At 50.3% G+C, this 125,472-nt stretch overlaps 9 protein-coding genes across 13 annotated transcripts; 7 read left to right on the top strand and 2 right to left on the bottom strand.

The window, feature by feature from the left end:
* Positions 1–5,566: 5,566 nt before the first annotated feature.
* Positions 5,567–6,308, bottom strand: C5H16orf54 (chromosome 5 C16orf54 homolog). The gene has a single exon (XM_051146994.1). The coding sequence runs from the start codon at positions 6,265–6,267 to the stop codon at positions 5,593–5,595; it is 675 nt and encodes a 224-aa protein (XP_051002951.1). The 5' UTR covers positions 6,268–6,308; the 3' UTR covers positions 5,567–5,592.
* Positions 6,309–46,107: 39,799 nt separating this feature from the next.
* On the top strand, positions 46,108–48,568 carry Zg16 (zymogen granule protein 16). Its single transcript, XM_051147184.1, has 3 exons — positions 46,108–46,159; positions 46,761–46,893; positions 48,153–48,568. The coding sequence occupies exons 1-3, from the start codon at positions 46,108–46,110 to the stop codon at positions 48,466–48,468; spliced, it is 501 nt and encodes a 166-aa protein (XP_051003141.1). The 3' UTR covers positions 48,469–48,568.
* Positions 48,569–56,533: 7,965 nt separating this feature from the next.
* Positions 56,534–68,603, top strand: Kif22 (kinesin family member 22). The gene is made up of 14 exons (XM_051145298.1): positions 56,534–56,647; positions 59,862–60,054; positions 62,142–62,269; positions 62,354–62,508; positions 62,674–62,883; positions 62,959–63,189; positions 63,325–63,478; positions 63,576–63,711; positions 65,261–65,429; positions 66,829–66,985; positions 67,429–67,493; positions 67,984–68,196; positions 68,272–68,331; positions 68,449–68,603. Exons 1-14 carry the CDS (start codon positions 56,590–56,592, stop codon positions 68,494–68,496), a joined length of 1,977 nt encoding a protein of 658 aa, XP_051001255.1. The 5' UTR covers positions 56,534–56,589; the 3' UTR covers positions 68,497–68,603.
* Positions 68,604–69,289: 686 nt separating this feature from the next.
* Maz (MYC associated zinc finger protein) lies at positions 69,290–73,697 on the top strand. Of its 4 annotated transcripts, XM_051145296.1 has the most exons (7): positions 69,290–69,353; positions 69,989–70,075; positions 70,149–70,999; positions 71,335–71,398; positions 71,666–71,837; positions 72,568–72,792; positions 73,110–73,254. In XM_051145296.1, the coding sequence occupies exons 1-6, from the start codon at positions 69,318–69,320 to the stop codon at positions 72,768–72,770; spliced, it is 1,413 nt and encodes a 470-aa protein (XP_051001253.1). In that variant the 5' UTR covers positions 69,290–69,317; the 3' UTR covers positions 72,771–72,792; positions 73,110–73,254. The 4 variants fall into 4 exon arrangements, with proteins under 4 accessions (XP_051001253.1, XP_051001254.1, XP_051001250.1 ...); XM_051145297.1 differs by lacking the exon at positions 72,568–72,792 and having other exon boundaries at positions 69,291–69,353; positions 73,110–73,697; XM_051145293.1 differs by lacking the exon at positions 69,290–69,353 and having other exon boundaries at positions 69,810–70,075.
* A 1,265-nt stretch (positions 73,698–74,962) lies between these two features.
* Positions 74,963–77,519, top strand: Prrt2 (proline rich transmembrane protein 2). Its single transcript, XM_051145292.1, has 4 exons — positions 74,963–75,153; positions 75,816–76,743; positions 77,127–77,259; positions 77,390–77,519. The coding sequence occupies exons 2-4, from the start codon at positions 75,880–75,882 to the stop codon at positions 77,398–77,400; spliced, it is 1,008 nt and encodes a 335-aa protein (XP_051001249.1). The 5' UTR covers positions 74,963–75,153; positions 75,816–75,879; the 3' UTR covers positions 77,401–77,519.
* Positions 77,520–78,265: 746 nt separating this feature from the next.
* On the top strand, positions 78,266–81,708 carry Pagr1 (PAXIP1 associated glutamate rich protein 1). Its single transcript, XM_051145291.1, has 3 exons — positions 78,266–79,657; positions 79,818–79,900; positions 81,255–81,708. Exons 1-3 carry the CDS (start codon positions 79,179–79,181, stop codon positions 81,452–81,454), a joined length of 762 nt encoding a protein of 253 aa, XP_051001248.1. The 5' UTR covers positions 78,266–79,178; the 3' UTR covers positions 81,455–81,708.
* Positions 81,709–82,032: 324 nt separating this feature from the next.
* On the top strand, positions 82,033–107,885 carry Mvp (major vault protein). Its single transcript, XM_051145290.1, has 15 exons — positions 82,033–82,095; positions 92,856–93,005; positions 93,149–93,344; positions 97,163–97,286; positions 97,903–98,034; positions 99,026–99,120; positions 99,328–99,564; positions 101,632–101,913; positions 102,841–103,085; positions 103,163–103,360; positions 103,786–104,172; positions 104,938–105,054; positions 105,667–105,793; positions 107,205–107,393; positions 107,736–107,885. Coding segments are annotated over exons 1-15 (2,613 nt in total). The 5' UTR covers positions 82,033–82,093; the 3' UTR covers positions 107,868–107,885.
* A 6,738-nt stretch (positions 107,886–114,623) lies between these two features.
* On the bottom strand, positions 114,624–118,892 carry Cdipt (CDP-diacylglycerol--inositol 3-phosphatidyltransferase). 2 transcript variants are annotated; one of them, XM_051145287.1, is made up of 6 exons: positions 118,407–118,886; positions 118,176–118,310; positions 116,345–116,498; positions 115,560–115,641; positions 115,194–115,275; positions 114,624–115,083 (listed from the first exon to the last, which is right to left on the bottom strand). In XM_051145287.1, the coding sequence occupies exons 1-6, from the start codon at positions 118,447–118,449 to the stop codon at positions 114,938–114,940; spliced, it is 642 nt and encodes a 213-aa protein (XP_051001244.1). In that variant the 5' UTR covers positions 118,450–118,886; the 3' UTR covers positions 114,624–114,937. The 2 variants fall into 2 exon arrangements, with proteins under 2 accessions (XP_051001244.1, XP_051001245.1); XM_051145288.1 differs by lacking the exon at positions 114,624–115,083 and having other exon boundaries at positions 115,194–115,287; positions 115,534–115,641; positions 118,407–118,892.
* Positions 118,893–119,127: 235 nt separating this feature from the next.
* Positions 119,128–123,385, top strand: LOC127188919 (putative protein T-ENOL). Its single transcript, XM_051145289.1, has 6 exons — positions 119,128–119,389; positions 119,861–119,947; positions 120,187–120,337; positions 120,586–120,619; positions 120,786–120,843; positions 123,077–123,385. The coding sequence occupies exons 2-6, from the start codon at positions 119,867–119,869 to the stop codon at positions 123,110–123,112; spliced, it is 360 nt and encodes a 119-aa protein (XP_051001246.1). The 5' UTR covers positions 119,128–119,389; positions 119,861–119,866; the 3' UTR covers positions 123,113–123,385.
* The last annotated feature ends 2,087 nt before the right edge of the window (positions 123,386–125,472 follow it).

The raw sequence follows: 125,472 nt of genomic DNA, 5'->3' as shown, positions 1-125,472 counted from the left end.
GCCAAAGGTTAGACCAGAGTGATGATGGTTCAGTGCCTGAGAGCACTGGGTGCTCTTCCAGAGGACCCAGGTTCCATCTGTAGCACTCGTGTGGTGGGTCACTCTACCCCTAACCTGAGCCCTGGGGGAATCTGACACCCTCTTCTGGACTCCTTGGGTACTGCACACAAGTGATACACAGTACCCACAAAATAAAACTTTTAAAAAGAAGTAAGTGAAGCGGGCCAATGAGATGGACCAGTGCATACGGGCACCTGTTGTCAGCTCTGATAGCCTGAGTTGAATTCCCAGAATTTACAAGGCAGAAAGAGATAACCAGCCGGCGGTGGTGGTGCACGCCTTTAAGCACTTTGGAGGCAGAGGCAGGAGGATCGCTGTGAGTTCGAGGCCAGCCTGGTCTACAAAGCGAGTCCAGCACAGCCAAGGCTACACAGAGAAACTCTGTCTCAAAAAACCAAACCAAACCAAACCAAACCAACCAAACAAACAAACAAAACAAAAAAACAAAAGAGAGAGAGAGAGAGAGTGCTCAGTAGGTAAGAGCCCTGTCTGGTTTCATGCAGAGAAATCAGGCTTCGTTCTCAGTACCCAGAGTGGCTCACAACCATCTGCAGGCATGCATGTGGTGCCACTACCTAAACACAGGCAAAACTTTCATACACAACATGAAATAGATAAATCTAAAAAAAAAAGAAATGAATTTTAAAAACTCATCAAACTGGTATTCCTTCCTGGAATCTTTCCCACTCTTGGGAGTTCTTTCTCACTCTTATTCAGTAAATCCACATTCACTGCGGTGAAAACAGAGAAAGCCCTGATGTGACTCCTCTGTCCTCCCGAAACAAAACTTCTTTCAATTCATATCTTTTTTTTTTTTCCTCTTTTGAAAGGAACTTCATCATGACGCTCACACTAGTCTACAATTTAAAGGTTCACACTAACCTCTCAACCCAGCCTCGCCAGCCGGGCTAGCTGAACCTGCAGACACGGCTGCGCACCAGCCTCGGGGCTGCTCTTTCACGCCATCCGTCAGTTGCTCCTGAGTGTGTGCTTTTCCTGAAAACGTGAACAAACATCTATTCAGCCCAGATCGTATAGAGACCACAGACCACCCAAGTCCAGCACGCTGAACCAAAGAGTCTGTTAGGGTTACTCACCGGAGCATTGGGTGACCCAAAACTAGTGTAGTCAACCAAAGACCTACCTCAGCATGGGGGACAAGGCAGGAGAGCTGCTTTGAGGGGCAGGCAGCTCCAAGGTGGGAATCTGGGCTCCCAGGAGGGAGTGTTTGCACAGAGAAGAAATAGTAGTTGCTTTAGGCCTGCTTCTGGGCAACTGCACATTCTGCTAAGAGCGAGCAGAGTGAAATCAGTCAGGGTGGGAGCCTGACAGTAGGAAGAGAGCGACATCTCCGCAAGGACACCCCCAGTGACCTCCCATTACCTTTTAAGGTAGGATCTCACCTCCAAACAGGGAGACTCTCAGGACCTAAGCCTGTTAAGACTTGACCGTTTCCAAGCATTTACGACCCAAACTCTGAGCCAGGCGTGGAGGCACATCCCTTTAATCCCAGCACTTGCGAGGCAGAGGCAGCAGATCACAGTGAATTCAAGGCCAACCTGGTCTACAAAGTGAGTCTAGGACAGCAAAGGGTACACAGAGAAACACTGTCTCAAAAAACAAAAACAAAACAAAATTAAAAAAACAAACAAACAAAAAGACCTAAACTCTGACTAGGTGTGGTGGTGCACGCCTTTAATCCCAGCACTTGGGAGGCAGAGACAGGCAGATTGCTGTCAGTTCGAGGCCAGCCTGGCTTACAAATCGAGTCCCCGACAGCCACGGCTACACAGAGAAACACTGTCTTGAAAGACAAAAACAAAAAAACAAAACAGAACAAGACCCGAACTCCAGTGTCCTCAAGCTTGGTCTTTGCAGCCTCCTTTGATTCAGTTCTGAGGAAGCTGAGCTCACAGCCCACAACCACCAAGCATAAGGATTGTCTGTCTCACACAAAGGAGAGTAAACAGACAAGATTAGCTTTGACAAAGATGCTTAGTAAAGGGCACAAGAGGGACTCGGTCCTGCTCTGGTTGTTTATTGTGTTTTCAATACTAAAGAGGAAACCATCACGAAAAAACAGTCAACATTAACAACTGAGTGGTGGCACACGCTTGTAATCCCAGCACTCCAGAAAGTAGAGGCAGGTGGATCACTGTGAGTTCAAGGCCAGTCTGGCCTACAAAGCAAGTCCAGGACAGCCAAGGCTACACAGAGAAACCTCGTCTAGGGGAGTGGGGGAGTTAAAGATTTAAAACAAAGGAAAAAGTGTAAAATAGATCTGTTTTGTTTTGTTTTGTTTTGTTTTTCAAGACAGAGTTTCTCTGTGTAGCTTTGGTTGTTCTGGAACTCACTCTGTAGACCAGGCTGGACTCAAACTCACCAAGATCCGCCTGCCTCTGCCTCAAAAGTGCTGGGATTAAAGGCATGGCCCACCACGCCTGGCTGCTTACATCTATATCGTTAAAGATTTGTTTTATTTTAATTATTTCTATGCCTGAGTGTCTGTGTGTTGGTTTGTACGTGGGGAAGAAGAGAGAAAAATCTTAGCTTGAGCTGAGACCCAACTAGGCCACTTTGTAGTAGGGGGACGGCTTGGTGGCCTCACCAGATGCCAAGAGACCCTGCCATACCAGAGCTCTGCTCACCAGATGCTACCAACGAACACCGAGCACTGAAGGTGGGGAGTGCAGGTTAGAAGCCCCTTCAGAACCGTTATCTGCCGGGTTTCTCTCAGATTTCCCTTCGCGTCAGATTTTCTCTCCTAAACCACGCTGAGCTCAGGCAGTTGTGAGCCACTCGCCGCCGGCCTCTGCTAGAGCAATGCATGCTCATCACTGCTGCGCCTTCCCTCCATCCCAGCTAACACGCCTACTCACCTGCTCTTGTTCATTCCTCCCTCCTGAGCTCTTTGGATGCTGTAGCCCATGTCCTCAGTTGTAGACAATAAAGAGAGTTCTAAGGATTGTAATTGAACTTCTGCCTCAAGAAGATCATAAACATCCCCCCTGTGTTCATGCCATCTATTTATCTGGCCATCCACGCAGCCCTCACCCATGGCTACAGCTCAGTTTAAAATTTTCCCTCTTTGCCAGGCGTGGTGGCGCACGCCTTTAATTCCAACACTTGGGAGGCAGAGGTAGGCAGATCGCTGCAAGTTCTAGGCCAGCCTGGTCTACAAAAGCAAGTCTAGGACAGCCAGGACTGTTACACAAAGAAACCCTGTCTCAAAAAACCTTAAAAAAAAAAAAAAAAAAAAAGAAAGAAAGAATGAAAGAAAGAAAAGAAAAAAAAAATGTACCACAAGTTTGCCTACAGGCCAATCTGGTCAGGACATTTCTCAATTGAGGTTTCTTCTTTAAAAATGATTCTAGTTTGTGTCCTCTTGACATTTTCTTAATAAGTGATTGATGCGGGCTGGGCCCAGCCCATTGTGGGTGGGTGGCACCCCTGGGTTAGCAGTCCTAGGTGCTATAAGAAAGCGGGCCTCTGCATCAACTCCTGCCTCCAGGTTCCTGCCGTGTTTGCGTTCCTGTCCTGGCTTCCTCTGATGATGGACCGTGGTATGGAAGTGTAAGCCAGATAAAGCCTTTCCTCCTGGAGCTGCTTTTAGCCATGATGTTTTATCACAGCAACAAAGGCCCCAACTAAGACTCTCCAGCCATCCACCCATCTTTCCTTCTACCTAGCCCCCCGTTTTTCCATGTGTCTGCTCCTACCACACCCACCTATCCATCAACCCTTCATTGATAGCACTCCCCTCTGGTTTCACAGCTGGAAACTCCCAAAATGGCATCTGTTCACCTCAGGGCTCTTATTTCCAGACGGAGAGGCTGAGACCAAAACAGATAGAAGTCACCTTCCTGCCGTCTCCAAGTGAGCGGTGACAGAGTCCGATCAAGGTCCAGGTGCCTTGCCCAGCCTTGCCTTCCTCCCCGGACTCCTCTCCCCGCGTGCCTGCAACCTAGATGCACCAACCTCCAGACCCCATACCTGCTGTTACCCGAGTGACCTGTGCACCCTTGCAGGCACAACCCAAAGCTCAGTCTCTTCAGCTGATGGTGAGCAAGAAATGACTCTGCTCTGGCTCATGAGTCAGAGACAGGCCGAGAACCTCTCCCTTCCTTCCTCTGTCCCTCCCTCTTTTCCTTCCTTTCTTTCCTTTGAGACAGGGTCTTACTAAGTAGCATAGGCTGGCCTTGAACTTGGAATACTCCTGACTCAGCGCCCAGAGTGCTGGGGTTTCAGGCATGCCCCGTCACCTCTGCCTCATCCTCTTTTAACCAGGAACAAAGTTTGAGTTCATCGTCTCCTTGGGACTTCACTGTCTACATTGTCCCTTTCCTTTTGAGTCAGGTCTCGGTGTGGTATTGTTTAGCCTGGAAATCACAGAGAGATCTACCCGCCTCAGCTTCCTGAGTGCTGGGATTAAAGGCATGCACTAGCATGACTGGCTTATTTTCCATGCTATTTGTTTTACATGTAGCTAGTAATACTGATTTCGCATTGATAGAGCCCATACAGAACAAGACTCATTGTAAAACAAGTTTATTAAGCAAACAGGGAACCAATTTAAGAAAAATATAAAGTAAATAATAAAACAAGAGGTAAACTGATAAGGCAATTTCCAGGGAATGGAAACTCCGTTACTTTCCACTCTCTTATGGCCTCTCCTAAAGGAGAAGTCAGCTGGTGGGCACACAGATATCTGGGGCTCCGTTTCTATGGGATGGATCATTATAAGTAAGTCTGTCCCAGCACAAACCTGCCTCTCTGGAGCACTCCACCAAGCTGGAGGAAAGATGGTGGAGGCTGTTTGGGAAGCTTCCTTCTGGAACAATCTTCATTTCCATATCAGAACAAGCTCAGTTCTCTTCAGTTCCTGTTTCCTTAGCACGGACTAATAAAACTGCCTTGTGGGATATGTGTAGTCATAAGCCAGGGGGCAGAGGAGCCTATTTGTCCTTTTCAGTCTATGTCCCAATTCCAGGCAAGAGACAGCCTCTCCAGCTTGTATCAGCAAATTCCACGTTGCCATTTAGGGGCCAAAGCCATGGTTTGTATGTCATCAAAGACTCCTGGGTTTGTCCTCTGTATATTTCTGGAGAGCTCCACGGTGGTCTGTGACAGTGGCTGGGTACAGATACCGTTTGTGGCTCTGGACAGCAAGATTCCTGCCATTTCCTGCCCACATGATTGACACTCAAAATCACCAGCTCCCGGCTGTTGGCCCACATGCCATACAGGACCCCCTCGTGTTTTAGGTAAGTCTGTACCCCCACGTGCCATCTTGAAACCTTCTGGCCAACGGCCAGCTAGCCTTGCTTCCAATCCTCAGTCACAACCTGGGCGTTTTAATCAAAGGTAACGTCAGTGCGAGCCCTGGAGCACACGCTGTCCAGACTGTTATCCAACTAGGTGCAGAAGACAGAAATTCCTGCACAAAAGGCCCTATCCAGAGTGAGGGCTAGGCCTACGGCTGGAGCCGACCCTCTTCAGCCCCTCTGGGGGGGGGGGGGGCTTATAGGATATTCAGAAGCCCACACTGGTCCGGCCTTCCCTCTTCCAGAACGCTGAGATCTGCTCCAGGGTGACCCGAGGCTGGAGACCCCAGTCAGGCTCAGAGCTCCCTTGCCTCAGCCTCCAAGCCCTGGGACTCCCAACCGCCACGCCTTCCTCTGGCATCCGCTCAGGCTCAACCCAGTTCACCATGCCTATGGCATGGGTCCTCTCCTCTTGAGTCTTAGGATTCCAAAAGGTGCTCTGGGCTGGGCCTTCTGTTGGGGTTTGGGGAACTAAGGAGCTGGGCGAAGAGTGTGGGATTGAAGGAGCTGGGGGAGCAGTAGCTCTGCCTTCCAAGGTGCCCCCAGGGGTGGGGGAATCTGGAGGCCGGTCCATCAGCAGAGGCACAGAGGAGCCATACCAGTCCTCAGAGCGCTCCCGGGCGCTGCTTGTGGGCTCAATCCACAGCTCTCCTCCAGGGCGCCAGACTAGGGTGGGTGCATGCTGGCTGGGGTCCGGGTCCGGGCGGCGGAACAGGCGTTCGGCCAGTACAGCCGTCGTTACGAGGAAGAAGGCTGCGAGAGAAGCCAGGCCCAGCATGATGGGGATACACGGACCGCAGGGGAGTACGGCCCACATAGGGGCCGCTGTGGGGTCAGGGAGCCCCTCTGTGTGTCCTGAGGGCTGCTGAGGAGTCGAAGGCATCTGGGAGGCTTCCGTGGTGAGGAGAAACAACAGGTTGAGTCAGGGAGTGTCTCCACTGAGAAGGAAAGGGCAGACCAGTCAGAGTGGATCCTATGTCTTGGAAAAGAGATTGAACACAGTTTCTAATAACTTGACCACCTCGCAAGATGAAACAGTGGGTGGACCGCACCATGGTTGGGACCGCAGATCCTTAACCTTCCACTTAAACTGTAATTTCACTGCAGAGACAGAATGGAGGGGAGGGAAGAGGGGGGCGGGGAGGGGGGGTGCGAGATACCTTTGCCTTTCTCCCCAGCCTTTTTTTCCTGCTTCCTGCTGTCGGTCTGACTTTTCCAATTGGCTTATTGAGGATGAGTGACAAGACTAGCGAGGAGCAAAGGGAGCACCCAGAGAGGACAAGAGCAAGCCAGGGGAGGCTGGAGAAGCCGGCTGAGACTCCCCTGCCGGTTCTCAGGCCTCACTTCCCCTCCCGCCCCACCACCGCCACCATCAAAGGACTAAGGCTTCTCAGGTCTTGTTTCAGCCTCAAGAAAAAGCGAGGAGCCAGGGAAGGAGAGAGAGCCTGTCTTGCTGTATGCACCCTATTTTTCAGCCACCTTACCACTCTCCTTGGTGGTGGTTCAAGTGTTCGGCCTGGTGTGCTCTGAGCTATACCAGGTCTGTGGCCCCGGCACCTATCCAATTTGTCCAGCTCTGCCCAGTCGCTGGCCTGTCTGCTTCGCTTGTTGGTATCTGCCCATCTCTGCCACAAGTCCCCCCATTTTCAGTTGCTTCTGTACCCCCCTCACCTCACCTTTCACCTTGGGTCAATCTTGGCTTTCTCTGTCTTCGGAGCCGTTCTTCCCAGTGCATGCTGGGAGGGTGTGTGCAGCTATCTGAAAGGCCCGGGAGGGCTGGCCTCAGAAGAAGGCGGAAGGGAGGCTACCACCTGTTGCTGGGCGACTGTGCCCCTACCCTTCCTGTCCCCATAGAGTGTTTCCAAGGCAGCCTAGGGATGTGGTCAGCGTGGTGAAGAGGCGCTTCCTGAGTAAGGTGGAGTCGGAAGAAGCGGCCGGCGCTGCTATCAGTCTCACCCCATAGGCAAGGCCCAGACGCCGACACGGTCACTCAGAGGTGAGGAAGACGGCAAAGGCTGGCTCATCTGCTCCCAGAGCATTGTGGTGCATCCTCCTGCCTGCTCCCTGGAGGGTGCCCAGTCCCTATCTGGAGCACTTCTGCAAGCCAGCCCTGCCATCCAGCCCCCTGCAGCCCTCTTAACTTCCTCCAGCTGCATCATAGCTCTTGGTTTATTTCTTTCCTTTGAGACAGGTTGGCCTTGAATCATCCTCCTCCAGCCTTCTGACTGCTGGGACTTCAGTCTCAGCTCTCCAGTTGCCTCTGAGTGTAAATACAATGTAAACACAATGAGGGCAATTGTTACTCCACACTGGTTAGGTCCCCTTTACATCTTGTGTGTGTAGTGTTTGTACGTGTGTGTGTGTGTGTGTGTGTGTGTGTGTGTGTGTGTGTGTGGAGACCAGAGGTCTGTGTCGTGTCTACTTAATTGATTTCCCGCCCTATTATTTTATTTTGTGTGTTTGGGTGTTTAGCTCACCTGTGCTCCACAAACATGCCTGGTGTTCAGGGAGGCCAGAAGAGGACATCGGATCTCTTGGAAGATGAATGGCAGACAGTTGTGAGCCACTTTGTAGATGAATTGAACCCAGGTCCTTTGCCAGAGATTCAGATGTTCATAATTGCTGAGCATCTTTCCAGCTCCCATCTTTTTATTTTTTTTAAAGTCCCCAAAGATGCTCTCTGCTTCTTCAGCGCTGAGATTACAGTAGCACACCACAGTGCCCAGCTTTTTAAAGTGGGTGCTAAGGTCTGAACTCGAGTCCTCACGCTGTCAAACAGCGCCTCCCGAAAGAGCCATCTCCAGCCTTTGCTCCCTCCTCTTCTCTTTCTTTCTTTTTGTTGGGGAGGAGAAAGGAGGGGTGTTCGTTCATTTATGGGGCGTGCTCAAGCCAGGCAAGCACTTTACCACAATTCTACACCACCAGCATTTCAACATATGTCTTCGTCATTGGTTTTGAGACGGCCTCACTATGTATCATTTCTAACTTGCATAGCTCTGTGCAGACTACATTGGCCTCCGAATTGGCACAATCTTCCAGGTCCTTCCCTGGGTAGGGTGACAGGGCTGTGCTTCTATACTATCCAGCTCTTTCCCCCCACATACTCGACTCATTCCATTTTTATTCACATTAAAAAGTCATTTATTAGCTGGATGTGGTGGTGCAGGTCTGTAATCCCAGCACCTGGGGAAGCAGAGGCCAGGCAGATCTCTGTGAGTTCGAGGCCAGCCTGGTCTACAAAGCGAGTCTAGGACAACCAAGGCTACACAGAGAAACCTTGCCTTGAAAAACCACACAAAAAAATTGTTAAGCCAGTGAAAGGCTTTAATCTCAGCACTTGGGAGGCAGAGGCAGGCAAATCTCTGAGTTACAGAGTGAGTTCCAGGACAGCCAGAGCTAAAACAGAAAAACCCTGTCTCAAAAAAACAAAAGCAAAATCAAAAAACAAGTCGGGGCTGGAGAGATGGCTCAGCGGGTCAGAGCACTGTCCACTCTTCTAGAGGTCCTGAGTTCAGTTCCCAGCAACCATATAGTGGCTCACAACCATCTATAATAAGATCTGATGCCCTCTTCTGGCCTGCAGGTGTACATGCAGGCAGAACATTGTATAGATAAAATAAAATCTTTAAATTTTTTTTTAAATTTTGAAAAATCCAAATAGAAAAAGCAAAAACAAAAAACAGAGCAGAGTGCCACACAGTTCCAACCCAGTCCTCAGAAGGCTAAAGGAGAACTGCCACCCTGGGCTGCATAGCAAGACTCTGGTTCCAAAACAAATAAAGACAAATTTCAAAACAAATAAACATACAGCTTGAAGTTTTAATTATTTTTTCTGGCACTAGATCAAGCTGGCCTTCAACACACTGAGTGGCTTGAATTTCTGCTCCTCCTGCCTTCACCTTTTAAACCCTGCAATTAGAGGGATGTTCACGCCAGATGCTGTCTGGGACTCAGGGCGTGGTGCATGCTGGGTAAGTGCTCTACCACTGACTAAATCTCCAACCCCTAACTTTTTTGTTGTTTCGTTTTGTTTTGTTTAGTTTTCTTTTTTGTTTTTTTTTTTGTTTTTTTTTTTTTTGTTTTGTTTTGTTTTGTTTTTGAGACAGGGTTTCTCCGTGTATCCTTGGCTGTCCTGGGTTCACTTTGTAAACCAGACTGGCCTCGAACTCACAGAGATCCACCTGCCTCTGCCTTCCAAGTGCTGGGATTAATTAAAGGCATGTGCCACTATGCCTAGCTTCTGTCTTTTAATTACTATTTAATCATAAAATAAAGACAGACTTCTGGAAGAGAACGGTCAGACATAATTTTCCTGTTGTTAAGGTATCAAGCTGTTTATTTATTTTGGTTATTTTCCATTGCTTAAGTTAAAAAAAGTTTAGCAGTTTTTAATGATTCTTTTTTAAAAAGAGGGGAAAAAAAAAAAAAAAAACAAGCTGGAGAGATGGCTCAGAGGTTAAGAGCACTGCCTCCTCTTCCAGAGGTCCTGAGTTCAATTCCCAGAAACCACATGGTGGCTCACAACCGTCTATAATGTGATCTGATGCCCTCTCCTGGAGTGCAGGTGTACATGCAGGCAGAACACTGTATACATAAGTAAATCTTTAAAAAAAAAAAAAAGCAAGAATTATCAGATGATCCAGGGATTCCATGTATACACACACACACACACACAAACTAGAACTAGTAGATGTTGAAACGGGCTCTTTATGTAGCCCAGGCTAGCCTTGAATTCACAATCCTTGCTTCAGCCTCTTGACTAATGAAATCACAGGTGTGTGCCACCATGCCTAGTTGACCTTCCTTCATTTTTGCAGGCTGCTGTGGTATGGGGACCAGAACCTAGGTGTCTCTACGCACAGACATCCACCTAATCATTGCAAGTGTTTCTGAAAGGAAGCAGGAAGGTACTCCATGAGTGTCTACAATAGTGGCCTGTGGCCACTCAGGAAGTCTGGCAGAAGGCTGTTCTGAGTAGGTGTTCAGGAACAAGCTTGACTGGGCCTTGAAACCTTATTTTTCACTGGGTGTGGTGGTGCACGCCTTTAATCCCAGCACTCGGGAGGCAGAGGCAGGTGGATCACTGTGAGTTCGAGGCCAGCCTGGTCTACAAAGTGAGTCCAGGACAGCCAAGGCTACACAGAGAAACCGTGTCTTGAAAAACTACACACACACACACACACACACACACACACACACACACACACACACACACAAAGAAAGAAAGAAAAAAGAAAAAAGAAAAAAAGAAACTTTATTTCTCCATTGATTAAGGAACCGGCACATTGCCACTGGATGCTTGCAATTTGCTGATCTAAGCAAGGTTGTTGACACCTAGGATTCTGTCCAAGCTGCTCTTCAATCGCAACCCTATGTGACAGGCTTTAAAAGTGGTCCATCGGGGCTGGAGAGATGGCCCAGCAGGTAAAATGATGCTCCTTCATAGGATCCGAGTTTGATTCCTAGTGCCCTCCTGGTGGCCCACAAATCTCTAACCCCAGTTCCAGAGGGTCTGGCATCCTTTTTTGATCTCCACAGGCAACACACGCATACGCACGCACATACACTGTATGCTGATATATATGCAGTCAAAACACTCATACACATAAAATAAAAGTTAAGAAGAAGCCAAACAGTGCTGATGTGCTCTTTAATCCCAGCACTCAGGAGATAGAGGCAGGCGGCTCTCTGTGTTCAAGGACAGCTTGGTCTACAGAGTGAGTTCCAGGACAGCCAGAACTACACAAAGAAATCCTGTCTTGAAAAAACAAAAACGAAACAAACAAACAAACAAAAGGAATATTTTTTTTAATGTGGTTCAGAGCTGGGCATGGTGACAAATGCCTGTCACCCCAGCACGTGGGAGGCTGAGGCAGGAGGAACCCAAATTCCAGGCGTAACTGGGCTACAGTTAGACTGTGTCTTTTCTTTTTTTTTTAATTGTATATGTGTGTGAGCACACATGCCATGAAGTATGTGTACAGACTGGGAGTTGGTTCTTTTCTTCTGCCACGTAGGATCCCGGGGACTGAACTCAGATGGTAAGGCTTGGAGGAAAGTGCTCGGCACTGGCTAGTTTTATGTCAAGCTAGAGTCATTTTGGAAGAGCGGCCATCCAAAAAGTGAAAGTGCCACCACTAGATTGGCTTGAGGGAAAGCCTGTGGTGTATTTTTCAGATTGATGACTGATGTGAGAGGGCCCAGCTTACTGTGGGTGGTGTCACCCAGGCCTGGTGGTCGCAGATGCTATAGGAAGGCAGGCTGCGCAAACCAAGAGGAACAAAGCAAGCAGCCTATGGCCTCCATCATTTTCCACCTCCAGGCTCCTACCTTGAGTTCCTGTTCTGACTTTAGATGAGGGACTACAACCCATAAACTAAAACACACTTGCCCCTTTGACTTCATTTTGGTCATGGTGTTTTATCACAGCAAAGGAAATCCTAACTAAGACCCGCCCTACCCTCTGTGCTGTTTCTCCAGCCCTGAGACCCTATATTAAAAACAACAGCACCAGGCGTGGTGGCGCACGCCTTTAATCCCAGCACTTGGGAGGCAGAGGCTGGTGGATCGCTGTGAGTGAGTTCAAGCCCACTCTGGTTTACAAAGTGAGTCCAGGACAGCCAAGGCTACACAGAGAAACCCTGTCTCGAAACAAATAAACAAAAGCCAAAAAGATCACACTGAGCAAGTCTCAAGGATATGCTGGGATCCTAAACACCCAGTGTAGTCACTGGTCGGTCAATAAAGACTTTCTGTTGGCTTTCTATTGACTTCCTCCTGAGTGGGTGCAGAACCCCTTATGGTTCATTTTCTTCAGGGTTGAATGATTCCACTCTTGATGGACCGATTACTCCTCTCCATTTGTTGTTGTTTTGTTTTTGTTTGTTTGTTTGTTTGTTTTGAGACCGTGTTTCTCTATGAAGCAGGATCTGGCGTCAAATGTGCAGTCCTTTTGCCTTTGCCTTTAGAGAACTAGGGTTGCAGGCATGTGCTGCCACATTAGGCTTTACCTCATGTTTCCCCCTTGTAATCTTGGAGACACAGGCCAAAGCCTTGCACATGGCTTGGCCAGGACTCTACCGCTCAGCTATAGCTCAGACCTCCCTTGGAGGTTAGAACTGAGACTAAGCGACTCTCGGAAGGACCAAATGTGCCACATATAAAAACTGGCAACCATCGGTGGCCATCTCTTGCGCTTGTGGGAAGGGGAGGGGAAGAAGCATTGGGGCTCAGAGAAAAGTTCTGAGGGTGTTCACAAGCCTAACCCTGAGTCCCAGGTTCGAACCTTGCCTTTGAGTTCCTGTGTCCTTCCAGTAGCACATTTCCTTTTGTGCTAAGTAGTTTGAATTGGGTTTCTGAGGTTTTCATTAGTTTGTTTTGGAGAGGGGGAGGCGCGCTCGCGTGTGTTTGTGTGTGTGTGTGTGTGTGTGTGTGTGTGTGTGTGTGTGTGTGTGTGTACTAATATAGCCCAGGCTGGTTTCAGACTAGGTACATAATCAGTGTGTGTGTTTGTGTGTGTGTGTGTGTGTGTGTGTGTGTGTGTGTGTACTGATATAGCCCAGGCTGGTTTCAGACTAGGTACATGATCAGTGTGTGTGTGTGTGTGTGTGTGTGTGTGTGTGTGTACTAATATAGCCCAGGCTGGTTTCAGACTAGGTACATAATCAGTGTGTGTGTGTGTGTGTGTGTGTATGTGTGTGTGTGTGTGTACTAATATAGCCCAGGCTGGTTTCAGACTAGGTACATAATCAGTGTGTGTGTGTGTGTGTGTGTGTGTACTAATATAGCCCAGGCTGGTTTCAGACTAGGTACATGATCAGAAGGCCTTGAATTCCTGATTCTCGTGCACCCACCTTTCAAGGGTTGGGATTACAAGTGTGGGCTTTGTAATTTTTTAGAGTTATTTATTTTATTTTATGGTATGAGTGTTTGGCCTGCATGTATGTATTTGTACCATATGCATGCCTGATGCCTATAGAAGAAGGCACTGGATCCCCTGGAAGTTGTGTGGAGAGGCCCTTGTGACCCACCATGTGCATACTGGGAACCAAAATGGGTCTTCTGCAAGAGTAGCAAGTGTGTTTAATCACTGATCCATCTCTCTAACCATCACCTTTTGCTCTGAATTTAAACCTATATAAGTGCTAATATATATATAAATCCGAGGACTTTTTCCTGGGTTCCATATCAGAGTTTCCAGTTAGATTCCACAGGAAACTCAAAGTAAATAAGCCAGGAGGAGCCAGTGAGATGGCTCAGCACGCATCACCAAGCCTGACAACCTGAGTTCAACCCACGGATACCACAGGATGGAAGGAGAGAATCCGTTCCCAGAAGCTGTTCTCCGACCTCCACTGTTCACTGTGGTGCATGCACGTGGGCGAGCGCGCGTGTGCGCGCACACACACACACACACACATGCAGTAAATAAGAATTTTATGATAGCTTTGCTATTTGTCAGAGTCAACTTGGTTTTTTGGTGTACTATTTCATCACGACAGGGTCTGGAAACACCCACCATTTCCTCTCTCTCAGCCTGTTCTTGCTCCTTACTGGGATTATCAGCAGCATCATGACCCGTGGATTTGGTGGTGATAGACGTACGTAAGCTATCCAAGCACCCCATCTTCCTTATCAACCTCCCGGGCTAGAGGGTGACCTTGGTAAACTACACCCGGGGATGTATGTTCCTCTTCCCCTGCTTGTTTCCACAACCTCCCGATGTGGCTCCCTTTTTCTCTCCTTCCTTTTCCATCTTTGTCTTTTCCAGCATAATCTTTTTAAAAAGATAGATCTGGAGCCAGAGAGATGAGCCAGTGGGTAAAGGCACCTGGCACCAAGTATGACTACCCGAGTGGGCACCTGCCACCAAGCATGACTACCCAAGTGCCACCCCCAGAAAGGAAAGAACTAACTCTCCCACATTGTCCTCTGACTTCTACACATATGCCATGGCACCCGTGCACCCATGCACACAAATAAATACATACATACACTAACACTTAAAAAAAAAAAAAGAAATACTGATGAGCAGACCCCACACCTGGCCTTCGCAGCACAGCAGAGGTGGCCCTGGTAGCGGTGGAAAGCTTTGGTGTCGTGGGTGAGACGGAGATGATGACCACTACCTTTGGCAGGTGGGAGAGTTGGCCCCGAGGGCATGAGAGCCTGAGAGCTGGCTCTGCCCCTTGCTAGCTGCAGCACTGGGCAAGCTAGCCAGGGTGGTGCTGGTGCTGTGGGCATGGGAGAGCTGACAGGCTACCCAATGAGTTGGCCCACCCCAACAACTACCCCATCTATGATGTGCTGGAGCACATGAGGGTGCTGGTCCTGCAGATCCAAAGCTGTAGTATCCCCATGACACAGGGCAGCAACAGGACATCCAAGAGGAGTCCTGGTGAGGGCCCAGTATTGGTGGTATAGCAGAAGCCAGAGGCCTGGAACCAGACCAAGGACTTGCTGCAACGAACATTTGCAAGTAAAGATGTGTGGACAGGGCTGGAGATATGGCTCAGAGGTTAAGAGCACCGCCTGCTCTTCCAGAGGTCCTGAGTTCAATTCCCGGCAGCCACGTGGTGGCTCAAAACCATCTATAATGTGATCTGATGCCCTCTTCTGTAGATAAATGCACTCATATGCAATAAACAAATAAATAAATCTTTAAATTCAACCAGGTTCACAATCAAGATGAACTTTCGCACCCACCCACCCACCCACCCGGCCTTGGGATCCCCACCATTTAAGGGAGAACAGAGGCTGTCAACTCTCATCTAAACTTTGCCCACCTTGGCCACCAGTAAAACTATAAATTCAAACAGTATTTATTGTGCACCTACTACGTGTGATACGCCAGATCCCGGTGAACAATCATACACAGGCTCTGCGCTTAGTAGGGAGGCAGCACCAAAGCAACAGCAGGCCAGCGTCTTAGCAACCAAAGCAGCCCGGGCTCCTGCTGGTCTCACCCATGCTAGTGATGCAGCAGCACCCAGTGGCTATCTTACAACGGTTCCCTGCATACAGCCACCTGACTGTTTGGGAGGTAGGCAGAGGAAGGCAGGTTTCCTCCGGATACAGCCTCTCTGAAGGAACAGAGATGGAGGCCATAGGTCAGGACTCCGCCCTCTTCTAATCAGGCCCAGCTGGCACTTAGCACAGTGACTTAGAGAAACAGGCTCTTGAGAGTTGGGAGCCACTCCTGGGGTTTTAAAAATCTATTACACTTTATTCACATGTGCACGCACATACATATGAGCGTTCAAGTCTTTGCACACACACAGAGGCCAGGGGAGGTCGGGTTTCTTGTTTTATCACTCTCCACTTTATTCCCTTGAGACAGGGTCTTTCGATGGTGGCCCAAAACAAAACAAAACAAACAAACAAACAAACAAACAAAAAATGCGCAGCTGGGCCAGGCGTGGTGGCGCATGCCTTTAATCCCAGTACTCGGGAGGCAGAGGCAGGTGGATCGATGTGAGTTCAAGGCCAGCCTGGTCTACAAAGTGAATCCAGGACAGTCAGGGTGACACAGAGAAACCCTGTCTCCAAAACCAAAAACCAAAACAGAAACAAAAAAACTGCAGCTGTCCTCCTGCCCACCCCCAGGCACCGAGTTTACAGATATGCTCAAGCCTGGCTTTATACACGGGTGCTGGAGATTTGAACACAGGTTCTCATGCTCACGGCATGTACTCTTGTTCACTGAACAGGCTTCCCAGCATGCCAAGCGACTCTCTGCTTCCTTTCAGCATAACAGGCTTGCTGGCTAAGACCCGGACCTTTCCTTTCTTAGGCTTGGATCCTACTTCCCCTGCCCGGGCACCGCTTCCCTGCACAGGTCTCTGCAGCCCTGACCTAAGGCTGAAGCTGAAGCTCAGAGGCCCCAGGGGGGAGGCAGCAGGCTGTAGTGGGTCTCTGCTGATCCCTGGGAAGAAGCAATTCCCTGAGCTCAATATGTGTAGGGCACATGCCGTTCGTCACGGGTTAGTCATTCCGTCCTGACCCTGTGACACATACAGCGCTGTGCATGAGATGTTCCCAAGGGAGAAGAGCACCAAAGGGACACCACATCTCTCTAGACTCCAACCACATGTAACAGCTTGACCAAACCGAGGCTCTCCTCCCAGTTTTTTGGGGGATGGATGCTTCAATGAAAATATCATGCTTGGGGCCTGGAGAGACGGCTCAGCAGTTAAGAGCGCTTGCTGTTCTTGCAGAAGACCCAGCCGTGTTGATCAGCTCATAACTGCCTATAATGTCACTTCCAGAGGACCCACCATCTCTGGTATCTCAGGCACCTGCACACAAACACACACATACATATACTTTTTTAAAGTAAATTTTAAAGAAACTGTAAACTGGACTGGAGAGATGGCTCAGTGGAGCCTTTAGCTCCAGTTCCAAGGGATCTGATGCCCTCTTCTGGCTTCCTTAGGCACCAAACGCACAAATGGTGTACAAACATACAGGCTAAACACCTATGCACATAAAGTAAAATATAAAAAAAGAAAATACAGATCATGCCTCTAATTCCAGTACTTGGGAGGCAGATACAGGTAGATGTTTTGAGTTCAAGGCCAGTCTAGTCTACAAAGAGACTTCTAGGCCAATCAGAGCTACATAGTAAGACTGTTTAAAAATTAAAAAGAAAGAAAGAAAGAAAGCCGGGCGTGGTGGTGCACGCCTTTAATCCAAGCACTGGGGAGGCAGAGGCAGGTAGACTGATGTGAGTTCAAGGCCAGCCTAGTCTACAAAAAGACCCCAGGACAGCCAAGGCTAACACAGAAAGACCCTGTCTCCAAAAAAGAAAAGAAAGAAAGTGTGTGTGTGTGTGTGTGTGTGTGTGTGTGTGTGTGTGTGTGTGTGTGTGAGAGAGAGAGAGAGAGAGAGAGAGAGAGAGAGAGAGAGAGAGAGAGAAAACCAAAGGAAGGAAAAGAAAGTAATGTTTAGGTTGATGAGATGGCTCAGTGGGCAAAGGCACCTCCCACAGAGTTCCACTCATGGAACCCATGGAAGAAGAGAGCTCACTCAAATAAGCTGTCCTCTGACCTCTACATGTATACATGCCACACATACATACACACACAAAATAAAGACGTAAAATGCAAATTGTTTTGTTTTGTTTTTCGAGACAGGGTTTCTCTGTGTATCCCTGGGTATCCTGGACTTGCTTTGTAGACCATGCTGGCCTTGAACTCACAGAGATCCGCCTGCCTCCCTGAGTGCTAGGATTAAAGGTGTGCACCACTATGCCCAGCTAAAATGCAAATTTTAAAAAGAGAAGAACACAGCTAACCCTTCTTGCTGGATATGGTGAAAGGACCCAGAAACTAGGCAGGGAGCCAGAGCCGGAGATAGCGTGTGCTTGCTGCTGGGCCCCTCCAGGCTTACCTGGGACAGGATCAGAGCCTGGTCTACCCGAACTGGAGCTTGTCCAGTGCTTTGTGAGTGAGAAACTGTGGGTCGCTGCCACCAGGGCCCCAGGAAGTGCTCTGTTTGGCGTGAACCCAGGACTCTTCAGCATGGCTCACACTGAGCAACTTTTAGGGAAGTCACTGTAGTCTCAGCTAGTTAGGCATGGGGTGTCTGGGTGAATTTAGGGTCCTCACAAGAGCCCCCGAGATGAGCACCACTGAGCCTGGAGAGCCGCCATTCCATCTGATTCCAGACAGTGAGCAGAAGGTAGACGTGGCATAGCCCATGCTACCTGGTTTCCATGGAAACCATGGTCGGGGTCTTCAAGATATGCTGGTGCGGTGGTGTCACGATCATTGGATTTAAGGTCCATTCTATGGGACAGAATTTGTGCCTCACATTGCTGTGGTGGCCAGGGACTTGAGACTGGATAGGCAGGCCATGACCATAGGGAAAAACAAAGTACGATTTTTCTGCTAAAGCAGTGGTTTAACCACCTTCCTAAAGCTGTGACCCTTTAATACAGTTCCTCATGTTGCACTGGCCCCCCCAACCATAAAAGTATTTTATTGCCACTCCACAAATATAACTTTCCTACTGTTATGACTCATAATGTAAATATCTGATATGCAGGTTATTTGACATATGACCCCCCCACCCTGCGAAAGGGTTGCGACCCACAGGTTGAGAACTGTTGTGCTAAAGGAATATGGCAATAGGATGACACCTGATGATGACATTCCGCTACTGCCACAGATCACTCAACCATCACAGGGAGACGCTTCTTTTCCTCACAAGGACCAGAGCAAAAAATGAGACCCAAACACTGAACCTTTTTACTGGAAGACACTAAGGCTTGGTCAGAAGGAGACGTCAACGTGGCCGAGTAGAAAAGTCAAACCAGCCGGGCATGGTGGCGCACGCCTTTAATCCCAGCACTCGGGAGGCAGAGGCAGGCAGATCGCTGTGAGTTCGAGGCCAGCCTGGTCTACAAAGTGAGTCCAGGACGGCCAAGGCTACCCAGAGAAACCCTGTCTCAAAACCCCCACTCCTAAAAAAATAAAAAAATAAAAAGAAGAAGAAAGAAAGAAAGAACAATGCACGCATGGTGGTGGCCTACACCTTTAATCCCAGAACTGAGGAGCCAGAGCAGGTTGATCTCTATGAGTTCAAGACCAGCCTGGTGTACATAATCAGCTCCAGGACAGCCAGAGATATACAGTGAGACAATCTGTCTTCACTTTCTGCCTCTCTGGATTTGCCCGTGCTGGGACACTCTGTACAAATGGCATCATGCACTCTGCAATCCTTTAACACTGGCCTTTTTCATGGGCCAAAACCTTTTCAAGGTCCATTCATTCTGTCATTCCTCTGTTGTTTTTTTGTTTGTTTGTTTGTTTTGGTTTTTCCAAACAGGGTTTCTCTGTGTAGCCTTGGCCGTCCTGGACTCGCTTTGTAGACGAGGCTGGCCTCGAACTTGTGACTCGCGTTACCGTCTCGCCAGCAAGAACGACGCTGCACACACAGGATCCTTCTGCAGTAAAGCTTTAATGTGTCTTAAGAGGGAGAGCATAAGCTTACGACAAGTAAAATGGAGACCCCAAACAGCAGAAACCCATCCCTTATATAGGAAACTGTTCTCCGCTTAGGATGTGTCAGTCCCTGATTGGCTGTTACTCATCAGGCGATATGACGCCACGGGAGAGGCAGAGCACAACAAGTGGAAAGTTCCTTCGCACATGCGCAGATTACTTGTTTACCAGTTTGGGACACAGGATGTCAGCGCCATCTTGTAATGGCGAATGTGAGTGCGGCCTCTCACACGAACTCACAGCGATCCGCCTGCCTCTGCCTCCTGAGTGCTGGGATTAAAGGCGTGCGCCACCACGCCTGGCTACCTCTGGTTGTTTTTCACAGGACGCTTTTTATGTTTTACATCTCTAGAGTCCCAGGATTTCCCCTCCTGTGTGTTTTTGTCTTGCTTCTTCATGGTCCATGATGCCAGCTGAGGGTGTCAGTACACTGAAGCCAAACTGACAGGACAGGAGCTTTCAATTTATCTTGCTGTGATGGTGTGTTAACAGTCCCTACAGGCTCATACATGTGAATACTTGGATTTTGCTACTTTGTGGGTTCCTCTTTTCCCTACTCTTTCCCTTCCAGTTTCACCTCCTATCACTAAATAGGAGAGAAAGAAGGACAGAGGGAAAGAGAGATCCTTGAGTCTAATTTCTTTTTTAAATTTACTTATTATGTATCTTATTATTATTTATTATGTATACAATGATGCATGTGTGCCTGCACATCAGAAGAGGGCACCAGATCTCATTATAGATGCTTGTGAGCCACCATGTGGTTGCTAGGGATTGAACTCAGGACCTCTGGAAGAACAGCCAGTGCTCTTAACCTCTGAGCCACCTCTCCAGCCCGAATCTAATTTCTTGTCTTTTGTTTGAGCATGACTACTGACAAACCACAACCAACCCCCCTGAACAACCAACAGCCAACCTCACTTCTTGTCAGGGGTCTTACATTTGTATACCTCTGAAAAGTTCCCAGAATCCCAAACATCACACAGTCACAGAAACTAACTGCAGCTGGCAAAACCCACACCTCTACTAGAACACAAGGCAAATCATAGTCAGCTGCTGAAAAGCAGCCCCATCGCCCCATGCCTGGGCTTAAAACAAAAAGATATATTCTTATAATATCTATGTTATTTAAAGAAACCAAAATTCTAGAATTCTCACTACAGACCTCAGTTGGTAGAACTGTTTGGGTAGGATTAGGAGGTGTGGCCTTGTTGGAGGAGGTGTGTCATTGGGGGTGGGCTTTGAGGTTTCAAGAGCCCACCCTAGCCATTCCTAGCTAGCTCTGTTTCTGCCTCCTACTTGTTTTTTGTTGTGTTTATTTCTTTGTTTGTTTTTTTTGAGACAGGGTCTCTCTGTGTTAGCCTTGGCTGTCCTGGATTCGATTTGTAGACCAGGCTGGCCTTGAACTCACATCAATCCGCCTGCCTCTGCCTCCTAAGTGCTGGGATTAAAGGTGTGCACCACCATGCCTGCCTCTGCCCGCTGCCCGCTGCCATGCTCCTCACCATGGTGGTCATAGACTCACCCTCTGAAACTGTGAGCCCCAGTGAACTTTCTTCTCTAAGTTGCCTTGGTCATGGCGTCTCTTCACAGCAATAGAAAAGTAACTAAAAACTAGGGCACAGGCCTGGGAGGAGGATGCCTGGGAGGAGGATGTCTGGGAGGAGGATGCCTGGGAGAAGGATGTCTGGGAGGAGGATGTCTGGGAGGAGGATGTCTGGGAGGAGGATGCCTGGGAGGAGGATGTCTGGGAGGAGGGAGGATGGCTTGGTTCCATGGCGACTGAGCACATTTATAACAATTAGCCTCATCCAGTTCCAACTTTTTACTCAGAACTCATCTTTCCCATCAATGGCAGTTCCCACGTGTCCCCAGCCCCAGAGTGTGGAGGCCAACAGACTCAAGCAAGAAGAGAATTGACAGGCAGTGTGGGGGGACCGTGACAAGATGATCTTCCCTGGGGACCAGCTGCCTGCTTGTCTGTGCCTCCTGTTATGGCTAAATCTTGTCTCTCTCTTTCTTTTTCATTTTCCTCTTTCTTCTCTGTCTGATCCCTTGGGGTGTTTTGTTTGTTTGGTTGGTTGAGTTTTTTTCCCTGTGCTTTTAGTTTTGGTTTTGTGTGTATTTGGAGGCATCACCTAACAGAGCCCAGGCTGGCCTTGAACTCACTATTCAGCAGAGCCCCTAATCCTCCTGCCTCCACCTCCCAAGTGCTGCGATTATAGGTACGCACCGCCATGTTTGGATCTGTCTTACAATTCCACCGTGAACTCCCATCTCCCTCACTTCCTCACCGGGTATGGTGTGCCTGGGCCTCGCTATGCATCCCTGGTGATGGAACACAGAAACGCAGCATAAGGAAGGGAGATGGGCTGTGGTTCAGACAGCAACATGAGCAAAAGCTAAGACCTTCCTACACGACGTTGGTGTAGAAAGGGCTCTCCGTTTCAAAAGTTTAGCTTCAGCAGACAAAGGCAGCTGTGGCCAACGCTGAGCTCTTGCCATGCGTGTGGAAGTTGGCACAGCTCCTGCCCTGATGGTGAAATCAGCGAAGGCAGCAAGAGCCAGAGCAGAAGTGGAACCCAGACCTGACAGCTTCAGCAACCCCTCTGCTGAGTGAATTCCTTCCACACCTGCCAATCTTATGAAAAACGTTTGTTCTTCAATGGGAGTCCAGGCACGTCTGTGTTTTCCTAGCCCTTGTCTCTGTAGTAGAGACGAGTCCAGAAAATAGCTCCAGCCCCACCCTGGGCCAGTGGGAATAAAGCCAGGGCTGATCTCCAGAGAGTTCTGTCCACCGTGTCTTCCTTGTTGTTTTCCAGGGTTGTCTTACATTTATGGTCATCAGTTCCCAAGCCTGCTGTGCTCCACCTGCTGGCCGGAGCTCACTCGGGCATGCCATAGAGTCAGTCACAGGTGCCCCCCCCCCCCCAACTGTCCCTGCTTCCTCTAAAATTGACTTGACAGTGAATGGCTTCCGTCGCTCCCTCCAGCACACGCCAGCCTTGTCTTGTCCTCCAGCCACACCTTCCTCATACGCTCTCTGCGGTGAACCACTACACCCACCTGCCTTTTGTCTTGTTGCCAGGTGAGGACACCGTCTCTGGAGGTTCCACAGCAGGAAGACACTGCCCACTTTGTCGCCACTACTGAGCACGGTGTGCACCACTGAGAAAAATCCCCAGCCTTTGTCTTTCTTTTACTAACACAAAAACAGGTTGACGTTTTGGATAACTGGCGCCAGGTGACAGAAGTGGACTTCAGCTGACATTTTTCTATCTTTACTCTCATCTAACCCTAAGGGCTGACTGACTCTCCAGGAGACCCTTGGGAGTGAGAAGAGTTTGGCTCTCGTGCGTGCGTAGGAGAGGCATAGAGGATTCAGCAGAACAAATCCAGTGAAATCACAGAAGCAATGTTTAAAATCCATCTAGATCTCGGAGAAAAAGAGGGCCGATGGGAAGGGACAGTGTGGTGACCTGCCACTGGCTGAGACCAAAGTCTTTATTGGAGCCTATGGTGTTAGCCCAGCCAATTCTGGGGGTGGGGGAGGGAGGCTAACTGCTGGGTTTAGTACAAACAGCAACAGTTCTAAGAGATGCTACAGTGCCTGAGGTGGTCACGGGGCACATATCTGCATAGACCATGCAGAGTGAAAGGGTCTGTCAGGGAGTCAAATAGGAGATGCTCACCAAGAGGCAAACATCTGCATCAGCCACACTGAGAAACTGGGAGGGGGAGGGGAACAGGGCGGAGCCAGGGCAGAGGCCCCACTTCTGGAAAGAGGAAGTTAAACAGATTCAAAATGGATGCTGAGACCTAAGATCCTAAGATCGTAGGACATCCGGGTATTCTGACGTGGCCTGGCATCTGTGAGCACCCTTCCCAGCCACAGGTACGGCCAGCCCCATGCTGTGTGTGGCTGTGCCATAGCAAGTCCCTGTGCTGTAAAGAATTACCTCTTGTGCCCGCCCTTCATGGAACCTGGGAGCTCTCTGTGGCAGGAGCCACTGGCCTCACACTCCCATCTTCCCAGGGCTCTCAGCCCGGAGTCCAGGCTGCCTTTGCCTGTGTGGTTGGCTCTCTGGTTTCTTGAGCATTGGGTTGATATTCATTTCTAAAATGAGTGGACACACGAAAGCAAAGAGACGACCCTGAGAGATGCTTGGCGGCTTATTACAGAGCAAAGTGGGGCACCTTCAAGAGAGGAGGGGGGACAATGGCCAGAAGGACATCGCAAAGGAAAGACACTCTCACCGTGAGGGGGCTTGGAGGGAGATCAGAGATTGTTGGGTGTGATGGTTTATTCAAATCCAGCCTTGGGGAAATGAGGCAGAGGGGTGTTTCCCTATCCTGGTGACTGACAGACCCTATTATATGAACTCTGTTCGGTTGCGGGAAGATACTCCCCCACAGGTCTGGTAAAATCCCATTCCTCTCTCTAACTCCAACCCTGCTGCCAGCTTTCCCAGTTTCTGCATTCCTGACATCCTGACTGGTGTTCCCACCACCCCACACACACCTGAAGAAGCCAGCCACGTAACTACGCCCCACCCACACCCCCTGTGCGCTCTCTCTCTCTTTCTCTCTCTCTCTCTCTCACACACACACACACACACACACACACACACGCGCGCGCGCGGTCTTATTATCCCCACTGTGCAGAAACTGGAGCTTTGTAGTGGTGAGGCCAGCAGCCCCTGTCTCTTTATAAGACAATGTCAGACGTGCTGTGGTGGCGCACGCCTTTAATCCCAGCACTTGGGAGGCAGAGGCTGGTGGATTGCTGTGAGTTTGAGGCCAGCGTGGTCTACAAAGCGAGTCCAGGACAGCCAAGGCTACACAGGGAAACCCAGTCTCGAAAACCAAAACCAAAACAAAACAAAACAAAAAAGACGACGTCTACGAGATGTTCCCACCCACTTCAAGTAGAACAGGGAAAACCTTGAAGAAGAGAGACGCAGACAATGATTAAGTGGAAGTCTCAGTAGCACATGTTGGCCGGAAAGTGCTGCCTCACCTGCTCATTCAACAATCATTTACGACATGGTTTTGCTGGGCCAGGTGTGATGCCTCAATGCCTCAGCTTAAGTTGGCAATACGGAGGCGACTCGCCACGGCCCCACCCTAGTATGAGTTTAATTTAGTGAAGGAGGCCTCCGTGCAAATAGATAAATTACAATGCAGGGTAATTAGGACCACAGTAGAGAAATGTAGGCGTCGAAGGGATGTATTTAAAGTATAGTGGCCAGGAGGAGAGCAGATGCCTTCCTGAGGCAAGGTGGGTGGGGCAAGGGGGGTGAACCCGCTGGAGGCTGCCAGGTGGGCTGAAACCAGGGTGTCTGAGGTAGCTGGATTTCGGATATGCAAAGAGCAGCGGGTGGAAAACTGTAGGCTGCCACACACCTGAGGTGGGGGGGAATAGGCCATGGGACAGTGTGGCCCCCTCTTCAACCTGCTGATGCCACTTTCGCTTGCTAGAATTGTGTGCTTATTGGAGCAGTTGAGGGAGAACAGAAAAAGCAGTGTCAGGTTTGCTGGCGAGACTCTCTGCTGCTTGGTTGGCTGTCAGCCTGTTGTATAAAAAAAGGAAGTAGAAAGAGTTTTCCCTAAACAGGAAGCAGATCTCTCCTGTTTGGCAGCACATTTATTTGGGTATTGTGGGTTTGGGGTTTTGGTTTTTGAGACAAGGTCTTACTCTGGCCTGGAACTCACTCTGTAGACCAGGCTGGCCTCAAACTCATAGAGATTCGCCCACTTCTGCCTCCCTAGTGCTAGTGTTAAAGGTGTGAGCCATAATGCCTGCTGCCTGTTACAATAGTGACAATGCCACACAAGGCATCTGGTATAAGGAGGTTTATTTGGGGTGGGGGGAGGGGAAGGGGAGAGAAGTCAGAGCCTGAGTCAGCCATGAGGACAGAGAGAGACAAAAAGACAGGGAAGACAGAGAGAGACAAAAACTGAGAGAGACCAACAGAGAGAGAGAGAGAGAGAGAGAGAGAGAGAGGGAGGGAGGGAGGACTGACTCCAAGCTTGGAAACTAGAGGTTGATCATTCACTAGATGGGGAAGAAAAGATGCCATTCTTGAGACTGTTGAGACAACCAAGCACACAGGAGATTATTACATGTAATCCTAAGGCTAACACACGCGCGCGCATGCACACACACACAAATAGATATACTATTTTCCACTGAGAACCATGATTCTAATAACAAACTAAAACTTAAAGTGTGTGTTGTAGGAGATGGGGTGGGGGTGGGGGGTTGAGATGGCACTTGGCACCAAGCCTGACAACCTGAGTTCAGTCCTCTAGACCCACGACATGTAAGGACAGAACTAACGCCCTGCCAGTCACCCTCTGGCCTCAACATGTGAGCTCTGATCGATTGCTGCGTTAGCATAACTGTTGCCATTTTGTTCCAGGCCCACCAGTCATCTCAACCTGTTACTGACGTAAAAGAATCTCTGCGCAAGGTCAGGCTGACCATGAACTGTTTATGTTCAGTGAGAAACTCTGTGGCCTTGTTTTTTCTGGAAATTTCCCAACCATAGGCACAACTGGCCCCAGCTGCCAGGCACACTCTCAAGGTTAGCTAGGACTGCTTGGCTAGTTAGCAAAAATAACCTGAGTTCCACCAACCTTCCCCCCACCGGACCCCCGCCCAGCGCCACTCATGCCCCTCCCCCATGAGCTAATTGCGGGGTTTTGCCTGTATAAGCTGACTCTGAGGAACATTCAATATCTCGGTTCAGCTCCCAGAGTCTGAATTGTGTACTGGAAAGTTTCGTGTCTTTAAAAACTCAGTTATGTGATGTAAAGATGTTTTCGTTTTCATTTCAGGTGTGGGATATGGTGCTGATTCTGATTGTCCACAGCAGCAGACTATTTGCCAGGAGACAAGGGGGAGGGGGTCCGAGAAAGATAAAGGGGCCTGCTGCTCCCCACCCCTCACCCCCACCCCGTGCTGCTTCCCCCACCCACCCCGTTCTGCTCCCCTTTCCCCTTGCTGCTCCCCCCCCCCCCGCCCCGTGCTGCTCCCCCCTCCCCCGCCCCGTGCTGCCCCTCCCCCCTTGCTCCTGGTCACTGTTACAGTTTGACAAGAAGTTGGAGATACCTTGAAACAAAGATTGGACTTGCCCCAAGGAGCCCAGTGACCCTAACCAGCAGGAAGTAGGCAAAGAGAGTACGCCCCTCTTCCTACTAACACCTTCTTTCTCCCCTACCTGGTGTTGAAGGGACTGGGGTGGAGAAGGGAGGTAGAGGCATAAGAGACCAAATGAAGTAAATTAAAAACCAGCGCCTACAGAGCTGCATTCCCGATCAATCAGTCTGGGGGTGTGCGGTCAATAAACCATCTATATCTGCCTGAGATTGGTGTCTGAGCGGCTTGTATGGCTATTCCTGAACCCTAACCTGATAATAAATAAATATAAAAAATAAAAAATAACCTTAAGGCAGCCAGTCTGGTGCTGCTGCCTGAGTATCGAAGACAATTCAGTTTTATACGATCACTGACTGTGCCTAACTTAACTTCTGAGTTTAGTCGTGAGGTCCCTAAAGCCATACCAGTAAGGGTTCTTTGTGCATATTTGAAGGCTCTATATGTCAAATTGTATATTATATGCTTATTTGAGAAACAGCAGTGAAAACAGACCTGTGTTGTGAACTAAGAGGATCCCCGGGGTGGTTTATAGTTGACAGCCAGCCGTCCTGCCATTCAGTGGCATCTTAAAACACACCCTCATCCATCCTGGTGTAAGTTCAGCCACGAGATGCCACCACAAAGCATTTGATGCCACTAAAAGCAAGCTGTCTGACTGCAAGTCTCCAGGCCCAACTAACAACAATAATGCACACCCTGTCTGTTTTACAAATCCTGTGGGAGAACACCGAGTAGCAGGCATTCGTCCTAACTGCTGAGAAATTCCACATACACAAACTCCCACAGGGGCAAAGTGAATGCCTTTCTTCCCCCAGTACAGTGGGGCCAGCTGAGCCATCTGACTCGGGTAAGGATTCTCTGTATGGAAACATCCCAGGCCTTAAAATATCTTCCGGTATATTTATGGTTAGCCTTTAAAACTCTCAAGTCCCTGGAGCAGAGCCATCTAATTGGAGTTTAGCCTCAGAATATGCTAAAAATTTCTCCTCTGGCTGGATTGGTAAACAGTAATATTTGTAGGCCGTAGGGAAGCACTCCAGATTCTCGGCCGTTTGAGGTAGGGATGGCTCTCATTGTGCATCATTAGTGGTCATTACAGCTGTAGTCAGTCATGACCTCAGACAGGGGATGCCCACCAGGCAAACCAGAAGCGTTGGACATACAAATCCAACAGTCATCTTTGCCAGTGTCTCTAGCACACTCTTGTGCCCAGTTTAAAAGAAATTTGTGGAATTTGTAAAAACAAGATTAGTGGAATTAGAGTAAAACCTTTTTTTTTGTTGTTGTTTGTTTTATGTTTTTTGAGACAAGGTTTCTCTGTGTAGCCTTGGCTGTCCTGGACTCACTTTGTAGACCAGGCTGGCCTTGAACTCACAGCGATCCGCCTGCCTCTGCCTCCCGAGTGCTGGGATTAAAGGCGTGTGCCACGACGCCCGGCTCATAGAGTAAAAACTTTTAAAAGCTTTAAAACATATTGAAGTTATATACTGGGAACATGGTAAAATCCAAAAGGATAATTCCAAGAAGAAATCCAGTGGTAAAATAGATAAGAAGAAAACAACACACCTTTGTAGTTGTTGAATGGATAGGATCGCATTAACAGTGCCTAAAAGAACAACAAAGAAAAGGACAGCAAGGGGGCTGGCAAGATGGCTCAGAGGTTAAGGGCACTGCCTGCTCCTTCAGAGGTCCTGAGTTCAAGTCCCAGAAACCACGTGGTGACTCACATGCATCTATAATGTGATCTGATGCCCTCTTCTGGCCTGCAGGTGTATAGGCAGATAGAGCACTGTATATATAATAATTAAAAATGTATTATATATAATAATAAATAAATCTTGAGAGAGAGAGAGAGAAAGAGACAGGTAAAGGCATTTTCTGCCAAACCTGACAGCCTGAGTTGGATCCCCCACACCCTACATATTGAAAGGAGAAAACTGATTCCTGCAAGTTGTTCTCTGACTTACACACACACACACACACACACACACACACACACACACACACACACACACATTGTGGCATTTGAATGCATGTATGCACAGGTGTGAGGGTGCACACAAATAAACAAACATAATAAATAAGTTGAAAGTAAAACAACAACAACAACAACAAAGATGTAAATCAGAGTAGAGTGTGGTGGCACAGGCCTGCAATCCCAGTACTTGGGAGGGCCAGGAGTTCAATGTCATTCTTAGCTACCTAACAAGAGATCCTGTCTCTAAAGTAAAACAAAATAAACGCAGTTAGGATCACTGCCTGCTCTTCCAGAGGAACCAGGTCCAGTTCCCGTATCCACATGGTGGGTCACAAGCATCTCTAACTCCAGTTATATGATGCCCTCTTCTGGCCTCTGAGGGTACTGCATTCACATGGTGCACAGACAGGTGCAGGCAAAACACTTGCACATGTGAATTTTTTTTCAAACACGAAGTAAGGTTCTAACTACCAACAGATAGATAAGTGACACCTGTCTTTGCATCTAAGAATTCAAGGCAACTTTTTCTCTTGGTTGAGAGAACTTCCCAGTTGGCTAATAATTTGTAAATGTCTGTACTCTTAGCCTCAAGATGCTCCTGAGCCTGAGTTACCCAGAAAGGTCAGATTGGGTTCTAGAAACAGGGACCCATGAAGAATATCCCTGAAAGCCAGTGCTGAGAGGGCAAGATTGTCACTCAAGCTGCTTGGGAGGCTGAGGCAGGAGGATGAAAGATTCAAGGCCTGCCTGGATCACAGAGGGATCCCTGGGAAGTCAGCTCTCTCTTCTTCCGCCATGGGGCTGAAGGTGATAATATGAGAAAACAGCATAAAGAAACGGAGTGGAGTGTTAGCTACCATGCTCAAGACATGTGCTGGGACAGGCGGAGGAAGGAAAGAAAAGTCAAAAAGATTTGGCCGGGAAGGAAGGTCTTTCTATTCAGGAAGAAGCTCATCCAATGGAGACTCTATTGCTGCTGTTCGGTGTCCACGTGCACGCGCTCAGGCATCATGTGTGTGTGAGTAGAGATGTGTGTCTATCCCCGAGTGCATGTGGAGGTCAGAGGACAACTTTGCAGCACAGGCTTCCAGGATGAAATTGAAATTATCAGGCTTGCTCCCCCAATGCTTCACCCAGTAAGTATCTTGCTGGCCCCAATGAGGACTCCTGTTCTGGGTTTTTAATCATGAAGTGTCCCGGCCATGTATGTGGCTCACCTGATTTATCATCAGGATCTAGAAGAAGTTCGTTACCGTGCTCTCTTTAAATTTTTTTAAAAAATATTTATTATGTATACAATATTCTGCCTGTATATACACCTGGACACTAGAAGAGGGCACCAGATCTCATCAGAGATGGTTGTGAGCCACCATGTGGTTGCTGGGAATTGAACTCAGAACCTTTGCAAGAGCAGGCAGTGCTCTTACCTTCTGAGCCATCTCTCCAGCCATTAAAAAAAAAAATTATTAAAAAAAAAAATGGTCGGGGGGCTGGAGAGATGGCTCAGTGGTTAAGAGCGCCACCTGCTCTTCCAGAGGTCCTGAGTTCGATTCCCAGCAACCACATGGTGGCTCACAGCCATCTATGGTGTGATCTGATACCCTCTTCTGTTTATAAAGCACTCATATGTAATAAATAAAATAAATAAATCTTTAAAAAAAAAAAAAAAAAAAAAAAAAAAAATGGTCGGTTGTGGTGGCACATGCCTTTAATCCCAGCACTCAGGAGGCAGAGGCAGGTGGATCGCTATGAGTTGGAGGCCAGCCTGGTCTACAAAGTGAGTCCAGGACAGCCAAGGCTACACACAGAAAGCCTGTCGGGGGGGGGGGGGGGAAGCCAGGCATGGTGGTGCACGCCTTTAATCCCAGCACTTGGGAGGCAGGGGCAGGCAGATCGCTGTGAGTTCAAGGCCAGCCTGGTCTATAAAGTGAGTACAGGACAGCCAAGGTTACACAGAGAAACCCTGTCTCAAAAAACCAAAAAAAAAAAGAGATTTAAAAAATGTTTAGGTTATGCATATGAGTGTTTTGCCTGCATGTATGTACATGCACCATGTGCATGCCTGTGCCCAAAGGGGTCAGTAGAAGGCATTGGATCCCCTGGAATTGGAGTTACAAGCTGGGTCCACAGTGAGTGCTGTTAATTGCGGAGCTGCCTCTCCAGCCCATATTACCATATTCAAATAAGGTTTGCTAGACTTGTCCTAAACAGATTAAATACTGTATCATGTCTTGGGTCTTTGGGTCAGTTATTGAGACAAAGGTTAGAGGAAGCCTGCTATAGTCTGGTGTGGTGGAACCATCCTTTAGCCCCGCCATTTAGCGGGTAGAGGTAGGATGATCAGGAGTTCAAGGCCATCCTCAGCTCTGCAGTGAATGCAAGGCCAGACTGGGTTACATGAAACCCTGCCTCAGGAAAAAAAAAAATCTATCATGAAGATTTTCATTAAGGGCATAGCCATTAGGCAGCCTTAGGAGTGACTCTATTTTTCTATTTTGTACTTTCTTATTAGTTTCGGCAACAGTCTTAGTAGTAGGTGTGGGGGTGGGTCAGAAGGTATGCTATTCTGCCCCCTCCCCCCGACTGTGGGGTCCATGAAACAAATACTTTATTTTTTTGGTTTTTCGAGAAAGGGCTTTTCTTTGTAGCCCCGGCTGTCCTGGAACTCACTCTGTAGACCAGGCTCTGCCTCCCAAGTAAAACAAATGCTTTTAATTGGCTGAGCCACCTCATTTGCCCTTGACTTGACTTTTTCATAAAGCAATAGGAAGTTGTGGTTTTATGTAATTTGCTAGAAGCTAGGGTCCTTTGAGAATTAAGAACCGCAATTGAAGTGGCACATGCCTGTAATTCCAGCACTCGGGAGCCAGAGGCAGGTGGGTCTCTGTGAGTTCCAGGACAGCCTGATCTACAAAGCAAGTCCAGAACAGCCAAGGCTACACAGAGAAAGCCTGTCTTGGGAGAAGAAAAAACAAAAACAAACTTCAATTGAGAAAATGTCCCCCAACAAACTGGCCTGTGGGCAACCCTGTGGTGCATTCTTTTTTTTCTTTTCTTTTCTTTTTTTTTTTTTTTGGCTTATCTTTGGTGTGGGAGGGTCTAGTTCACTGTGGGCAGTGACACCCCTGGGCTGCAGGTCCAAGGTGCTATAAGAAAGCAAGCTTTGAGAAAGCAATGTGACAAGGCAGCAAGCCACACTCCTTCTTGTCTTCCACATCAGTTCCTGCCTCTAGGTTCCTGCTGTGAGTTCCTGTCTGGACTTCCCTTGGTGATGGAGGGTGACCTGGAAATGTAAGATGAAATAAAGCCTTTCCTCACCAAGTTGATTTTGGCCACGGTGTTTTTATCAGAGCAATAGAAACCCCAACTAAGACAGAAGCAAGCACAGTTATGTCTCTAAGGTTTCTTGACATTGTTTGTGAGTTTGCCTTTTCAATTTCTTGCCAAAAATTACTATGTTGAAAGCCTGTGAAATCTCTTGACTTACTAAACCAAAGACAGTCTATTGTCACTGTGGGGAGATTTGGAGAGTTCAAATGAGGAATGACTCCTTTTAATAGGGTTTCAACAATTTGCTCTGATACTTCCATTGGTAGAATAGTCCTCTAGCTACCTTGAGAAAATAGCGGCAAACACTTGAATATAGTTCCCTTTTCAGGGAGGCACATGCATGAAATCTAAGTGCCAGTTTTCTTCTGGGACTGTTGGTCTGCTTTGATCTGGGAAGGGTAAGGTCTGGGTTATGACAGAGGCAGAGGAAACATGGGTCCTTCCAGCCTCTCTGACTGTGAACGTCTGTCCTTTCCCCCTAAAGAAGTGACTAGAGAGGTCAGTGCCTCTCTTTCCAAGTGTCATGGGTCTTGAAGTACTTCCATCATTTCCCCTGGTCTGCTTGGGGCACCAGGATCCTATGTTCCCCTGGAGCCATTTTCAGTCTGTGCATGTCCTTTGCATCTGCATAGCATGGGTATCTAAATATGGGGCAAAGGTGACCACATCTCTGTGACCTCGTGGAATGCTGTCCGCTTGGCAGTTTCCCCATGTAATGAGGGAACTGTCATTCTGGACACACTTACAAGGCACTATTGCTACATGTGTGGACAGCCAGAGCACCTCTAAAAGAGATAAGACCACAAGGCCGTAGTTAATAGAATTTACCCCTGATAAAAGTCCTCTTGGCACATGTGGTGGTGAGCTTGAAAGGTCGAGGCAAGAGTGTCAGGAATTCAGTGCCCACATTGGATGCATAGCATATTTGAGGCCAGCCTGGACTACATGAGACCCTTTCTGACAATAAATAAATAAACAAAATAAGTCATTCCCCCCCCCTTTCCATTTAGAAATACACAAAGGACTAAAAAAAACCATATTTAAAGTTATATTTTCTATTGAATTTTATGTTTATCTATTTGAATTTGTGTGTATTGGTGTTTTGCCTGCATCTGTGCACCTTATACTTGCCTGGTACCTGCAGAAGCCAGAAACAGGCATCAGATCCCCTGGAACGTAGTCCTCAGCCACTGTAGGAGTGCTGGGAATTGAACCTGAGTCCTTTGGAAGATCAACCGGCTTTCTTAACCACGCAGTGATCTGTCCAGCCCCTATGTATTTACTTATTCATTTGTGGTGTGTATGCGCATGTTGAGGCACGTGCAACTGTAACTTAGGTCATCAGGCTTGGCAGCAAGCACCTTTATGCACTCAGCATCTCTTCAGCCTTAGTTGAGTCTTTTGAGCTGAAATGTCCGCTGAAGGCTAACTACTATACACCTCCCCTGCCTAGTGTCTTACTCCAGTAAAAACGTCCCTCTGTAAACCACTCTACAGCTGCGTTTGCCCGCCTCCCCTTTCCCCAGGCTGCACTCCACGACAGGAGTTGTACTCAAGGTTGGTTTTATTTGTCTTGACTCGGGGCCTGGTTATCTAGCCCTGCTGGTCTGGGTCCCACCATGTACACCAGGCTGGGCTTCACACAGCTTTTCAAACGGGCTTGACTACACAGGGCTAGGACACACTTGAGTGACTTCCACACAGCACAGCTCGGCTCGCCATTCTCATTTGTTTCTGGAAGTGAAAGCAAAGCTGCTCAGCATCTGGCAAACTGTTTAGTCTCATCTAGTTTAGATGTGTGAGTGTTTTGTCTGCCTGTATGCCGCATACCTGGTGCACTCAGCCACTATGTGGGTGGTAGGACTCTAACCTGGGGTCTCTTAACCACCGAGCCATCTCTCTAGCCCTGTGTCTGTCTGGAAAGCTTAAAGAACAATCTATGGTTTTTATCTCCAGTGCTTTGGAACGAACCTAAAACCTTCCAAACATCAGATAAAGCACGTTTCCACCCTGCTGTGTCCCAACTCTATTTTTTTTTCCTTTTTTTTTTTTTTTAAATATTTATTTATTTATTTATTATGTATACAGTGCTCTGTCTGCATGTACCCCTGCAGGCCAGAAGAGGGCACCAGATCTCATTGTAGATGGTTGTGAGCCACCATGTGGTTGCTGGGACTTGAACTCAGGACCTCTGGAAGAGCAGACAGTGCTCTTAACCGCTGAGCCATCTCTCCAACCCCCTTTTCTCTTTTCTTAATGTGTGAGTATGTGTCTGTTTGCATGGGGACACATATGTGTGCCTATGAGTGTATATGTGTGTGTGCATGTGCACATTCATGTGGGAGTTAGCAAGGAAGCTGGGCTGGCTGGCCATCCAGGGCAGGGATCCCCCTGTCTCCACACCCAGCTCTGGGATTGCAAGTACATCCTATCCCACTTGGTTTTCTTATGTGGGCTTAGGGAATCAATCCCAGCAGTTCACTGACTGAGCTATCATCACCCCAGCCCAACTTTTTATTAAGTTAGCTCAACCTGAACCTTTATTTAGTCTAGGGTAGCTCTGAGCTGGTCCTCCTGGCTCAGCATCCCTTATATCTGCGATGCACCATCCACGTGTGCCATTTCACAGGTGGTTCTTGGATGGCAAGTTGCTCAGTGGCTGAAGCCCTTGCTGCCAAACCTACTGCCCTAAGTTAGATCCCTATAGCAAACACTGGAAGAGGAAAGCTGACTCAAATGCTGTCCTCTGACCTCCACACAGACCCCCACAGCCACACATACATAAATTAATTGGGGGAAAAAAACACCCTGGGGATGTTAATAAGAGAGCTTGCTATTTAGATAGGCAGTGCCCAGTTAGCTGGTGTCCCTTGACTTCAGGATGCTTTGAACTTGAGCTCGGACCTCTGAGTGTCACAGAATTTGTGTTACAGAATTTGGCTTTCTGGACAGTTGGGCTGGAAGTCCAGTAACATCCCTGTAACTTTGGGGTGAGGGTACCCAACGCCACATTTTATCGTTTTGTTACATATTGAGCAAAAGATTTGTCCACATTGGGAATTCTCCGGGTTGGGGGTGCTAACAGTGAGTGTTTAGCTTTTGTAAAGCTTACTGCTGCTCACTTATCTCTCACAGGAATCTGGAATACGATTCTGTGTAAAGTGGCTTAGCCACTTTGGAATCCATATGTGGCCAAATCTTGGCAAGCCCGATCCGGCCCTAAATTGTCTTTTTTGTTTTGTTTTTTTTTTTTTTTGAGACAGTTTTTCTGTATGTAGCCCTGGCTGTCCTGGAATTCACTCTATAGACAGGCTTGCCTGGAGCTCACGGAGATCCACCTGCCTCTGCCTCCCATGTGCTAGGGTCAAAGCGGTGCACCACGCCCAGTTTGGCAGGAAGGGTTTTTATGGCATGCAGGCGAAGGGAAATGACCTGTCTGCCACACAATGGGCTTGTGCCCAGATATGAGGAATGGGATTTTACTGGACCACGCTTGGGTGGAGGGAGACAGCTAGACACTCCGACCAAACAGATTGATATAGATAGATAAATATAGACAGACAGAGAACTGGGCACCAGCACCCACTGTTCTCCTCTTCCTGACTGTGGACACAATAGGAGCTGTCTATGACTTTCCTACTGTCATGCTTCCCCTGTCATGGTGGACTGTGTCCCTTGAGACTGTAAGCCAAAGTATTCCCTCCCTTCTTTGCTTTGTTTTTTTCAGAGCTGAGGACCCAACCCAGGGGGCCTTGAGATCGCTAAGCAAGCGCTCTTCCACTGAGCTAAATCCCCAACCACTTCCTCCCTTCTTTATGTTGCTTTTATCAGATATTTTGTTGCAGCAACGAGACAAGTAACCAAGTAATTAATCAGTGGAGCTATTTTCTTAAGATCTTGTTTGTGTGTGTGTGCGTGATGTGTGAGGATGTGTGTGTGTGTGTGTGATATGTGTGTGGTGTGTGAGTGTGTGTGTGTGTGTGTGTGTGTGTGTGTGTGTGTGTGTGTGTGTAGATGCATCCACAGAAGTACCCTTGGAGACCAGAAGGTATCAGCCCGGGGGCTGGAGTTAATGGAGGTTGCCAACCACCCTTTGTGGAAGGCTGAGGAATGAAAGTAGATCCTCTGTAAGAGGATGTAAGCCATCTTAACTGCAAGCCTTGTCTCTAGCCCAGTGCTCCTTCAGAAGGCTCCTTCTCCCCGTTCTCCTCCCCCCACCCCAGGGCCCAAACCCATTGTCCTGGACTTACAATCTATTCTGTGCCTTTTACCTCTTGTTGGGACAGTTGAGTCTTCTGTGGGGCTGCTCGGGATTCTATATCTCTTAGTTTACAACACTGACATGAAATCCCATCCTCTACATCCTGAAGGAAACTTTTGTGTTAAAAGTTAGAGACCAGTCCTTCAGCTAATGTGTGCTGCAGAAGACTATCTCTAAATTCTACAGGCAACATTGCCCAAGTAGGTTGCCAGCTTCCATGGGATCAGGGGTTGTCCGTGCACAGCCCAGCAGATGACTGTGATCAAGGATGCAACGGGATACTGAGGAAAGCACCCTTCAAGTACAGCAAACCAAGCGTTGTTGTGTGCAGCCAGGGCTACACAGAGATTAGCTAAAATGACATATGGCTTTGGGGTTATTTAGTGAAAAGAAATCACTGTTTTAGTCAGAATCCCTAGGCGTGGGGCTAGTTGATTTCTTCATTAGCTTTTCGTTTTGTTTTTTGGGTTTTGCTTTTGTGCTTTTTTTGGTTGTTGTTATTTTGTTTGTCTTGGGTTTTGTTTTGTTTTTTAGGCAGGGTTTCTCTGTGTAACCTTGGCTGTCCTGGACTCACTCTGTAGATCAGGCTGACCTCACACTCATTCTTCATTAGCTTTTAAGATTGCACGCCCGTAATCCCAGCACTCGGGAGGCAGAGGCAAGCGGATCGCTGTGAGTTCGAGGCCAGCCTGGTCTACAAAGTGAGTCCAGGACAGCCAGGGCTACACAGAGAGACCTTGCCTCAAAGGGGGTAAAAAAAGGAGGGGATAAAGGGAGATATAAAATCAGGGTTGTGAGCTGCCAAGCCAGGCTCAGAGAGGGAGGGCGCATGTGCCAAGCCTGCCCAGCCAAGTTCAGCTCCCATAGGTTGGCCTCCAGCCTCCACAAGCACACCACGGCATGGGCATGCTCGTGGACAGGTATGTGCACTTGTGTACACAAACATACTAAATAATGTGCCAGGTTTTTTTTTTAAAGTGGTGGAGGTGAAAGACAAGGGGCTGTAGTTGCTGAGGGAGCTGGGATTGGAGGTTCTGTAGCTTCTGAACTGGAGCCATTGCCTGAGGTTGAGATCACTCACTGGGTTCCTGAAACAGGCAGCTAACATAGCTTATGAAGCTCTTTGCTCCCTCTTACGATCTCCGCAAGCACCAGGACCTCCGAGGCACTTGGGACTAGTCAGGCCCATGGTACACCTACATAGATGCAGGCAAAACACTCATACACACAAGCTAAGTTAAAATAGTGGGGTGTGGTGGTGCAGGCCTTTAAAACCCAGTACTGAAGGTAGAGGCAAACGGATCTCTTGAATCCAAGGCCAATCTAGTCGGTATGGAAAGTCCCAGGCTAAACAGAGCTACACAGTGAAAAAAATATCTCTCTCTCTCTCTCTCTCTCTCTCTCTCTCTCTCTCTCTCTCTCACACACACACACACACACACACACACACATTAATAAATAAAATACCAAATTGAGACTGAAGTTCTCCACTTTCTAATTTTTTGAGCCAATCCACATTGCAGAAAAAGATCTGTTCCTTTCTTTTTTCTTTTGGTTTTTTCTAGACAAGGTTTCTCTGTGTAGCCTTGGCTGTCCTGGACTCACTTTGTAGACCAGGCTGGCCTCGAACTCACTCGATCCACCAGCCTCTGCTGGGATTAAGGGATTAAGGGTGTGCACCACCACGGCCCGGTTGTTCCTTTCTTTTCTGTTGTCTGAAGTAGAGCTGACTGCATAAGATGCCATCTAAAGGAAAGGTCTGAGGGATGGAAGCCTTGTCACTCATTGCTCTGTTATTTCTGTCTGTGTTTACCTGTGCTTCTAAACAAAAAGGGAAAGAAGAAAGTGAAAACTCAAAAGGAGCTCAGGGCACCCCTGCACCTCTGAGTCCCTGCAGCCAGACTTGTCAGGGTCCAAGTCTGGGCCTGTGGGGCTTGGCTCCACCCCTTATCCTCAACTAACTAATGAGGGTTATAGAGACAGCTCAGCCGTTAACAGCATTGACTGCTGTTCCAGAGGAGCCAGGTTCAGATCCTAGCACCTACATGGCAGCTCACAGCTATGCATAACTCCAGTTCTCAGGGACCGACCTCCTCTTCTTACCTCCTCAAGCACTAACCTCTCACATCGTGCATATTTATTCGTGAGAACCATCTAAACACAAATAAACGAAGAATTAATATACAAGTAAACCAAGACTGTCACAAAAAAATTAATATAAATTAAACCACAATTTGAACATTGGAGACAGGATATTTACTCAAAGTGTACACACTAAGCAGAGGAATAAAACAACAGCTTCTCAAGTCCATTTTCTGGATGCTAACATAAAATATAGCTTTAAGCCAGGCATGGTGGCACACACCTTTAATCCCAGCACTTGGGAGGCAGAGGCAGGTGGATCTCTGTGAGTTCGAGGCCAGCCTGGTCTACAAAGCAAGTCCAGGACAGCCAGAGCTACACAGAGAAACCACGTCTTGAAAAACACACACACACACACACACACACACACACAAAATTTAGCTTTAAATAAAAGGCAAGAACTAAGAAGATACCCTATGAGCATATACAGGGGGAGGAGGTCCCCCTCAGTCACAGTCATAGGGGAGGGGAGTAAGGGGGAAATGGGAGGGAGGGAGGAATGGGAGGATACAAGGGATGGGATAACCATTGCGATGTAATAGGAATAAATTAATAAAATAAAATTGAAAATAAATAAATAAAAGGCAAGAGCTGCGCATGGTCAAGCAGTCCTGGCCAAGGTGTGGTCGCTCCCTTCATCAGTGACGTTGAGGGGTTTCACTCTCTCTGGTAGGACTGTCTGACAAGTTGTGTGAAACCTCCTTCTGGAGGCAATCTCCTCCTTCAGTGAGCACGAGGCGTCAGTCTCTCTGTCTCTGTCTGTGTTTCTCTCTCTCTCTCTCTCTCTCTCTCTCTCTCTCTCTCTGTCTCAGCACAAGCTTTCTGGGGAAATTCCAACTCCTAGAGCTTCAGTTTCAATGATTTTGATAACCAGAAGGTGGGTCAAAAGCTCTCTTTAGTGAATTTTCATTCCTGCCAGGAGAGCTACATGGCTGTCCTGCATGCTCTCTCCGTTCTACATGGAGAGCACTGGGGAGTCCTGAGGCTCCAGTGTCTCATTTTCTTCCAGGTGTCTGAGGGGATCTCTAAGTAAATGGACCTTTTCATCTTAAAAGACTTTACTAGGTTGGCATGGTGGCACATATTTTTAACCCCAGCACTCAAGAGGCAGAGACAGGTGGATTTCTGTGAGTTTGAAGCCAGCTTGCTCTACATAGTGAGTTCCAGGACACCCAAGAACTTTGCTGAGAGACTCTGCCTCAAAAAAAAAAAAAGAAAAAAAAAGACAATAGAAAAGAAAAGAAAAAACACAACGACAAAGACAAAGAAAAGAAGGAAGGCAAAGACATTACTTATAGGCCAGAAGAGGGCGCCAGATCTCATTATAGATGGTGTGAGCCACCATGTGGTTACTAGCAATTGAACTCAGGACCTTTGGAAGAGCAGCCAGTGCTTGCAGCCTCTGAGCCACCTCTCCAGCGCCCTCGGCTTAGATTTTTCAAAACCTACTTTATTTATGATTCTTCAATACTTCAACTTCACGTCTAGCCCACTGAAGGGGAGAAAGAATTTTAATAGAAAAAAGGGGTTGTGGACCTGCTCAGATGTAGTTCCTTGGGCCAGTTCCACTCTGTGTTGTCAGGATACCAGCATGCCAGTGCAACAGCAAACACCGAATCACAACACAAATCCACAGAGGTGGCATGATCCAGCAGAAACAGCAAGACTTGCACCAATCAGCGGAAGCAGCCAGATTCAGCCAGAGTACTAGAAGAAGTTCTCTGGAACGTTTCTGTCTGCGAGGTGAAGACCAGCAAAGTTCAGCGAAGACCAATGAAGACCAGCAGAGACCAGCAAAGACCAGCGAAGACCAGCAAAGACCAGCGAAAACCAGCAAAGTCCAGCAAAGACCAGCAGAGACCAGCAAAGACCAGCAAAGACCAGCAAAGACCAATGAAGACCAGCAGAGACCAGCAAAGCCCAGCGAAAACCAGCAAAGACCAGCAGAGACCAGCAAAGACCAGCAAAGTCCAGCGAAGACCAATGAAGACCAGCAGAGACCAGCAAAGACCAGCGAAGACCAATGAAGACCAGCAGAGACCAGCAAAGTCCAGCAAAGTCCAGCGAAGACCAGCAAAGACCAGCGAAAACCAGCAAAGTCCAGCAAAGACCATCAGAGACCAGCAAAGACCAGCAAAGTCCAGCGAAGATCAATGAAGACCAGCAAAGACCAGCGAAGACCAATGAAGACCAGCAGAGACCAGCAAAGACCAGCAAAGTCCAGCAAAGACCAGCGAAGACCAGCAAAGTCCAGCAAAGACCAATGAAGACCAGAAAAGTCCAATGAAGATCATCGAAGTCCAGCGAAGCCTTGCGTTGCATTGCGATGCCAAAGCGTCACCCGCTGTCTGTGGGGTTCTATTTATACTCCTTCTAAACATCACACGGCCTCTCACAAGACATTTCCCGCGGAACACCCCATGACACAACCGAGTCTTCAAAGAAACCAGAAACTTTCACTTCGATTACTACATACAGGTAAAGACTGAGCCCCACACCTCTCATGGAATGAGGAAAACTGTGGCATCTACATTTGTCCGTTCTGGCCTTGGGCTCTGCTGTTTCTAAGAGGGGAACAAGAGACTACTTTGGAGATTTTGTATGTTTGTCTGTTTTTGTTTTTGTTTTTTTGAGACAGGGTGTCTCTGTGTATCCCTGGCTGCTCTGGAGTCACTTTGTAGGCCAAGCTGGCCTCAAACTCACATCGACCCACCTGCCTCTGCCTCCTGAGTGCTGGGATTAAAGGTGTGCACCACCATGTCCGGCCATGAGATTTTTTTTTTTTTTTTTAAATTTCAAGCCATGTTGTGAATTTTCTGTTAACATCAAAGAGTTGGTCCTCCAAATGTGTTTTAGATTCCCAAATGTGCTGTGAAGTGAGGCCAGTTCCTCAGTGAATAAAGCGCTTGCTGAATAAGCCTGATGGATCCACAGAGTGCACACGCATGTGAATGCCTTAGCAGTAACCACACGAGCTGGGTACAATGTGCCTGTGAGCCCAGAGAGGGTGGGATAGAGATAGACAGACCATGAAAGCTCCCTGGCCAACAGGCCTAGCCAAAATGGTAAACTTCCAAGTTCAGTGGCAGAGCCTGTCTCAAGGGAAAAAGACAGAAAGAAAGAGCCGGGGCATGATGGCGCACACCTTTAATCCCAGCACTCGGGAGGCAGAGGCAGGTGGATCACTGTGAGTTCGAGGCCAGCCTGGTCTACAGAGCGAGTCCAGGATAGCCAAGGATAACACAGAGAGACCCTGTCTCGAAAAACCAAAAAAAAAAAAAAAACAAAAAAACAAAACAAAACAAAAAAAAAACCCACAACAAAACAAAAAAAGAGATAAGAAAGACATGCCATGTCCTGCTTTGGCCTCTGCATGTACCTGTGCAGCCCTGGACTCGCTCTATAGACCAGGCTGGCCTCGAACTCACAGCAATCTGCCTGCCTCTGGCCCCCATTCCCCCCTGAGCACCCCCCCACCATAGTCTAGATGTTTAAAGCTTAAGGAACTCTTACTGTACACAGGACACAGAAGGATAAGACAGGTTTTGCTCTTAAGCTTGTGTGCTTAGCTGCTTTAGCAACCCTGTTTGTGACTTGTGGGGTTTGATCAATTGTGTCAAATATTCTTGACTCTTGGCCAATGAGAAATGTAAACTAGATCCAAGAGCAGAGGGGAAGGGGCTCTTTCTTTTCTCTTGCCCCCCTAATTTTCTGTCTTCCTATGTTGCCTCACGCTCAGGTCAATGGAACATTTATAATGTTTGATGAAACGAAGTTGCCTGATCCTAGGATTGCAAACAAAAGCCAATTAACATCTTTAAACCCAAGCTTTTATTTTCACTTCTGATAGGGTGGGGGGCAGACCCCCTATTGTGTCTGGGGGGAAGGGAAGGGCGGGTCTGCGTTTGCACCGGGAGGACTGTGCTGCTTCTCAAAGAGAAACTCTGGTCTCCACAGCAATTCCAGACAGGGAGTGAGGAAGACTCTGAAACGGGAGGTTTATGGCACTTGGCTTCTGCCTCCCGTTTCCTCCCATTACCCCACCCATTCCAGCCTCCACATTAGCAAAATCCAGAGAGTGCCTCTTCACATTTGCAAATAAAAATACTTGACACAGAATAGCAGCCAGATTCCTAACCCTGACATCCCCTGCCTGCACAGGCTGCCAGCTGCCACCAGCTGTGGCTAAGATGCTACTAAGATGCTACCCCCAGCTGGCTTCCCTTGCATACTCCATCGCCCCACCCTCCTTGCTCGCCTAGATTCACACACTCACCACCCAGGGCTTTGATGTTTCTGTCTGTATCAGTGTTCGCCCAAACATCTGCTTTTCTCTTCCTTATATCAGTCTATGGTCTTCCCACTGGCTATTTGCGCAGAGATGCCTGCCTCCCGGCCCTGTGATCACTTTCCCTGCTTCCCTCCTCCCTCCATATTCTCTCTTCTCCTTATTTCATAGCTTTGAGTTTTGGGGGGTTGTTTGTCTTGTTTTGTTTTGTTTTTTGAGACAAGGTTTCTCTGTGTAGTTTTGGCTTTCCTGGACTTGCTTTGTAGACCAGGCTGGCCTTGAACTCACAATGATCCACCTGCCTCTGCCTCCTGAGTGCTGGGATTACAGGCGTGTGCCACCACACCTGGGTACTGTTTGTTTGTTTTTTCTTTCTTTCTTTTCTTTTCTTTTTTTCTTTTTTTTTTTTTTTTTTTTTTTTTTTTTTTTTTTTTTTTTTTTTGTTTGTTTGTTTGTTTTTGTTTCTTTTTTTGTTGTTGTTTTTCGAGACAGGGTTTCTCTGTGTAGCCTTGGCTGTCCTGGACTCACTTTGTAGACCAGGCTGGCCTCGAACTCACAGCGATCTGCCTGCCTCTGCCTCCCGAGTGCTGGGATTAAAGGCGTGCGCCACCACGCCCGGCCGATTGTTTGTTTTTTTTTTTTTTTTTTGGTTTTTTTTTTTGGAGACAGGGTTTCTCTGTGTAGCCTTGGCCATCCTGGACTCACTTTGTAGACCAGGCTGGCCTTGAACTCACAGCAATCCACCTGCCTCTGCCTCACTAAGACTAAAGGCATGTACCGCCACCGCCCAGTGGCTTTGACATATTTTACAGTAACATCAATTTGTCCGATTCCTCTTGTTGGAAGGAGAAGTTCTTTGAGCTAAGGTGTTGGCTCTTGTGCTACCTTGCAGGCAACGGGGCCTCCAAAGTAGCCATCAGCATGGGTTGAGGGAGTCTCTTTACTAAGCGGACAGAGGAAAAGGAGAAATGGCAGTTACCCTGCAGTAGTGTAAAGCTTTGGAAGGCATCAGCTACTCATTGCCTATAGAACTAGGGGTGAGGTGAGGCTTACATCGCGCCACCTAGAATCAGTGGCCAAGCCGGCTCTGGCTGGGCCATGGTTTACAGGTAAAGCAGAGTGATGGAAGCTGCTGAGAGAGCAGCCTGGAATTCTTCTGCCTTCTCTCCCACTGACATCTGATGTCTCAGTCACTACACCAGGTGAAATCCTAGAGTCACCTCCTGTAGCTGTGTGATGACCTTCCTTGTCTCTGAATGGATGGGGTAGGGACTTTGCGATCTGTCCCTCCAGAGGAATTTCTTACACTTAGGACTTAAAGAAGGACCCGCTGTAAGGGACCTCAGGGCCAGGCTGGGTGTGGGGAGCGTGGAGGTGCCATGTCTCTACATAGGAAGGGTAAGGGCAATAGAAGGAGACTGTGACAAGTCAGGTATGCTTCTGTCCCAAAGGTTCTGGGTACGTCATGTAAGAATCACAAGAGCATTCTTCCAGGGTTTGGTATCAGACTGTACGGTGAGACCTAATAACAAAAGAAAGAGCTAGCAGACCATGAGAGCAAAGAGGTTAGAGGGATGCTTAGGAGAGATGCAGGAGCAAGGAAGAGGAGCATCAAGAGGGGTATGTCTAGGGAAAGGAAAGAATGTCAAGGAAAAACCTTAGAGTAGGGAAAGACACACACAGAACTGAGAAAGAAAAGCACACAGTGGGATGGACAGAAGAAAGCTATGACAATGGAGCAATGGCCAGTCACCAGGGTGTATCTCGAACTTGGAGGAAAGGAGAGGAGGGAGAGATGAACAGTGGTGGCTTCCTGGCTCTGTTCCTAGGATCTATTACCACCAGGAGCCCTGCCCTATTTCCGGCTCCTCAGGGCAGGACTCCCTTGCTCTCTGGGATGAGTTTTCAGTCACAGATGGTTTGCCTGCAAGAAAAAGGGTGGATGCGCCCAGTGTCTGACTGATGCCTGACTGGAGGGCACTACGGACTGATACTGAATATTCTAGCCCCTCCCTGGGCTCCATCACCTCTCCTGGGATGGATGACTCAGACTGACCATAGGGCTAATCTTACCGGGTGTCAAGTTCTAGGGACTTCAGATCAAAAGGACATCAGTCTTGGAAGGGAGGGGTCTAAAGACAGGAGAAAGCTACAGGACCACTTCTGGAGTGTTTCAGACCTGAGGAGAGGGTAGGCCACTCTGGTGGCCTACAACCATGGGACCTAGGCATCCTGAGGTTCCAAAGTCCAGAAATGTTCACAGAGGAGAACGTGTATGAACTCTGACCTCGGCTACCCACGTGTCCATTGGATGGGCTGTTTCTGGAAGCAGAGGTGAGGAACCCACAGATTTAGTGCCTACCTGCAGCCCCAAGTTACCCTTCTCAGAGAGAAAAGCCTTGAGAAGTGTCTGGACTGAGGATGGATAGATGTAGGGACAAAGGACAGACAATCTAGGCACAGAAAAAATATCAATACAGCCAACTTCGCAATATAGCTGTTCACTATACAATTCTTTAAACTTTATGATTGGATTTTTCATAATTAGATGTCAGCAAACAGAGGAGAATTGTCAAGCAGATATTTGGCAGTGCTCAGTGCTGAAAGTGATTTTGTAGTCTTGGAGAAGAGATATTACAAATGACTGGAGAGGGCAGCAGTTCCCTGGCAGGAGGCAGGTCTCAGGCAAGAACACCCCAACAGATCGTTTGGGATAGGGAAGCCTTCCTCCAGGCCTCTTCTTTGTGTTTTCAGACAGGGTCTCACACTGTAGCCCAGACTGGCCTTGAACTCATGATCTCGCCCACCTCAGTCCCCCTTCCTCCTGCCCAAATGTTGGCATTACAGACATGAGCCACTATGTCTGGCCTGATTACACTTTTTAGATACTACCTGCTTTCCCCGCCCTTCAGTTAGACTTTCAGCAAATTTATTCTGCCTCTTCACAAATCAAGCACTTTGTCTAGAGTGGACCCCACCTTGCCACCTGTAACCTTTGTGGGAGAGGCAGGATAAGACGTTCCAGACTCCGCTTGACACCTGACCCTAAGAGGTTGGTCATGTTTGCTCAGCAGGTGAGGTTCACATGATAAAGAACAGTGGGAGGGCTTGGACATGGTATAAAAGGTCTGGAAATTTCTAGAAAATTTGCGTCTGAATCTTCTAGGGGAAAGGTGAGTTGGGGGATATTCAAATACGAGCTGGAAAAGACAATGCCCAGACTTTAGCAGGAGATACCTTGGTAGCAGCTTCTGGATATAAGCTATGTTGGGGTGCAAAGATATCTGGTTTCGGTTAAGGGGTACACAGGGGGGATGGACAGGCTTGGCTGGTGGAGATAGGGTGATAACACACAGACAGGTTGCTGGGATCCGATGTCTTAAGTTCACACAGGACCCCCCCCCCCCAAAAAAAAACCTCTTAGTCTCTCTCTCAGTTCCACCAATGCAACTTGGACATTGGCATTGGTAGAGTGGTCTATCATCTCCTTTGCTCCCGAGGTGACATAGAGGCACCTCTAAAATCTTCTTTGCCTTGATTTAAGAATAGAATAATGCTAGAGACTTACCTCATGAAGCAGATGATTTGCCCAGACTCTCGGTTTGGTCAGCTCAACAGCTTCTGTGCTTTGGAGATGGGCTTCACTTCCTGATTAGAAAGCTCTCTTGTGCTTTGTGCCTGGGGTGGGGGGGTGGGGGGGGAAAGCCTGACTCAGCTTAACACAGACGGAGTTAGGGTTATCTTTTGGATTGGAAGAGAAGAGTAGCTACAGTCAGATCTCAGAGAGAGCATGAGGAACTAGCGGCTCAGAAAATAACATCTCAAAGGAACAGGTCTTCAGTGAACAGTTTTCTCTAGACTTGGGGCTGGCTCTCCTGGGTCTATATTCCAGGCCAGAGATGCCTACGTAAATGAACTCCAGAGGAAAAAAAAGAATGGATCTTCTTTTTTCCTTTCTTCCCACTGCAGCTTCAGAATGTTCACCATCGCCGTCTTAGTCCTTCTTTGTGCCTCGGCCTCTGCCAGTTCCAGTAAGTGACACGCCAGACCTTGCGGTGGGACCATGGGAAGGCAGCCCGGGTACTGCTGCGGGTCAGCATTGTGAGACCCTGGCCTGGGGCGCTGGGAGGAGCGAGTGTGGTGGACAGCGCACAGCGATGCTCCTTGAGCATTATTCGTCCCTCCAGGCTTTTCTTTCCCCTCTAGTTCAGTCCAGGTCCTCCTCGTCCAGCGGAGAATACGGAGGTAGTGGAGGAAAGCGATTCTCTCACTCTGGCAACCAGCTCGACGGCCCCATCACTGCTCTTCGTATCCGACACGGCAGATATTACATAGTAGGGTAAGAGTCTTCATCTTTGGGTCTGTCTAAGACCTTGCTAAGTTGGGACCTTCTCGTTCACTTTGAACCACACCTGTTTTAAGTAAGTCACAGAAAAGTGTTGGGGAGCTGGAGTCTAGATCTGTGTTATCCTGGCTCCCTTGATACACACGACCTTGGCAAGGTATAACCGCAACCCCCCCCGCCCCCCCCCCGGAACCTCGCGTCACCTGGATCGTATTTCACCTGACCCTCTTTCCATAGTTCTGTCGGGCACCCTTTCTCTTTGCTTGTCGTCTGTCCTGAGTTAGCCCCATCTCTTCTTTCCTGCTGGGGACTTCTATCACACGCAGCGCCAAATGCATTTCCTTCAAGTCCAAGTTCTGGACCCTGACACGGTGCTGGCTCTTCCCTGTCTCTCCTGGGACACTTTCTGGTGTTTGAAAAGCCTTGGACTTGGGGCTGGAGAGATGGCTCAGCGGTTAAGAGCACTGACTGTTCTTCCAGAGGTCATGAGTTCAATTCCTAGCAACCACATGGTGGCTCACAACCCTCTATAATGTGATCTGATACCCTCCTCTGGCCTGCAGATGTACATGCAGGTAGAGCTCTGTATACATAATAATAAATAATAAGTCTTTAAAAAAAAAAAAGAAAAGAAAGGCCTCAGGCCTCTTTAAAGTGTGTGTTGTGGGTGAGCTCAGACTCTTTTATCTGAGTAACTTTTTTTTTCAAGACAGGGTCTATCTGCCTTGGCTGTCCTGGAATCTCTTTGTAGACCAGGCTGGCCTCGAACTCACAGCGATCCACCTGACTCTGCCTCCCAAGTGCTGGGATTAAAGGCATGCACCACCACGCCTGGCCCTTCTGAGTAACTCTTGAGAAACTGACTTTTGGTCCACAAGCCTATTTGCCAGCAAAATTAGAGGTTAAGATTCTCTACCCGGTCTCCTAGGACTCATGTGTCCTGTGGAATTCGTCACCAGTATGAAGACCTCAACATATAGACCAAGAAGCCTTGATTTAAAAAAAAAAATTTTTTTTAAACATCTATGTGGGCATGTGTGTGGGTGCTTGGCCGCCCCACTGTGTATGTGGAAGGCAGAGGACAAGTCCTGGGAGTGAGTTCTCTCCCTCTGCCCTGTGAGTCCTGCGGCTTGAGCTTAGGCGGTCAGGCTTGGCAGAAAGCATCTTTACCAGCCGAGCCAACTTGTACCCAAGGCTCAAATTGTGATAACCGAGTCCAATGTGTTCCTTCTTCTCCTGTCATCCCTGCCCAGTCTCCAGGTGCGCTATGGCACAGTGTGGAGTGACTATGTGGGTGGCAGACTCGGAGAACTGGAGGAGGTCTTCCTGCACCCCGGGGAATCTGTGATCCAGGTGTCTGGAAGGTACAAGTCCTACGTGAAGCAGCTGATCTTCAAGACAGACAAAGGCCGCGTCCTGCCTTTTGGAAGAGACTCGGGCACCAGTTTCACCGCTGTTCCCTTGCACCCCAACACTGTCCTCCGTTACATTAGTGGCCGATCTGGAAGTGCCATCGATGCCATTAGCCTGCACTGGGATAACTACCCTAGCCACTGTACCACTTGCTGAAACCTGCCTTCCTCTCCGGCAGGGGTGCTGTGGTGGGTGTGGGAACTCCCTCATCATCAAGCCCCACGTAAACATGCAAATGGCTTAATAAAATGATATGGCTAGAGACAAGGTTTGTCCACACTCTAATTCTAGTAGAAATCTTATTTGAATCTTATTTCTGGATTTTTTTTTTTTTTCTTCTTCTCCCAAGACAGGGTTTCTCTGTGTAACAGTTCTGGCTGTCCTGGAACTCGTTCTGTAGTCCAGGCTGGCCTTGAACTCACAGAGATCCACCTGCCTCTGCCTCCCAAGAGCTGGGATTAAAGGCATGCGCCACTGCTGCCCGGTTTATTTCTGGATTTTTAAATTTTTAAATTAAAAAGAATTGAGACAGGGTCTCTCCACATAGCCCTGGCTGTCCTGAAACTCACTCTGTAGACCAGGCAGGCCTCAAACTCACAGAGATTAGCCTGTCTCTCTGCCTCCCCAGTGCTGGGATTAAGGAGGCGTGCCACCACACCCGGCTATATCTGACTACTGTTGAACATTAATCTGAGGAAATGAGAGGTGAGGAAAAGAAAATCTAGGTGCTTGCCTTCCGGTTTCTCCCTTCCTTTCTTTTTCCTTCTCCTCCGCCCCCTCTTCTTCTTCTTTCTGTGAGACAGGGTTTCTCTGTGTAGCCTTGGGTGTTCAGGAACTCGCTCTGTAGACCAGGCTGGCCTTGAATTTAGTGATCCGCCTGCCTCTGCCTCTCCAGTGCTAGAATTAAAGGTGTGTACCACCACCACCTGGCAGGGCTTTTCTTTATGTGTTATCAAAAAGAGACAATGTTCTGCCTGCATCCTGACAAGTGTTCCTAATAGTTCAAAGGTCAGGGTAAGGCAAACTCACTCTCTAACTCTCCTCTACTCCTCACCTTGGAAAAGTGATTTCCTGCCCCAAAATGTCACCTTACTCTACTGACATTAAGCCAGTCGCTGCTCATGGTGAGGCCATTTGTCCTTTCTTCTTTCCAGAATCCATTTAACTCTAAAGTCCCACCTGAGGACTTGACTCTGTCGCCCTAGGCCAGTTCCTCCTAACTTACTGACAGGCTCTCAGAACTGGGACTCTTCCCTTAGGAAGCCAACACATTCCCAGGAGCGTGAACTCCATCAATACTACATTCAATAATGAGAAACCCTGGGCTGGCACGGTGGTGCACGCCTTTAACCGAAACACTTGGGAGGCAGAGTGAGGGGAAGGGGATCTCTGAGTTTCAGGCCAGCCTGGTCTACATAGTGAGTTCAAGGCCAGCCTGGTCTACATAGTGAGTTCAAGGCCAGCCGGGGCTACATAGTGAAACCCTAAGTAAGAGGTTGAAGGAGGCAGACAGATTGCCACAGGTTTAAGGCCAGCCTGGGGAACAAAGGGAATTCCAGGCTAGTCTTGAATACAGTGAGACCCTGTCCCAGACACCTAAATACATAAATAACTCCAAAGAGGGGAGGTTTTCATTGTGGGTAGTTATGAATATAAGAGGTTGATGAGACTGAGGGTCACCCCAGATATTTGAGCATTAACTAGTTTAAACATTTTAACAAGAAAAAAAATGTATTCACTTTGAAAATAACTATCAGGATCCCAGTTCTATGTCCTAGAATACCAAGTTTTAGTGGGTAGCAGTAGGGAGTCTGGGGTTATGTAAGTGTGCCATCTCACCTTATTTATATGTTGCTAGGTGAACACTCCATCAACTGAGCCACATTCCCAAATATCCTTCCTCTCAAACATTTATATGGAGGAGATTATGCCATTTTAAAAATTTATATGTAAATCACATAGCATATAGTTCACAGTGTGCAGTTTGGGGTAGGGCTATAGTCTACAGCATATGCATGTGTGTACATGTAATGAGTGTGTGTGTGATGGTACGCGTGCAGAAGGCAGAAGGCCATGTCAGGAGTCTTCTGTTGCTCTCTACATTTTTGAATGTTTTTCTTTCCTCTCTCTGTCTCTGTCTGTCTGTCTGTCTGTCTCTCTCTCTGTATTCTGTCCATACAAGCACACACAGCTGTGCACATGTGTGCAAGTGATAGAGTGTCCTCTATCACTCTCCACCTAATGGTTTTGAGGCAGGGTCTCTCACTGAACCTGAGGCTCACTGTTTTCGAGGCTGGCTGCTCAGAGACCTCCCAGGATCCACCTGTCTGCTCCCCAGTGCTGGATTACAGGTATTTGACTAGCCATGTCTGGCTCTATGGGGTGCTGGAGGTTTGACCCCAATCCCTTGCTTTCACAGCCATGTATTTTTCTTTCTTTTTTGAGATAGGGTTTCTCTGTGTAGCCATGTAGACCAGGCTGGCCTTGAACTCACAATGATCTACCTATCTCTGCCTCCTGGTGCTGGGATTAAAGGTGTGTGCCACCACTGCCTGACCTTTGAAGAACTTTTTAATTTAGTTATAAAAAAAATTTGGGGGGGGGAAATCAGTGGATAAGAGCACTGCCTGCTCTTCCAAAGGTCTTGAGTTCAATTCCCAGCAACCACATGGCTGGCTCTTCTGGCCTGCAGGTGTGCATGCAGGCAGAACACTGTATACATAATAATAAATAAATAAAAATTTAAAAAAAGGTTTGGGTGCTGGAGAGATGGTTCAGCAGACTGTGCTTGAAGAGGCCATGCACTCAAGTCCCTGCACCCACATGGGAGCTCACAATCCTCTTAATCCCAACTCCACAAGATCTGATGCTTTCTTCTGGCACACATGTAGTGCCCATATAGCTGCGCAGGCAAAACACTTATACACATAAAATAAATAATACTTGGTATGGTAGAGTGTACCTTTAACCCAGCACTGGGGAGGCAGAGTCAGGCAAACCTCTGTGAGTTTGAGGCCAGCCTGGTATATATAGTGAGTTCCAGAACAGCCAAAGCTACATAGAGAAACCCTGTCTTGAAAGGAGACAGGGGGGAGGCCGGGCGTGGTGGTGCACGCCTTTAATCCCAGCACTCAGGAGGGCAGAGGCAGGTGGATTGCTGTGAGTTCGAGGCTGGCCTAGTCTACAAAAGCTAGTCTAGGATAGCCCAGGCCACACAGAGAAACCCTGTCTCGAAAAACCAAAAAAAAAAAAAAAAAAAGAAAGAAAGAAAGGAGATGGAGGTGGGAGGGGGGGTGGCAAGGGGAGGGAGTTTTTTAGTTTGGGAGATGGGGGATGTAGCTCTGGGTTTGATGCCCAGCACTATAAAAAGCAAGGCCTACCGCCTCATCACTTCATTCTTGATCTCTGGCTAGGCTTTCCTCCATCTCCTCCATCAAACTTAGACAGCTGAAAACTGAGAGAAAGCAGCCCGTGAACAAGGTAAGTGGGCTGTTAGGTGATACAGACGTCTGAAAAGATCTGCTGGCTACCAGAGTTGAGGCTGCTATGCCCAGGATGGCAGCGGTGCAGCTGCAGTGGGTGATGGACCGCAAGCTGAATTGCCCCAAGGTGTGCTACGAAGGCACGGTGGACTGTCACATGCCAGATGTCCCAGAGGCCAGGGTCTCTTCAGGTACTGGTCTGGCAATTTGGCTTGAAATGTTTCTTTTAAGGACAAATACAACCATTTCTGTACAGAGTCAACGAGACAGTTCTGGAGGTCCCTATAGGCTCATATATTTGAATGCGTAGGTAACAAGGGAGTGGCACTATTTGAAAGGATTAGAAAGGTTAAGAAGCATGGCCTTGAGCCGGGCGTGGTGGCGCACGCCTTTAATCCCAGCACTCGGGAGGCAGAGGCAGGTGGATCGCTGTGAGTTCGAGGCCAGCCTGGTCTACAAAGGCTACACAGAGAAACCCTGTCTCAAAGGAAAAAACAAAACAAAACAAAGAAGCATGGCCTTGTTGGAGGAAGTGTGTCACTTGGGGGGGGGCAGGGGGCTTTGAGGTTTCAAAAGCCTACGGCAACCCTCTCTTTCTGTCTACATACGAGGATGTAGTTCTTGGCTATTGCTCCAATGTCTGCCTATAGGCTGCCATGCGTCCTGCCATGCTGTTAAGGCTATTTTTACAGAACTGTGTTTGTCTCTCTTAGTTTCTCTCCACACAGCCGTCATACAAATAACTGAGACTTTTATATCTGTTTATAGTAAGCTTTACAACACAATCTTGAACAATTTAAGTCTGTTCTTAACCATCTGTTATTGTGACTCCATCTTTGCCAAAACCCCCAAGTTACTCAATTTTTAGTTCTTTGCTCTAGTTGAATCTTCTTCGTCTCTCCTGCACCTCTGCCTGTGGCTCAATCCTCCACTTTCTCTTCTAACTCCTCCTCCCCTGGATGCCAGGAAGTCCAGCCTTATTCTCTCCCCTGCTTGGTGATTGGCTATAAGCTGCTTTATTGGCATACGAGGGAACAATTGGGGAGCAGTGTTTATACAACACTGAGACAGGAGATTCTCAGAACAAGGATTACAACCAGATACAGGGTGGGGTGGGGGCCTTACAGAAATCAGCATTTGAATTACCCAATAACCTTATGCCTACAGACTAAGCCTCTGAAACTGTAAGCAAGCCCCCAATTAGATGCTTTCTCTTATTATAGTTGCCTTGGTCATAGTGTCTCTCACAGCAATAGAACAATGACTGAGACATTGGTTCTGTGGAACTGAGGGCAGTATGCTTAAATGTGGTAAAGTCACTGAGTTCTGCTTGAATTCTCTTAGGTGTTAATATTGGAAGAAATTCTGCAGAGAAATTTAAGGGTTTAGGCAACTGTATAATAAAAACAGCAAACCCACATGAAATTACTGATTTATAAATATTCTGTTTAGTGTTTCAGTTCAGTGCACCAGTGTTCACCAAGCCTCTGATTTTAGAATTTTAGTGCCAGGTACAGTGGCACATACCTTTAATCACAGCACTCAGGAGGCAGGGCAGGCAGACATCTTTGTGAGTTAGAGGCCAGCCTGGTCTTCATAGTGAGTTCCAGGTCAGCCAGGGCTACATAGTAAGACCCTGTCTGGAAGAAAAAAAAGAGTCTACAAAGTGAGTTTCAGGACATCCAGGGCTACACAGGGAAACTCTCTTGAAAAACAAAAACAAAAATCCAGAAACAAAATGGTGAGCCTGGTGGTCTATAGCTATAGCAAAGGCGGGGGGGGGGGGGGGGGAGTTGGTGGGATGCCAGTCTGGTCCACACAGAAAGCCCCAGTGCATCCATCAACACAGCAAGGCTGTGTCTCCAACACAAGCAAGCACAATACTCCTTTAGCTGTTCTGGAGTGTGCACTGTACCAATACTACCAAAACTGTTGTGTGTAAAAGAGCTCTTGCTTCCCTCCTGCCAAACAGAAGCTTTGTGCGCGTGCCCTTTCCTCAGCCACCCTTTCCTGTGGTCTCTGAGAGTCATCGCTCTAGTTCCTACTGCCATGAGTTCACTCACCATTGTTAGATCCCCTATGAGTGAGAGAATGGACTTTTTGTCCTTTTTTTTTTTTGGCTCTGGCTTATTTCACTTATAATTTCCAGGCTCCTGCAAGTTGTTACAAATGACTAGATTTAGGATTAAAGCTATGATAGATTAATGACTTATTAATGAATAATGAAGTTCCATGGATGGGAAACTATATATATATATGTAAAGTGAGAAGAAAGCTGTAATAGAGAGTGGGGATATTAACACTTGCTGTTTGGGTCCAATAAAAAGAGAATGGAGCCGGGCAGTGGTTGACGCACGCCTTTAATCCCAGCACTCGGGAGGCAGAGGCAGGAGGATCGCTGTGAGTTCGAGGCCAGCCTGGTCTACAAAGTGAGTCCAGGACAGCCAAGGCTACACAGAGAAACCCTGTCTCGAAAACTAAAAAAAAAAAAAAAAAGAGAGAGAATAGAGGGTTTAGCAACTACTGGACAAGAAAGGTGATGCACTGAGCAGAAAAAGGAGGGGCTCGTGCCAAGAAGGAAAACAAAACAAAACCAGAAACATTGTTCTCCAGCCTCAGCAACAGAAGGTCATTATTTAGACAAAGTTTCTGGGAATTGGGAAAAGCTGAAGCTAAGGTTTAATTGATTTAGGAATTACTGGAAAATGAGGAAATATTTGCAGTAGATGTTTGAGTCTAGAATGCCAGACAAAAAGTCAATTCTTTTTTGTTTTTGTTTTGTTGTCTGAGACAGGATTTCTCTCTGTATAGCTTTAGCTGTCCTGGAACTCATTCAGTAGACCAGGCTGGCCTTGAACTCGCAGAGATCTGCCTGGGTCTGCCTCCCAAACACTGGGATTAAAGGCCTGTGCCACCACAGCACAGCAAAAAGTCAATTCTTGGGGACAACAGCTCTGGGCCCTACTGGGGACTGATCTGGTGCTACTTACTCAAATGCTGGTTCAGGTACATCCTCATGAGGACTGGTCTTTGTTGTGTAAACAACCTAATTTAAAGTTAATGGGTTAATAAAAAGTTGCTGAAGCCTGTGAGGACTGGGCAGAAGAGAGGTAGGTGGAGCTTAGGTTCTTGGGCGTGGGGGAGATGGGGACCAGCAGGCAGGGAAGGAGGAAAAGAGCTGCAGGGGAAGAGCTGACCACTGGATGGGATGACAAGGAGCACGTTTCCAAGCAAAGTGGGACCTGAAGGCAGACTCATGGAGCAGAAGCCGCTCATGAGGCATCACATCAGCAAGTGATGAGCATTTATGTGGGTTTTAAGGGTAGTAGGATTAAAATAGCTCAGAACCTGCCAGCATAGTGCCTACAGCTTAATAGTAAACCAGTCTCTCTGTGTCAATCATTGAGGAACTAGCTTGTTAAAGAAAACTGGCCCAACACTCGGGAGGCAGAGACAGGCAGATCGCTGTGAGTTCGAGGCCAGCCTGATCTACAAAGCGAGTCCAGGACAGCCAAGGCTACACAGAGAGACCCTGTCTCAGAAAAACAAAACAAAAAAACAAAACAAAAAACGAAACAAACAAACAAACAAAAACAAAAAAACTGCAGCTGAATTAATTTCCTGCATACATTATTATTAGTAATCATTTTACAGGGTCCCTGCCCCATCTGGTGAGCCTGTCTCTTTGCTGCCCTTTGCTGAGTATGTATGCACTTTGCTTTCAATACAAATCTGGTTTAAGGCTGGGCAGAGATGGCACATGCCTTTAATCCCAGCACTCGGGAGGCAGAGGCAGGTGGCTTGCTGTGAGTTCAAGGTCAGCCTGGTCTACATAGTGAGTTCCAGGACAGCCAGGACTAGATAGAGACCTTGTCTCAAAAATAAAAACATTAAATAAAACAAACAAGGGCTGGACAGTGGTGGCGCGCGCCTTTAATCTCAGCACTCAGGAGGCAGAGGCAAGTGGATCACTGTGAGTTCAAGGCCAAGCCTGGTCTACAAAGTGAGTCCAGGACAGCCAAGGCTACACAGAGAAACCCTGTCTCGAAAAACCAACCAAACAAAAAAAGGATAGTCTGATCAACTCTGGCTAAACTTCCACAAGGGGGTGCGCAACCAAGGCCCAGCTGAGAAACCTTTTCTTGAAAAAACGAAACAGAAATCGAGCACTCGGGAGGTAGAGGCAGATCTTCGTGAGCGTTCAAGGCGCTGCCTGGTCTACAGGCGAATGCCTGGAGAAACCCCTCACAGAGCAACTTCAGCAGTATTTTACAGGAGCTTTTAAAAAGCAAAGAACACAGAAAAACTGCACCCTGATTGGCAGTTGCGGGGCAAAGCAAGCAGTTCAACAGAAGCCAAAACCATGGAATTAGCTGGGGACATTTCATCCCAAGCTTCTAGAACAGGGCTGGGGACTTTCCCAGTGTAGAAAATAGGCGGCGTCCTGTGTGGGAACTTTAAGATAGAATCAATCAAGTGCTTGTAGATTTCGTAGCTGAGGAGGAAAAGCAGGACGAAAAGCCCGCACTTTGTCTGTTCCAGCCTGGAAATTCAAAGGAAACTCAAAAGCCAGAAAAAGCAGCGTCTTCACATGCTCACCACTTAGTGACAGACTCCAGGGCCAATCCCTGGGAATGTTTCCGCTTGAGACCGGAAGCGAGCCCAAGAAGGCGGTATTATGGGGTTATAACGGAAGCTTCCGGCGGTAAGGAGCAGTGATTGGTCGAATCTGAGAGCGAGAGGCGGGGCCCCGGCAATTCAAAAGAGAGAAACGGGCTCGAAGACTGGAGGAAATATGGACGCTGGGGCGAGGGCCCGGCCGCGGCGGCGGGAGACAGTGGCGGCCAGCTCGGGTACGCGGGCCCGGGAGAGTCCTGGCGGCGCGGAGCGGACGGGCGGGGGGAGGGGGGCGCGGCTGGAGGACGCGGGGTGGGCGCCGCAGGACCCTGTCCTCTCTATTCGTCGCCTAACGTCGTAGACCCGGTTGAGACCTCCCCTCCCCGGTCTCCAGCGCCTGGCTAGAGCCTGCGCACTTTGTGTGCGCGTCAGTTTGTTTGGTCTGTAAAGCTGGGGGGGAGGGGGAGCCACCCCAAGAGACGAGGTTCCTGGGAGTTCGGACACCTCCGGCCGCCTGAAGGCTCGTTCTGGGCGGCGTGTGTGAGATCACACGGCAAAGGGAAATTAAAGTTTCCTTTCCCTCTAGCCATGGGATTGGATGCTGTCTTCCTGTAGAAAAGGCTTGCCTTTTTATTTTCCTTTTTTTTTTTTTTTTTTTTTCTTTTTCTCCCCTCCAGGAAGTTCAGAATCTCTTCTAAGAGGATTTGCATATGTGTTCTTTCTCTTGCTTTAGATTGGAATATTGGCCTGTAGCTAACCCTTACTCCGTGCTCGGCCTTGGGGGGGAAGCCGACTTTAAGGAGAACGCCTCGTCCCAGGCGCAGCTCCAAGCATTTTATGATGAGCCATTTAATGTTTGTACAGAAATCTGAAGTGATTACTGCTGGTGATCTGGGCTATACATAGTGAGGCAAGAGGCCGGAGGCTTTGGGGCTAAGAGCGTTTGGTGTTCTTTCTCTTTTTATTGTCGTTTTTAGATTATTTTATGTTATTTTATGAGTGTGCTTGCCTGAATGTATGTATGTGCAACATGAGCGTGTCTGGTATCTTTGGGAGTCGGGGCATCAGATTCCTCTGGGACCAGAGTTACAGGCAGTTGTGACCTGCCACATAGGTGCTGGCTGGGATTAGAGCTTGGAGTCCTCTGCAAAACCAATAAGTGTTCTTAGCTGCTGAGTCAACTCTCCAGCCCTGCATGCTGTTCTTCATTTTGTTTTGTTTGTTTGTTTTGTTTTGAGATAGGGTTTCTCTGTGCATCCCTGGCTGCCCTGTACATGAACTCAGAGATCTGCCTGCCTCTGCTTCCAAGTGCTGGGATTAAAAGTGTGTGCCTGGCTACAACTTAATTTTCTCCTACACAGTTTTAACCCGCATTCTCTTTACTTTTAAGTTGTCATACACAGCAAATAAGAACCGGATATGCAAATGCTGGGTCAGTACAGGGTGTAGTCTTTGCCAGCTGAAGGGGCCACGGTCTGAATTTCCAACAACCCGCCCAAGATTAATCGCTGCCTGATTTTGTTGTTGTTGTAATTTCTGTGTTGAACACACACACCAGCCATTGTTTTCCTTTGAGATCTGTAGCTCCTGATAGCCAGCTGCTACTCCCATCAAAGGAGGAGGAAGTCTGCCAAGAGCTTTTCTATGTGGTACCCAAAAGGGAGACAGCACATCAGCTTTGTTAAAAGAATTTTGGGGCCAGCAATGGTGGCGTGCCCATAATTTCAGCACTTGGACGATGGAGACAGGAAATCAAGTTCAAGGTTGACAGGTGGTGGCAGCAAAGGCCTTAGAAGTCCCAGCACCTGGAAGGCAGAGGCAGGAGGATCTCCGAGTTCAAGACCAGGCTAGTCTGCAGAGTGAGTTCCAGGACAGGCAGTGCTACACAAAAGAAATCTTTGAAAAAACAAACAAACAAACAAACAAACACCCCAAAACAAATAAATAAGGTCATCCTCTTTGAGGCCATTTATATGTAGCTCATGAAATCCTGTCTCAACAAAACATAGTTTTAGAATGAAGAGATCTAGGCTTGAATCTTGCTGTTAACTGAGCTTTGTCATGACACTTTCCAAAGTAAGGTAGAGTATTACTTTCCTTGGCAGATGTCGGTATTTTAACCTAACATGAATAGAGGCTGTGGCTGGAGGGAAGGCTCACCTACTAAGAGCTCTTGCTGCTTTTACAAAGGACCTGAGTTGGGTTCTCAGCATCCATGCTGGGCTCCACATCTCCTGTAACTTCTAGCTCCAGAGGATCTGATGTTCTATTCTGGCCTTACTGGGCACCAAAACAGATGGGGCATTCATTCATTCAAATATATATCATAAATAAAAATAAATCTTAAGAAAACTCTTTTTTAGAAGGCTTAAAAAATACTTTGCTTTTTTACAATAAAAAATAATTTAGCGCCGGGCGTGGTGGTGCACACCTTTAATCCCAGCACTCGTGAGGCAGAGTCAGGCGGATCGCTGTGAGTTCAAGGCCAGCCTGGTTTACAAAGGGAGTCCAGGACAGCCAAGGCTACCCAGAGAAACCCTGTCTCAATAATAATAATAATAATAATAATAGTTGTTGTTGTTGTTATTATTGTTGTTGTTGTTGTTTAGGATTTACCCCCAAGACTGACTCAAACAAATAAATGAAAAGTTTGGTTTTTTGTGTGTGTGTTTTTGTTGTTGTTGTTTATTTTTTTGTTTTTTGTGACAGGGTTTCTCTGTGTAGCCTTGGCTGTCCTGGACTTGCTTTGTAGACCAGGATGGTCCCAAACTAACAGCCATCCACCTGCCTCTGCCTCCCAAGTGCTGGGATTAAAGGCGTGCGCCACCACCACCTGGCTGAAAAGTTTGTAAGAGAACCAGTACCTTTTGTTTTACTTGCTTTGCTTGTTTTTGTTTTCAGTATTTCAGTTTCTGTTGTTCATCATTTCAGTAAAACCTATGATTTTTTTTTTTTTTAATAGGTGTGTGTCTATGTGTGTGCATGTGTGTGAGGGTGCCCATGGAGGCCAGAAAAGGATATTGGCCTCAAACTCACAACGATCCTTCTGGCCTGGCCTCCCACATGGGTGCTAGGAACCTAACGTGGGTCCTTTGTAAGAGCATTAAGTACTCTTAGCCACTGAGCTGTCTCTCCAGCCCTCATTTGGTTTTGTCAAGGTCGCGTCTCAGTCCTGTGGCACTCTGTGATGTGCTGATAGTTCTGTGCTTTGGCGGTTCACAGTGTGCCCAGCACCGTCTGACCATCTCAGCTGTCACCCAGAGACTTGAAGGAAATCTCCCGTGATTGATGTAGCCTCACAGTTGGGCAGTCCTGCTCTGTGCCCAGTCATCCTGCTTGTTGATCTGAACTCGCATGAAGCCCACAGCACCCCTGGGCCTCCCAGCAAAGGGGGCTTCAGTTTCTCTATGCTTCCACCAAATTTTAACACCCGAAACCGGTCTCTTTCAGGAGCTGGTCGCTGTGCAAGCAAGGGAGGAGCTGGCCGGCGCCCACCTCCAGCTCGAGTGAAGGTGGCTGTAAGACTGCGGCCGTTTATGGATGAACAAACAGAAGCAAATGAGCCCCCCTGTGTGCGCGGCCTAGACAGCTGCTCTCTTGAGGTGGCCAACTGGAGGAACAACCAGGAGACACTCAAATACCAGTAAGGCTCAGGCTATTCCTTGACTGACCTGCTCCCTTGATGGCTTTCTAGGGTTTCTGAGATCTGCCCGTCAGCATCCTGTAGCTTGCAGGCCAAAGCTTTGTTCCCCAAACCGTCATTCAGTTCTTTAGATGTGAATGGTATACAGGAACACTGAAGAAAAGACTAGAGGTGGAATTGGGTATCAGTCTAGGGACAAAGACAGGGACAAAGGGAGGAAGGAGCAATGCAGCCCCAAATAGGTTTTAGGAAACACATGACAAGGGTAGGAAAACAGACCTGGCGGCCACTCCATAGAAGACTATGCAGATCTGGGAGTGGCGTACAAGAGAGCAACTACTTAAAAATACTGTAGCCTGTTAGTCTGGCCTAGAGGGCTGCAAACCACAGGCTGCATGCCAAATCCAACTAGGAGTCTTCTGATTGGTTGTTGTTTAATTTTATTTTAAAGATTTACTTATTATGTATAGTGTTCTGCCTGCATGTATACCTGCACATCAGAAGAGGGCACCAGATCTCATTATAGATGGTTGTGAGCCACCATGTGGTTGCTGGGAATTGAACTTAGGACCTTTGGAAGAGGCAGACAGTGCTCTAAACCTCTGAGCCATGGGTTTTTTGTTGTTGTTTGAAACAAGGTCTCATAAGGTCCAGGCTGACCTTGAACTTCTGATTCTCTTGCCTTACCTCCTAAGTGCTGGAATCACAGGTGGTGTGTCGCGTGCCCAGCTCAGGAGACTTTTTTGTAAATAAAGTGTTATCATTTATTTACATAATAGTAACTGCTTAACTAGCCTTAGAATTAAGCACTTGTGAAAGGAACCAGATGATTACAAAACCTAAACTATTTATGATATGGTTCTTTACAGGAAGTTAGTTTGTTCCAGTTCTAATCTCTTGCTAATGTAGTTGCTGTTCCTTCCCAGCCTTGTCTTGTCGGCATGCACTGGATTCCGAGTCACAGTGTGGTGAGGGAGCTGTGTTTGCCGAGTCTGTTACAGTGCTACCTCAAGAAGCCCTTTCACACCATGTTGTTCCCCACTATTGCTTGGGAGATACAAACAAATGTCTACTTACCTCAGGGTGGAACCAACCACAGACCAAAGTAAAGATACCACCAACATCCAGCGTGGTGAACCAACAAGTTTTATTGAAGTTACTCAGGGGAATGTGGGCTTATGGGCACAGATAGGACCTGAAGACAGCGGCATTGGCTAAGCCCACACCAGCATGGCTGACAGTGCGGAGGCAGTGAGCCTCTTCCAGGTAGCTCCACTGGCCTCTGCTTCTCCAGGCTGCTCTGTTGAGCGGAGTGTGACTCTTAGCGCTCCTTACTGCGTTACACGCACCTCATTTACCTGGTCAGTTTCAGGGACTTACTCGCTTCCTGAGCTTAGACTCCCCTCCAAACTGGAGATTGCTGCACAAAAACCATGTCTTGTTTCTCTGTTCTCTTGCTTGGCAGCACTTCCTTCTGCCAGTAGACTCATTTATTCCTTCTAGTGTAGTCCTGTCTTTGCCTCCTGAATCATTGCAAAATATGAGTGTCTGGCCTACCAGACTGTAGTGTGAGATTAATTTTGTTTTCCTAACATCAGTATAGTGACTGCAATTCAGTAGGTTTTCCAGGGACACTTTCAAGGTCTTTGTTCACGAAATGGGATAGAGGGCTGGAGAGATGGCTCAGAGGTTAAGAGCTCTGTCTGCTCTTCCAGAGGTCATGAGTTCAATTCCCAGCATCCACATGGTGGCTCACAACCATCTATAATGTGAACTTGTGCCCTCTTCTGGCCTGCAGGTGTACATGGAGGCGGAGTACTGTATACATAATTAATTAATTAATTAATTAATAAAAAAAAAAGAAATGGGATAGAGCCAGGCACACCTTTAATCCCAGCACTTGGGGGCCAGAGGTAGGCAGATTGCTGTGAGTTCAAGGCCAGCCTGGTCTACAAAGCAAATCTAGGACAGCCAAGGCTACACAGAGAAACCCTGTCTCGAAAAACCAAACAATGACAAAGAAAAAGAAAGCCCGCCAGCATCATCAACAGAGCATACACCAATGGCCTTCTTTTTTCTGCCTCCAGGTTTGATGCCTTCTATGGAGAGAAGAGCACGCAGCAGGACATCTATGTGGGCTCAGTTCAGCCCATCCTGCGGCACGTGCTGGAAGGGCAGAATGCCAGCGTGCTTGCCTATGGGCCCACTGGGGCAGGTGAGAAAGCCAGTAGAAAGCTGTGCATGAGAGAGACCAGGAGAACTGAGGGAAACTTCACACCTTCCTCTGCTCTTTCCCCAGGGAAGACACACACAATGCTGGGCAGCCCAGAACAACCTGGAGTGATTCCTAGGGCTCTCATGGACCTCCTGCAGCTTACAAGGGAAGAAAGTGCTGAGGGCCGGCCATGGGACCTTTCTGTCACTATGTCCTATTTAGAGATCTACCAGGAAAAGGTAAGGTGTCAAAGTAAGGACCTGGGAAATGAAGCTCCCTAGTAAGGAGGTGTAGTGGGACCTAGAAAGACAGGGCTAGGGTAGCAGATAGAAGAACTCTGACAATCCTGATGCAGCAAGCACCCTAGTGATGGGGAAATGGGCTTACTGTCACTGCTCAAATAGGTATTAGACCTCTTGGATCCTACATCAGGAGACCTAGCAATCCGAGAAGACTGTCGAGGGACCATCCTGATCCCAGGCCTCACACAGAAGCCCATCACTAGCTTCTCGGACTTCGAGCAGCACTTCCTGCCAGCCAGCAGAAATCGCGTTGTAGGAGCCACCCGGCTTAACCAGCGCTCTTCCCGTAGTCACGCAGTGCTCTTGGTCAAGGTAAGGGCCACTGACAGAGGGCCTGGGAAGCCCCTGAAGCCTAGCCTAAGTCTGGGCCCCTTGTTCTTCCCCTAGGTGGAGCAGCGTGAACGCTCAGCTCCCTTTCTCCAGCGGGAAGGCAAACTGTACCTCATTGACTTGGCTGGTTCAGAAGACAACCGCCGCACGGGCAACCAGGGCATTAGGCTCAAGGAGAGCGGGGCCATCAACACCTCCCTCTTTGTACTGGGAAAAGTGGTGGATGCACTAAACCAGGGGCTCCCTCGGATTCCATATCGGGACAGCAAGCTCACTCGCCTATTGCAGGTCATGTCCACCCATGTTGGCTCAAACGGGACAGGAGGAGGAGGCTCTTGGGCCTCCTGATTAGGGTAGGGGGCATTGTTGTTAAGGAATGGGAAGGTTGGGGTTCTGACCCATACTCCAATCCTCGCCCCTCAGGACTCGCTGGGTGGCTCAGCTCATAGCATCCTCATTACCAACATTGCTCCTGAAAGACGTTTTTACCCGGATACAATCTCAGCACTGAACTTCACTACTAAATCCAAGGAAGTGATTAACCGGCCTTTCACCAATGAGAGCCTACAGCCTCATGGTGAGGACTAGGGAAGGCAGGGGGAGTGGCCACAGCCTGCACGCACTAGCCTGAGGCTGGCCACTGACTGTCCTTTACATCCCGCTCATCTTCTCAGCCTTGCCACCTGCTAAGCTGTCTCAGAAAGAGCTGTTGGGCCCATCAGAGGCAAAGAAAGCCAAAGGCCCTGAAGAAGAGTCGACTGGGAGCCCTGAGTCTGCAGCAGCTCCAGCCTCTGCCTCCCAGAAACTAAGGTGAGAGTCAGGCCTTCCCTGCAGAATATTCTGGACTAGGTGTTGGTGACAGCAGATCAGCCTGTCAAATCCTTGAGCAAAGGCAACCGAGTACCTTTTCCCCAATGAAGTCACTCTAAGACCTAGACTCACTGAAGGGCCAAATTGGCACTCTGGAAAAGGCAAGCTCAGAAATGGGGCATAGCAAACTTAGACCTTGACCTTGAGGGTTCACCTTTAGAAGACGGGGAACTTAAGTTTTTAAAGCAAGGTAGATAATACAGAAGAGAAAGGTGCTGGACGGTGGTGGGACACGCCTTTAATCCCAGCACTCAGGAGTTCTACTGTTTGCCCTACACTCTCTGGTGCTGCTCTTCTAAGCTTACGCATGAAGGATAGGACGTGGTCTGTGTCTCTGAGGAGCTAGTTCAGTGTAGCTCAGGTAATTTAACTGGGCATTATTGCAAAGGTGGCATCCTCACTTTGAAATACAGTTTTCACCAGAGGTGAGCCTGAAGATTCCAGGCAGAATGGTGTATGATTGATAGAAATTACTGTGCTCAGATAGCCAAGACCATGCTGGAAACAAGATGTTGCGTATACAGCCTGCTGGATAAAGGCTTCTTCTCATCTTCGGTCTGTAGTAGCTTTCCTGCTAATGAGTACCTCGTCTATGAAGCTTTGCAAATGTCTGTGTCCTTTGCTTCCTGTGTATTCATGTGTAAGTCTGCATGTGCATATGGAGGCTTGAGGTTGAAGCTGAGGATCTTCCTCAGTCACTCTTGGACCTTATTTGCTGAAGTGACGTCGCATAATAAAGCCTATAGCTTCCTGTTGTGCCTAGTATCCCTAGCCGGCTGGCTTGCTTGCTTGGGGCAGCCTTCTCAGGCTGGGGAGATAGGCCAGCTGCCACCGCTGTTTGGCATTCACTCTGGACTCTAAGGCTCTAACTTCCAAGCCCCTTGCTTACCTGTCAAGTATTTTAACTGCTGAATATTCTCCCCAGCTCTTCCTCATCTCCCTTTTCACAAGTGTCTCCTGGACTGGGCAGTATTGAGGTCCCTAGTGTGTCTGTTAACAGCATCTCATCTGGTAGTCTGGCATTGCTGACAGTTTGCTTCACATGAGAGTATACTGTACTCAGAGGCTAGGTAACTGCTGAAGAGTTCCCATCAGGGGGCTGGAGAGATGGCTCAGTGGTTAAGAGTCTGCTCTTCCAAAGTCCTGAGTTCAATTCCCAACAACCACATGGTGGCTCACAACCATCTAGAATAAGATCTGATGCCCTCTTCTGGCATGTAGGCATATGCAAACAGGATGCACATATACATAAAATAAACAAATCTTTTTTAAAAAAGAGTTCTCAGCCTGGTCTACAAAGCCAAGTCCAGGACAGCCAAGTCTACACAGAAACAGGGTTTCTGGACACCACCCCACCCCCGTACCCCACCCCCTCACCCCTGGGGGAAAAAGAATTCTCATCAGGATTCTGAAAGGGCTACAAGGGCAGTCCTGCTCCTGGAGATGACGAGAGAGAAGATAGATGGGAGTAACCTTTTTTTCAATTCAGCCTCTTACAGAAGCTAAGCAATATGGATCCAGCCATGTTGGAGAACCTCCTGAGTTTGGATCGTTTGCTGGGCTCCCAAGGGAGCCAAGGAACACCTCTACTGAACACCCCAAAGCGAGAGCGAATGGTACTCATTAAGACAGTAGAGGAGAAGAACTTGGAGATTGAGGTAAATGTTGGGAAAGGTGGCCTATTATCACAACCAGCTTTGAGAAGCATTCTTAGTATCTTCAAACATGGAAGGGCATTTAGATATTTGTTTGTTTTTTACTGTTTGTTTTGTTTTCCAAGATAGGATTTCATGTGTAGCCTTGGAGGTCCTGGACTTGCTTTGTTAACCAGGCTGGCCTTGAACTCAAGTGATCCACCTGCCTCTGCGTCCCAGGTGCTGGGATTAAAGGTGTGCTCTTGAATATTTTTTAAAGATGTATTTATTTGTGTGTATCTGGCTTTTATGCTGGCGTCTATGACTGAACCACGTGGGTGCAATGCCCATGGTGGCCAGAAGAGGGCGTTGAATACCTTGGGTCTGGAGTTAAGAGATAGTTGTGAGCTGTTAATGTTAGTGCAAGAACCAAACCTGGGTTCTCCAGAAGAGCAGACTATGCTCTTTAACTACCCCCTGCTTAACATGACTGAAGTCTAAGAAACAAGAGAGATCAGATACAAAGGGGAATAAATTCAAACTGAAAATACATTATCGGGGCTGGAGAGATGGCTCAGTGCTTAAGGGCACGGTACGCTCTTCCAACAAACCTGGGTTCAATTCCCAGCACCCACATGACAGCTCACAACTGTCTGTAACGTCAGTTCCAAGGGATCTGATACCCTCCCACCAAAGCACATAAAATAAAATCAAATAAAAAAAATAACACATTATCAGGGCTGGAGAAATGGCTCGGTGGGTAAGTGCATATCTTGTTCTTGCAGAGGACATTAATTCAGTCTCCAGCACCCACATCAGGCAGCTCACAGCTGCCTGGAGCTTACAGCTTCTGGTGTCTTTGGGCACATACACAGACATGCTTACATACATATAGGTAAATAATAAAATGTTATCCAGGGCTAGAGGCATGACTCATTAGTTAAGAACACTAGATCAATTCCTAGCAACTACATGGCAGCTCACTACTGCCTATAACTCCAGTTGGAGGGAATCCAACACTGTCCTCTGATGCACAAGGGCACCAGGCACACACATGGTGCATGCATGCAGGCAGAACGTGCACATGCATAAAAACATGTAACCTACATAGAGGCAGACAGCTCTCTTTTGTGAGTGAAGTTTTCTCTGTGAGTTTGAGGCCAGCCTGGTCTACAGAGTGAGTTCTAGAATGCCCAGGGTGTTACAGCTTGTCTCAAAACAGTAACAACAGCAGCAAAACCTCACATTGAAGGCCTTGCTTGAAGACTTGCTCTGCCCTTAGCTATTTTTAATTTTGTCTCCTCATCGATTCTCCTGGTCCCACCTCTATTCTTTTGGGCTTCAGAGCTCCGCTGCTCACCTTCCTAACCCACTGCTTTTGGGCTAAAGCTGAGTCACGTCCCCCTCGATTCTTTTCCACCAGAGGCTTAAGATGAAGCAGAAAGAACTGGAGGCCAAGATGCTGGCCCAGGAGACACTGGATCCAAAGGAGAAAGAGAACGCGCTCTCGACCCGTCAGCCCCTCCCCAGTACCAGCGCAAAGCCCTTGAAAAAGGCTGTGGTGATGCCCCTGCAACTGAGTAAGTTCAGTTTCTTGGTCCAGGAAGAACCTGCTATGCTATGTCACTCATCTTCCCGCGGGGTCTGGAGGAGACCGGGGGGTATTGGTGGCACACAGGAGGGTGATGCAGCTTTCACACAGAAACAATGAAAGCTCAAGGTTGGAGGGGAGCTGGGGAAATCAGAAATGGGGAAAGCAGGGCTGGGCATTCCTGGCACACACCTTTAATCCCAGCACTCAGGAGGCAGAGGCAGGAGGATTGCTGTGAGTTCAAGGCCAGCCTGGTCTACAAAGTGAGTCCAGGACAGCCAAGGCTACACAGAGAAACCCTGTCTCCAAAAACAAAAAAATAAAATTTAAAAACATGTTAAAAAAAAAAATGGGAAAGGCAAATGGTTCCCAGGAGGAGGGGAAGGAAGGCCGACACCTGTGCCCCTGACCAGTTGGTAATTCGGCTTTCAGTTCAGAAGCAGGCAGCGTCCTCCAACACGGATATCCACATTCTGAAGAGAGGCCACAAAAGGAAGGTGAGCCCCGCCCGCCCCAGCTCTCTGGCTGGGGGCTTTTTGCCTAGGGTAACCCCTCACCACAGCTAATGTTTCCGTCCTTCTTGATGCCCTTGGCTTGGACTGGCTACCGACTGGAGCTAACGTGTAGCCTGCGCCTGCCCTTCATGAATTGTAAAGCCCATATAGGGAAAGTGATGAGAATGCTCTTCACACCAGATGAACCTTGAGTAGGACGGCCCCAGCTTGTCAGGACCTGAGAGCACGCTTAATGTTCCCCGGGGTTTTGCTTGGTTTTTATTCCTTCTGTACTAGAAATTGAACCCCAGGCTTCAAGCATGGTGGGCAAGGGCTCCACCACTGAGCTACACTCCTCCTAGTCAGACTTGATGTGCGCATTCATTCACTGAATCTCCACAGTGACTGAGGACGGTGCTAGTAATCACACAAGGCCACCTGGTCTTGGCATAGTCATCCACTGGCCTTTGCTGCCATTTCTGTTACATCATAGCTGGAGTCGTCAAATGTGTCAGAGGCTGTGGGAAAGGCTGAGGACTGCTGGGAGCTACAGATTAGTCCAGAGTTACTGGCACAGGGGCGAAAAAAATTATTGGATCTGCTGAATGAAGGCTCACCTCAGGACCTGCGCAGCCTGCATCACATTGGCCAGAAGAAGGCCCAGCTCATCGTGGGCTGGAGGAAGCTCCATGGCCCCTACAGCGAGGTAACGCCCTAGAAGACAGGTGGCGTGGGTGGCCCAGTTCCTTGTCCACCTCCTTCCTATGGCTGTTCCCACCAGGTGGAGGACTTGCAGCGGGTGGAAGGCATCTCGGGGAGGCAGGTGGAGTCTTTACTGAAGGTGAGCCCATCGCTGTGCTGCCCTTTCTCCACGGCCCTGCCGACAGCACCCCCCACAGCACCCCCACCCCAGCCTACGTTAGGCTGCGACCTTAACGCGCTTTCCTCTTCTTTACAGGCGAACCTCTTGGGCTTGGCTGCTGCCCAGCACTGTGATGCCTCCTAACCACCAGCTGTTAACACACCGGCTTATTCTTTTTAAAACCCTTGTATAATAACGTTGTTTAAATACAGTTTTTATTCCATGTTTGAGCCTGGTTTTTGGGGATGGCAGGGTTGGGGGTGGGAGCCACAACTACTCTTGGGATCAAGATCAAGTGGCCGGACACTTATCAGGGCGCCATCTTTGGGAACCTCCCCCCCAACTAGTCCAAGGTTGTAAATAAACCACTGGAATGGGGAAGGGACGGTGGCCTAGATGAATCAAAAAAGCTGAACGAAAGCTTAAAGCACAACGACCGTTAGGCGGGCACGCGCTTCGAGTTTAGCCCCGCCCTGCTTCAAGTCCCTGGGCGCGCTCCCCATTCTCCCGCTCAGCGACGACGTCCGTGTTGTGTGCGCGTGCGCGTGAAATAACGGCCGCTGGCGGAGGGAAGTGGGGGGTGGAATCGTTCAAGTTGGGGAAGAGAAGCCGCCTAGTCTCCCGCGCGCCCACCACCTGCACCATCGCCAGCCAATCAGCTACCGTCTCGGGGGTCTCGCGCTTGGGGCGACTCCGGCTGCTGGGTGGCTCCCCCGTCCCTCCTCCCTCTAGAGTCCCTCCCGTACCTTCCCCCTCCCGCCGGCCCCGCGCGCACTCGTGCTCGCGCCCGTTCCAGCCTCTTGTGTGTCCTCGCGCCCCCCGCCCGCCCTCCGGCGCGCAGTGTGCTCCGCTCCCCCACCCTCCTCCCCCCTCCCTCCCTGCGCGCCTCCTCCCCGGGTCCCCCCTCCCCCACCGCCGCCTCCTCCCGCCCCAGGGTGAGCGCGAGCCACCTCCCTCCCTCCGCCATGGATCCCAGCAACTGGAGCAGCTTCATCTTCCAGGTAACAACCCCCGCCCCCCCCCGCCCCTGCCCCCCCTCCCACACCCCCTCCTGCCCGCCCTCCCTCCCGTCCCACCCCCCCTCCGCGCGCCCGGTGCGCGCGCAGCTGTCCCCCTCCCTCCCTCGCGCCCTCCCCCGCCCTCCCCGAGGCGCCGGCTGGGCGCGCGCGCGCGGCGGGGGCCGAAGCTGCTCCCTCGCTCCCCCCACCCCGCCCCGCCAGGCTCCAACTGCCTCCACCGCCGCCGCCGCCGCCGCCCGGGCCCCCTCCCCCGGCCCCGGCCCTCGGCCCCGCGGGGCCTCTCGCCCCCACCCAGGGGGCGTCGCCGCCGCCGCCGCGCTCCGCGCCCCACAAGACGCCCTCCTTCCCTCCCTCCCGCCGGCCGGGGTGCGCGGGCGGCGGGGCGGCCCTCGGGCCATGCGTTCGGCTCGGCCCAACCCGGCCGGCCGGGGGCGGCGCCCCGAGCCCGGGCCCCGCGCGGCCCGTGCCCCCGGCTCCCGCTGAGCTCCGGGGGCCCCACTGTGGCCGAGGCCATGTTCCCCGTGTTCCCTTGCACGCTGCTGGCCCCCCCCTTCCCCGTGCTGGGCCTGGACTCCCGGGGGGTGGGCGGCCTCATGAACTCCTTCCCGCCACCTCAGGGTCACGCCCAGAACCCCCTGCAGGTCGGGGCTGAGCTCCAGTCCCGCTTCTTTGCCTCCCAGGGCTGCGCCCAGAGTCCATTCCAGGTGAGTAGGGGCCGGGCCGGGCGGGCAGGCGCCGACCAGCGACCGCGGCCCACACGGCGCCTTGTCTCCGCAGGCCGCGCCGGCTCCCCCACCCACGCCCCAGGCCCCGGCGGCCGAGCCCCTCCAAGTGGACTTGCTCCCGGTTCTCGCCGCCGCGCAGGAATCGGCCGCGGCAGCTGCGGCCGCGGCGGCTGCCGCCGCTGCAGTGGTTACTGCACCCCCGGCCCCTGCTGCCGCCTCCACAGTGGACACAGCGGCCCTGAAGCAGCCTCCGGCGCCTCCTCCGCCACCCCCTGCCGTATCCGCACCCGCCGCGGAGGCCGCGCCCCCCGCCGCGGCCGCCACCATCGCCGCGGCTGCAGCCACTGCTGTCGTCGCCCCAACCTCGACGGTCGCTGTAGCCCCAGTTGCATCTGTCTTGGAGAAGAAAACAAAGAGCAAGGGGCCCTACATTTGCGCTCTGTGCGCCAAGGAGTTCAAGAACGGCTACAATCTCCGGAGGCACGAAGCCATCCACACAGGAGCCAAGGCTGGCCGGGTCCCTTCGGGTGCTATGAAGATGCCCACAATGGTGCCCCTGAGCCTCTTGAGCGTGCCCCAGCTGAGCGGGGCCAGCGGGGGAGGGGGAGAAGCCGGGGCTGGCGGCGGCACAGCCGCCGTGGCAGCCGGTGGCGTTGTAACCACGACTGCCTCTGGAAAGCGCATCCGGAAGAATCACGCCTGCGAAATGTGCGGCAAGGCCTTCCGCGACGTCTACCACCTGAACCGACATAAGCTGTCGCACTCGGACGAGAAGCCCTACCAGTGCCCTGTGTGCCAGCAGCGCTTCAAGCGCAAGGACCGCATGAGTTACCACGTGCGCTCACATGACGGCGCTGTGCACAAGCCCTACAACTGCTCCCACTGTGGCAAGAGCTTCTCCCGGTGTGCAGGGGGCTCGGCTGCCTACTAGGCCGATGGTGGGGGGAGGGCAATAAGGTGGCTCCCCAGTTCCTGGGGACAGGAACCACTCCCGGTGGGGGTAGGGGTGGGAAGTGAGCCTCAGGGTTACTGGGAGCAGGGTGTGGGTCTTTGGGCTGAAGGAAAGCTAGCTGCCTCTGGGCGGAGGTGGAGTCTTGCTTTGAGAGGTTTCCTGTCTAAGGACCGACCGACCTGGGACATATCGGGAAGGTGTTTCAGGGGAACCTAGGTAGATGTGAGGCCCACCTCACCTTAGAGCCTTCGCCCTAACCCCTTCCCCCACCTCGACATATCCCTAGGCCGGATCACCTCAACAGTCACGTCAGACAAGTGCACTCAACAGAGCGGCCCTTCAAGTGTGAGGTAGGAAGCCCACTGCCTCCTGTCCTGGTTGTCATGATTTGATCCTCATTGTAGCTGCCTGAGTTCAGCCTCTCAGACCCCCTTTTTCTCTCTCTTTTTGCCTTTTCACTCCATTTTCACATTTCTCCTTCAAGGCCTGGTCATCTCACGCCCATTTCCTACAGATCAAAGACCCCCCCAAGGCTCTGATCCCTTTATCTTGATCCCTTCTCTCTACTCCCTGAAGCTTTAACTCTCCTGTGACCCCCCACACCCTCCCCCCCCCAGAAATGTGAGGCAGCTTTTGCTACGAAGGATCGGCTCCGAGCACACACAGTACGACACGAGGAGAAGGTGCCATGTCATGTGTGTGGCAAGATGCTGAGCTCGGCTTATATTTCGGACCACATGAAGGTGCACAGCCAGGGCCCTCACCATGTCTGTGAGCTCTGCAACAAAGGTGCGTGCTAAGGGTGCCAGGCGGGCAGGGTAGAGGGGTGAGTGGGCACAGGGCTAGGCTGTGTTCATGGATGTGGGTTAAAGGGTGCTGTAGCCAAGAGCTTGTGGCATGCAGAGAGCCCTTTTAGGAAGCAAGCACATCAGTATTGGAAGCAACTGAACATGACTAAATTGTCTGCCATGGCTCCGAGTCCACCTCCTGGGTGTGCTTGGGGAGAATGGAGTGATACATGGTTGCTTTGAGAAAGGAGCACTCAAGAAAGCCAATCCCCAGGGTCTCAGTTGGCAGCCACAAGTTCTTGTCTCCAGCTCCCAGGGCAGGTGGAGCACATCAGCACGGTGTAACAGGCACACACCCTGCCCAGTAACAGAGAAAGCTGTTTTCAGTGTGGTTACTCACTAAAGGAGCTGAGACTGGGGCACTGGAGGGGGGACACAGCCGTCTCTATACTGAGAATCAACCCTTCAATAAGCTAGGCGACAGCGTCCTGGCTTATTGGGGAAGATCTCTAGATATTAAGGATTAAGAAACGGGCACCACTAAAGTCAGGCCCCAAGCTTAGGGAAGGGCAATGTCCCAGTGGAATAATTGGCCCCAGTCTACCAAGGATGTGGTGGGAGGAGGACAGTGCCATGTGAGGAGGGTGTCCCCAGCCTAGGAGAACAGCCCTGTCTCTGGGGTCTCCACCAGGCTGACCCCAACCCCCCATCCCAACCCCCCCCCCCAATAGGCTTCACCACGGCAGCATACCTGCGCATCCACGCGGTGAAGGACCATGGGCTCCAGGCCCCGCGGGCTGACCGCATCCTGTGCAAGCTGTGCAGCGTGCACTGCAAGACCCCTGCCCAGCTGGCCGGCCACATGCAGACCCATCTGGGGGGGGCCACCCCTCCTATCCCGGGAGATGCCCCCCAGCCACAGCCTACCTGCTGAGGGGGACCCCTGCACCCACCAGGCAAGGCGTGGGACATGGCTGGGGGGGGCGGGATGGGATGTGTGGGACAAGGGAGCTCAAAGGGCCCAGTAGGGGATCTCAGGAAGGCCAGGGATGCCAGTCCATCACTCAGGTTAGGGAGACTTGGGGTCCAGAGAAGGCAGTACAGACATGCTCTGTCTGGGTAAACAGGCAGGCCAGAGCCTTTGGGGACCAGATAGGAAGTGAGTAACGGCTGTGTCCCACGGGAAGGAAGGGAAGAGTTGGAAAGTCTGGGTTATGGAGCATGTTTCTTGCCATTCAGGTTGTGCGGTGATCCTTGGTGTTTCTCACTGTAGGTACCGGTGAAGTTTGTCCAATGGCGGCGGCAGCAGCAGCAGCAGCAGCAGTGGTGGCAGCCCCTCCCACAGCTGTGGGCTCCCTCTCTGGGGCAGAGGGGGTACCAGTGAGCTCTCAGCCGCTTCCCTCTCAGCCCTGGTGAGCTCCACGTTGATGGGGGAGCTTGGAGCGTGGAAGAAAGCTCCTCTTCCCACCAACTCCTCACTACTCCATCAACCAAGGAGCCTCCAGACAGGAGGAAGGAGGAACCCACTAGGTTTTAACATGGTTTTCCTGCTCCTTCCTTGTCCCTGTCAGAGCTGACCCTACAGACACCTGTCCCCTGAGTTGTGTCGAAGTCCCCTGGACAGTGAGCAGGGGTGGCAGAGGACAGCAGCAGCCACTGCCCTCAACCTTTAACCCCTTGCCTTTCCGCCCAGGCATTTGTGAGCCTTTCCTAGAAGGTCCTGTGCTCTCCTCCAGTTCCCTTCCTACTGTCTGCTGCTCCTTCCTGGGGAGTTGGTGCTTTCTTTTTGTTGTTGTTTTTTTCCCAGGGGAGGGAGGAGAGAGAGGAGGGGGATTAAGATTCTGTCCCAGAGGAGGGATAAGTGGGGCAGAAGCACGGAAGGCAGAAGAGGGACACTTTCAGTAAGATAGGCTGGTTAAACCTAAACATCCTACTGAAGCTATCTGTCCAGGGAAACGCCAAGGGGAGCATCAGGAGGAGCCACTAGGGCCAGAGGCAGAAGGAGAGATGGAATCTTAGGGTCCAGGGTAAAGGAGGGGAGCCAGGGACAAGAGGTGCTTCCTGGGGGTGGGGGAATGCAGCCACAGTGTCTCCCCTTCCCTCTTCCACCCCAGCTCCAGCCCTGGTCTTTTCTTCCTCCTTCCCACAACAGAAGCTGTGGCCCTGGCCATGTCATCGTGTTCCTGTGTCCCTTGCATGTTCCCCACCCTCCCCTCCCTTTTGCGCAGACCCCATTACAATAAATTTTAAATAAAAACTTGTCTCCGGATTCCTAAGTTATCTTCACCAAGCCCTCTGTCATGTGTGTGTGTGTGTCACCCTCCAGGGCGAGGGAGGGGCTCTTTGTTGGCTTTGGTCTTAGTCCCAAGTCTTTCCCTGTAAAGTGGTGGCTCTTTTCCTGGGCCTCTAGCTGCTGCACAACACAAATTAGGGTGGACCCAAGAACCTAGAGGCTGTGGAGAGCAAATTCCAGGTCTGTAGGGAACACCCGCTGGAAGTTAGGGGGCCGGAGCTAGTCATTGATGCCATCCAAGTGCCTGCAGATTGAGGTCCCAGAGTCCATGGTGACGCAGATGCAGAAGGGTTGAATAAACTGCATGCGGTTCCCACCACGGTGATCACGGGCTACGTGCCCCAGCTGTTGTAGCTCGCTGGAATTTTCCTTTTGTGGGCTCTGCTCAGACCTTTACAAAGACACCGTCCCTTAAGCTTTTCATCAGGCATTGCTGCTTCTGCCCCCCTGGAGTAGAGAGGCTTCAGTCTGCAGTCTCCCTGCTCTTGAGACCCCACGCGGTTCTCCTGCAGCCGCCCCAAACTGAGACCTGCCTCCTTAACCCATCTATGTGTGCTGCTCAAGATGCCTCCACCCAGTTCTCTTCGGTCTCTTCGCAAACCTAAGTCTCTGGTCTCTGCCAGGATCCCCCGGTGACCGTTGGTGGGAGGGGCCGAGGTCTTAGGAAGGGGGTGCCCCACCAGGAGGTGCGCGTGAGAAAGGGCAGGGAGGGGGCACGAGTGGTCCCCGGGCCGGTTACCCAGGTAACACGGGGCCTGGCACGAGGTTCCCTAAGGGCTGTCCGGGAGGGGCAGGAGGCGTGCTAGGGGCGGGGGCGGCGCGGCAGCAGTGGAGCTTAGGGGAGGGGACCAGAGAAGGGCCGAGCAAACCGGGAGGAGAGAGGAGGGGAGACCCGCCACCTCCCTTCATTGCTCACAGACTTGTTCCCTCCCGGTCTGCGGCTGCTGTAGCAGCACTGGCGGCGAGACCCAGGAGCAGTCCCGAGGCTGGCAGCGGATGAGACTGGGATGAACTGAGGCCGCTGGTAGGAGTGGACGACAGACAGCTGGGTGGCATTGGAATGCAGGTGGCAGGAGAACTAGAGGGTGGTTCTGGGTGCGTCTCACCATTGGGAGAAGATCCCCTCCCCCTCAGCCTCTGCTGAAGGCAACAAGGGAACCCCTAAAAGAAGGGCTGAGAAGGGCCATACAAGATGCTAGGTCTCTTCAGGAAGAGGCGGGAAGGGGGGGGGGCGGTCTGAGGGAGGCACATTTGAGCCCAAATGCGCATCAGGAAAACCCGCACTGCTCAGGTGGTGCAAGGAGGAGGAAAGGGTACGAAAGGAACAGATCGTGCGGGCTCCTCTGTCAGTCTGCCTGTTGGAATGTCTGGTGTATGCACAGATTTGGATGTACTGGGGGCACTTTCGCGGTGGGTTCTGAGAGTATGGGTCTTGTGTCTTGGATGGGTCCAGAAAAGACCCAGAGTGGTTCTGTTTAGACAAGGGTTTATCTTCCCACGCTCTCCGTGCAGACTTTTAAGTAGAACATTCTCCACCAAGGGTATCGTCCCACCTCAAAGCAAAGGAAACCCCAACTTTGCCTCCTCTCCCTACGCTAGCCTTGAGACAGGAGCCTAGCCCTCTTGGGCCTGTGGTGAGGAGAGCCATTCCTCCCTCCTCACCAAGCCTGTCTCCTCCTCTTTCAGGATTTGCCACTGTCACTACTGTTTCCTCTTCCCCACGGGCCCTTTCCCGGCTCCCGTCTCTAAGATGGCAGCCAGCAGCTCTGAGGTCTCTGAGATGAAGGGGGTGGAAGACAGTTCTGCCGCCCAGAGAGAAGCACCTGGCCATTCTGAACCTGGACTAGATCCTGCCCAGGTTGTTGCAGAGGTCCCAGACCAGCCCGAGGCCCTCCAGCCAGGCCCAGGCGTCACTGCATCACCTGTGGACTCAGGGCCAAAGGCTGAGCTGCCTCCAGAAACCACAGAGACCCCAGAAACAGTCCTGGCCACAGACCTCAGCTTAGACCCCGGAGAATCCAAAGCCACCCCCAGCCCCAAAGAGGCATGCCGAGAACCAGAAAGCAAACCAGATGGGAGCTGCAAAGGGGCTGCAGCAGTGCAGGGGTCTGAGCAGCAGTCTGCAGCCCCTCCTGAGCCAACCTCAGAGCCTGCTTCCCAGCTAAATACCCAGTTAGACCCTCAGCCAACTTCCCAGCCTGTTCCTGAACTACCCTGTCACCCCGAGCCCCGAGCCCAAGAGGACCCCACCACTGAGGTTTTGACAGAAAGCATAGGGGGAAAACAAGAAAACGGAGCAGTGGTTCCCCTCCAGGCTGGTGATGGGGAAGAGGGCCCAGCCCCTCAGCCTCACTCTCCACCCCCAGCCAATGGGGCGCCCCCTCGTGTGCTGCAGAAGCTGGTTCAGGAGGACAGACTAGGAAGGGCTCATAGCGGGCATCCAGGATCTCCTCGAGGTAGCCTAAGCCGCCATCCCAGCTCCCAGCTAGCAGGGCCTGGGGTGGAAGGGGGTGATGGCACCCAGAAACCTCGGGACTACATCATCCTTGCCATCCTGTCCTGCTTCTGCCCCATGTGGCCTGTCAACATTGTGGCCTTCGCTTATGCTGTTATGGTGAGCCCCAAGGGACCCTGGCCCAGGCACACTGTGGCTCCCCGCTTCTTGCTGGTGTCAGGACAGGGCCCCAGTCACGACACCTTCCCCAACCTCGCTGCATGGACCCTACTTTTCCAGTTTCTGGGCCTTCGCTTGCCTCTCCCCAGGACCGAACCCTCCCAGGCACTCCTGCCCTACCACTTCCAGCGGGAGGGAACTAGAAAGCTGTTTTATATAACCTTGCTGACCTGTGTCCTCTTCCTCCTGCACCCCCAACCCTCCTTCCTTTCTTAACCCCATGGGGCTGACCTCCCTCCTCTGGACTCTTCACCTGATCCCTGCTGGCCTGGCTCCTGCTGACCTGGGCCATGATACCTCCAAACCCCTCACCCTCACCCCAGTCCCGGAACAGCCTGCAACAGGGGGACGTGGATGGGGCTCAACGTCTGGGCCGAGTAGCCAAGCTCTTAAGCATCGTGGCGCTGGTAGGGGGGGTCCTCATCATCATCGCCTCCTGTGTCATCAACCTAGGCGGTGAGTGGGGGTCAGGGACAGGAAGGGGAGGAGTGGAAGCGTTGACAAGAGAAGCTGTACTAACCCCTGACCCTGCTTTCTCCTGTCTGTCCTCCCTCTTCCTTTGTCTCTTCCTGTCTCCTTCCCACAGTGTATAAGTGAGGGGCTCTGCCCTGCATTCCAAGACCTTTCTTGCTGTTGGGAGCTGTCTTGGGGGGTCTATCCCTATGCTGGGGAAGCCCAGTCCAGTGGCCCTGGCCCCCATCCCAAGGGACCAAGGGAGCCTGAGCAGCCTTGTTTACAGCTTTCCTCCTCCTGCATCCTGCCAGGCTCCTCTGCCAGGCTTCCTTTCTCCCTGCACTGTTGCCTGCGGATCACCCCTCCTGCCTCTTGACCTCCTGAAACCCTGCACTCTGAAAAACTTCTCTGCACTTTTGGAAGCCTTCCCAAACATCCGAACTGTACTCTGCACCTCTCCCAGCCTCCCTGCACTTCTTCCTGCCTTCCCCCTCCCCCCCCCCCCCACCTTAATGAACCCTGACCCCCCCAACTTTCATTGTCTTGGAGCTAATTCATTCCTTTCTTCCCTTAACATCTGGCTTGCTGCATCCCCCACCCACCCCCTCTTCCTTCTCATCTTGCCCCTCCTGCCAACACTTACTGTGCAAAAACTGCAGTACTTAGGTCAGGCTGAGGGAAGGACGGTGTGGGAAGAGGACTGCCTAGCTGGGGGCTCTGACTGTTCTCTGCTGGGGGCCTTCTGGGCCCAGACTGCACCCCCACCCCAACCCCTAAGGTGCCTATCCGGTCGCAAGGCTGGCAAACCAGGCCTCACCTGGCACCTGGCAGACTTACACAAGAGTGGGGGTCCTCAATCTGAACGTCCAGGGGAGGAAGGAATGCCGCAGCACCTGAAGGGTCCCCCCTGAGTTGACCTGCCCATTCGGGCTTTTTAACCTCAGTTTCTTGTTTGAAGGTCTGAGGGGTTCGGGCCATTTACGTGCTTTATAAACAGAATTTTTAAAAAAGGGTCCAAAGTTTCCAGCTACGGGGAGCAAGGGAGGGGCAGGGAGTTCTATAATTATTCTCTGAGAGTATGAGGGAGGTTTGTTGCACGCGACAGCCCTTTAAGGAGGCAGGGAGCCAGCTGCAATTCATTTTCGGAGTTGGCGGGGTTTTTTTGTTTTCCTTTCTTTAAAAGAAAAAAAGTTGGGGAAAACTAAAATTCCTTTTAAAACATTAAATTGAGTCTCCCTTTTTGTATGCTGAATGCTGCATGAGTCTTAAACACTAATAAACAGAGAATGCATGAGACTCGCCTCAGTTGGTCCCGGTGTTTGTTTGCAGAGTCAAGGTACTGCTTTCTGGCAGGCCCTAGTGACCGAGATACGCATGCGCTGCCGCAGTGGCCATCTTTAGTGTGGGCCGAAGCCAGTGATGCCTAAGGGCCTAACTGCGCACGCGCAAGCCTTCTCTTCCCTCTTCCTAGTAGCTTTGACTACAGTGGAGTCTCCGCGCGCCATTTCCCTGCGCCTGCGTACTGCGATCCTGCGCAGCCTAGGAGGCGGGTTTTAGCTCCAGGTTTGTACAGCTGCTGAGTAGACACGAACTTGGTTTGCGAGGTCCAAGGCAAATGACTCCGGTCCAGGTGTTGGAGAGGGCAATGTAAAAGCGAGAAAGCAGGCCCTTCCTTTTTCCAGCTCCGAGCGTGGTTTCTGCGGGTCCCGGGGAACGGCAGAATTCTGGATGCGTGGGGTGGGGTCTGTCCTTGCAGGGATCTGAGCGCCCCCTTCTGGGGACCGTGCTCTGGCCGCAGTCAGCTGTTGGACTGATTGGAGATTTCCTTAAACCCCAGTGGATCTCAAGCCTTTTGGGGGAGGCACCCTGGTTTGGTAACTCTAAAATCTACTACATTGGCTGGGCTGCTTCTATAGTACTCTATGTCCCTTGCCCTGGGCCATGGAACCATTGCAGGCAGCACAGCGGCGCCACTGTCTGAAGAAGGAGAAGTGACTTCCGGCCTCCAGGCTCTGGCGGTGGAGGACACCGGAGGTCCCTCTATCGCGGCTAGTAAGGCCGGGGAAGAGGGGGAAAGCAGTCAGGAAGAGGTTGGGCGTGAGGGACCCAGGCCCGAGGAGGCACAAGAAGCTCCCAGCGCTGCGGGCGACGAGCGTGCCGAGGGAGAATCCGAAGACTGGTGCGTGCCCTGCAGCGATGAAGACGTGGAGCTGCCGGCCAATGGACAGCCCTGGACGCCTCCACCCTCTGAAATCCAGCGGCTCTACGAACTGCTGGCTGCCCAGGGTACTTTGGAGCTTCAAGCAGAGATCCTACCCCGCCGGGCGCCTACTCCCGAGGCGCAGAGTGAGGAGGAGAGATCAGATGAGGAGCCAGAGGCCAAGGAAGAGGAGGAGGAAAAGTGAGGCCACAGCTTTCCACATTGTCCCCGGGAGTACCCCTCCTGAGTGCGGAAGCTGGAGGGAGGGGAGAGCGGGAAGGCATGAGCCAGCCGGCCAGGGTATACCAGTAGGTGTTCGGGAGGGCCTCTCTCACCCTTCACTCTCTCCACCCTGTTTCAGGCCGCACATGCCTACAGAATTTGACTTTGATGATGAGCCAATGACACCAAAGGATTCACTGATTGACAGAAGACGTACGCCAGGTACGAATAAGAGGGAAGAACTGAGAAGTAAGGGCCCCTTCTCCTGGTTCCCCTAGACGTGGGCTCTTCTGAGAGACCTTGGCTGGGTGCTCCTGTGCTGTAAAGCTGTTGTCAGGACAGAGCAGTCCCACCGCGGCAGGGTATTCCTGGCTTAGGTCGGCGCCAGTTTTCCCAGTAAGAGCCCCACAGCCCTTCCTCACAGGCTTCCTGTTCCTTTCATCTTACTCCCTGAAGTCTGAAGCCTCCTGGTTGTTACTCTCTGGAACACATCTTTGTAATAGTTCAAACAGAACTCACCCGGCATCCCAGCCCACGTGCTTTCCTCGAATTTACAATCAAACTCTTTTTTTGTTTGGGGTTTTTTGTTTGTTTGTTTAGTTTGGTTTGGCTTTTCTAGACAGGGTTTCTCTGTGTAGCCTTGGCTGTCCTGGACTCGCTTTGTAGACCAGGCTGGCCTGGAATTCACAGCAATCCTCCTGCCTCTGCCTCCTGAGTGCTGGGATTAAAGGTGTGCGTCACCACATGCGGCTCAGAATCATTGTTGAGTTCTCTCCTAGCTGGTCAAGCCAACAGCAAGTTCCATTAGCTCCACTAATACAGATCTGCCTTTAATATCCCCTTCCTCTCCCTCCCTCTCTCCCTCCTGCTCTCTCTCCTTCTCTCTCTCCCCCTCCCTCCCCCTCTCTCCCTCCTTCCCTCCCTCCCTCCCTTCCTCCCTCTCTCCCTCCCCCCCTCCCTCCCCCTCTCTCTCCCTCCTTCCCTCCCTCTCTCCCTTCCTTCCTCTCTCCCTCCCCCCCTCTCTCCCTCCCTCCCCCTCCCTCCCTCTCTCTCCTACCCTCCCTCCCTCTTCCCTCTCCTCTTTCTCGCTCTTGCTTGACAGTTTCCTGAGTTCTAACTAGTCTCCTTTTGAGTGCTGTCCTGTCATTTCTCTGCTTGTAGGCCTCCAGCGGACTCCATTTCAGTGGGGAAGAGCCCTGCACTCTGAATGAATCTCCTTCCTGTCCCAGGACCTTAGTGCTTGTCCCTTTGGGTACAGTCCCTGACTTTATGAGTTTCTTAGCCTCAGTCATTCTGTGTGGCCCAGCCCTAAACATTAGCTCCTCTATGCAAAGCCCTAACATGGATGTTGTAAACGGGGTCTCAGCCAGGCTGTGATGGCGCAGGCCTTTAATCCCAGCACTTGGGAGGCAGAGGCAGGTGATATCTGTGAGTTCGAGACCAGCCTGGTCTACAAAGTGAGTCCAGGACAGCCAAGGCTACACAGAGAAACCCTGTCTTGGAAAACAAGACATTGGGGTCTCTAAGGGTGGGGATGCACACTGTTTCAATCCAGTCACATTTTCTACCTCTTTAGGAAGCTCAGCCCGGAGCCAGAAACGGGAGGCGCGCCTGGATAAGGTCCTCTCAGACATGAAGCGACATAAGAAACTAGAGGAGCAGATCCTTCGGACCGGGAGAGACCTCTTCAGCCTGGACTCAGAGGGCCCCAGCCCCGCAAGCCCTCCACTCCGGTCCTCAGGAAATAGTCTCTTTCCCCGGCAGCGGAAGTACTGACTGTTGCTTCTCCAGGCTTCAGGTGAAGACTGTTCCTGCTGGGCGTGGCTGGCCTTTCCCAACCCAGGCCCTGGCAAACTTGTAACAGAAAAGCCTCAAGCTCCCAGCCCAGTGCCTTGCAGGAGCGTGAATGTGTGTTCTGTCTGTTGGGTGTCTGTTTGCAGCTCTGAGCTGGACTTGCTGAGTCTAATAAAAAAATGCTGGATGATCCTCTCTTGGGAGAAACTGCAGCTGAACCCAAGCACATGTTCTCACTTGGGCAGAGTTGTAATCCTCCACAGTGGACTATGAAGCCGATGAGGCAGAGGCACAGCCAATTATCAGCTCAACACACAACACACAACACACACACACACAAACACACACACACACCCTGCCCCCCCCCCCCCAGGTCCTCTGACTTCCTAGTCTCAGTCCAGTCCCACCAGTTAGTACTTAGGCAGAAACTGCCGAATATGGGCCCAGCTGCTCTGTTTTCAGCTGCAGCCTGGAGGAGAAAAAAGATCCGGTTGCCGGGGCCCTTTAAATGCGCAAGCTCCGCCCCTCCCTGCCCAGCCCTTCGGGGAAGTAATCCTGAGTGTGTCTGTCGGTGAAGGGAATTCCAGACCTGTGGCCCGCAGCAGCCAGCTACCCTGCTAAATGTGAGTACAACATCTCAACCCTGTCCGGACACCAGACTCCCACCCAGAACTAGGGGTCTGTCCCACAGGCTCTCCTGCTTTCTTGCCACTTTTTTGGGAGGGGGGAGGCAATAACACCTCAGCCACAAAGGGCAGGAAAGAGGGCGTTGTCAGCTCTGATTTGAGTGGTTTCACTTTCTAGGAGTTTTCAGAGGTTAGAGACACTTTTCCTCCCCAAGCCTCAGGCCCACCTGATGTCAGGGTCCCACAGAAGAGTGGGGTGAGGCCCAGAATCACGTGTGTGCTACTGCCTACTAAGGAGGCTGAAACAGGAGGATGCCGGGAGCCCAGGAGTCCCTCGCCAACACAGGCACATACTGAGACCACGGCTTTTTTCTTTCTGTTCTCTGGTTGGCTCTTGTTTCCTAAATGGTCCTGAACTCTGTATAGCCCAGAGTGACCTTGAACATCTGGCCCTCTTGCCTCCACCTGAGTGAATGCTAGCATAGATGTCTGCCATTACTCTCCATTTTATCTAGTGCTGGGGCTGGAACGTAGGGCTGCGTGCATCTTAGGCAAGGACTCTCCAAACCGATGGAATGTAGCTTGATGGCACAGTGTATGTCTAAGCCTCAGTATTCCGTCCCTGACACATTTTTCTTTTTTTTTGTTTTGTTTTGGTTTTTTGTTGTTGTTGTTTTTGTTTTTTGAGACAGGGTTTCTCTGTGTAGCAGCTCTGGCTGTCCTGGAACTCACTCAGTAGTCCAGGCTGACCTCGAACTCATGGAACTCCACCTGTTTCTGCCTCCCAAGTGCTAGGATTAAAGGCCTGCACCACCACTGCCCGACACCTGGCACATTTTTCGTTAAACACTTAGGGGAACCTTGCAGACACAGTTCCCAGCTCTTGGGCAGCGGAGGCAGGAGGGTCTCCAGAGCTTGAGGCCAGCCTGAGATAATTCACCATAGCCTGAGCTTGTAAGCCCTGTCATAAATAAAAGCCAGGTAGGGAAAGGCACAGCTTTCATTCAAACTCCATCTTCGGCTTTACTTCCCTGAGGACCTGGGCTCCACCTTTCCTTGGGTAACTGGCATATATGACATAACCTTGATTCCCTTCTATACCTGCCTTAGAGGCTTTCCTGCTGCCCTGTGCAGGGTTGTGCCAACCATGGGCCTTGGCCAGTCACTTAAGCAGTGCCTAGCATAGCTTGGTTTCCAGAAGGTGCAGAGTTTAGTGAGAACGAGAGTCTTTGGAGAAAGAGGAATTAAGTAAATAGGAAGTTCAACTGAACAACCAGCCTGAGCTTCTGGGGACATGGGACATATGCCTGGAGCCCAACTCTGATAAGAGATGGTGGTTGGGCAGTTGTTTCTCATGTCCTGTGCTTCCTGCCTGTGGACCCCTGGGACATGTACACCCAACCAGACACAGAAATACACCTAAAGAAAAGGTAAAATAAAAAAGTCCCAGTCAAGTCTTGTTTAGGAGAGAAACCTTTGATCTAGATCAGGGGTTCTGAGCCTGCTTCTAGTGTGCACAGGATTCACTTTGGTGATTGGAGTTCATTTGTAAGTGGCAGAGCCACTTGGCACATGGTGAGGCCACCAAGCTGTTCCCTTGTCACAAAGTGGCCTAGTTGGGCCACAGCTCGGGGTAAGATTTTCTTCTTTTTTTTTCCCAGGGTCTCATTCTAGCCTTCCCTAGGCTGGCATGCCTATGTTACAGTTTTATAGCACGGATTGGTTAAGAGTTTTCCGTTTTTCTTTTTTTTTTTTTTTTTTGGTTTTTTTGAGACAGGGTTTCTCTATGTAGCCCCGGCTGTCCTGGCCTAGCTCTGTAGACCAGGCTGGCCTCGAACCCACAGAGATCCTCTTGCCTCTGCCTCCCTGAGTGCTGGGATTAGAGGTATGCGCCACCGCGCCCACTTGCTTAGGCTGTTTCTTAAGGGGCTAATGAGACTGCTGCCGAGCATCACTGCTAACCTCAGAACCAGCATGGTGGCAGATGAGATCAGCGAAGGGCTCTGTGAAGGATGGTCCCTGCTAATACTGAGTGTGCATCTTTTCTTACACCCAAAGTGGGCGGCTGTCTGGTGACTGAGCCAGGCCACCACCTTTGCCTTCGTTCTCTGGCTCAAGAGCGCAGAGGTGGGGACAAAGGGAGCTACTTGAAGCTAGGCAGGGAAGGGTGGACAGAGGTTGCAGAATGAATAAAACGTTCTGAGTGTAGTGTCAGAGGCCTGTAATCTCAGCACTTGGAAGTGTGTATAAAGAAAAAGGAAGGGGCTCAGGCTGTGGGGACAGATGGGTTCTTATCAGAGGGGACAGGAGAGCGAACTCTGTGGCAGTGTTAATCGTTAAGCTAGGAAGTGCAGCAGTGGTGCCTGTTGATGGCAGGGCAATAGAAACTGTTAGCCGCAGGAGGAGGGGCTGTTCAACGTAGGGTGCAGTCACAGGGCTGGGACGGGCTTGCCACTGACATGGTGCGCTCGCTCGTTCTCCTGAAGGCATAATAGGGGTTCAAGGCCATTGTCACTCAGTTTCATACTGAGTTCAAAGCCAGCCTGGACTACATTCCCGCCAGAGAAAGGAGGAGGGGGGTCTCTGCACTCAGATGCAGTCTGATTTGTTGAGCTTGGACTGCTTGGGATGAGCCCTCGTCTTCCTAAACCTGTAGCTTTAGGACACTCACAACATTGTTTTCAGTCAGCAGAGGAAGGTTGGTTCCTAGGAGTGGTTCGGTGCTAAGGTTGCTATGACAGAGGCCTGACAATACTGGCATTTCCTGCTGTTCGGGCTTTATTTTGTTTTTCTGAGACACGGTTTCCCTGTGTAACCCTGGCCTCGAACTTTGCTCACAACCATCTACAATGTCATCTGGTGTATACTGTATGCATAATAAATAAATATTAAAAAAAAAAAAAAAAGGAAAGAAAGAAAGAAAAATATCCGTGATCAGCTGGGCTCCGTGGCGCACACCTATAATTCCAGCACTCAGGGAGGCAGAGGCAGACGGATTACTGTGAGTTCAAGGCCAGCCTGGTCTACAAGTCCAGAACAGCCAGGGCTATAGAAAGAGACTGTCTCAAAACAAAATAACAGCAGCAATAATAATAATAATGAGTCTTTACAAGCAAAACAAAAAACTCCCTACAGGCCAGGAGTGCAGTGTGGTCACTTTGAAACAGGCACTGCGTATTTAGATTCACCGTGCCAGCCGTGGGAAGGTTAGCCTGAAAATGTCTGCAATGTGCTGATTTACAACATTAATTTTGGCTGATACATCAATATTGCCTTCGAGTTATCAGACATGGAATGAAGCCAAGAATGGTGGCCCAGGGCCGGAGAGATGGCTCAGTGGTTAAGAGCACTTGCTGCTCTTCCAGAGGACCTGAGTTCAATTCCTGACACCCGCATGGCAGCTCACAACTGTGTGAAACTCCAGTTCCAGAGGATCTGACATCCTCACACAGACATACGTGCAGGCGAAACACCAATGCAAATAAAATAAATAATTTTTTTAAAAAGAAAAAAATAAAGCCGGGCGTGGTGGCGCACGCCTTTAATCCCAGCACTCGGGAGGCAGAGGCAGGCGGATCGCTGTGAGTTCAAGACCAGCCTGGTCTACAAAGTGAGTCCAGGATGGCCAAGGCTACACAGAGAAACCCTGTCTCGAAAAACCAAAAAAAAAAGAAAAAAATAGTGGCCCATGCCAATATTCCCAGCACTCAGGAAGCTGAGGCAGGAGACTTGCTTTGAGTTCAAGGCCATCATGGACTTCATAGTAATCCACTCTCTAGGGCTGAGGACTCTGGCTCAAAAAGAAAAACAAAAACAAAGACAAAAAAACCCAAACATGGTGGTTCACTCTATAATGCCAGCATTCGGGAACCTGAGGCAGAAAGATTGTCATGCACTTAAGGCCAGCCTGGGCTATAACCTGTCTTTAAAAAGACGACAATTAAGAGCCTGTCTTATATTGTGTTGTGTACTGGAGACCAGTCCACTAAGCTGTGCTCTGGCCCACACACCCCTCTTTGAACAGCAAACTGAACCCAGCTTCTGTTGCGGAGTTAGGATTAGCCGTGGCTCCTGCCACTTGCAGCCTCATGATCAGACCAGACCAGGTGTGTACCCAAGAGCTGGCAGGGAACAGTGCTCAGTACCCAGTGGAGAGGAGAGGCGCAGCGGGCAAGAGTTGGGGCCGGACCTGAGACAGGACCATCCATAGGATAGATCCTTTGCCACTGGCTTGTTTATTTTGAGACAAGGTCTCAATTTGTAGCCCTATTTGCCTCCAACTTACTATATAGACCGGGCTGACCTCTATCTCATAGAGACCTTCCCACCTCTGTCTTCCAAATATTGAGATTAAAGGTAAGTGCCACCCATGTCTTTTGAGGTCCCTGACATAACAAACAACTAGGACTGTACACATCATCTAGTAAGCCACCAGAGTGTGAGACTTGTCACAAATACAGGGTCGAGGCAGAAGGGCAATGCTCCAAGGGAATTTGATTGGTGGTGTTAGTGGAAGGGGAGCTCTGAGGTGTGGCAGGGGAGTGGACAGGAGTGAAACGGGACTCTTGTCCTGAAGCAGGAGCTCGGCCTCAGAGCCAGGCCAGAACCCAGCCTGATCAGCTTTGAAGAAAACTCTTGCTGAGTCACTGAGCTGGGAGAGGCTCTCCGGCCCCCTGACTGTTCCCAGCTGGAGTGACAGATGGTGAAGAGGCCTCAGGCTTGGGGAGTAGAGCATTGTACAGCAAGGAGCCAATAGAGGCTGTTCCTGGAACCTACTCCCACCTCAGAGGACCATCTATGGTTCCCTTCTTTCCAGGTGGGGCCTCCAAACCCTGCTGGCATCCCAGGCCCTTCCTTCTGTCCATCTGGTTTCCTGGCCGGGCGAACTGGCAGAGGAGCCCCTGGAGGGACCCTGCCTCCAACTGTGGGAAGCTCTGCGGGGGGGGGGGGGGGGGGGGGGGGGAGGCGTGTCTCCAACAGGCGGGCTAGGTTGATGAGTAATTTACTTCCTTCCTGACCAGTAGACAAGTGAAGATTAAGCCCTAATGCCAGGTGGGGAAGGAGGCTGTGACTACCCCTCTCGCTGGGTTAGGAAGATTGGGCCTTGGGCCCTGTCTATTCTCAGTAGTAAACACAGCACTGGTAAGGAGCCAGGCTTGGCTCCCGGTGCTTTCTGTACAAACATGTCATCACAGTGCTGGGAAAAGACGGTTAGTCATTCCAGTTTTGTAATTGAGGAGGGAGATGGAAGAACAAAGGGCTCGTCTAAGGTCACCCATCCAAAAACAGTCCTGAGTCCTGTAGCGGCCATGAACGGCTTCAATCCCAGCACTCAGGGAGGCAGAGGCAGGTGGATTTCTGATTCAAGGCCAGCCTGCTCAACAGAGCAAGTTCTAGGACATCCAGAGCTACCCAGAGACACCTCCCCCTCACCCCCCGAATAAAAGAGCTGGGTTATAGTTTAGGTCACCCCAACTTACAGAGTCTTGAATGCTTCTCTCCTAGACCAGGGCCCCTTTTCATATTGTGGAGCAACCGGGATAGAAGCAAAGCTGAGCCGGGTGAGCACTGGCTGGGAGCACTCAGGGCAGAGGGATCAGAGTAGGGAGAGAGCCTGGAGGTCAGAGGGCCCCCTCTGGGACTGGAAAAGCCGCCCTCCTGAGACTAGGGAACCTAGCCTCATGTGAACAGGGAGCCCAGGAAAACATCTCAGTCAAGCCCAACACACCTGTGAGGAAGCGTCAGGGTGTGTGTTTGTTACTTTATGTGTTTGAAGAACAAAATCCCCACACTTCAGGAAGGACTTGGGTTTTTGTTTTGTTTTGTTTTGTTTGTTTGATTTTGGTTTTTCGAGACAGGGGTTCTCTGTGTAGCCTTGGCTGTCCTAGACTCACACTGTAGACCAGGCTGGCCTCGAACTCACAGGGATCCACCTGCCTCTGCCTCCCGAGTGCTGGGATTAAAGGTGTGTGCCACCATCGCCTGGCTAGGACTTTTTTTTTTCCCCACCCTTTGAAGTTGCCATCACCATGTGTAATGGCATGACAGCCGGACCCAGTGGCAGCAGGCCGTGCTGCCCGCTAGCAATCAGGACCGAGGCTGAATGCCGGTGCTCAACTTGTTCTCTCCTTTTGATTTGGTGTGCACCCCAAGCCCCCCCAAGTGGCTGGCGTGGCGGTTCTGCTGGGTCTTCCTGCATCAATTAGCCTAATCTGAAAAGTCCTCTTAGAGACAAGCCCTGAGGACTGTCTCCTGTCAACAACCATTACCCGTCATGCCTGGGAAGCATACCAGAAAAGCCTTGGGCCAGGGAAACACCTCAGATGGTAAAGTGCTTGTCATTCATGTGAAAGGACCTGTTTCCAGACCTCAGCACCTAAATTTAAAAATGGTAGGGGCTGGAGAGATGGCTCAGTGGTTAAAAGCATTTCCAGGGGTTAAGAGTTCCTCCAGAGGACGTGGGTTCAATTCCCAGCACCCACATGGCAGCTCACAACTGTCTGTAGCTCCATTTCCAGGGGATCTGGCATCTTCACACAAGACGTACATTCAGGCAAAATACCAATGCACATAAAATAAAAGTATAAAAAAATCTTATGGAGAAAAAAAGCAAAAAGCTCAATACTATGATTCTAGCCCCACTGGGGGATATGAAGACAGATCCCTGGAGCTGCTGGATCCTACTGAGAGGTTTTGTTTTCTTTTCTTTGGTGGTGTGGCTCTCTTAAAAAAAAAAAAAAAAAAAAAAAAAAAAAAAGAAACCAAGATGGGACAGGAGACATGAGGTACAGGTACTTGCTGCTAAGCCCGAAAAACTGAGTTTGACCTCTGGGGCCCATGTGCTTGAAGAAGAACTAACTCCACTTTCTTAAGCTGCCCTGTGATTTCCACAGGCACTCTGGCACACACTAAGTAAATATAATTTAACAAATTAAAAAAAAAAATCAGGGCGTGGTAGCTCTTGCCTGTAATCCCAGCACTCAGGGAGGCAGAGGCAGGCGGATCCTGCAAATGGAGATGACAGCCAAGGTTACAGGAGAAACCCCGTTTCAAAAAAATAAAAAATGATGGGGCGCACACCTGTAATCCCAGCACGTGGGAGGCAGAAGCAGGCCAGTCTCTGACTTCGAGGCCCACGTGGTCTACACAGCGATTCCAGGACAGCCAAGTCTACAACAGAGAAACAGAGAAACCCTGTCTGGGAAAATCGGGGGGGGGGGGGGGGGGGGGGGGGGGGGGGGGGGGGAGGAAGGTGTCACCTGAAGAAAAACACCCAAGGTTGACCTGGAGCCCCTGTATGGACCTGTAGACACCCCAAACAAACAAAGGCTTTTTGTTCTTTTTTTGGTTTTCGGTGTCTTCAGGTTTTGTTTTTGTCCCGTGATGGGGTCTGGTATAACCCAGGCTGGTCTCAAGCTTGCTATGTAACTAGGGGTCCCTTCAGAGTCCTGATGCTCCATTTTACCTTCTGAGTGATGGCATGGCCAATGGTAGCCACCACTCCAGTTCTTGTGGTGCTGGGAACTGAACATGAAAGACAAGCACTCTCCCAGCTGAGCCCCATCCCTGGTCCAGCCCAAGCCTTCCACATCCAGGCCCCTAAGCAACGTTGACTGTGCTTCTAACTACCTTTAGAGAAGAAAAGGCCAGCCGGGGGTATAACTCAGTGCTAAAAAGAGATTTTTGTCTACCACTTGTGACGCCAGTCCTCAGTTCTGTTAGGACAATTACTAGTAGTAACAACACTAATAAAAATTAAATTAGCCGTTGCCTCAGGCAGGGCTCTAGTCTGACAGTACCACATGCCATGACCCCAAATGACTGACTCTCAGTCTTTATCTGATTACAACCACTTAGAGGTATAGAAAGAATCCAGAATGGCGAAATACGATCAACCAGCCACAATGGCTATTTAAGTTTTAAGTGATTTTTTTTTTCCCTTTTCCCTCCATTTTGGGGACTGAGCCTAGGACCCAGTGCTATACTGGTGAGCCACACTGCTAGCCCCTCAAATTAAAATTGAAGTTTCTCCTGGGACTGTGCCTTAGTTTGTGCTGTGATCGAGTGATGAGGAAACATGCCTTGGGGAGGAGCTTGTTTATTAACTCTTACAGGTTGGGTCCATCATGTGGGGAGTCAGGGCAGGAGCTGAAGGGCAGGGGCCGTGAGGGGTGCTGCTTACTGACTTGTTCCTGGTGACTTGCTTAGCCCTCTTTCTTTTTCTTTCTTTCTTTCCTTCCTTCTTCCCTAATTTTTTTTTTTTAATTTTTATTTCATGTGCATTGGTGTTTTGCCTGCATGTATGCCGATGTGAGGGTGTCATAAACCCTAGGAACTAGAGTTACAGACAGTTATGAGTTGCCATGTGGGTGCTGGGAACTGAACCCAGGTCCTCTGGAAGAACATCCAGTGCTCTCGTAACTGCTAAGCTAGCCATCTCTCCAGGCCCTGAGTCTACTTTCTTAGCCACCCAGGACCACGTGTTCAGAGATGGTCCTTTCAACAGTGGTCAGGACCACGTGTTTGTTCAGAGATGGTCCTAGCAACAGTGGTTGGGACCACGTGTTCAGAGGTGGTCCTAGCAACAGTGGTCCCTGGGCCCTTCTCTACCAATGAGCTATCAAGAAAACGCCCCGCAGGCTTGCCCATGAGCAGCCTCTTGAAGGCATCTTCTCAGCTGCAGTCTTCTTCCCATTTGAATCTAGCTAGTGTCAAGTTGACAAAAATCTAACCGGGACAGGATGTAGGTTTGCTCAGGGGTAGAGCACTTGCTCAGTATGTGCAAGGAAGGCCCTGGGTTACATTCTCAATACTGCCAAAACAAAATTGCTTTGTGTAAGCATGGTGGCATGTGGATGTAACCCGGGCACTCAGGACGCTGAAGCCGGAAGACAGAGTTTAAAACCAGTCTGGGCTACATAAACAAGATCCTGTACAAAACAAAGAAACAAAAAAGTAACCATTTATTTTCGCAGCTGCACTAGCCCCGGTCGGTAGAATTACATGTGGCCAGTCCAGACAGACGATACAGGGCATTTCTAGGTGCCAGAGAGATGGCTGAGCAGTTAAGAGTACTTGCTGCTCTTGCAGGGGACCACAACTGCCTGTTTCTCTAACTCCAGGAAATCCAAAGCTTTCTTCCAGCCTCTGCAGGCACTGTATACACACACACACACACACACACACACACACACACACACACACACACAGGGAGGAGTTCAGGCATTCAGGCATAGTCTCTGGGCCATAGGCTCTGCATTGCCTAGCAAACTTAATTGCCTTTTTCTGGCTCAAAGAGACATGTCCAAAGTCCAAGGGACACTGGGTGTAAGGATGGGCAGGGCTAAGGGTGTGTGACATTCACAAATAAGCCACACATTGAATGCGGCCAGGATTCAGAGGTAAATCCAGTAGAGTGGGTCCATATAAACCCATTTGCTGGTTTTTTTTTCCCTCTCCACACCTACTCCTACTATGTCTCGTGACAGCAGGAACTGAGGGTGTTCACAGGCCAGGGAGCTGAGCAGGGTGAGGCTCGGGGGCTTTGCTGTGTTATGAATCTACCTGTTTCAATGGGGCCATCACTTGGTTCTTTTCTGTGGCGGGGGCCCACTTTGGAAAGGTTCACCTCAGCACTGCTTAGATAGAGCACTGGAAGATGAAGGGTGCAGACGGACATCTGAAGACAGCCCGGCCTTCTTGAGCCATGGGATTAAAAAAAGGCTGCTTGGTTCTGGAGAAGCCAGCGAGCTTCACAGAGCCATGGCTCCCCAGCGTGTGCAGGAGGAAGGCCACATAGCTGTGTCCCAGAGAGATCTGCTCACTCAGCTTGGCCTAATGGCCTGGTGCACCTTAGGACCTGGAGACCTTTGATCTACAGGTAGCGCAGGGAGGGAGTGGGCAGGAGAGAGGGAAAGGTGGCAGTACCTCTTGGCTTCTGTGGGTAACTGAAGCAAGCAGTTCTCAGCAGAGGTGAGGTCTGAGGTGGGGACAAGCAAAGGAGGAACAGGCATGGCGGAGCTCAGGAAGACTGTGAGCTCAGAGGCAGCCAGGGCTGTAGAGTCAAACTCTGGCTCAGAGGTGGGGGTGGGGCGGGAAGAGCTGTGCGAGATGAAGAGAGGTGGCTCAGAGGTTAAGAGTGCTTGCAGAGGACCCAAGTTCGAGTCCCAGCTCATATGGGTGGCTCATAGTCACCTCTAACTCCAACTCCAGGGGTTCTGACACCCTCTTGTGACCCATGCAGAGTCCCCAGGTACACACGAAGTATACATACATACATACATGTAGGCAAAACATTCAGACACATAAAATAAATAAATTACATACATACATACGTACGTACGTACATAGGTGGGGCTGGAGCAATGGCTCAGCAGTTGAGCACTTGCTGCTCTTGCAGAGGACCCAAGTTCAGTTCCCAGCACCCGTGTGCCACTAACTCCAGTTCCAGGGGATCTGGCCTCTGAGGGCTCCTGTATGCAAGCACACGGTACAGATAAATTCATGCAAGCAAATATACATGTCATGAAATATATGATGGTGATGGTGGTGGTGGTGGTGGTGGTGGTGATGGTGGTTTTTCCAGACAGGTTTCTCTGTGTAGCAAAAGCCCCTGGCTGTCCTAGAGTCACTTGGTAGAGATCCTCCTGCCTCTGCCTCCCCAAGTGCCGGGATTAAGAGTGTGCGGGCCACTGAGCCCGGCTCCCTGTGTTTATCTTTTGTCTTCCCTACCTGTCCTTTTTCCGTGCTGCAATCAGGTTAGCCCGGGGCTTAGGATTCACCATGGCAACTGAAGAGGCTATCATCCGCATCCCCCCATACCACTACATCCATGTGCTGGACCAGAACAGCAATGTGTCCCGTGTGGAGGTTGGACCAAAGACCTACATCCGGCAAGACAACGAGAGGTTGGCGTAGAGCTGTCCCAGCTGAGGAGAGCCTGGCTGGCAGGAGTGACCCTTAACTGGGTGGCTGGGAGGTTTCTCTTGCTTTTTCTGCCCCCTTTAGACCACCACCCTGGCTCCTCACATCCCTTCTTACCGTACAACAGGGTACTATTTGCCCCAGTGCGCATGGTGACAGTCCCCCCACGCCACTACTGCATCGTGGCCAACCCCGTGTCCAGGGATGCCCAGAGCTTGGTGTTATTTGACACCACGGGACAAGTCCGACTTCGGCACGCCGACCAGGAGATCCGATTGGCCCAGGACCCCTTCCCCCTGTACCCAGGGGAGGTGCTGGAAAAGGTACCTGGATTTTCCTCCCTGAAGCCAACTCTGCCTGCTCTACCCTTGCTCCTAGGGCTCCCCGCTGCCCTCCAACAGGGAAACACAGGGCCTCTGGAAGAGTTGAGGAAGAGGGATGGTTACGGGTTTCCACCAGGGGCGAAGTGGACTCACTCTTTATTCCAACTACCCTGCTCTCCACACGTACCTCAGATAGGCCCGCCCTGTCTCATAAGACCCATGTCTAAATGCCTGTGGCTGTTGCAGTCCGGACATGGACCACCATCAACCAAACCCTCACCCACATTGCCCTCAGGCTTGAGTTCCCAAGCAAGGATGGCCGCTGAAATTCATTAATAGTTCCACCTTTACCTGCTCGGAATTTTATGGGTTTTGTTTGTTTGTTTGTTTGTTTTTTGTTTTTTGTTTTTTGTTTTTCCGAGACAGAGTTTCTCTGTGTAGCCTTGGCTGTCCTGGACTCGCTTTGTAGACCAGGCTGGCCTCGAACTCACAGTGATCCACCTGCCTCTGCCTCTCGAGTGCTGGGATTAAAGGCGAGCGCCACCACGCCCAGCTATTTCATGGTTTTAAACTGACTCTCTCTACTGACCAGCGCCTTTGATGCTATCGTTACATCTTATGTACTTACCTATTTGGGTGGAAGGCATGCATGCTACAAATTGTGTGTGGAGGTCAGGAAACAACTTACAACCTACAGGAGTCAGCTCTTTCCTTCTACCATGTGGGCCCTGGGGGTTGAACTCAGGTCATAAGGCTTGGCAGTACCTTCACCACTGGGCAACCTTGCCAGCTCACTTTTAAGTTTTCCGGTTTATTTATTTATGCATTTTCTAGTGCTAAGGATAGAACTCAGGGCATTGTGTATGCTAAGTAAGTGCTCTATGTCCACAGCCCTAATCAGTGCCTCTTGCTCCTGAGTGCCTAATAGCATGCCTCCGGGAGTGCATGGGGGTGCACACAGCTGGGGAGAAGGACAGTAATCATGATGAGGGGTCAGTGAGGTAGCACAGCAGGTGAAAGCATTTGCTTCATAAGCCCGACAGCCAAGGTCAGCCCCCCAAAACTGTTGGGGGGAGAAGGAAGACAGGACTGACTCCTCTGAGTTGTCCTCAAACTTCTAAATGTGCCCAGGAATTCATGCCCATCTGCACACACGCACAGATATAGATAAGATAAAAACCTTAGTGACACAATAAACAATGAGGAATGGTTAAAACAGCAAATTTTTAAAAGAATCTGAGTGAGCTGGGCGGTGGTGGCGCACGCCTTTAATCCCAGCACTCGGGAGGCAGAGGCACTGTGAGTTCGAGGCCAGCCTGGTCTACAAAGTGAGTCCAGGACAGCCAAGGCTACACAGAGAAACCCTGTCTCGGGGGAAAAAAAAAAAAAAAAAGGAAGGAATCTGAGTGAGCTGGGCGGTGGCGGTGCACACCTGTGATCTTAGCTCTCAGGAGGCAGGGGCACACCCATAGGTCTCTGAGTTCGAGGTCAGCCTGGTCTGCAGAGTAAGTTCCAGAGTGAGACCCTGCCTAGAAACCCCTTCCACCAAACAAAAACAAAAACAAAACAAAAAAACGAAACCCAGTGAAGAGTCTAAAAACTCTGTCCCCTTGTCTTTCCTCTGCCTCCCGCTCTGGGTGAGGAGGGCTGAGGAAGCCCTGTGGCCTGAGGACCAAAGCTTCCCCATGCCTGCCTCAGTGTAACTGCTGCTCCCCTACAAACCTTCCAAGAAGGTTCATCCACAGAGAGGGGCCTTTCCATGCTGAATCAATATTCATACTCTCCCATGGTACCATATTCTTTGAGGTGGGCAGGGTTTTCTAATGGCGTTAGAGACATTTTCTGATTCAGCTTCCTCCCTCGTCATGACCATGGCAACAGCTTGGCCTTCCTTTTATTTGTTTTTTTTTTTTTTTTTATTTTGTTGTTGTTATTATTATTCTTGTTTATTGTTTGTTTGTTTGCTTTGGGGGGCTTTTTGGTTTTTTTTTTTTTTTTTTTTTAATTTATTTTACTTTTTTTGGTTTTTCAAGACAGGGTTTCTCTGTACAGCTCTGGATGTCCTGAAACTTGCTCTGTAGACTAGGCTGGCCTCAAACTCATAGAGCTCTGCCTGCCGCTGCCTCCCAAGTACTGGGATTACAGGTGTGCACCACTATGGCCTGGCTGTGCGTGTGTTTTTGAGACAGTGTCTATCCATGTAACCGTGGCTTGCCCAGAACTCTCTATGTAAACCAACACTGGCTTTGCGCATGTGGCAGTTCTCAAGCCTCGGGCTCACAAGTACCAGTTTGGCACGGCGGCCATGGGCGTTACTTAGGCTCATGTCTTGACTGCATGCTTTAAGAGCTGTGTGCTTGCCCCACCTACAGCGAGCCTGAAAGTCTTGCCTCCCTGCCTCTCTTAGATTATTTTCAAAGACCAAATCAAGTCATATTTGTAAAGACATTGCTACAGACTTTTAGGTTCATCTGTTTTTGTAAGCCCTCTCCTTTCCTGCAGGAGGGAACCCTGTGACCTACCTACAAGGCAACCCTGAAAGCAAAGCCACAACATTAAAACCTGCTTTGCATAGGCTTTTTTTTTTTCCTATGTAGACTGCTTCCTTTTTTGCTTGTTTGTTTGTTTGTTTGTTTGCATGTTTGTTTGTGTGAGGCAGGGTCTCCTGTAGGCCAGGCTGACCTAGAACTTGCTGTGCTGCTGAGGGTGATCTTGAACTCTTGGCTTCCCTTGTTGGCATCTCTCAGGTGCTGTGATTATAGGCCTGTGTCACTATGCCCAGCTCGATGTTCGTACTTTCAAACACTTCCTAGAGCTGTGGTTTGCCCCGGCCTGCGGGGTTTGACTAAAACTCGGGAGGAAGTTCACCTGTGGAAAATGCAAGACACAAAGAAGGAGAGCAAGTCTGATTGATCAAACTCTCAAACTTTATTAGTCAGGCAGCAGCTTTTATAAGTCAGAAGGCAGGGAAGCATATTGCTATAGCAACCTAACTGCAGGCTTTTCTCAAAGCACAGGGAATTCCAGGCAGGGTCATAACGTCCTGCCCCACAGGGTATCTTGCTCCATCTTTGTCTAGTCTAACTGCTAAACCATAACAGGGTTGCTCCATCTCTATCTGTCTTTAGTCTAACTGCTGACCCACAACAGGGTCAGCTAGTTTCTGGTGAAAGGCAGGCTCTGCGAAAGACAGAGACTTAAAGGTGCAGACTTGGACAAGATGGCTGAACATTGGCCATATGGCCTATTGTCCCCAACAGTGGTTCTCAACCTTCCTAACGCTACGACCCTTCAATACAGTTCCTCATGTTGTGGTGACGTCCAACTATAAAATTATTTCATTGCTACTTCATAACTAATTTTGCTCCTGTTATGAGTCTTAACATAAATGTCTGATATATGGCCCCAAGGCGGGGGTCACAACCCACAGGTTGAGAACCACTGCTGTCGTGCAGACAAGGACCTGCAGTTGCGATTGTTCGGCTTCCTAGATGTCTCTCCCAGTCTGCCACGAGGTCTTCTCCTCACTCTTGTCCTCACCAGAGCATAGTGTTCTTGGTTCATCAGCAACGGCTTCCTCGTTGATTCTTCAGACCACGTGGCCTTGGGCCTACCTCTACCTTGTATATTGCACTAGGATTTTAATGGAGGTGCGCAAAAATGGATGCTGTGGGGCTGGATGTGTGGCTCAGTGGTAGAGCGCTTGCTCAGCATTCATAAGGCCCTGATTTGGCCCACAGTAGTGTGGACCTCCCAGAGACCGCTGCTGTGGGTTCTGGCCTCCAGGGTGCCAGGTGTGAACCCTTCTTTCCCTGTAGGACATCACGCCACTGCAGGTGGTCCTGCCCAACACTGCCCTGCATCTTAAGGCATTGCTGGACTTTGAGAATAAGGATGGGGACAAAGTCATGGCAGGAGATGAGTGGCTGTTTGAGGGACCTGGTAAGTTATGTCTCTGTCCTTTGGGCTTCGTCTGCGCCAGGGCCTCCTGTCTTCCTACCATAACCCTGGCATCTCTGACTGCCGGCGTTGGCTTCCTCCTGCCTTCCTACCATAACCCTGGCATCTCTGACTGCCGGCATTGGCTTCCTCCTCCTTCCTACCATACCCTGGCATCTCTGACTGCTGGCATTGGCTTCCTCCTGCCTTCCTACCATAACCCTGGCATCTCTGATGATGGCATTGGCTTCCTCCAGCCTTCTTACCATAACCCTGGCATCTCTGACTGCCGCCATTGGCTTCCTCCTGCCTTCCTACCTTAACCCTGGCATCTCTGACTGCCGGCATTGGCTTCCTCCTCCTTCCTACCATACCCTGGCATCTCTGACTGCTGGCATTGGCTTCTTCCTCCTTCCAACCCTGGCATCTCTGACTGCTGGCATTGGCTTCCTCCTCCTTCCTACCATAACCCTGGCATCTCTGATGATGGCATTGGCTTCCTCCAGCCTTCTTACCATAACCCTAGCATCTCTGACTGCCGCCATTGGCTTCCTCCTGCCTTCCTACCGTAACCCTGGCATCTCTGACTGCCGGCATTGGCTTCCTCCTCCTTCCCCAGGCACCTACATCCCCCAGAAGGAGGTGGAGGTTGTTGAGATCATTCAGGCTACTGTCATCAAACAGAACCAGGCGCTGCGGCTGAGGGCCCGCAAGGAATGCTTTGACCGGGACGGCAAGGAAAGGGTGACAGGTAGGATCGACAAGATGCACTGCTGGTGGGTGGGCAGGAAGGGCCCTCCCTGCAGAGCAAGCAAAAGGAATTGCGTGGAGCCGGGGCAGGGTTCTCCCCTGGTGTGTGTGTGTGTGTGTGTGTGTGTGTGTGTGCATGCGCACATATATCCACGGTTGTCTGTCTGTGTCTTTGGGGAGGTGGAGTTGAGACAGGGTTTCTCTATGTAGACCAGGCTGGTTTGGAACTCAGAGATTACCTGCCTCTGCCTCTGCCTCAGCTGGGATTAAAGATGTACACCTCCACTGCCCAGCCTGTGTCTGTTTTTCATTGTTTGTTTTTGTTGTTGTTTTTAGTTTGTTTCAAGACAGGGTTTCTCTGTGTAGTCTTGGCTGTGAGTTCAAGGCCAGCCTGGTCTACAAAGAGGCTCCAGACCAACCAAGGCTACACAGAGAAACTCTATCTAGAAAAACCAAAATTCAAAACCAAACCAAAACATATAGTCCATAATGGCTTCAAACTTTATGTGTAGCTCAGGTTAGCCCAAAACCTTCAATCCTACCTCAACCTCCTAAGTGCCAGGATTATGGCTATATGCCACCATACCCAGCCTCTAAAAGTTTTTATTTGTTTGTTTGTTTTTAAATGTACTTCATTTATTGCATATGAGTGCTTTACAGAAGAGGGCATCAGATCTCATCATAGATGGTTGTGAGCCACCATGTAGTTGCTGGGAATTGAACTCAGGACCTCTGGAAGAGTAGGTGATGCTCTTAACCACTGAGCCATCTCTCTAGCCCCTTTGTTTTGTTTGTTTTTATTCTTCTGGCACAGAGGTTAGTTTTCCTCTGCCCTCATAAAAAGCAGCAGGTACAAGGACCTTGTCAGTGCTCAGCTCTGGGGGCAGTGGCATTTCTTTGCCTTCAAACCCCAGCTGGTCCTGTTATCTGGGCTGTGAAGAAGTGTTGGTGGGTGATTGTTTATGCTTGACTCCTTCCTGCTTATGACCCAGGTGAGGAGTGGCTGGTCCGATCTGTGGGTGCTTATCTCCCAGCTGTGTTCGAAGAGGTGTTGGATCTGGTGGACGCTGTGATCCTTACAGAAAAGGTACGTGCTCAGAGAAACAGACAAGGATAGACACGATCCCGATGGTCACAAGAGAAATTAGCTCAGATCTTCAGGGGAGAGGCCTGTAGCATCCTCCAGGCTAGGTAGGCATTGTCCCTGAGAACTGGGATCAGTTAGCAGCCTATGGTACCAGCAGAGGGCAAGTGGAGGGAGGCCTCCACAGATGTTCTGTGTCTTCTCCTGTAGACAGCCCTGCACCTCCGGGCACTGCAGAACTTCAAGGACCTTCGGGGAGTGGCCCACCGCACTGGGGAGGAGTGGTTAGTGACGGTACAGGACACAGAAGCCCACGTGCCAGACGTCTATGAGGAGGTGCTGGGAGTGGTGCCCATTACCACCCTGGGACCTCGGCACTACTGTGTCATCCTTGACCCAATGGGACCTGATGGCAAGAACCAGCTGGGACAAAAGCGTGTTGTCAAGGTAAGCTGCTCCCCCGCCCCCGCCCCCAGAGCCTGGGAGGATCAAGACCTCTGAGCCACAAGATGCCTGTTAACCTTCCTCCCTTCACTTCTTCCAAACAAACAAGTGTTCCGGAAACACCTTCAGTGTTTTTGTATGCTTAGGTGTATATTCCTGATACACTGTCCTGTTGGTTCCCCTAGTTCCCCTGAGGTTCCTGGGACTTGCTCCCCCATAGTGTGAGGCATTGTCCTACTGTATACAATATCACACCCCTACCACTGTCCTCTGCCCTCCACTGTCTCCTGTGAGAACGAACGGGGCTCAGCAAACTGCCTCTGCAAAGGCAGGGACCCGATAGTTTAGGGCCTGTGTGGATGAGATTTCTGCTCAAGTTACTCAACAAGGCTGTTGTCGCCGCTCCTTGGAGACAGCGTGGAAGCAAAGCCAGAAGCGAGGTGTGTCGATGCACTAGGGAGTTTAAGGCAGGAGGATCGGAAGTTCAGGGCTGGAGAGATGGCTCAGAGGTTAAGAGCACTGACTGCTCTTACAGAGGTTCTGAGTTCAATTCCCAGCAACTACATGGTGACTCATGACCATCTACAATGTGATCTGGTGCCCTCTTCTGGCCTGCTGGTGCACATGCAGGCAGAGCACTGTATACATAATAAATAAATAAATCTTAAAAAAAAAAAAAGAAGCCGGGCGTGGTGGCGCACGCCTTTAATCCCAGCACTCGGGAGGCAGAGGCAGGCGGATCGCTGTGAGTTCGAGGCCAGCCTGGTCTACAAAGTGAGTCCAGGATGGCCAAGGCTACACAGAGAAACCCTGCCTCGAAAAACAAAAAACAAACAAAAAAAAAAAGATTGGGAGTTCAAGAGTCACAGTGAGTTTTAGGCCACCCTGGATACATGAGCTCATATCTTAAAAAGGAAAACAGAAGGGTCGGAGGAGGCAGTGAAAACAACCCTTGTAGGGTAGGACACAATGGTGCATGCTCTTAATCCCAGCACTCAGGAGGCAGAGGCAGAGGCAGAGGCAGGTGGACCTCTGAATGCCAGCCAGGGCTACTTAATGAGACTCTGTTTCCAAAACAAACAAAACAGCCTAAATGTCTATCATTTGATGGATAGCTTTCTTTTTTTTTTTTTTAATGTGGCTGTGAATTTGCGGCCAACTTGGGCTATACAGCAAGCGCCCTTCTCAAAGGGTAAAAAAGCCAATGAAGCATGTGCTGGCAGTCCCACCTACTCGGGAGCCGGATGCAGGAGTCCAGAACTTCAAAACCAGTCTGGTCCCATAGCAGCAGCAGCAGCAGGTTCGATTTGAATCTAAGTGTGACTTTGAGTGTGTCCACCCTCAAATTCCGCCATATCAAGAAAACAAGCCATGAGAGAAATGAAAAGCAACAAATATATATATATATATATATATATATATATATATATATATATATATATATATATTCCTTTATGACCATTTTGTTTTCTCTGGAGATTCTTTGGTTTAGCTTTTGTGTGTGTGTGTGTGTGTGTGTGTGTGTGTGTGTAAGAGAGAGAGAGAGAGAGAGAGAGAGAGAGAGAGAGAGAGAGAGAGAGAGAGAGAGAGACAGGGTTCTCACTTTGTTTTTGTTTTTGTTTTTTTGCTGTTGTTTTTTGTTTTGTTTATTTGTTTGTTTTGAGACAGGGTTTCTCTGTGTAGCCTTGGCTGTCCTAGACTTGCTTTGTAGACCAGGCTGGCCTCGAACTCACAGAGATCTGCCTGCCTCTGCCTCCCAAGTGCTGGGATTAAAGGCGTGCGCCACCACCGCCCGGCTGCTTAGGGTAATTCTTAACTGTTGAGGACCTAGACCCTGATCATTTACAAGTTTGACCAGTTGAGATGCCAGCAGTTGTCCGCACAGACAGACAGAGGCTAGGATAGGGGTATCCTTTGGGCTTCTGTCTTCAACACAAGCCCAGCACAGCATGGGGATGGGACCGTACCACAAGAAGACCTGGCTCTAGGTCACATAGTGGGTGGCAAGCCAGAAGGCTATATTGAGGCAGCGTGGCTCTCCAAGACCTAACCTCCCCCTTTCCTCACTAGGGAGAGAAGTCCTTTTTCCTCCAGCCGGGGGAGAGGCTGGAACGAGGCATCCAGGATGTTTATGTGCTGTCGGAGCAGCAGGGGCTGCTACTGAGGGCGCTGCAGCCCCTGGAGGAGGGAGAAGGCAAGGAGAAGGTCTCCCACCAGGCCGGAGACCGCTGGCTCATCCGTGGGCCCCTGGAATACGTGCCTTCTGCAAAGGTGGAGGTGGTGGAGGAGCGGCAGGCTATCCCGCTGGACCAAAACGAGGGCATCTATGTGCAGGATGTCAAGACCGGGAAGGTACCAGCTGGGGGATGGGAGGTACCAGTGGTGGCTTCCTCTGGGCAAGCAAGTGATGCTAATGGGAAGAGGCAGGTGGGGGAGAAGACTCCAATAGCATATGCAGCAGCTGCCAGGTGGCTGGCTGGCAGATGTGAGGCCATTTCACACTTCATTTGCCATCTCTGTCCTAAATATCTGATTTTTACATTTTAGAGACTCCAGCCGAAAGAATAAGCAAGGCTTTAGGACAGGGAGGCGTTCATGCCTTATTGCAGATGTGGTCCTAGCATAAAAGCCTGAGCGGAATGCGGCCCACATCTCGGTAGACTGCTGCTGCTTCACCTACAACCTTGACCTTGTTTCACTGAGGATGACACTGCCAGCTCTTCCCCTGAGAATCTAGTGGAAAAATGGTTCAGAGTCTGAGGCAGTGCTGGTGTATATGAGATGTGTCCTGAGATGACACCTGTGGCTGCGATGCCCACCACGCTGCTCCCAGCAAGGAAAACCCTGGAAAAAAAAAAAAATATCAAGCACTTACTACATACCAAGTGCTGTTCTTTGGATTAAATGTGTGTACCCCGCCAGGGCAGTCATGGTGCACGCCTTTAATCCCAGCACTTGGGAGGCAGAGGCAGGTGGATCTCTGTGAGTTCGAGGCCAGCCTGGTCTACATAGCGAGTCTAGGACAGCCAGTGCTACACAGAGAAACCCTGTCTCAAAAAAACAAAACAAGACAGAAACCTGTGAACCCTTCACCTTTCTGAAACCCCAGCTGACCCATTGTACAGATGAGGAAAGAGAAGTGTAGCTTGAAGGAAACACCTAGCAGATGGCAGCCTCGCTTGGGTGCGGCCTCCCTGCAGGGATCTCCTTTAACCAGGGCACCGTGTTACCCCTGGGCAGGGTCGGCTCAAACTCCCCCTCTAAAAACCCCTTCCCTAGGTGCGGGCTGTGATCGGAACCACCTACATGCTGACACAGGATGAGGTCCTATGGGAAAAGGAGCTGCCTCCTGGGGTGGAGGAGCTCCTGAACTTGGGCCACGACCCTCTGGCAGACAGGGGGCAGAAGAGCACAGCCAAGGTTCTTCAGCCCTCAGCTCCGAGGAACAAGACTCGAGTGGTCAGCTACCGGGTCCCACACAACGCGGCAGTGCAGGTTTACGACTACAGAGCCAAGCGAGCCCGGTGAGCGAGCAGATCGCTTCTGAGGGGCCCCGAGGGAAGAAGCTCTCAGGGCGTCTGACTGTCACCTCTTTCCACAGCGTGGTCTTTGGGCCCGAGCTGGTGTCACTGGATCCCGAGGAGCAGTTCACGGTGCTGTCCCTTTCTGCCGGACGGCCCAAGCGCCCTCACGCCCGCCGTGCACTCTGTCTGCTGCTGGGACCTGACTTCTTTACTGACGTCATCACCATTGAAACTGCAGATCATGCCAGGCTGCAGCTGCAGCTTGCTTACAACTGGTGAGGCTGAGGACTTTCCCTGGTCCTCACTCACCGTGGGGTGCAGAGCGGAAGAGCTAGCTAGCACTGTGACCAAGGCAGAGAGGGTGCTGGCCTGGTGACGGTTAAGAAAAGCATAGGCCTCAGAGCCGTCTTGCCTGGATTTCAAGGTTTGGTTTGCCGCATATGGGGTGTCCTGGGGTTTAACACCTCAAACCCTCTATTTCATCTTCTGTAAAAATGGGAGAATGTGCATCTCTACCCTAAAGACTCTGGGAGGATTCCATGGGAGCCTAGGTGCTTGCTGGACACAAGTGAACATCTCCACTGTAGGAGCTACTGTCCATCCCCCCTATTCCCCCAGAGAAAGGTGTTGAAATCCCGCTCAGAAAGGGTATCTTTCTTGTGGGAAAATAGCTTACCTATTCCGGGCTTTTTGGTCACAGGCACTTTGAGCTGAAAGACCGGAATGACCCGGAAGAGGCAGCGAAACTTTTCTCCGTGCCTGACTTCGTGGGTGACGCCTGCAAGGCCATTGCGTCCCGAGTCCGGGGTGCTGTGGCCTCTGTCACCTTCGATGACTTCCACAAGAACTCAGCCCGTATCATTCGCATGGCTGTTTTTGGCTTTGAGATGTCAGAAGACTCGGGTCCCGACGGCACGCTGTTGCCCAGGGCTCGGGACCAGGCAACCTTTCCCCAGAATGGGCTGGTGGTCAGCAGCGTGGATGTACAGTCAGTGGAGCCCGTGGATCAGCGGACCCGGGACGCCCTTCAGCGTAGCGTCCAGCTAGCCATTGAAATTACTACCAACTCCCAGGAGGCAGCAGCCAAGTGAGTGATGCATGGGACCAGGGCAGGGGGAGCATCTCAGCTAGTGCCAAGACCTGAATCACAGTAACGTGGCACTTACAAATGGTCTTCCTGCTGCCATCTGCTCCACAGGGGTTTATTCTGTACCCAGCATGACTGTTAAAACTGAGCAGGCCGAGCTGGAGAGATGGCTCAGCAGTTAAGAGCCCTTCTAAAGGGCCCAGGTTCAATTCCCAGCACCCACATGGCAGCACACATCTGTCTGTAACTCCAAGATCTGACACCATCACACAGACATACATGCAGGCAAAACACCAATGCACATACAATAAAAAACAAAAAGACTGAGCAGGCCATCCCTGCTTCTGTGGCTTCTCCTCCCTTTCAGGGCCTTCCAGGCTTGGCCTCGCTGTCCCCTGTCTTCAGCTTAGTCCCCTCCTCACCTTGGGCCTTTGGAACTTCTCGGCCCCAAGGTCACTTCCTTGGAGAGCCTTTTACTTTCTCTTAAAACCGTTCGCCATGCACCCACTTGCTCCCAGGTGCTCACCGATGTCCAGAAGCCCTCCAGCCTGTTTGCTTCCCATGGGACAGTGCTTCAGGCCTGTCTGTCTTCCACAGGCCCAGAGTCACGCCATGGCTGCTTGCAGCTTGCTCACTGTTCTGGCTCCAGTGCATGTTGAGTGCTTGGGGAGGAGGACAGGGCCAGCCTCTACTTCGGGTACTCCTTTCTCAGCTCTGGCACCCTCCCCCCCAGCTAGCATCTCATCTGTCCCTACTGTTACCCAGGCATGAAGCTCAGAGATTAGAGCAGGAAGCCCGTGGCCGGCTTGAGAGGCAGAAGATCTTGGACCAGTCAGAAGCCGAAAAGGCCCGCAAAGAACTCTTGGAACTTGAGGCTATGAGGTGGGTCAAGAAATGGCACTGGAGGGGCTGGAGAGATGGCTCAGAGGTTAAGAGCACTGACTGATCTTCCAGAGGTCCTGAGTTCAATTCCCAGCAGCCACATGGTGGCTCACAGCCATCTATAATGTGATCTGATGCCCTCTTGTGGCCTGCAGGTGTACATGCAGACCACTGTATCAATAATAAATAAATCTTTTTTTTTTTTTTTTTAATGGAGGTGGAAAGACTGGCCATCCTGAGGGTATTGGAAAAGCTGCTAGCTCAGGCAGGGGTTGGGGTGAGAGGCAAGCAGAGCATGCTCCAAGGCATAAATCAAACCATCAGAAGGGCTGAGGATATGGCTTAGTGATAGAGCATTTGTCAGTATGCATAAGGCCCTGGGTTCCATCCCCAGTATTGGAAGAAAATTAAAAATTATGGCCCAGCAAGAAGACAGTGGGTAAAGGCGCTTGCCACCAAGCCCAATGACCTGAGTTGCCTGAGATAGTTCCAGGACAGGACTGACTCTCACAAGTTGTCCTCTGACCCTCATGACTTGATGTCATCTCCACTCAAGTCCCTGGGTGAGTGGGTTTCTCTTCGAGGCTTTCCTCAACTCTGTTTCCACTGCAGCATGGCTGTGGAGAGTACTGGGAACGCCAAGGCAGAGGCCGAGTCCCGGGCAGAGGCGGCGCGGATCGAAGGAGAGGGCTCTGTGCTGCAGGCCAAGCTAAAGGCACAGGCCTTAGCCATTGAGACGGTAAACTGAGGGGCTGATGCTGCTGGAAGGGTGGGGCATTGGGACCCGGAAGAGGCCTGTTCATCAAAGGCCCTCAAACCAAGTGGGGTACCCACTGAGTAGCCTGAGGGAGCATGGCTCAGGCTCCCCGGGGTCTACAAAGTCCCCTGTCCTGTAGCAGTGCACTTAGACAGTAATCCTTGTCATGGTCTTTCCACTAATGAGCACTGGAGCATTGGCCCCTTTGTTGTGGCTTTCACATCTGTGACCTCATTTCATGCTTGAGGTGTGTGTCACCTCCATTTTACAGCGAGGCTTGAATGAGGGAACTCCTTCCCAAGAGTCACTGATGAGAAACAGTGGCCGAGCTTGTTCCCTCGGGGTTGCTGGCTTGGGTGACCCGCTGGACAATTCCTGGGTCACATGACTGTTGGAGCCTGGGCTGATGGAGTCTGATGCTAATTGCTGGCTCCTCCAGATCTTGTTACTGCCCTGAACCTTGCCTCTCTGATTGGCTGAATATAAATATACCTGAGCAAGGCAGAAGGAAAGGGCAGAGTGAAGGTTCCAGGGCTTTGAAGGGAGGATCTTGGGGGTGAGGGGGGAAGAGGGGAGCAGGGACGGAGGAAGGAGGAGAATCAACATGGGACAGGAGTAGAGTCATGTGGGCCCAGAGAAGGAATTCTGAAGTTCCTCACAGAAAGAGATGGAGAGCATTAGGAAATATTTGGGATTATGGATGGGAGGTGGCCCAGCTAGAAATTACTAGAAGCAGATGGAGTGGCATGGAGACGGGGAGTTCCTGGAGGACGGCTTAGGAGGTAACACCTGCCTTGCCCCAGGCAAAGGCTTATTCTAAAATACATAGGTGTCTGTGTTTTCATTGCTTGATAGAGGGTTAGAAAATACCATGTAGGGCTGGAGAGATGGCTCAGAGGTTAAGAGCACTGTCTGTTCTTCCTAAAGGTCCTGAGTTCAATTCCCAGCAACCACATGGTGGCCCACAACCATCTATAATGAGATATGGTCCCTTCTTCTGGTGTGCAGGTGTACATTTGGGCAGAATACTGTATACATAATAAATAAATAAATCTTTAAAAAAAAAAAAAAGAAAATACCATGTAATAATAATTAGCTTAATAATAAATATTTAGTAGGCCACTCTTTAAAATTAACTACAGGGGGCTGGAGAGATGGCTCAGTGGTTAAGAGAACCACTTGCTCTTCCAAAGGTCCTGAGTTCAATTTCCACTAACCACATGGTAACTTTGTAACCATCTGTAATGTGATATGGCGCCCTCTTCTGGCTTGCAGGAGTACATGCAAGCAGAGCACTGTATACATATAAATAAATAAATCTTAAAAAAGAAAAAACTATTAAAATTAACTACAACAGATTATAGCCTAAAGCCAGCTGGTCTTCCCTTTCTAGGAAGCTGAGCTGGAGCGAGTGAAGAAAGTACGGGAGCAGGAACTGGTCTACGCGCAGGCCCAGCTGCAGCTGGAGGTGAGCAAGGCACAGCAGCTCGCCGACATAGAGGCAAAGAAGTTCAAGGAGATGACAGAGGCTCTGGGCCCTGGCACCATCAGGGACCTGGCTGTGGCTGGTCCGGAGATGCAGGTAAGAATAGACGGACACAGGAGGAGAGTGGATGTCTGCCTTGGAACCGAGAAGGCTGAAGGGGAGCGGCTGTGGGGAAATGGGCTGAGAGGGAACTGTCCCTGTGGCCTGTCGCTGAGCACCATGTGATGCCACACCAGCCACTGTCCTAGACCCTGCTAGGAGTATGGTAACCGGTGAGCCATCGGTGCCTCAAGGCGAGGGTGGCACCTCAAAAACCACTTGGTTTAGTGGGGGGCTGTTCTGAAGGGTGGCGCCCTATGGATGAAGGGCGCAGCTGAGGTAAACAGACAGTTTTCTGACAATGTCGTCTTGCCTGACTTTTACCCTCCCACCCTGCAGGTGAAACTTCTCCAGTCCCTGGGCCTGAAATCCACTCTCATCACAGATGGTTCTTCTCCTGTCAACCTCTTCAACACGGCCTTTGGGCTGCTAGGGCTGGGCTCTGATGGTCAGCCACCAGCACCAAAGTAATCTGGTGGCCCAGGCGCCCCCCCCCAACATTCCCCCTCCTTTCCCCCCAAACCAGGGAAAGCTTGCTTCTCCAGGCTCTGAAGCAGCCATGCTGTGCCTTAGGTCAACACTGACTGCCCTGACAGTGGCTAAAATAAAATGACAAATTTAGGCATTTAAGTTTTTTTTTTCTTTTCCCCTCTTACCTCTAGCCTGGGTGACAGGAGATCTTAATGGTGAAGAGGGGGTACCCCTCAAATTTTGAAAACAATTACCAGAGACCACTTCACTGCGGTCTCTAAGGAAACTAACCTGAAGCCACAATGCTAAGCATAGAAGGCATGGCCTTTCAAGCCTGTTGTCCTTAAGACTGCAGAGAGCCAGGTGGGGTAGGAGGGGTCTGTCAGGCGAGCACCCCTGGGACCACTCCCACACTTGCAACAGCTCACAGCTAGTTTTCCCATGAACCCTGGCCACCTAGTTGAGGAGTCTCCCTCAGAGTACAGAGCCTGTCGTTGGAGACTCTCCTTTGGCACCACCTGCCGGCCTCACCAGCAGCCTACAGTACCAGCAGGTGTGCCAGGCCTGCGCTTGGCACCTGTGTACTTGTTCCCTCCTAGAAAAGGCTGACAGCAGGGGAAGAGGACCCTGCCAGGGGCAGCAGGATCTAGAGTGTTCTTTGAAGCCTCTGCTCTGAGCTCTTTGGGAGCATTGGTTTCCCCTCTTTCCTATCTGACGCTCAAACGTTACCCAAACTTGTAAAGGACCTTTATTTGGTGAACTGGTGGGGGTTGTCAGTTTGGGAACACCGATGGAGGCTGGAGGTGTGGGTATGTGTGTGTGTGTCTGTCTGTCTGTCTATGAGCGTGTCTCTGTCTTTGTGTGTGTGTCTTTGTGTGTGTTGTGTGCTGGTTTTTAGGCCAGGCAGAGCTGTAGGCATGCCTTATCACCACTGTGGAAGTAAATGATCCTGGGGTGGAGGAGAGAAAAGATTGGCCCCGTTTCCTGTGTCTGTGGAGTTGACTCGGCCTCACTGATGTCTCCTGTTTGTGAAATGGGCACGTGGATCCCCAACTAAGCAAGGCTGGTGATGTTTCTGTTGTTTCTTCCCAGTGCTTCTGAGGTGTGTTTGTGTGCTTCGCGGCGTCTCTGCCAAAGCCTCAACTTGAGGCCAGGGCTCTCTCCCTCGGTAACTCTCGGCACCAATTAACTCATTTATTAACTTGCTAGTGAGTCCCTGCCGACCTTCCAGAGTTCCTCAAGAGAACTAATTCATTTAAAGCTCTTCAACTGGTACCTGCTGCCTATTAAATGCCGTGTATTACCAAAGGCCTCTGGGGACAGGGAGGGTTGTAGATGGTGGCTGTCCCTTCAGGTCTCAGCCACCGGTTCCCATGGCCGTCCCAGGGTTATTCTTTATTGCCAGTGACCCTGGACAACTGCACTTGTTCATTGCCTAACTCGGATCCTGGGCTGTGTCCCTACAATTCAGTCAGAACCTGTGACTTGACCCCCCTCATCTTCCTGATCCTTGTAATGCTTGGTGGGAAAAATGCTCGCACCCCCACCGCCTGGGTTAGGTGTAGAACCCAGGGCCCTCGCTGCAAATGTCGCATCACTGGACTATATGCCCCTGGCAGTTGGTTGGCTTTTTGGGTTTTGTTTTGTTTTGTTTTGTTTTTCCCTCCTCCTTTCCCTTCCTCCCCCACCCCACCTCCTTTGAGACAGGGTCTCTGAGCGTGAACCCCAAGTCCTCTGGCCTCACTACCCAGAGTGTTAGGACTGCTGGCATGTGCCACCTGTTGTCCACATGCTCCCCCTTCCCTCTGTAACCGCAGACCAGCTGCTGTTGTTGCTGGAGGGGCCCCAGCGCGTGACCAGGCTCATTTTAAGACTCCAGCCGCAGCCTGCAGGGAGCCCTGCTTCCTCTGACTCCCCTCTCTTCAGAACTATTCATACCTCCTCTTCTCACCCTCCTCCTCCCCTGCCCACTTTTTCTCACCTCTCTGAAAAAAATAGAAGCAAGCTGGCCAGGAAGGCTCTCCCAGCAGCAGATCAGCACACTGAGCAGCTGAACACGGTGCCCACCAGGGGCCCTCATCCCATCCATCCTGTGAGGGCGGAGTCCTAAGCTCATCCCTTACCTCAGCAGCCACCTATCTCTTCCTCTCCTTTGGCCCCCCCCCCCCCCCCCCGCATCAGTCTATGAATCCCTTCAGCTCTCTAATACATAAAATAAATGGGTAAAAACCATTCCCTGTTAAGAGCATATGGGTCTGAGCTTGGATTCAGAGAACCCACATAAAGGCAGCTGTAGGGGCTGGAGAGATGGCTCCGTGGTTAAGAGCACTGGCTGCTCTTCCAGAGGACCCAGGTTCAATTCCCAGCATCTACATGGCAGCTCCCAACTGTAACTCCAGGGAATCTGGTATCTTCACACATACATGCAGACAAAAATACCAATGGACATAAAAAAATAAATCTTTTTATTTTATTTATATTTTTTGGTTTTTTGAGACAGGATTTCTCTGTGTAGACTTGGCTATACTGGACTTACTTTGTACCCCAGGCTGGCATCAAACTTACAGCGATCTGCCTGCCTCTGCCTCCTGAGTGCTGGGATTAAAGGCGTGCACTACCACACCTGGCCTCTGCCAGGAGTTTATGGCCCCCACTACATCTTTTAAAATTCGAAAGAAAGGCAGCTATGGCCATGCTGCAAGGCTGAAACCCCAACACAGTGAAGGGCAGAGGCAGGACTGCTGGGGCTTGCTGGCCAGTTAGCCTCACCATAAACCTGCAGGCCATGGTGGTCTCAACAAGACCTGTCTCCAGGGGACAGGAGGGGTAACAGGGCAGGACACCAAATATCTTCCTCTGACCCATGCCCCACCTAGTCCTACACCCCATCTTGCCTTTACCTCTCTCTCATTCCTTCCCAGAGTTCTCTGTGGCCTTGTTTCCCATTTTTCACACTTCATTGGCTAGTATCTCCAGCTCCTCCTTTGTAGGCATCACAGGTGACGTCTGTTCAGTTCGGTCTGCTCTTGTCATGACAGGTCACCTCTTTCCACACTGGGCTTCCGTGGTCACACACACACACACACACACACACACACGTTTTCTTCCTGCCTCACCATTGGCCAATGCTGTCTTTTCTACACAGCCCTCAAGGCAGGTCCCCCTAAACTCCTTTTCTCCTGCCAACATTGTCAGCCAGCATCACTGGCTTCAGAATCCATTTCTTCAGCCTGTCACCCCTGACCTCTGGCTTAACTTCCAGTTGATAACTTCATGTCTCCACATGGATGCATAGTGCCCATCATGTTGTTCATGTGATTTGTTCTAGCCAATGAAATGCTCGGGACATAACATATTCACTGTATTCTTTTCTCTTTTCCATATGAAAGTATGACCAGTAATATCCCCAATACAGGCTACTCCAAAAGTCTGCATCCTAGATGGAAAATGGCATCAAGGCGAACCATGATACAGTAGAAAGAGATGCCATGTGTATGCCATCTGAGAGACTGGGGTGGGGGATGTTGCCGCAGCTTAACTAGCCTGGTCTGACTTACTCTAACTTGTACGCAATGGAGACTGGCCCACGCCTTTAATCCCAGCACTTGGGAGGCAGAGGTGGGTAAATTTCTATGGGCCAGCCTGTTCTACAAGGTGAGTCCAGGACAGCCAGGGCTACAAAGAGAAACCCTGCCTTGCCTTGGTGGAGGGGGTGCGGACACAGGTAGCCAGGTGGGGACAGCCAGGTGTTTCCTCAGTGACAGGGAACACCTCACTGGAAATGCAGATGGGCCCTGCTCACACAGGACACAGGTTCCAGCCAGTTAGCAAATTTACCCGTAAGGTGCCCAGAAGACAAACGACAGAGTGGTCACTGATGAAGTTCAACAGAAGCCATTTTCTCCAGCTGGCTAAACGCCAGGGAAAGTAACAGGTTTAAGGAGCCTTTTGTGAGAAAAAGATTTAGAGGGTGGTGACAGAGGCCAGTCTTTCTATGTAGTGCAGGCTGGCCTCCTGAACTCAGCAATCCACCTGCCTCAGCTTCCTGAGCTTACAAGGCATGGCCCAGTGGTCTTGGAAACTTCCTACCACTGCGTCTTGGAATCTGTCATAGCAGCTAGGGTTGTTAGAGCGGCACTCCAGGACCAAACTCCAGACCTCCCCACCTCCAGGTCAAAGGCCTCTAGGTCCTAAGCTGTAAATGCAGACCTGTGCCCTGCAAGTTCTTCAGGGAGTTCAGTCCAAGCACTGAAATGGGAGACCAAAGTCCCACGCTGTCTTAGGACTCAACCTCAAGGGACACACACATGCCTTTCCCGCACAATGACAAAGCATTCGCTCCCTCCTTCCCTGTTTTCCCGGTGAAGATCACACCTGGCTGGACTCTACAGCGAGGCTGCTGGTGTCATCCTAAGTGGTTACAGCCAGTCAGGGCTGTGGGAGCAAGGGCAGAAGAGGGCTTCTCTGCTTGGACACTCAGAAGACCCATTTAGTGGGAGAGATGGCCACTTCCAGGAAAGTCCTTAGGACCACCTCACCCAACTTCCCACCCCGAACACAGGCAGGCCTGGCAGGGGTTGCTGGACCATCTGAACTGTGCTCAGCTCTGTGTCAATCAACATCTTTCTCAAGCACCAGCACCTCAGCCCTTCCACACCCCATCCCACAAAGGGGCAAGAAGAGTAACCAATAGTCAGAGGGCAGATCTTGGAGCCAAACTGTCTCCTACCCTTCCCCCCAAAAAATATGTAATTTCTCACCAATTCCCCTACACCCCAGCACTTAGTGATCGAGACACACAGATCAAGATCTATTTCAATTTTTCTTAATTACTTGGGTGCTCTCTGGACCCCTGCCTCCGTGGGCTGTTTGTTCTGCCCACAGTCCTCACCAGCTATTCACTTAAGACGTCAACATCCATCCTACTGAGCGGAGTGGCACACACCTAGATTCAAAGACCTGAGGCAAGAAGGTTTCCAGTTTGAGGCCAGCTATATAGTAAAATCCTGTTTCCAAAACCCCCAAAATCTCACCTGGATGCCAGCTTTCCCAAACACAAGTTGGGTGAAACAGCCAAGCCATTATAAGGATGGACCGAGTAATGTTGGCCAACAACATCAACATGGGGATCAGCACTGCAGCCTAACATACTTAAAAACAAGAGTGCTGGGTTTACTGGCACCTGCTTGTAATTTTATCACGTGGGAGGTGGAGGCAGGAAGATCAGGAGTTCACAGTCATCCTCCACTTCCTAGAGCAGTTGAGACCAGCCTAGGGTATGTAAGACCCTGTCTCAAAGGGCCAAAACAAAGAAAGCTGGTACCAGGTAGGTGGCATGCACCCACAGTCCCCAGTGACAGAGGTGGAAGGTCAAAGCCAACCAGGATAACATAGCTATACTGTCTTAAAAAACAAAAATTCAGAGGGTATGGTGGCACATCCCAGTACTCAGGAAGCAGAAGCAAAAATTTTAGGAACTAAAGGGCAGTGTAAGCAATAAGACCATCTGGGAAAAAGAAAAAACCTTAGGGTTGGAGAGATGGCTCAGAGGTTAAGAGCACTGACTGCTCTTCCAAAGGACCAGAGTTCAAGTCCCAGCACACACATGGCAGCTCACAATTGTCTGTAACTCTAAGATCTGACACTTTCACACAAACATACACGCAGGGAAAACACCAATGAACATAAAAACAACAAACAAAAAAGAGCACTAGCTCCTCCAAAGGGCCCAGGTTCAATTCCCAGAACCCACACGGCAGGTCTCAACTGTCTGTAACTCCAGTTCCGGGGAATTCAACCACGTTCACATGTAGGCAAAACATCAATGAACATAAAATAAATCTTTTTTTTTTTTTTTTAAAGCCCAAAACAAAATAAAACGCTGGCATGGTGGTATACAGTTTAAAGCCAACACCTGGAGCCACGACGTTCCAGGAAGTAAGATGCGCGCACATGCACGTGCGTGCGCATGCGCGTGTCACTATGTGTGGCCTAAGGAGGGGGAGAGAGACACACACATTATGGATGGCCAAAAGACCATGCTCTGAGAAAACCATCCATCTTTCTATGAATATTTATTAAGCAGCTGCCACATACCAGGCTAGTTTTCACTCTAGGCAGAGACAAAGACCTAAGTCTGCTCTCGTGAAGTTTACATTCTCGTGAGGGTAGAAAATATCAAGGTTCCAGTGGAAGTGGCCGCCAGGGACATACAGCGGGTGAGCAGAGACAGTGTGTGCGAACCTGAAGGGCCTCTCTGAGGACACTGGAACGACAGAGCCGAGCCAGCCACCTTCTTTGGGAAAAGCATCCAGGCGGATCTTCTTTTTACCCAGCTCCTTTTAACCCTAGGCCTTCATCTAAGAATGTCTCAGGCCGGGCATGGTGCCCCATGCCTTTAATCCCAGCACTTGGGGAGGCAGAGGCAGTGAGTTCTCTGTGAGTTCAAGGCCAGCCTGGTCTACAGAGTTCCAGGACAGCCAGGGCTACACAGACAAGCCATGTCTTGAAAAACCAAAAGAATGTCTCAAAGTAAACACGTCCAAAAAGAATGAAGGCTCCTCCTTTATTATGGAGGCTTCTAGAGCAAAGGGCAGGACAGAGGAGCTCGCCTGAGGGAAGGGTCTAGCTGGCTCCTTCTCTCCGAGGCCTGGTACTCCAGGCTTCCTTGGCCCAATGGCATCAGTCTGACTCCTCTGTCTCACAGGAAACCCGGGACCCATACATCTCCCCACCTCACGTGTCCCCCAAATCTGACCCCAGGGCTGAGCCAGCAGGCTGTGTGGCAACACCCAATTCTCAGACAGGCCTCCGGGAGCACTGGCTGGATGGCGGGACCTCCCGAGCACTCTTCCTGCTTTGCAGTGCTGGGTCCATGGGGGTCACAGGCTGGGTCTAGGCCTCAGGATAAAAGAGACAGTGGCAACACCAAACAGAGGGCGACCCCCCAATCCCAGCAGGTTAGAGAACACATGAGAAAGACATGACACTGGGACCTCTTAGGAGGAAGAGAGAAGCCACGTGGCACAGTAGATACCGAGGGCAGGTAGGCAGCTGGGGACGGGACAGGATCATTTCTTCTTGGCACGATCTGCGGCGTCCAGGGCAGCCATGTTTCTTGCTGCGGTGATGAGGTGGATGACACTGATGGCGGACTTGAGCAGGGCGACAGGAGCCGTGACCCAGAGGCCCATTCGGAAAAGGCCCACAGAGCCCACTATGGGCAAGCAGAAGGGAGGGGGGAGCAGGGTATGGAGTGAGAGACTGAGTCCCCTCCCTCCCCAGGCAGGGCAGGGTGGAGCCCCACCCCCACCTCCCCTCACCTACCTAGTGGTCCCTCGGAGAAACTGAACAGGTACAGGAGGCAGTAGAAGAGCTCATTTCCAGCACACAGGGTGAACAGAGCAGGCTGCACACAATACAAGATTGCCTAAGACGTAGGGCCACGTCCCTACCCTAACCCACAGGGACTTCTGCCAGACAGGGGAGTGCCTCCCAGCCAGCAGCACACTGTACCCTACCACTGCATACTTTTTTAGTCTCTTTCTCCCTCCCCCCTTCATTCTCACTCTGCCAAAAGGATGCACATAGACCTCCCACCAATTCTCCTTCACCATGCCTCAGCCCAAGGACTGCTTCTGCTTAGATGGCCATTTTCTGGATCAAGTAAGGGGAAGGGCAGGAAATGCTCACCCTAGAGGTATAGTAGATTCGAAGCACAGGGTTCCCAGATAGGTCAATCATCTTGTGGCTCTCGCTGCCTCGCACCACAGAGCTTGGGGAGTAAAATCATGGAACTTCATGAACTTTTTTTTTTTAAACATTTTATTTAACTTTAATTTATGTGCGTTGGTGTGAGAGTGTCAGATCATGGAGTTACAGACAATTGTGAGCTGCTATGTTGGTACTGGGAATTGAACTCAGGACCTTTGGAAGAGCAGGCAGTGCTCTTAACCACTGAGCCATCTCTCCAGGTCTGACTTCACGAACTTTTACTGCTACTACATTCACCCAATTATCCCCCCAACTGGCACTGCCTCTACCATAGGGAGGAACTGGTGTGAAGCTGAAAACTGCAACTTGCTCAAAACCACACAGTTCCCTAGGTGGGGCAGAGTCAGGACTAAATACCCACCACAAAGCACCCTAAAATATTCAGCCAGTTCCAGGCCAGAAATTGCTTAGGACATTTGTAAAAATGACAAGCCCACTGAGAGGACCAGGGCTCAGGCAGGACGGGGCATGCTGGCATATGCCTACGCTGGCATAGGCTCAGGAGGAGCCTGAGGTGGGAAGACTGACATGAATTTGAGGCCTACCCGGGTGGGCACACATTGAATTCTAAGCAAGCCTTGGGCTACTGTCTCAAGGAGGAAAGAAAAAGCAAGACACTGACTGCCCAGGGAGCCTGCAGCCGTCCCAGCTCCCCTCTCACTGTAATGTGTCCACCCATCAACACGCCCAGCATCAAAGCAGACCTGTGCAGATGGAGCCAGTGACTGGCCACGTCCAAGCTCATGCTGAGCTGGAAGAGAAGAGTAGCTCGAGGGTATAGCAGGGCCAGGTTGACTAAGAGACACATGGTGGAGCAGCGGTCTGTCAGCATGTCTAGCATGGCCCCAAACCGGGTTCCTGAAAAAACAATGACTATTAAGTTGAAAGGAACTGTTTGGTATAGGAGATGCATAGCAGGCACCCACATCTGGCCCATCACTCCAGGCCAAGAGCAGCTGCTGCTTAAGGAAGAAAGCAGGCTACTGTTAATAAGTGGTGAGCTTAGTAGGACAGGGATTATGAGGACGAACAATGAGGTGGCTTGGGGCTGTGACAGGAGAGGTATTGGAGGAGTGGGGAAACTCTGTCTTCAACTCCCCAAACCCAGAACCAGGCCCTAAAGAAAGGCAAGCAGACCCAAAGTCTCAGGGGCAGTTCTAGAGGTGAGTCTAGAGAGCTCAGTGAAGAATTCATCAGATATCTGGGCATGGCGGCGCGCGCCTTTAATCCCAGCACTCAGGGAAGCAGAGGCAGGTGGATCTCTGTAAGTCCAAGGCCAGCCTGGTCTACAGAGTGAGTCCAGGACAGCCAGGGCTGTTACAGAGAAACCTTGTCTTGAAAAATAAAAATGAGAATTAGCCAGAGCTTCGAACACAACCTGCTTTCCTCCCCCCACCCCCCGACCCCCCAGCACCAACCTCTCTATTGGAATCCCTATTGTCTGTCTAGCACATAGTAACCCCCAAGCAAACACCCATTCAACAGAATGTTCTTATTTACTTGATTTGTAAGCCAGGCTGGGCTCAGACTTACCAAGATATGCCTGCCTGCCTGTGCCTCCCGAGTGCCACCACACTCAGCTTAGTTACCTTTTTTTTTTTTTTTTAAAGAGACAGGGTTTCCCTGTGTTGGCCTTGGCTGTCCTGGACTCGATTTGTAGACCAGGCTGGCCTCGAACTCACAGCGATCCACTTGCCTCTGCCTCCCGAGTGCTGGGATTAAAGGCACGCACCACCACGTCCAGTTTACATTTTTAAAAAGTTTTTATGCTATGGTATGAGTGTGTCTGCATATATGTATGTGGCATGTGTGCCACCATGTGGGTTCTGGGAACCAAACCTATGTTCTCTACAAGAGCAATAAGCATTCCTTTTTTGGGGGGCGGGGGAGTTCCAGACAGGGATTCTCTGTGTGTAGCCCTGGCTATCCAGGAACTTGGATTTATAGACCAAGCTGTCCTTGAACTCAAGAGATCCCCCTGCCTCTGCCTCCTAAGTGCTGGGATTAAAAGTGTGCACTGCCACACCCCGATAAGCATTCTTAACCTCTTTACCATCTCTCCAGCCCCAAGTCCTTGTTTTTATTTTTTGCAGGGTTTTATTCACCTGCCTTGGCTCTCCTAGTACTCAACAGGCAGCCTAAGATGACTTCTGACTTGGAGCTATCTTTCTATCTGCCTCTCCAGTGCTGGATGGAATTATAGGCCTGAGCCACCACGCCCGACCAGAGCCACATGGTGGCTTACAATCAACCCCTATCTCCAGTTCCGGGGGGATCCAACGTCCTGCGGGACTCTGTGGGCACCAGGTACACATGTGGTTGCACCTACATATATTTATCCAGAGAGACCTCTTTCATTCCCACAGCTACAGCCAGTCTTGGGTCTTCCACACCCCTCACAAGCAAGCTTAAATCCCAGGCAGCTTTGTTTTGTTTTCTTAGAGGTGGAAATGAAGAGTCCTCCACCTCTGAGGTGGCAAGGGGATGCTAGCCCCCCCCCCCCCCCCAGGGATAGTAGTGGTAGCGTTCTGTCACCTTGATTAAGGGCTCGAGCTGCGTGTCCATCAAACGCGTCTAGAAGCCCGCTGAGCAGATAGAAGGAGGAGGCCGTGAAGGGGCAGCAGGGCATGAAGTAGAAAGAAACCATGGCGAAGACAATCCGGGCATAACCTTGGAATGAGACAGGAGAGGCACAGGGATGTGATCGGGGAGCCAGCTCAGGGTTCCTCGCCCTCCGCTGGTCCTGGGGCCGCGAGCAGCACTCACCGATTAAGTTAGGCACGAACAGGAAGATATTTTCCTCTGACATCTTGGCGGCTCCCCTTGTCGCCCCGGCCCAGCTCTGGACGTGCAAGAGCTTGTCCCAGTTTCACCAGAGTGGCCTCACCTTGCAGCTCGGGGCATCAGCCGCTCCACCTGAGCCCTGGGCCCAGTTCCCCCCGCGCGACCCCAGCTGTTAGGTCCCGCAGGGCACCGGGGCGCGGGACACCCCTGGGCGCAGCTCACGCACACCTTGCTTTCCGATGAGCAGGAGCTGCCGTCACCAGCAGCGGGCCCCGCGGCTCCGGTTGCGCCCGGCTTCCCCGAGCCTACTCTTCTGTTGGGTACGTTAACAACATCGGAGGAAGAAGAGAGAGGTTTTAGATATACATAAATAAATAAAATAAATAATGGCTGAGGCCCCTTTAAGGCCGACCTGCTTCCTTTTCCTGCCGGGGCCCCTTGGCTTCGGCTCGTACCAACGCACCGAGGCGGGGGTGGGAGCCGAGAGCCGCCCGCAAAGGAAGGAACTGGAACGGAAGAAGCAGAAGAGACCAAGAAAGAGAATCTGCATTTTGCATTTCACAGTGGGCGTAAACTCTTAGAGGCAGCGACAGGGCGTGGAGATTCCGCCGTCCCGAGTCTGCGCCTCCCCGAGAGACTGGGCGACTTAGTACAGCCCACATCGCTGCCCCGCCCGCGACGTCGGCGGCCGCGATCGCTCTCCTGGACCCAGGCTGGGAAGACTTGGCTAGAGAGGCTCGGGGGGGGCGCGCCTGCTGCTTGCTTCTGGCGCCGCCCTGGTGGTGGGAGGATTAGAGCCCAGGTTCCACCCTACGTCATCTCCCAAATGCCTTAATATAACGCTGGGGTCACCATCTCCAAGAAGGAACCGGGAGAGCATCCGTGACACGATAGAAAAAACGGCTTTAGTTCTAGAACCTCTCGTCTCTTAGCAACGAGACTATAGAACCTCCGCAAACATTTAGGTCTTTATAGCAACCCAAAGCAGCGCTTCCCTGGCTCCCCCTTTCCAGCCTTCTTCCCCAACTCCAACTCCCTATCCCCTGAGGCCCATCGTAGAGTCCCCCCCTTAGAACTCTCCGCCCCCGCCCTCTTCGGTCGAGTAGCCCGAGGTTTCAACCCATCAGCCAGGTTGGGGGCTGACATGTTGGCTGCCTAGCCTTAGGAAGTGCCTTGGCAGAAAGAAGAAAGAGTGGAGGGGGTGGGGGAGGGAGGGAGTTGTTCTGAGAGCCCCTCCCCTCAAAGTTGTAGGCAAACCCACACACTTTTTCAAGGACAGAAGCAGGGTGTTTGAGCTATAGGCGTGGACTAAATAAATCTGGGCCCAGGGAATGGTGTGAGATGGGGTCTGGGAGGAAGTGGGCTGAGGTGGGGTCTGGGGATCGGGGAGGGGGATGTGGGCTGGTTTCTCTGTCTAACACAAACTTTCTTTTCAGGGGGGAATGGCAGCCACACCTGCCAGGAATGGGGAGAAAATGGACAGCTGGTCATCTCAAGCTGTGGCCTCCTTCAGCGGGGGGCAGGTAAAGAAACAGCGGTGGGGAACGCGAGGATACGGGAAGAGCTAGGCAGGTAGCTGGTCAGGGTCGGAACCAGGAGCCTTGATCCTTAGCCCTCAGGCCCCACAGAATGCGTTCTGGGTCCAGGGCCTTCACATACCTCAGCCTCAATACTAGCTGCCCTGGCCGCAGTCCTGACAGCCCAGAAGACGCCAGACCCAGTCGGTGGGAATTTGCAGGCTGACTTCTAACTTCCTTTCCAGAGAGCCTCTCTATCCCGCTCTGAAGAATTCCTGACCCGGATCAGCACAGAGCTGACGGATGAAGCGCTGTTCATTGCTCGCTCCCACGTGAACCCTGTGCCCACCAAGGAAAAGCAGACAAAAGACCAAGGGACTCAGATATCTAGACATGGTGAATTGTCCCTCTCCATCTAGAGACCAGTCCCTGACTCCCTTCCAACCGTAGCTGACACCCCCACCCCCACCCCCACCCTAGCGGAATCTGCCCATTTCCCCCTCCTCAGCTTCAGTCCTAAGCACAGTGTTCCTTTGCCCTCTAACTCCCTGTTGCTAGCCAGGAGCCCCCTTGTCCCCATCTGCCCTAGCCACTCTTCCTAACCATGGGAAAGACATTTCTCTAACTCGGGCCTCTAATTCCAGTGTTCTTCAGCAAGACCCGAGGTACAGACACCCGGTGAGTGAGGCTCTGTCTTGGGAGAAGGATGCCTGTGGGGAGAGAGCGAGGGTTGACCGCATCCCAGCAGGGTAGGGGGAGTTTTAAACCACACAGTTCTATTTGATTCCCTCCGATCCTGCAGTTTGATTCTCAGCTTTCTCCTCTTGTCTTGTGCCATCTCCAGCTCTGACAGAAATCGCACTCGCACCAAGGCACACCTTCTGCCATCTCCTCGTGAAAAGGTTTGTATGAAGTCCTTCGGTTTCAAGATTTCCAGCTTCCACTATGTGCCATGCCCTGTGTTAGGGAGTCTGGGACACAGAGTGCATGATGTAGACTCAGCCCTTGAGGAATCCAGGGCTTGGTGGGTTGGTTTGAAATAAGGTCTCACTATGTATCATGGTTGGCCTGGATCTTGCTCTGTAGTCCAGGCAGGCCTTGACATCACAAAGATCCACCTGTCCCTGCCTCCCCAGTGTTAGGATTAAAGGTGCTCAGCAGAATTCAGTTTAGAATGAGGCCAAGGGCCAGGCATGGTGGCGCACGGCTTTAATCCCAGCACTTGGGAGGCAGAGGCAAGTGGATCACTGTGAGTTCTAGGCCAGCCTAGTCTACAAAGTGAGTCCAGAAAGCCAAGGCTACACAGATAAACCCTGTTTTGAAAAAAGAAAGAAAGAAAAAAGAATGAGGCCAGGACAAGTCAGTGGCTGATGACAACATAGTCTGGGATGGTCCCTACCTAAGAAGAGAGAACAAAAGAGCCAGGCGTGGTAATGCACACTTGTAATCCCAGCACTCAGGAGGCAGAGGCAGGTGGATCTCTGTGAGTTGGAGACCAACTTGGTCCTCAAATAGAGTTCCAGGACAGCCAGGGCTATTACACAGAGAAACCCTGTCTTGAAAAACCAAATAAAATAAAATAAAAGACCCTTTGTACCCCTTCCTCAGCTGGGCTAGGAAGGAAAGGCACATAGAGCTTCCTGAAGAAGGAAACACCTAGAGGAAGGACTTTCTAGGACAACAGCTCTAAGTATTCCAGGCGGAAGGGAGTGTATGGTCCAAGGTACAGCAAGGTGAGGTTGTGAGCAGCTTGTATGCCCTAGGGCCCGCCAGGCATGGTGGCAGACACATTTAACCTCAACACTCTGGAGGAGGCCAGGGTTCAAGGGCAACTTGGTCTACATAGTGGTTCCGGGACAGCCAGGGCTACACAGAAAGCCCTTGTCTCAAAACAAACAAACACAGGAATTTAGAAAGAATACATATGTAATAGAAATTATATATTTGGAGAGACAAATTTTAAAAAAATTTAAAATCAGAACCCCCCCCCCCAAAAAAAAGGTTGGAGATGAACATTTGTAGGGGGCTGGAGAGATGGCTCAGTGGTTAAGAGCACCAGCTGCTCTTCCAGAGGTCCTGAGTTCAATTCCCAGCAACCACATGGTGGCTCACAGCAATGATGCCCTCTTCTGATGTGCATGAAGACAGCCTACTCATATATAAAAATATACATAAAACAAAAGAGCATTTGTTGATTTTCCAGAGGACCCAGGTTTGATTCCCAGCACCCGTATGATGGCTCACAACTGTCTTGTAACTCCAGTTCCAGGGGATCTGACACTCTCTTCTGGTCTTCACAGGCACCAGGCATACAAATGGTGCACAGACCTACATGCAGGCAAAACACCAACACACATAAGTCATTCCAGCATTCAGGAGGTAGAAGCAGGTGGATCTCTTTGAGTTCCAGGCCAGCCTGGACTACTGTGTGAGTTCCAGGCCAGCCAGGGCTACATAGACCCTGTTTCAAAAAACCAAAAAAAAAAAAAAAAAAAAAAAAAAAAAAGTAAATTAATAAATAAAAATGTAAAACAAAAAGCAAACAACAACAAACATTAGAGGGGAAGGGATGAATGAGTTGGAGAACTAGTAGGCAGATGGGTAAATGGATAACGGATATGTTAACAGAACATGTGCTAAGCGCTTACTGTATGCTGGAGTCCTGGAGTGTAGCAACCAAGCAAATTAAAGCCCCTGCTCTTGCTGGGTGTGGTTGTGCACGCCTGTAATCCCAACACTTGGGAGGCAGAGGCTGACGGAGCTCTGTGAGTTCGAGGCCAGCCTGGTCTACAAAGGGATCCAGGACAGCCAAGGCTACACAGAGAAACCCTGTCTCGAAGAAACCGGGGGGGGGGGGGGGGGGGGGGGGAGGAAGAGGAGAGGGGGAAGGGGGGGAGATGGATGGGTATGGAATGGGTGAACAGGTGGCTGGAGTGGAAGGATCGGGAAGAAATGATAGATCTCTGAATGAAGAGATGAGAGGAGGCTGTAGGTGGGTGTGTGCGTGGAGAGATGGATTATGGGATAAGTGGAGCATGGTGGCTATACTCAAGGATGGTATATGGCTTGGACAGCTGGGTGAAGGATGGAAGGATCTTTAAGTGTAAAGCGTCAACAGCTCTCATTTTCTTCCAGGGAGCACTCCCCAACAGCCTGACAACTGGAGGATGAGCCCACCCCTCCCTAGAGCTGCTTTCTCGGCTGGCTGCCCTCCCCGCTGTGTTCCTCAGTGAAAGCCTCAAATCTCCTCTTTTGCAACTGGCTAAATACTTCATCTTGATAGGAACTCCAGGTCATAAGCAATACCACCTTTGAAACCAGCTCTTACGGGACTCTCCACCCTCCGCGGGCAAGCAGCGTACTACTGAGGAGAAATGGTTTTAATAAAGAGCCAGGGAATCTTCCCTTCCCCAAAATGTTGGCAGTGTTCTGGAGGGGGCATGCCTTTCTCCCAGAGAGGCACAGTGAATGCCAGCATATTCCTGAAATCCAGTTCTCTGCCACTTGCTATACCCAAACCCTCTCTCTCTCTCTGTCTCTCTCTCTCTGTCTCTCTCTCTCACTTCTCTTTAAGACAAGGTGTCTCTGTGTAGCCTTGGCTGTCCTGGACTTGCTATGTAGATCAGGCTGGCCTCGAATTCAGAGATCCACCTGCCTCTGCCTCCCCGAGTAGTGCTGGTCTTACAGGTGAATACCACCACGTCCTGCCCTAAACCTGTTCTCTAGTGCCTTGTGACTGACCCTAGCATCCAAAGGGTGCCCCTCTTGTCACTACGGAGAGCCTTGGCCTGTCACCTCAGGCTCTAATGACCCTGGGCCTCTGCTTCTTTCTCCCTCTGAGCTTGTGGAATCTCATGTTTAGGAGAATGTGTTGATTTGTACCAGACAGAAGGTGATGCAGATGGCACTTGAGGAGTTTGTATTTTGGCCACTTATTTGTTCCTCTAAGGAAGTCTATTCACCTCTTTCAACCTTGGCTTCCTTAATTGAAAACTGCAAGAAGAGCTGGGCATGGTGGTACGTGCCTTTAACCCCAGGACTTGGGAGGCAGAGGCAGGCGGATCACTGTGAGTTCAAGACCAGCCTGGTCTGCTACAGAGGGAACCCAGGACAGCCAAGGCTACACAGAGAAACCTTGTCTCGAAAAATAACTTAAGAAAAGAAAGAAAGAAAAAGAAAACTGGGAGTGGTGGGGCAGTAGTGGTGCGTGTCTTTAATCTCAGCACTCAGAGCCAGAAGCAGATGAATCTCTGTGAGATCAAGGCCAGCCTAGTCTGCAGAGTAAGTTCTAGAACAGCCAAGCATTAAACAGAGAAACCATGTTTCAAAAAACCTGGACAAACAAGCAAAAAGCTGTAAGTAATAAAATATCCCAGTTGAAAGCTTCCTTACCAGCATTAAAAAACAAAACAAAACAAAACAAAAAAACCAATGCAAGAAACAAAACCAAACAAAAAAGCAATGCAGGGTGGGTTAGCCCTCTGAGTCCCCAGGAACTCCAGCTCTCAGGAGGCAGAGGCAGGAAGATTGCTCCCAGTTAAAGGTATCAAGCCAATGCAGACTACACAGAAATGTCCACAGAATCCTCCCCACTCAGCAGGCTGCTGCTGGAGGGTCTGGGGTTCAAGACCAGCCTGGACTAGATGATCCCCATCTCAAAACCAACAGATCCAATCCAGATGCTATTCAAGTTTACTTAAGCTATATTCAAGCCCAGTTTGCCCAACAGTCCCCTAGAATTCACCCCTCTTTGAGTATTTCAGCATCCTCCCAAACATCCTCCAGACGTTCAGTTGGAGTACACAATTTCAAGTTAGTAAACTTCAATTAACTTGGAAACAACCCTGGACAAATAGACCAGATATTGTTCTGTGAGTGTACTCCACATGGCCTACTAACACACGCGATGCTGGGTTCAATTCTCAGCACCAAAAAGAGGCTTCAAACTGCTTATAATGTAGATCAAATATAGAGGGAAAAAAGGGGCCTTCTTGGGTAGACAGGTAACAACAGCTGTGCTTAACATGGCAGGAAGCTAGGCATGCTGGCACACATGTGTAATCTCAGCTCTCAAGAGGCTCAGGCAGGATTTCAAAATCAAGACCAGCCTGGAGCATGGCATAGTGATGCTCGCCTTCAATCCCACCTCTGGAGAAGCAAAGGTGGGTAGATCTTCATGAGTTCAAGGCAAGCATGGTCTACTGAGCGAGTTCCAGGACAGGCAGAGCTACATAGCCCCTGTTTAAAAAAAAAAAAAAAAGGAAAAAAGAGAAGGAAGAAGAGGAGGAGGGGAGAAAGAAAAGACCAGGCAGGGTTATAGCAAGACCATTAAAAAAAATAAATAAATAGGATAGAGGCGGTCAGCAAGCCACAGAAGGTCAGAAGAAAGAACAACACAGAATGCATAAATGTACACAAACATGCAACCATGGGTCTGTGAAAGGCAGTGGGCAATGTGGCTCTCATAGCTGGAGAAGCCTAGCAAGAACTAGAGAGGTCAGCTGTCGCAGCCAGTCCTCTACAAGGGCTGA

This window comes from Acomys russatus, chromosome 5, assembly GCF_903995435.1.
Source record: "Acomys russatus chromosome 5, mAcoRus1.1, whole genome shotgun sequence".
Lineage (NCBI taxonomy): Eukaryota > Metazoa > Chordata > Mammalia > Rodentia > Muridae > Acomys > Acomys russatus.
Note: the sequence above shows the minus strand (reverse complement) of the source record. Positions and strands in the feature narration are given on the sequence as shown.

What these genes read in the sequence shown, in the direction of transcription:
- C5H16orf54 (XM_051146994.1), bottom strand. Translation starts at nt 6,267, where the DNA reads ATGCCTTCGACTCCTCAGCAGCCCTCAGGACACACAGAGGGGCTCCCT.
- Zg16 (XM_051147184.1), top strand. Translation starts at nt 46,108, where the DNA reads ATGCTAGAGACTTACCTCATGAAGCAGATGATTTGCCCAGACTCTCGG. An exon ending in TTGCCCAGACTCTCGGTTTG is followed by an intron (nt 46,160 to 46,760) that starts GTCAGCTCAACA and finishes TTTCCCCTCTAG; the next exon opens with TTCAGTCCAGGTCCTCCTCG. An exon ending in GGCAGATATTACATAGTAGG is followed by an intron (nt 46,894 to 48,152) that starts GTAAGAGTCTTC and finishes ATCCCTGCCCAG; the next exon opens with TCTCCAGGTGCGCTATGGCA.
- Kif22 (XM_051145298.1), top strand. Translation starts at nt 56,590, where the DNA reads ATGGACGCTGGGGCGAGGGCCCGGCCGCGGCGGCGGGAGACAGTGGCG. An exon ending in ACGCAGTGCTCTTGGTCAAG is followed by an intron (nt 62,884 to 62,958) that starts GTAAGGGCCACT and finishes TTCTTCCCCTAG; the next exon opens with GTGGAGCAGCGTGAACGCTC. An exon ending in AGGTGGAGTCTTTACTGAAG is followed by an intron (nt 68,332 to 68,448) that starts GTGAGCCCATCG and finishes TCTTCTTTACAG; the next exon opens with GCGAACCTCTTGGGCTTGGC.
- Maz (XM_051145293.1), top strand. Translation starts at nt 69,884, where the DNA reads ATGTTCCCCGTGTTCCCTTGCACGCTGCTGGCCCCCCCCTTCCCCGTG. An exon ending in TGTGGCAAGAGCTTCTCCCG is followed by an intron (nt 71,000 to 71,334) that starts GTGTGCAGGGGG and finishes ACATATCCCTAG; the next exon opens with GCCGGATCACCTCAACAGTC. An exon ending in AGCGGCCCTTCAAGTGTGAG is followed by an intron (nt 71,399 to 71,665) that starts GTAGGAAGCCCA and finishes TCCCCCCCCCAG; the next exon opens with AAATGTGAGGCAGCTTTTGC.
- Prrt2 (XM_051145292.1), top strand. Translation starts at nt 75,880, where the DNA reads ATGGCAGCCAGCAGCTCTGAGGTCTCTGAGATGAAGGGGGTGGAAGAC. An exon ending in CCTTCGCTTATGCTGTTATG is followed by an intron (nt 76,744 to 77,126) that starts GTGAGCCCCAAG and finishes CCCTCACCCCAG; the next exon opens with TCCCGGAACAGCCTGCAACA.
- Pagr1 (XM_051145291.1), top strand. Translation starts at nt 79,179, where the DNA reads ATGTCCCTTGCCCTGGGCCATGGAACCATTGCAGGCAGCACAGCGGCG. An exon ending in AAGGAAGAGGAGGAGGAAAA is followed by an intron (nt 79,658 to 79,817) that starts GTGAGGCCACAG and finishes ACCCTGTTTCAG; the next exon opens with GCCGCACATGCCTACAGAAT. An exon ending in TGACAGAAGACGTACGCCAG is followed by an intron (nt 79,901 to 81,254) that starts GTACGAATAAGA and finishes CTACCTCTTTAG; the next exon opens with GAAGCTCAGCCCGGAGCCAG.
- Mvp (XM_051145290.1), top strand. An exon ending in TACAGAGCCAAGCGAGCCCG is followed by an intron (nt 103,086 to 103,162) that starts GTGAGCGAGCAG and finishes CTCTTTCCACAG; the next exon opens with CGTGGTCTTTGGGCCCGAGC. An exon ending in TCCCAGGAGGCAGCAGCCAA is followed by an intron (nt 104,173 to 104,937) that starts GTGAGTGATGCA and finishes ACTGTTACCCAG; the next exon opens with GCATGAAGCTCAGAGATTAG.
- Cdipt (XM_051145287.1), bottom strand. Translation starts at nt 118,449, where the DNA reads ATGTCAGAGGAAAATATCTTCCTGTTCGTGCCTAACTTAATCG. An exon ending in GTTCGTGCCTAACTTAATCG is followed by an intron (nt 118,311 to 118,406) that starts GTGAGTGCTGCT and finishes TCTCATTCCAAG; the next exon opens with GTTATGCCCGGATTGTCTTC. An exon ending in AGCTCGAGCCCTTAATCAAG is followed by an intron (nt 116,499 to 118,175) that starts GTGACAGAACGC and finishes TTGTTTTTTCAG; the next exon opens with GAACCCGGTTTGGGGCCATG.
- LOC127188919 (XM_051145289.1), top strand. Translation starts at nt 119,867, where the DNA reads ATGGCAGCCACACCTGCCAGGAATGGGGAGAAAATGGACAGCTGGTCA. An exon ending in ACCCGAGGTACAGACACCCG is followed by an intron (nt 120,620 to 120,785) that starts GTGAGTGAGGCT and finishes TGCCATCTCCAG; the next exon opens with CTCTGACAGAAATCGCACTC. An exon ending in TGCCATCTCCTCGTGAAAAG is followed by an intron (nt 120,844 to 123,076) that starts GTTTGTATGAAG and finishes ATTTTCTTCCAG; the next exon opens with GGAGCACTCCCCAACAGCCT.